Source organism: Puma concolor, chromosome A3, assembly GCF_028749965.1.
Source record: "Puma concolor isolate L17-30 chromosome A3, mPumCon1.1.hap2, whole genome shotgun sequence".
NCBI classification, from domain to species: domain Eukaryota; kingdom Metazoa; phylum Chordata; class Mammalia; order Carnivora; family Felidae; genus Puma; species Puma concolor.
Window position 1 is genome coordinate 110,419,928 of NC_141669.1, and position 122,060 is coordinate 110,541,987.

A 122,060-nucleotide genomic window follows, 5' to 3' on the forward strand; every position below is an offset into this window, starting at 1 on the left:
GATAAACCAGCAGTAAATGACATGATTGGGTCATTTGGGAATGTTTGAATATGGTCTGGATATCGATGATACAAAAATGTGCTATAACAGAAAGTACAGATTGTAACCCCAAAAAAGTACATTAACAAAACTCTGTGATTTCATTTATTACCTATATGTGCGACACGTACACAAGGAAAGATCTGGAAGGGTATGCACCAGCATGCTTCAGTGGATCCCCTGGTGGTGAGAATGTCTTAATTTTTAAGTGCTTGCTTATCTATATTTTCTGATTTTGTGCAATTTACCTGTACTGCTTGGGTACTAATGAAAGGCTATTTTTAAAAAGAAAACAAAAGGGAAATAAACAATCTAGCACAATACCCAGCAAATGCTAAGCACTCCAGAAATAGAAGCTATTAAGAAAGGTCTCCTTACTAAGACAACTATATATAAATATTTTGGTAGTTACCAATGACTTAGAAAAAACGATGCACCATCCAGAGCAAATTTGCAGACAATAAATATTTGGATACAACCAGATACTTAACTGTCCCAACCACTGCTTAGTCTAACTTTGTTTTGCTCGCCTCTGATTTATAACCAGTAACTTTTTCTTCACAATATTTTCTGGCTGTCCTTCAATAAATGGAAATATACAGCCTCATATTTAATAGATAAAAAGGTTTTCATTCTATGAATGTGCCGTCATTTACTTCAAGGTTTCTCAGCCTCAGAACTTGCCGGTATCTGGGGCGGACAGTGGTCTGTCGACCCATACCTCGTGGAGTGCCTACCAGCACCCTTGACCTCTACTCACACGATGATAGTAGCACTCATTTCTCCCCCAGGGTATCAATCCAAAGTGTCTCCGGACATTGCCAAACATCCCTTGGTGAGAAAACCCACATACATATATCTGTGTTTGACAACCACGGCTTTAACCACTTTCCTCTTGGTGGATAGATAGGCTGTTACACATTTTCCGCATCACAAGCAATGCTATGCCAAACCTACCTTGTATGTTTACATCTTTGCCCATTTGTCTGATTATCTTGGAATATGTTCCTAGTGGGACACGTGGGTGGCTCCATGGCTTAAGCGTCTGACTTCAGCTCAGGTCACGATCTCACAGTTTGTGAGTTCAAGCCCTGCGTTGGGCTCTGTGCGGACCGCTCGAAGCCTGGAGCCTGCTTCAGATTCTGTCTCCCTCTCTCTCTGCCCCTTCTCCCCTCACACTCTGTCTCTCTCTCTGTGTCTCTCAAAAATAAACGTTAAAAATTTTTTTAAAAATAATATGTTCCTAGAAATAAAACATCTGGACAAAATATACGGACACAATCAGATTAAACTGATCTGATTATACCTATACTCCCACCTATAGGCATATAGACAGCACACCCAAGAGTATTTTATTCTTGCTAACATTTGCCAATCCAAACACTTAATAATAGTTTATAGATATCATTTTCCATACAAAGGATAACATTTTTGTGTGTTATTAGTTACTTGTGTTTCTTCTTTTTTGAACTGTTTAAGGCATTTACCCATTTTTCTTTTAAAGTACTCATCTGGGGGTGCCTGGATGGCTCAGTTGGTTAAAGGTCCGACTCTTGGTTTCCGCCCAGGTCATGACCTTGCGGCTTTGTGGGTTTGAGCCCTGCACAGAGCCTGCTTGGGATTCTCTCTCTCTCCTCATTCTCTGCCCCTCCCTTGCTCGCTCTGTCTCTGTCTCAAAATGAGTAAACTTAAAAAAAATAAAGTGCTCATCTGGATATTTATATATAAATGATGCTGATTAACCTTTTGTTTATTACCCATACTGAAAAACCTTTTCTAGCTTACTAATTGTATTTTAAGTCTGTGACTTTTGTTACTGTACTGAAAATGTTGTTTTTAACTCACAGAATCTTACCAGTTTTCCACTTGGGGTTTCTGGACATGGTGTCTGATTAGAAAGGGTCTTCTGTACTCAAAGATTATTAAATGGTCAGTTATTTGTGCCTACACAATATTTTGTCTAATGATTTAAAATACCGACATCACTATATGCCAAATTCTGTGTCTGGATGGGCTAATCTATTTCATTGATCTATCCATTTTGGCCTACCACGTTCTTATTATTAACTTGGCTTTAAAATATCTTTTAATATCTGGCAAGGCGAGTCTCTTTATATCAATTTTCTTTTAAAAATTGGATGTTCTTGTACAGTGGCCATCATTACACTTTTTCAGAATAACAGTTTACTCGTATTTTTTACTTTTAAGGAAAAAATGGTACTTTTTTTTAAGGTTTCAATAATAGCAAAGACACCTTGCTTTACAAAATCGTTAGAAATGAGAGAAAGGATGTTTTTGAAGGAATAAATCCATGGAAATACCAGGGGACAAAGAGTGCCAGGTGGACCAGAAATTAGGAGGCATACTTGAATTATATAAAAGACAGATGGAATTGGATTGAAAGAATGTGGAATGTGGATTGAACACGGCCCAAAATGTGTTCAGAGAAACTTACTGCCAAGGTAGGAGTTCCCATAGATGTGCCAAGCTAAAGGGCCAACACGTGAAATGACCAGATCGAAGACACACGGAAGGAAAATTCGATGGGGATCACCTCCATATTCTTCCTGTCCCTCTCCCTCTCCATGGTACTGTAGCACTGAGTGCCAGTGTTTTTATCTGTGAGGCTGGTGACTCCCAAAAGGAGCAGGGAGCCACCAAGCCCAGGAAATAGCTCATCACGACTGCCCGCGTGTCCATCCTTGCCCCCACTGGAGGCAAGCTACAACGGCAAATGCACCCTTTACAAAGAGACTAACAGGAAAAGACAAACAAATAAGTACACAAATCAGAGTAGCCAAACACTTGAGTCAAACTTAACACCATTCACCAAAGGAACCCAACTCAACAAAGAAGAAGAGCCAGCACCTGGGGAAAGAGAGTTCATGTCGCAAGGAGAAAGAAACATCTACTGAACAAAAACATGCTCTCTGATAACAGAACCAGTTGGGGAGAACTGGTGAGAACTGGGAGAAAGAGCCAATGTACCTTCTAGTAAAGATGTCCAGCTGACTATAGGCAAGAATCACCTGCACTACTCCAATATGCAGACGTGCTACGGACACAGTGTGATGTTTAAATACATATCACTGAACTCAGAGGTTAAAATGGGAACACTTCCAGGTGTCAAAAATGAAGAGAGAACCTATGGTCATAGCAGTGAGTGAAATTGGATCCATACTCTCCCTCAGTGAATTGAGGATAGGGACTAAGATGGGGATTCATGATTCATGATGAGGAACTTGAACCTCACATCCTGTGCATCACAGGGAGCCGGGAAAATAATGATCTATGAGTGAGGACAGAAAATCTTTGCCTGTTTATCCTTCCCAAGCCATATGATGAAATAGAAATAGAGTCACTAGTGAGTGACCAGAACGTGGATTTGTGCCAAGCTTGGGCATAAGCCTAATTCCCATACTCCTGACAGTACAGGGGAAAGATAGGTGTGTGGTTGGGGGGAGGGGGGAACGAACATTTAATGTGTACACATTAAAAAAACATGGTTCTAATGACTCATTCCTTGAAGAAAAACTCAGCATGAAAATCAGGAAATACCTAGGATGAATGAGTGCGAAAGAAGGCAAAATTTATGGAATGCAGCAAAATGTATTAAAGGAGAATATGTCTATTAGATGTTGGAGCTCCTAGACTGATTCTCTGTGATATTTATCTGTTCTCCTTATCAAAGGGTAAAAAGATAGATCTTTTTCCTCTCCATTTGGAGAAATTTCCTTGACATTAACTACCAGCTCATTTTTCCCCCACTTATATATTTAATTTCCAAGAAATTCTTTCTTGTTCTTTGATTATTTCCTTTTGTAACAACCTATACCTCCTTTATTGACGCCATGTCTTGTCAAATATATCCGTTAATTGCGGGGATGTTTCACAGTCCATTTTGTTTACTGAACTCTTTGTGTCCTCAGGAGTCTGTCACCAACAAAATGACATGTTCTCAACTGCCTGCAATTTGCCAGGCACTGCTCCAGGCACTCCAGGCAAGAAAACAAAGCGTTGCTGCCCCTGTGGAGCTTACGTTCCATTTGGGAGAGGCAGAAAATAAACTTATAAACAAATAAAGAAGTTAATTCCAGGTATTGATAACAGTTACGAGAAAGACACGTAAAAACTGGTTCCGAAGCTATGACTCCAGTAGGGCTTGGTCAACAGCCATGGGGAATAACCAACCAGGGCACAGCACAGAGAAATAAACAGATGGAGATACAAAAAGAGAGATTGGACTTGAACATAATGGATTAAGAAGCAGCAACATATTGCTAGATAGGAGTTCCTTTGCCTGTCCACATACATTTTATGTTTTTATTTTATTTTTTTAAATGTTTATTTGTTTATTTTGAAGAGGGCGAGTGGGGCAGGGCAGAGGGAGAGAGACAGAGAGAGGGAGGGAGCCCAAACAGGCTCCACACTGTCAGAACAGAGCCCCACGCAAGGCTCAGACTCACAGACCACGAGATCATGACCTGAGGCAAAATCAGGAGTCAGGCACTCAACCGACTGAACCACCCAGATGCCCCTCCATGTAAATTTTAGAATAATCTTGTCCATATATACAATACAAAAAAAAAAAAAATCTTGCTGGGATTTTGATAGATATTGTGTTAAACTTGTATATCGATTGGGATTTCATCACTTATTTATATTTTCTTTGACTTCTTTCATCAGTGTTTGTAATTTTCAGCCTAAGTCTTCTTTATGTTTTGTCATATTTAAGCCTAATTTAATCATTTCATTTTTTGAGCAATTGTAAGTGGTATGACATCTAAAATTTTTGTTTTCCATATACACATTGCAAGGATATGGAAATTAAATTGATTTTTGGGTGTCGATCTTGTATCTTGTGAAATTACCACATTTACTTATTAGGTCTGGGAGGTCTTTGGAGATTCCCTGGGATTAATTTTTATTTAGACCGTCATGCCATCTGCAAAGAGAAGCAGTTGTATTTCTTCCTTTCTGATGTTTCATGCCCTTTATTTCTTTTTCTGCCCTTATTGTAGTGGCTTAAAACTCCAGGATAATGTTAAATGGCAATAGTTTATGTCTTGCCAAACTGGGACATTTTCGGCCATTGTGTCTTTGGATACTTTTTTCAGCCCCACTCTGTGCCTCCTCCCTGCTGGGACTCCCCTGACACGGATACCACACCTCTCGTTATAATCCCACATCTCCTTGGGGCTCTGTTCATTATTGTCAGTCTATCTTCTCTCTCTAATTCATTCTGGGTCATTACTCTTGTCCTGTCTTCAGTTGCAACCAATCATCCCACTGCTTTCTGCATTCTTCTATCAAGCCCAACTATTACGTTTTCATTTCAGCTGTAGTAAATTTCAGTTGTGAAATTTCCACTTTGTTTTCTTGGTTTTTCTGACTACTTGTTTTCATTTGCTTCAAACATGTCCATAATTGCTCATGAAGCATTTTTATGATGGCAAATAACCAGATAATTCCATCTAATCATTTGTGTTATTTCAGAACTGGGATCCGTTGATTGACTTTTCTCATTCAGTTTGAGCTATTCTTTTTTTTTTTTTTTTAAGTTCACGTACCTGTTTTCGTTTTTTTTTTTTTTTAATGTTTTATTTATTTTTGAGAGAGACAGAACACATGCATGCAGGAGCACAGGAGGGGCAGGGGGACAGGACAGAGGATCCAAAGCAGGCTCTGCGCTGACAACAGAGACCCCAATGCAGGGCCCGAACTCACAAACTGTGAGATCGTTACCTGAGCCAAAGTCGGTCGGACATTCAACTGACTGAACCACCCAGGTGCCCCCTGTTTGAGATATTCTTGATTCCTAGTGTGATATATGTGATTTTTTTTCATTGATCCTGAACATTTTGAGTACTATTTTTTGAGACTAGATTTTATTTAAATCTCATGTTTTAGCAGGTCTCTGACGACAGAGCTCTTGTGGGCGAATGGGGTGCCATCTCCTTACTCCCAGTCGGGTTTAGAAATCCAGGTTCTCCAGTCAGCCTCCAATGACACCCAGGTTGGAAGACATTTCTCATTAACACCTGCTGAGGGTGGCAGTCTAGGATGTCCACATGGTTTCCACAGACATTGGTGGGGGAAGGGGGATCCTCATTATTGCTGAGCAGTGGTGAAAGTCTTGACATCCTCCGATATCTCCCCCAATACCACACTGGTGGGGAGGGACGGGGGGGGTGCCTCCATATTGCCAGGTGCAGAGAGTCCCCATGTGATATCCATTGGCAGTGTGGAGGGAAGGAGTTGTTAACCTAACGTCTAGGCTCCCTGTTTGATCTTCTCCAAAACTACATGGTAATCGTGTGACACATAGTAACACTAGAACAGCTGGAGCATCTCATAACAACCTTTCAAGGGTACAGGGTAGGGACTTTTCTGGCAATGGTGGCGGTGGGGACATATCATTTATCTGATCAAAATACAATGGAAATAGCAATCAGCAACCAAAACAGCCTTCAAAAAATAGAAAAGAAATCCTTTATATTTAGACACTAGAAGGCACAGTTCTAAATGACTCATTGCTTAAGAGAAAAGCACCCTGCCAATCATCAGATAGTTTGGAGTGAACAACCATGGAAGAAAGCAAATCTGTGGGGAGGCAGCCGCGGAACTTCAAGACTGATTCTCTCTGGTGCTTAACTGTTCTTTTTATCGGGAGGTGAGGCAATATGTCTTCTCTCTATTTTGAGAAATCTCCAGACATGATCTTCAAGTTTCAGCTATTACATTTTTTTTGCTTGTATTTTACCAATCACAGATTTAACTTCCAGAAATCCTTTTTTTATTCCCTAATTGTTCTATTTAAATAGCAGCTTGTTATTTTACAGTTGCAACATCCTGTTATGTTTATCTGTTAATATTAACTTGAGTGTGGTGGAGGGCATGGTGTCTTAACATTGTGTTTCATTCACGCAATTACTTGTTTCCCCGGGGGATCTGTTACGTTTTGCTCTCCTGGGTTTCCATTTTCATACTGTTCGTTTTCTTCATATGTGTCTTAGTTTGGTTATCTCTGAAAGCAGATCTTGAGATGAGGGTTTGAGTGCAAGTAAACTAACTAACCAGTCACGGCTGAAGGATATGTGAGCCAATTCCCGCGTTGAGCTCTAACAAGGCTGCGACAAACATTTGTACGGAGGATTTTGTGTGAACGTAAATTTTCATTCTTGGGGATAAATTCCAGAGTGTAATTGCTGAGTTACATAGTAATTGCATGTTTAATTCTATAAACTATCACGACTTCCAAAGTGGCTAAACCATTTTATATTCCCCACCAGCAATGTCTGAGCGATCCAATTTTTTGCACCCTTACCAGCATTTGGCGTTGTCACTATTTTTTTTTTATTTTAGCCTCCTGATAGGTGTGTACTGATAACAGTGATGGTTTTAATTTTCGTTTCCCTGATAGCCAATGATGCTGGACATCTTTTTATGTGCTTATGTGCCATCCATACATCCTCTTTAGCGAATTTGTTTTTCATGTCTGTTGTCTATTTTCTGATTGAATTGTTTGCCTTTTACCATTGAATTTTGCACATTGTTTTCATATATTCTCCATACTTCTGCTTTGTCAGATCGATGGTGCACCAATATTTTCTCCCAGTCTCTTTTCACCTCGTCACGTGAGCTTTCACAGAACAAAAATTTTTGACAGTATATATATATATATACACATATATATACACATATATATGTATATATATGTACATATATACATATATATATACATATATGTGTATATATATGCACATATATATGTATATATGTACATATATACATATATATATGCATATATATGTGTATATATATGTACATATATATGTATATATATACTGTACATATATATGTGTATATATGTGTATATATATACATATATGTACATATATACATATATATGTACATATATATACATATATATGTGTATATATACATATATATGTGTATATATATACTGTACATATATATGTGTATATATATACATATATATGTGTATATATATATACTGTACATATATATGTGTATATATGTGTATATATATGTATGTATATATATACATATATATGTACATATATATACACATATATATGCACATATATATACATATATATGTATATACATATGTGTATATATATACATATATATGTGTATATATATACTGTACATATATATGTGTATATATATGTGTATATATGTACATATATATGTGTATATATATACATATATATGTATATATGTGTACATATATATGTATATATATATATATTTGTTTTTATCCTTCTGAGAGGATCAAACGCTATGTAATATTATGGGAGTTTTTTTTTTGCGCTTAATATTTCCCCGATTCATCAAGTTGTAGCGGTGTTCCCTTAATGTTGACAGCCGTACGACACGTTATTGTGTGACTATGTTGCCGTCTGTTCGTCGGATCCCCAGCGTTGGGCATTTGGGTTGTTTCCAGGCTTTGGTTGCACGAACGAGGATGAAATGTACATTTTCCACATACTTTCTTCTGTATGTATGAAAGAATTCCTACTGGCGTATGCCTAGGAATGGAATGATTCCTCCATAGGATGGGTTCAACCTGGGGATGGGGCTCAGCAACCTTGTCATCTGTGACTGTATTTGCCTCACACCCAAGCCTCTTTACTCTTTCTTATGCCTCTCCTAATGATACCTTTGCCACTCTATTTTTTGATTATTTTTTAATTTTCATACTAGTAAACCTTTGAGACATTTGGGAGACTAATAGATGGTGATGATGTCTGTTGGCCTTTGTTGCCCCCATTTAATAAAAGAAACAAAAAATGAGGAAGACTCTAACCTCAGGATGAAGGACAGTTCTTCCTAAGAAAAGATGGCTGGCATCTATACTCACATCTAAAAATGAAGCTATTTTAATTACTTGAAAATAGAAAAGAATACACATTTAAAATTTTATTTTTATATGTTTTCATTTTTTAATTTCATAATTTAATGTTAATTTTATACTACATAAGATATAATTTTTCCCTTGATGGAAGCAGGTCAGTGTGTGGCAATATATTGGGCAATAGAAAACATATTAGTGGTTGAATTTCCCACTTTTTTGGGTAAATAGTTTTTAGCCCAGTTGTTGTCAAAAATGGGGTTTCAGGGTGCCTGGGTGGTCAGTGGAGCGTCTGACTCTTGATTTCAGCTCAGGTCATGATCCCAGAGTCATGGAATCAAGCCCCATGTTGGTCTTCATGCGGGGCATGGAACCTGCTTGAAAGTCTCTCTCTCTCCCTCTATCTCTCCCTCTACTGCTCATGCTCTCTCTCTCTCTCAAAAAAAAAAAAAAAAGAGTTTTATATAGAAACAAATGAAAAAGGTGGAATCAACACTCAAAGTCACCTGTGATGGTTATTTTTATGTGTCAACTTGCCTAGGCCACCAGCTGCCCAGATAGTCATCGTGAGGGTGTTTTTGGATGAGTTTAACATTTGAGTTATTCAGGTAGACTGAATAAGGCAGATTGCCCTCCCTCACATGGGTGGTCCTTACCTGATCAATTGAAGGCCCAAATAGAACCAAAATTCTGACCCTCCTTGTGAGTAAGAGGGACCTCCCCCTGCCTGGTTGTTCGAGCTGGGATATCAGTCTTTTGCTGTCTTTGGATTTGAACTGGAAACATCAACTCTTCCTAGGTCTAGAGACTATAACTTTCAGACTGGAACTTATACCATTAGGTCTCCTCCTTCTCAGGACTTCAGATCTTGGGACTTAGCCTCCATAATTGTGTGATCTGATGCCCATAAGTAAATAGATTTGGAAAGGTATACATACATAATTATGTAAGTATACATATTTATTATAAAGAATAAATTTGGTAGGGAGGCACCTGTGTGGCTCAGCTGGTTGGGCGTCCAACTTCGGCTCAGATCATGATCTCGTGGCTTGTGAGTTCAAGCCCCGCGTCAGGCTCTGTGCTGACAGCTCGGAGCCTAGAGCCTGCTTTGGATTCTGTGTCTCCCTCTCTCTCTGCCCCTCCCCTGCTCGTCCTCTGTCTCTCTCTCTCTCTCAAAATAAGTATCCCTTCAAAAATTTTTTTTTTAAAGAATAAATTTGGGGTGCCTACATGGTTCAGTCAGTTGAGTGTCCAACTCTTGATTTTGGCTCAGGTCATGATCCCAGGGTCGTGAGATTCTCTCTCTCCCTCTGCCCCTCTGCCCTGCTCATGCATGCACTCTCTCTCTTTCTCTTAAAATAAAATAAAATAAAATAAAATAAAATAAAATAATACATTTGATTTATTAGAAAGAATCACACACTTATGGAGGCTGAGAAGTCTCAAAAGCTGCAGTCAGAGAACCAAGAGAACAGATGGTGTAAGTTCCAGTATGAAATAAACAGATACCCACTTGGTTCTGCTTCTCTGAAAAACCCTGGCTAATATACCATCTTAAGCCATCTCACTCAATTTGGAACATTCTAGGTGCTCCAGAGAAATAGAGAACAATGGCCCTGTGGTCATCCTGCCTTTCCCCAGCAGGCCTGGGAACTGGGAACGAGGGGACAAGGCTGATCTTCCACTTGAGAGGCTACTGGGGAGATCTTCAGGGCTCCCCTACTCCCCAATGGCCCATGAGGTCTGTGAGGCTGGGGTCCCATCGGCATGATGCAGCGTGCTCAGGGAGCTGTAGGCCTCGAACAAGCAGAGGGATACTTGGAACTCATGACTCCATTGAGTGAAGGCTACTTCAGGCGACTGCCTCCAATTCATCAACGATAAGAATATAAGCTTCCTTCTGTCGTGACTTGACGTAAATATACATCCGTAAGTGGAGATACACGCCTGTATACCTCCTCTTCCCATCAAGGTTGAGCCGGGACAGCCTCTGGCCGACCTCCAGCATCCTGCCTTTTACAGATTACCTCCTATACTGTTTTCCTAGAAATTGTTTTCTCAAACAACCCGAATCCTTTTGCCCCAGAACAGTCTAAAGCGCCATTTAAACTAAGTTTTCAAACAGAGTGTTAAAGTGGTTTCATAGCAACATTACAAAATTATCTCTCAGACTGTCTGATAATTGTCATTTTGGTCCAAGGGAAACCAGAGACATTGCCCAGGGACACGAAGGATGGGCGGCTAGAAGAGAATCTTCAAGGCCAAATGCCTGACTCGCAGTTCTGAATTTGAAACACCTGACCTAGCTGCATTATTTTGGACGAGCTCAATCACACGCTCTTGAATGGTTTTTGCCTCCCTTGGTTTAAAAAAAAAACAAAAAACCAACCTAACATTCTTCAGAAGGAGCCCTTGAAACACAAAGCCTCTCAATTCTCCCTTGGTGGGCAGTAATTTTCCTATTCAGTTTGTTCTTTGCGGGGAAAAATCGTCACAATTCTAGAAGTTACCATTTTTAAATGCCAGTACCGTGCTGGGTATTAATTGAGGCCCTCTGGACAATGGATACACCTGGATGCTGGTGGGCGAGGCAAGGAAGGCTGTCTTCAGAGTCCTGCACTCAGGCCCTACCCTGCTGGAATAGAGCAGGTCCAAGGAGCTTGGCACCAGGAGGCCGTGGGGAATGTGTTCCTAACCTCCAGGATGGTCTTATGTTAAAACCATTAGGTACACAAGACTCTGATGTGTTCCCAGCACGCTCTCAAAACATTCAGGGAAACCTAAGTATAAGTCAGTGGCTTTCCTCTTCCCAGAAGATGCAACAAACTTCTAAAAACTAATTTTCTTACTATTAAAAAAGTAGACAAACATGGAACACAGAGTCATAGACTCCAGTGTCCTTGGGGTCTAGACAGATGCTAGAACAATGTGGCAGAGTCAGGCATAAGACAGCGGATCAGTCCTTAGGTGTGACCAACAAACTCAGGTCAGTTGTCACTGATGACCGGTACCTGGAGACTGGAACATCTTGAACCTGAAATAGCCTGCGTTAACATCATGGCGGCCATCCACCCCAGTTTCTGCAATACCTGCCGCTTGCATTGTGTCTGAACATCCTCTTCAAAGGCCTTTCCTTGAGGAGAGAAAAGGGGAAGCAAAGGGTGGAAGCAGACGATGCGCTGAAAGGGGTAAGAACGGTGCGTTTTCAGAGACCGAATGGCAGCCGACAGTTTTGCTCTAATGGAAGGATTTTAGGCACAGGTAGCAAATGCAGCGGGGAGTAGATGACTTCTTCATGGAGTTGGGGGGGGGGGGTGCATATTTAGCTGCTCCCTAAATTCTCTGAATAACCACCGGCTACCCACTCTGCTTAAGCTAGCTCCAAAGATTGTTTGGGAGGAAAGGGGTTTTACAGTGCTTCTCAAACATAAGCATGCACAAAAATCACCCGGAGGGCTTGTGAAAACACAGAGTGCTGGTCTTTACCTGTGAGTCAGCAGGACTGGGGTGGGATCCAGGATCTGGGATTCTACCGGGTTCACGGAGGATGCTGATCCATGGGCCACACTCTGAGGAGCCCTCGGACAGGGGCCTTGGGACATTGCTCACAACTAAATAACTAGGGGCCATCTCTTTTGTGGACTCACCATGCTCTCTCTCTCTGTCCTCCTTCTTCTGCCCTCCCGTGGCTAGAATCTCATGTATTTGATTCCAGACGGTTGGAGAAGAGAGAAGAAGGGAGGGTGGGAGGAGGGGAGGGAGGAGACACCACCACGCTCCATTCTGGAATGTTGCAACACATTAGCAGCTTTCACTTCAGGGAAGAGGTGGCCCAGCTGAGGCCTCTCTACAAAACAAGAGAGGCCAGGGGTCATTTCTTTATGGGAAGCGTGTTACTACCAGTGGCTTCTTCCAGAAAGATTAGCTTCTTCATATTCAAAAATATCTTAAGCCCTCTTTTTAAAAAAATCAAAACTGTTGGCAAGCCAGAGAAAAGGCAGGATGTTGTCTTGTTTTTAAGAAGTCACCATGTTTTCATACTGACTAGAGAGCTGGGAAAGAGGAAGCATCCTTCTAGGAAAGTCCTGCAAACAGCTAAATAACAAATTGAGTGAGGACTGTAGTGTTCCAGGCCTGGGCTGTGGGGAGACCCAGTTCTTGCCCCAGAGAGTGGGGACAACTGCCAGGAGAAGGAGAGAAGAAGGAGAGAGAACGACTGCCAGATGAAGAGTGGGAGACCACAACAGGCACAGGACCCGAGTCAGCCTTAAGGAGGTGCAGTGGGGTTGGGATGTGTTGTTCAGAGCCAACTTCAGGACCAAGGCACCTGCTCCCACGGCTGCCAAGGGTGTTGACTGATGATAACTCACACCTGAGCCCCCCTCCTAGAATTTGGACTCAGGTCCAAGGGGCTATCTCCCCAAAGGTGACATCCCTCCTCAGGGGCAGCCATTTCTGAGGGCTGGCCAATGCAAGGCTTCAAAGACTGGATTCCTGTGGTGGTTCATTTTATGTGTCAACTTGGCTGGGCCATGATGCCCAGATATTGGGCCAAACATTATTCTGAATGTTTCTACAAAGGCGTTTTTTTAATTTTTTTCTTCTTTTTTGGATAAGATTAATATTTAAATTGGTGGACTCCAAGTCTGAGTAAAGCAGGTTGCCCTCCATATTGTGGGTGGGCCTCAGCTAATCAGTTAAAGACTTAGTAGAATAATGACTGACTTTTCCCAAGCCAGAAGGAATACTGCCAGCAGACTACCTTTGGACTCAAACTGCAACAGTCCCCTGAGTCTCCAGCCTGCTGGCCTATCAGATTTGGGGCTTGCAGTTTCCATAATAGGTCAATTCCTTAAATATCAATCTCCTTTTTTAGAATACATATTCTTTTTATCCCCAGCCTGAGGGGCATCTTCCGCGTCCTATTCTGGGATTCTGGAGTTAGAATGATACCAAAGGCCACACCCCTAGTAGGAGGCACTTCATGCTAAAAGTGTGAAGGAAAAAAGTTATGTTTAGGGCTTATCTTTCCTTTATCTTTGCTCATCACCTCCTGGTTCTACGTCCCCTTCATCCATTCACCCCAAACATCCAGCTCTTTGATGAGGCACATGACTCCCAGAAGGCAAAACGATCACAACCAATTTATACCATGGAATGCATATCCCTTCCAGAACTTTCCATAGCTTAACAAAAAAATGATGGTTCATCCAAGGCAAGCTCTTTGAACAGATGAACTCAGATTCTGAGAGCAGCTGAAGTAGGCATTCAAGCCTTTCTCGTTTTGTGGCTCTTTTCCCACCAAACTCATTTTCCTACAGGGCACCTGCTCGTTGGGAAGTTCTGATGTTTCCTCACAAAAACACCCATGGTCCTGTCTTTTTTCTAGTCTCTGTGCATGGTCATTTTTAAGGAATAGAACCCAGCAGAAAGCCACATCAAGGAAAAATGCAATCTATGAGTTCATGGAATGCAAAAGCCCAGGGGTGAGGTCGAATGTTTCTATCCGGGCTACAGCCAATTTCAAGGAGACTTGAATATCTGTCCCTTTTTCCCCATCACTCTCCCTGTTTGCCTTTGGGGTGGATTCCTTCCCCCTGCTTCTTTCTTCCTGCTCCAAAGAAACCTCCAGGTGATCTTTCCACCTCCTCACAATTCATCTCAGGGAACTGAGAGACCCTTTGTCTCTCACAACCCACATCAACCTCAGCAAGGATCTCTGATTGGCTGGGTTATATGAACAACGCTCTGATTGGCCAGCTTGAGTGCATGCTCCCACCCCTTGGCTGACCAAGCTCTCCAGAACACCTGGTATGGAGGAGGGACAGTTTCCCAAAGAGAGGACCCTGGAAACAGACACAACAAGAATATGTAAGCCTTTGTGACCAGAGATACTGGCTTGTTTTGGATCAACGATGCATTATTATTTTCTTCCTAATTAGTACTAGAGTGTGGGATATGGACACCTACACTGGCCTATCCCCCACGGTTGTTCTTTTCTCCTGTTCTGGTGACAAGTCTGAGGCTGGCTGGGTAAGAGAGCTTAGGACTTTTTCTTCACAGGTCTCAATGTCTAGCTTTGGAGAAAAGAGCAGAAAGGTCCTACTTTGGCTTCAAATTTCATCCAGCTTCTCCACTCCGACTGATACCAGAGAGTTCTGAATCTGGTGGACCGTTGGGTATTTCACAGCCATTGATGAGGCTTTGGTTTTCATTTGTATCATGACCCTCCGTCACCAGAACCCAGAATGGAGAGGGGGTGATTCTTGGGCCCACACTCCCGAATGTTTATTAGCTGTTATCACCTGTCTTTACTGCTTCCCTAAGAACAGGGACTTCTGACTTGGCTCCCACTATACCCCCAGCATCTAGCAGAGTGGGTGCTCAAGATGTAATACATTAACTAATGAACACGTTTGGCCAGAAATGCATCCTTCAATTTTGTTTTTCTTCCCAATGGTGACACGTTGACAAACATTGGAAGCAAAGTGTGGAGCCCACTGGAAATAAAAGCCATACCTTGCGTCTGCCAGAAATTCTTTGCAAAGTTTCCCTTGCCAGAGAGCCCTGTGTGGGAGTTTTCTGCAAAGCAATAAATAATAACTTACACCCACCCTGCACAGGCACATTTTATTTTATTGGCTAAATATAAACAAGTAACTGCAGGCTTCTTCACGGACGCCCACGCGGTATCTCTCCACCTTCCCTGATGGGGTTGTGCCCCTAGTCCTCCTGCCTCCTCCCTCCCCGGAAATAATCCCCCACGGGACCAACCTCCCAGACTCCTGGGGTCAAAGGACCATTGGTTCTGTCAACGGCCAACATGCCGTCGCTTTATCTCAGCCTGCAGATAACATCATTCCTTCACACAGAGAAAGGCTACGTCTCGGAAGGTCCCTCAGGGATGGCTTGAATTCCAAGTCCCCAGAAATGAGGCCGAGCAGAAAATTAGCATTTCCCATAGAGACAACACTGCTGTTCAATGAAGGGAAAAACTCCCCCGGCTTTGGTGGCTGCTCTTCTCCTATCACCTCCTGAAAAGCACCTCTTTTATCTCTGAACTTCAGCTTTCCAGATTTATTTTCAGAGAGGTTCCCCATTACCGCCCCTTCCCTCATGTGGAACAGCTCCTGTGTACCCTTAGGCTCGTGACCTTGGCGCAGGATCCTTGGAATTGGTGGAATGTGTGTGTCTCCCCCACCCGACTTTGAGAACATCGTGAACAGCAACCATGTCTTAATTTATCTTTAAATCCCCAGAGCCTAACACATGGCAGACCCTCCATAAACATGCTCTAAATGAATGGCGGGTGCCTACAAGTGTGCGTGCACAAATGAATGAATGCGCCCATCTCCCGTGCTTTATATCCATCATCCTGTTGATTCCTCACAAGCCTACAAAGAGGAGTGTTTACCCCTGTCACATCCCCATTGCATAGAAGGAAAGACTGAAATCAAAGACGTTAAACTACTTGTGTCAGTTCACCCAGCGAGTGGGGTGCCTGGGTGGCTCAGTCAGTTAAGCGTTTTGACTTCGGCTCAGGTCATGATCTCATGGTCCGTGAGTTCGAGCCCCATGTCGGGCTCTGTGCTGACAGCTCGGAGGCTGGAGCCTGCTTCGAATTCTGTGTCTCCTTCTCTCTCTGTCCCTCCACCTCTCATGCTCTCTCTCTCTCTCTCTCTCTCTCTCTCAAAAATACATAAATATTAAATAAATAAATAAATAAATAAGTAAAAGTTCACCCAGCGAGTAAATGGCAGAATCAGGATTTGAACTCTGAGGAATCTGACTTCCGAACCAATCCCTCTTCCCATCCCTCAAGAGATCTTCAAGCCAGTTGAAAGTTTCCCGGCCCCCAGTCCTACCCAGTGGCCAGTTACCTTCTCAGAGGATTGTTCCTCTACAGGCTCACCTGAACATCAGTCTTTCCAAGACTGGAAAGAAGAAGTGAGAAGTGAAGATGGGGAGAGGTAAGGTAAGGTAAGGTAAGGTAAGGTAAGGTAAGGTAAGGTAAGAAGCAGGACTAAGTCCTCTCACTTCCTGTAAGCATGCTTTAAAATACAAATCTTGAGTAAAGCTGCAAGGAAAGTTCCTTACTGAACAACGTGCAGCCACCGTTACCAGTTATTTAATCCTCCTCAGTGGTCAAGAGAGAGGCAAGTCTTCCAGAGAAATGAAAACACCCTGATGGAGGAATGTGGGAATGAAACGGATTCAAAACACTTTCTCTGATCCAAAAAAGCACATGCTGTAAGGCAAAAAAAAAAAAAAAAAAAAAATCATTGAATAAGAAGCAAAGATGTTTCCGTTAAAAAAAACATTTTAATGTTTATTTTTGAGGCGGTGGGGGGGCATTGCGGGCAAGGCACAGAGACAGGGAGATACAGAATCTGAAGCAGGCTCCAGGCTCCAAGCTGTCAGCACAGAGCCCGATGCAGGGCTCGAACTCACAACCTGAGACATCATGACTTCTGGCGAGATCATGACCTGAGCCGAAATCGGAGGCTTAACCGACTGAGCCACCCAGGCGCCCCAAAGATGTTTCCATTTTAAAACCACTTAGCTTGTACCCAGCTCACTCCTTAGTCTACACCACTGCCACCTCCATTTAAAAAAAATTTTTTTAGTTGACGTACAGGATGTTTTTTAAGTACATGTACTCCACTTGACAGATTAGCTAATCTTTTTAACAAACTATTAATCATTTGGGGGGCTCCTTTGCATTACTTGCAAACTGAAGTCTCAAGAGCATGAGCCAAAATTTTGAAGAATGACAAGAACTAAGGCAGACAAAACAGGTTCCTAACACTCCATTTCCACTTGTCCCTCCCACACCCATAGCAGACCTCTCTAACTGATCACAGCATTGAACTTGCATGAGGGCCCAGAACCATTCTTAAACACATTCCGGTAGGTGGGCTCTAATAATCTGCAAGAATATCATACCAGACAATCATCCCACCATTCTCGGCAGTGAAACACACGTTGACTTAGGAACTAGGGTGCCTGTGCTCAAGCTGTAACTTTCATCTAATGGTTATAGGACTGGAAACAAGTCATTGACCCTTTCTGGCATCGTTTTCATACATAACCTAAAGTTCATAGTAGCTGAACCAAAACTGGTCCAAGGAAATAGATGGCCCCAAACCGCAAGAATGACAGAAAGCATGTATACAATGAGTCTATCACAACCTGGACAACGATGCTGAGGTCACTTGATAAAAAAAAATATTGACTAGAAGGTTGATGGCATGAAATCTATGAGGGAAAAGAAGATTGTAAACAGCATCAGCCAAAAACACAGGCAGAGAATAAACTCCAGGAAAGCTAAGGTTTTAGAGAGCTCCAAGCCAAAAATTCACAGACGCAAGGAATGAGTGAGGGTTCTCAAGTATTTGCCAGTGTGATCATTTGGGGAAGAGGGTGTTTTAGCTTCCTGGGGCCTCCCATACGTACCACAAGTTGCATGACTTAAGCAACAGAAATGTTTTTGCCTCATGGATCCGGAGGCCAGAAGCCCAAGACCAAGGTCTCAGCAAGGTTGGTTCCTTCTGACATCCGTGAGGTAGAATCGGTTCCACGCCTCTGCCCCAGCCTCGGTGGTTGGCCGGTGATCTGTGAGGGCCGTTGACTTGTAGAAACGTCACCCTGACCTCTGCCTTCATCCTCACGTGGTGTTCTCCCTGCGTGCATGCGTGTGCCTAATTTTCCCCTTTTTGTAAGGACACTTGTCCTATTGGATTAGGGCCCACCCTAATGACCTCATCTTAACTAATTGCATCTGCAAAGACCCTGTTTCCAAGTAAGGTCACATTCTGAGGTAATGGAGGTTTGAGCTTCAGCATATTAATTCTGGACGGACACAGTTCAACCCGTAACAGGGAACTGTCGTCAGAGCCACTCAGTAGCTGGATCCTCCTTTTCCCCTTAAGTAGCAACAGCTGGGCACCTATCCCTGCACCAAAGCAGGAGATTACGCAGGACAGCCAGAGGAAGCACAGAGCCACACGTGGTTACCGAGCCCTCAGAGAGACGGGGAAGCCCCCCTCCCACGAAATAATCTCTTGGTAGAACCCACCCAGGAGTGAGTCCTATATTCCCTTTTACACAACCGTCAGTGGAAGCCTATTAATCCCAGAATTGTTTTAGAAAATCAAAACCAGCCATTTAATTATAAGAGTGATAGTGGATCGAGACAGGCAGGGTTTATCCCAGGCATGCAATGATGTTTCAACAATTGAAAACGTACTAATATAATTACATGACATTCTAAGGATGGGAGACAGAGTCTACAAATACCTCAATAGATGCATGTGATCAATCGCATTCCTCGTCCCAGTTTCTATCCTTTCCCGTATCCACACTTTCTGCCATGTGACCTTGAGTTGCTTCCTCCAGAGGCCAGGTGTATCTCCCCCACATCACTGTTGTCGGGCTTCACCATGTGACTCGGTTTCACCACTGAGAATGGGTGGAGGCGAGAGTGTCCCAAGCCTAGCCGTCTTGTGGTATCATTTGTTTCTGCTTGTCCCCTCTTATACTTCTGCCATCACCATAGAAGCCACCATTTGCTGGCTAGGTCACTGGTCCCAGAAGGATAAGAGACATTTGAAACAGTCTGGATTCAGCCTGAAGCTTAGAGCCAAGCTAGACTAGCCAAATCCTAGTCAACCCACAAATGTGTAAGAGAGAAACATAATTATGGTACTAATCCACCGAGTATGGGTGATTGTTGCACAATGTTATTGTGCCAATAGCGAAATGATATGACGCAGCAAAGGCCTTTCGTAAAATTCAACACTGGCCTCTGATCTAAAATACACCCCCACACATACTCACACAACTACCTGCCGACTGTAGTCAGGTAATAGGACAAAAAAGCTTCCTTAATCTAAGAAAATTTAAAAAGATTTTTTTTTTTTTTTGCAAGAAACTTCAAACAAGCTGAATGGTAAAACACTAGAAATAGTCACATAAAAGTCAGAAACAAGACAGAGATGCTTCCCTTCAGGGATATTTTGCAATAATGCACCCTAGACAAAGAATGAAACAAGAGAAAAAGAAGAGGTACAAATATTGGAAGAAAAGTGAGAAAAATGTCTTTGTTTACAAAAATACGGCTGCTCATCTAACGAATATAAATTCACCAAAAACCTTTTAGAACTAACACCAGAGTCTCAGTAAATGACCAGACACAAGATCAAGAGATGAAATTCAAAAGTGTTCTTCTACGTGAACAAAAACCAAATAGAAAATAAGAAAGAATAATGGTAAAAAATATATATTATATATAGTTATAGTATATATTTATTGTATATATGTATTTATTAGATATATAAATATATAATAACTATATGTAATATATAATAAATATAATATATAATATATAACATAAACATATAATATATAATAAATAATAAATATAATAAATACATAATATATAAATATATAAGACACATATCCCATTTAATTTATAATTAAATATATTTATAAACTAAAATATAATAAATATATTATATATATATTTAAAAATATATATATATATATATCTATCTCCCATGTATGATAGTAACCAAAAAGAAAAATAAAAGCAGTGATTACTTTTTTTCACAGGGCTCATAGATACGAAAAGACTCCGGTATTGATGGCAATATCTTCCCAGACTGATTGCTACATTCAGTTCACTCCCAGCCATGGCCCCAGTATTATATTCCCTTTTGAGAGCACCTGACAGACCGATTCCAAAACCCATGTCAAAGAACAACATGTGTGCAAAATGCCAAAATAGTGACTATACTGGGGACAGGGGGAACAGGGTCATATATATCCCAAAACGTATTTAAGAAAATTTTTTAAATTATTTTTTTAAATGTTTATTTATTTTTGAGAGAGAGACAGAAAGAGTGTGAGCAGCGGAGGGGCAGAGAGAGAAGGAGACACAGAATCTGAAGCAGGCTCGAGGCTCTGAGCTGTCAGCACAGAGCTGGACACCAGGCTCGAACCCAGGAACCGTGAGATCATGACCTGAGCTGAAGTCAGATGCTTAACCGACTCAGCCACCCAGGAGCTCCAAAAGCTCTTATTAAAAAACAAAGATGGATTCTTTTCCAATCCAACTACAATTTTACTTACACTCAATGTATATATAAGGCACAGAAAGATTAGAAGGAAAGGATAGATACAAGGCAAACAGTGACTAAAGAAAGCTTTATTAATACCAAACACAACCTAGTTCAATGCAGACAGTGGAAATAGGCTTAGTGTGTAATTAATGCAAGAGAAAAATATTCCAAATTTGTATGCCTTGACACCAAAGCTTCAATACACCAAAGCTTGTGGTGTATTTTTATGCCATTAACCACAAGAGCAACTTCAATAACACAACTGGGTGTGACTTTTCCTCCTTAACACCCCCCACCCCCACCTGCCTGCCTCCCCAAGTCCCACTTCCCTAGGAACATCTCCAAAATAAGCCAGCTACACCCCCAGCGTATTCAGGCTCTGCTTCAGGGAAGCCAGGCAGGCAGAACCCACATGGGTGAGTGCTTTAGGAAATGTTCCTGAGGAGGTAGGACACAGCCCCAGAAGTTTGGACGGGGTCTGGGAAGAGGAATGAAGGCGTCAGAGCATGTACCCGAGCCTGGGAACAGGCCTCAGGCAGCTAGCCGGGGAAGCAGAGTTGGAGGACGTTTGGCGGAATGGCGGCAGGGAGGGGGCCCCAGAAAAGGACAAGGGCCACAAGGACCGCCCTTGGCATTCTCCTCCTGTCAACTCTGGTCTCCCAGAGGCCCTGGCAGAAATTCAACCTCACTCTCTTTCTGGCTCCCACCCCACCTCGCATTCCAGCCAAAGCTCAGTCTGGTGCAGAAATGCAACCCTCGCTTTCGGGCACAGGTATCACAGAACAAGAGGCCTCTTCTAGAAACCCAACTTTGTGTTTCAATTTGTTGACAAAGATAACTGGCTTCCCTGAGCAGCCAACACAAACTAGCAGCAAAAGTCCCTGCGGGCGGAAAACCCAGCCCCCACTCTCTGCCTTTCTGGAGCAGCTTTTCTGTGAGCAAGTTCTTGGGCCCAGGGGCGTGGGTTCCAGCCCCAGCTGGGGATGGCCTCCTGGCTTGGTGACCCCGGGATAGTCACTGACCCTCTCTCGGCCACAATTCCCCAGCTGTGCAGTGGGAATAAGAGCACTCCGTCCCCTCCCCCTCCCTCAGGGGTTTTCTTGTGTGAGATGCTGGGGCTTGAAGTGAAAGCAAAACGCTCTGTTGGGAACCTCAATTTATCTACTGAGGTTCCTTTTTCCGTTCATAAAACATTGAAAGATGCCTACTTATGTTCGATTGTATGCTAGGCATTGTGGGAAATTCCAAATGCGAAGGCCCCTCAACCAAGAGCCTGTGGATTTGCCTCTTTTCACCTGAACAATTAGCTACATTCTTACCCCCACCCCCATCCTACCAGCTCTTCCTCGAGCTCTAACGTTCAACCTTGACTCCATCCTGTTCTTCCCCCCAGGGTGCCGACCTGTTATGCCCAGAATTCGTGATCCCCAAATACCGCCAGGGAGCCGAGTCCGATGTAAAAGCAAAAGAGCCTTTATTCCAGCTAGCTTGAGCTCAATCCCCTACCTGCACCGACGCAGCGGTGAGATACCGGGGAGAGAGAGCGAGTTTCAAAAGGACAAAGGTTTTATTGGGGCCTAGGAGCAGTTGGTGAGGTAATGGCTATGGCCTCAGCCGTTTGGCTGGGGAAGGGTCCGAGTCCTGTTAGGCAGGTGAGGGGGGTAGTTACTCAAGGGGAGGAGGTGTGGTCAAGGTGAAGGACACAGAACAAGAAGGAGTCGGCCAGCGTAGGCCCGCCCTTTCAGACCTACCTTCTTCCGGTCAGGCTCTCAGCTGTACTGGCTCTTCCATCTCACCCCCCAGTGTCCTCATGCTTTTCTCATCCTGAAAAAAAGTCTATCTTTAAATTTGCTTTGTCACATCTGCGCCCAGCGTTGTCAACCAAGCTGTGCTCTCGGCTCTCAACTCGGTCCAGACCAGGAGACTGCAAGCTTTTTCTGCAAAGGGTCAGACAGTAAATATTTTGGGCTTTGCAGGCCTTGTGGTCTCTGTCACAACTACTCAACTCCCGCATTGTAGCGCACGGGCAGCCATAGACAACACGTCAACATGTGGCCGTGTCTGTGTTCCAATAAAACTTTGTTTATGAAGACAGGCTGGATTTGGCCCACAGGCTGTAGTTTGCAGGCTCCTGATCCTGGCAGTGCTTCTTAAATGTTAATGTTCATGAATCACCTGGGAATCCTGTTAAAATGCAGTCTCTGATTCAGGAGGTCTGGAGTAGGGCTCAAAAGTCTGCATTTCCTTTTTTTTTTTTTTTTTTAATATTTACTTTTGAGAGAGAGAGAGCACGAGCAGGGAAGGAGCAGAGAGAGAGGGAGACATAGAATCTGAAGCCGGCTCTAGGCTCCAAGCTGTCAGCACAGAGCCTGACGCGGGGCTCGAACTCACGAGCCATGAGATCATGACCTGAGCCGAAGTCTGACGCTCAGCCACGTGAGCCGCCCAGACGCCCCTCAATAGTCTGCAGTTCTAACAAGCTCCCAGGTGATGCTGATGAAGCCGGTCTCGGGAGCCAGGCTCTAGATGGCTTGTGTGACAGGTAGAGCCTGCTCAAGTGCCACTCCAAGCCCCTTCTCCCTTGCTGCCTTCCACGAGAGAGGCTGGAAAAGCCACATAAGCACTTTCTCATCCTTCCCTCGCAGCCAGGGTGTCCATATGGGCCAGTCGTGGCCAACATGATGAAAGCAAAATGCTGGAGGTCTTTCAAGAGTCCATGAGTTGCCCCCTTCTCCCTCCCCGAGTTCTCAACAATGTGAGAATTAAGACAACGGAGTGGCATTGGAAGGCTTGAATTATCGCCCTTATTACTTATAAAGGCTGTTACTGTGGAAAGCGCGGTTTATTGCGAAATGGGCCTGTCAACTGAATTGCCGAAAGAGGCGGACTGACGGGTCCCACATGGATGGGACAGACCGTGTCTGGGTGGAGAGATGGGGGTAAGACTTACGGCCCAGAGGAGCAGCAGTGAACTGGTACCTGCCGACAGGCTCCCTCCCTAGAGGAAAACTGGGGTTCACTCTTCCCAAATTTAGCAACACATTCCACCTCCCCTGGGATAGGATAAATAAAAGGCAGCAGGAAGCTGGAAATGTGTCCCAAGGAATGGAACCATTTCAAGTGAGGCAAGCATATCACTCCCTCTCCAGCGGCCTCCACCTTTTGGTTCTGTTAAGACACTGGGCATGGGGCGCCTGGGTGGCTCAGTCTGACTTCGGCTCAGGTCTCGCGGTCCTTGAGTTTGAGCCCCGCGTCGGGCTCTGTGCTGACTGCTCAGAGCCTGGAGCCTGTTTCGGATTCTGTGTCTCCCTCTCTCTCTCTCTGACCCTCCCCTGTTCATGCTCTGTCTCTCTCTGTCTCAAAAATAAACATTAAAAAAAATTTTTAATAAAAAAAATTTAAAAAAGTAAAAACAAAAATAAAAAAGACACTGGGCTTAACCACTAAACCTTCAGTCAGGAGCAGGTGTGTAGTCTAATAGGGAAGCCCCACATCCACCTTCACAAGACTGTAACAACCTCTTTTCTCTTGGGACTATGACAACTACTTCTTTGCTGTGGCATTTTCCTGGGAACCCTGGTGCAGAATTTCCCCCATGGCGGTCTGAAATGTGTCAGAAGGGTACATGAATTAAACTCCAAGGTTATTCTGGACCCAGAGCCCCAAATTCGTCCTCTGTTCTAATTTATGGCCCAAATTGTATCCAGGCATGTTGTCCACACCACTAATCAGAGTTCATGGATTCATTCATTTGACAAATAACGTAGTGAGCACCTGTTTTGTTCCAGGCTGTGTTCTAAGTGCTAAAGACGTGAACAAAGATGAACAGCCTGCCCTAATGCAGTCGTATTCCAGCAAGGGGAATGGACAAGAAACAATCATCAATTATATCACACGTTTGACAGTGGAAAGCATCATAGGAAAAAGAAAAAGTAGAACAGGGACGTGGGATCAGGAATGCAGTGAGGTAGGGGAGTGTTGCAGTATAAAAGGTAGTCAGGGTGCATACTGGAATTGAAATAAAATAAAATATTTTTTAAAAGGTAGTCAGGCTAGGTCTCTACCTTCAGGAAGGTTACATCGAGCAAGCACATAAAGTGAGGAGTTAACAATGTAGATAATTAGAAAAATGCATCCTGTACATCAGACAGTCGTTGCAAAGGCCCTGCGGTATAAATAGGTTTGACCTGTTCAGCGAGGAGCAGATTGGCTGGAGTGGAGTGACCAGAAGAAGGGGCAAATCAGAGAGGTAATGGAGGGTCACATCCGAAGGGGTAGAAATGACCCCAAAGAGGAGGCTCTTGCAGGTGAGAGAAGATGATAGCTTGGACCGAGATGATTAGCAGTCGAGGAGGAGAGAAGGGGTTGAATCCTGGGTAAATTTTCAAGGTAAAACCAGTAGGATTTCTTGGCAGGCTGGGTGTGTGAAAGGAGAGTCAAGGACTCCATGGTCATCCTTGCACTGAGATTAAATGAAAATATTAAGATACGTGATGTTGGGGACACCAGGAATGACAAAGTGAGGAGTGTGGCCCACACAAAAACAATTATTTAAGTGGCAAAAAAATATTTTAAAAAAATATTTACAGGTTCTAGAATCATCTTAAGGGCATACAGCAAGTAGAGAAACACTCACTGAAGAAAATCTATGAAATCTCATTAAGGACAGCAGAGTCCATGGTATCTGAGCCATGACCTGCTCCCTCCTCCTCCTCCCACTCTGTGTTATGGAAACTCTACTCTGTTGAGTGTGGCCAAGAAGACAAGGACTCCCTTTTCCCTCAGTTCCCAGGCCGGGGCTACAATTTCGCTCTGAGAAGGGCAAGGCTCCAGTGTTTCTCCAACCCTGTGTTGCAGAACCACTATTCTGGGTGGGTGTGGATGAGGGAATCTGCATCCAGTCTCTATTTGTATGGTGGAAGCTCTACTCCAGCCGACCCTGCCCCAGCTCATTCACCAGGTGGAGGTTCCATGCTGATAGGGAAAAGGCAAGAAGACAAGAAGCTACCATCCCTCCTGAGGTCTCGCAGGGCAAGAGTGTCACTCCACGTCCAGGAGAAAAGGGCCATTGTCCCCACTCCAGGTTCAGTGCAGATTCTTCCCAGGGGAAGAGACAGGCCAGAGAAGGAAGAGCTCCACAGTCCTGCCTGAGGGGATTGACTTTATTTGGAAGAGAATGGGGAGAATTCCGTGTTTAAGGGTGTTGTTGAAAACCAGGAGATCTTGGTGAAGGGAAATGGAGGGCGTGCTGGTAGCTCGTAATGCTGGTAACAGCCAGTGAAATGGTGAGTGACCAAAAGTTTAACAAAAAGAAACAGGGTAAAAGCTAAGAAGAACGCTCCTGTGGTCCCAGTTGACCCTGGGGGTCAGGCAGGCTGTGCACATGTGGTGGTCTGTGTGCGGGAACAATCAAAGCGGGACGTGGGTCAGACCTGTAAGCATTCCCCAGGCCACACACAGAACAATCCTGTGCCTCCCAGGGCAGGAGTTTAAGCACAGCCCGTGATGAAACACTGGCGAAACACTGGCTTCCAGGGGGCTCCCTGGAAGCCAGGAGTGAAAAGAGAACCACACACATCCCTAGAAGTCTTGACAAATGCGTGCAAGCCAAGGCTCTACACTTTCAGGAGTGATGCAGGAAGAACTTCCAAGCTAGCCCCTGGCTGAAAGTGGACCCAAACCGTAAATTCCCTGGACTGTGGTAGTAACCTTGAAGCTACACACACACACACACACACACACACACACACACACACACACAGTCTCGCTGGCTAAAGAAGCCTAAGCACAAACTTTGACCAGTAAGTAGCTTCTGTGGAGTCAAGGATGACGCCCTAGGTACCCAGAAAAACAAATCTGAGCAGGAACGTCAGAGGCTGCACACTGCAAGGGAAATAGACTTTACCAAATTAGTGGAGCCAGGTCACTAAACAAATAAACAAACATCAAGCAAACAACAACAACAATAACCCCAGAGGCGGAGGGGAATCAGTAGCCAGAGTTACTACAATATATCACCGAGATACCCTGAGGCTAAGTGACACTAACCAGTAATTTAAATCCACACTGAAAAATAAAGAGCGCCAGTAAAGGTAATCGTGGAGCCAAGCAATAAACGATGGCATAATGGCATAATTTCTTCTCCTGTCTTTAATTGATACAAAGAGTGGTTGCGTAAAACAGTATGTATATAATTGTATTACTGGCTCCACGAAGTATAGAAATGCAATGTATTTGACAGTATTGGGAACAAAGACATACTGAAGTAAAGAAATTAATCCAACCACATGGTAACTGGCATCCACAGGAATGAATGAAGAAAACTTGAAATGGAAAATAAGATTAAGTTACCAAACTGTACGTATATCTTAGTTTTCCTCTCTTAGCTTCTATCGAAGACATTCAGTTATGTAAATTAATAATTATAGCAATGTGTTTCTGGGTTTGTAACATAGATAGAGGTGATATTGGGGACAATAACAAAATGAAAGGGGACGGGGCATGGAGTTATACAGCAGAAAAGTTTTGGAATTCATTGGAATTATGCTAGTAAAATCTGAAGAAAATTTGGTAAGGAAGCCATATATTGTAAGCCCTACAGCAACCGCTGTGATAATAACTTTAAAAATATAGTGGAACAGTCATTAAAGTAATTAAAATGCTATTCTAGAAAATATTCACTTAATACAGAAGACAGTGAAGGAGGAGCAGAGGGGGACAAAAGAGAATGAGGCGTAGAAAACAAAAAAGCTAAGTTGTAGGTGTAAATACAGCCATGTCACTAAAAACACCAAGTATAAGGGAATTAAATTATCCAAACAAAAGGAAGAGATTGTGGAAAAGAGCAAGATCCGACGGTGTACTGGCTCCATTTTATTTTCTTAATTGCCTTTGTTAGCATTTTACACACATAACAAAATGTTATCATGTTAATGATTTTTAAGTGTACAATTCAGTGGCATTAAGTACATGTAGATTATTGGGCAACCGTCCATCTCTAAAATATTTACATCATTTCAGACATAAACTCTAAGCCTACTAAATAATAACTCTCCATTCCTCCCTCTCCCCAGCCCCTGGCAAACACCATTCTACTTTCTGGCTCTATAGATTGGTTACTCTAGGTAAGGTGGAATCATAACAGTATTTGTCCTTTGGTCTGGCTTATTTCACCAAGCATAGTATTTTCAAGGTTCATCCATGTTGCGACAGATATCAGAATCGCATTCCATTTTACAGCTAAATAATATTCCGTTCCTTTAGCGAGGGTGGTATTAGCTATTTACTTATTGATTACACTTTATTAAGGTATAATGGACAAATAAAATTGTATATATTTAAGGGGTACAACATGACCATCTGAATTATGTGGACTCTATGAAATTATTACCGTAATCAGGTTCATTAACACATCCATCACCAACTAAAACATAGTTATGCTTTGTTTTTGTTTTGTATATATATAGGTGAGAATCCTTAAGATCTTCTCTCCTAGCAAATTTCAAGTACACAACACAATATTATTAACCATAGTCGTCATGCTGTGCATTAGATCCCCAGAGCTTATTCTTCTTAGAACTGAAGGATTGTTCCTTTTGACCAGCATCTCCCTATCTCCTCCACCTCCTACCCCCTCGTAACCACTGTTCTACTTTCTGTTTCTGAGTTCAATCTTTTTGTTGTTGTTGTTGTTGTTGTTTGAGATTTCACATATAAGGAAGATTATACGGTATTTATCTTTCTTTGTCACAATGGGGAAAGAATAGTCCTTTTAACAAATAGTATTGAGATCATTGGATTCCACGCGCAAAAGAACGTATTACGTAAAAATTAACTTGACCTAAATGTAAGAGCAGAAATTGTAAAAATCTGAGAAGAAATCATAGTTGCCAACTTCATGACCGTGGGTTGGTGATGATTTCTTAGGTATGACACCAAAAGCAGAAGCAATGACAGAAAAAAAATACATAAATTGGACATCACAATAAAAATTTTCATGCTGCAAATAAATGTTTCACACACACACACACACACACACACACACGCACGCCCTAGATGAAAAGACAATCCATGGAATGGGAAACAATATTAGCAAATCATATATCTAAAAAGAAACATACCAAGAATATATAAAGAACAGCTCAATACCAAACAGACAACCCAATTTAAAAATGGGTGGGGCACCTGGGTGACTGGCTCAGTCAGTTAAGTGTCTGACCTCAGCTCAGGTCACGATCTCACGGTCCATGAGTTGGAGTCCCACGTCAGGCTCTCTGCTGTTAGCACAAATCCTGCCTTGGATCCTCAATGTCCCTCCCTCTCTGCCCCTCCTCCACTAGCGCACATGCACTCTCTCTCTCTCTCAAAAATAAATATTTTTTAAAAAGAAAAGGAAAGATCTTCAACATCATTCATTGTTAGGAAAATGCAAATCAAAACCACAACGAGAGAGCACTTCATACCCACTAGGACGGTTACAATCAAAAAGATGGGCAAAAACAAGTGTTGGCAAATATGTGGAGAATTTGGAACCCTTGTGCATCATTGGTGGGAATTTTAAATTTTTTTTTTAACGTTTATTTATTTTTGAGACAGAGAGAGACAGAGCATGAACGGGGGAGGGTCAGAGAGAGGGAGACACAGAATCTGAAACAGGCTCCAGGTTCTGAGCTGTCAGCACAGAGCCTGACGCGGGGCTCGAACTCACGGACCGCGAGATCATGACCTGAGCCGAAGTCGGCCGCTTAACCGACTGAGCCACCCAGGCGCCCCAGTGGGAATTTTAAATGGTTCGATCACTTTGGAACCAGTTTGTCCCTCACAGTAGTAAACACAGTGTTACCATATCCCCCAACAATCCCCCTCCAGGCATAAAATCAGGAGAAATGAAAATATACATCTACACAAAAACTTGTACGTGAATGTTCACAGCAGCTTTATTCATAATGGTCAAAAAGTGGAAACAATCCAATGACTAATGAATTACAGACAAAATAAGGCATATCCAAACAATGGAATGTCATTCAGCAATAAAAAAGAATGAGGTATACAATATACACTACAAAATGGATGAACTTTGAAAACATGCTAAGTGAAAGAAGCCAGTCACAAAATACCACGTATTGTATGATTCTATTTATTTAAAATGTCCAGAATAGGAAAATCTATAGAGCCAGAAAGTAAATTAGCAGTTGCCTTGGGCTGAGAGGAGGGTGTGGGGGAATGGACAGTGACTGCTAACAGGCATGGACTTTCTTTGAGAAGTGATCAATACTATTCACACTTAGGGCACCTGGCTGGTTTAGTCAGTTAAGCGTCCGACTTTGGCTCAGGTCATGACCTCATGGTTCATGAGTTCGAGCCCCACCTCGGGCTCGGTGCTGACAGCTCGGGGCCTGGAGCCTGCTTCGGATTCTGTGTCTCCTTCTCTCTCTGCCCCTGCTCCGTTTGCACTCTGTCTCTCTTTCTCTCAAAAATAAATAAACCTTAAAAATTTTTTTAAAATAAACTTACATTGTGTTGATGGTTGCACAACCCTGTGAGTGTATTAAAATTCACTGAATTGTATACTTTAAATGGATGATATCTATAGTAGTACATGTATTATATCCCATTAAAGATGCCTTTAAATATCCATACAAAGATGTTCCAATAATTAAATGCATAGACATTGCAATAGTAAGATGCTAACAGGGGCACCTGGGTGGTTCAGTCGGTTAAGCATCTGACTTGGGCTCAGGTCACGATCTCACGGTTCATGGGTTCGAGCCCACGTCGGGCTCTTCACTGACAGTGTGGAGCCTGCTTGGGATTCTCTCTCTTTCCCTCTCTCTCTGCCCCTCCCCCACGCATGCTTTCTCTCTCTCAAAAATAAATAAATAAACTTAAAAACATAAAATAATTACATAAAGTGCTAACATATAGTGACGCTTGAAATTTGAAAATATTTCTTCAAACATTAATTATATCCAGCCCTGCCCCTTACCTGAATTCCAGCCCACGTTTCCTACTGCCTGTAGCCCCCCACCTGGATTTCCTGTTGGCCCCTCATGCTCAGATCCGGTCCTGCTCTTAGGGGCCCCTCACCGATATAGCGTTGCCATTTCTGCAGGCTTCTAGACTGAAAAGCTCAGTACCCACTTTTGACCTTGGGTTGGTCATCTCCCTCGTTCATAAGTCCAGGTGATTTCACTTCTGCCCAAGGTCACCCGCTCGCTACCTCCCCTCCATGCTGGCGGCTGCTGCCGTAGTTCAGTCCCTCAGTTTTGCTCCTGCATCAGGGATGATCTCTCACTTCTCCCACCATCCCGCACCAATCAATGCCAGGCTAACACCCCCAGGAAGAACACAGCCACATCACACCTAACCTCAGTGGCCCTCGGTGGCTCCCTGTGCTTATTGAATAAAGTCCAAATTCCTTCTTCTGGAAATTCAGGACTTTCTAGGTACCTTTTCCCCCAATTTTCATCTGTCCCTGACGATTCCCTTCACAAATACTTTGTATCAAAAGCCATCTGCCTTTCCCTTTGAGCATCACTAAACCTCTCCTTTGCCTTTGCCATGCTGTTACATATCCCGTCTCCTTGTCCACGAACGTCCAGATTCCTGGTGAGGCTCCTCCAAGAAGCTCTTCCCAAGCTGGTGACAGCACCTCCTTCTTGTAAACGGTCCTCACATTCTATCATGTACCAGTCATGCTGCAGACAACCGTTCATCAGATATTGTAACCCTCTAGGTGCATCCCATCTTGTACTGCTATTTCTAAGCTCATTCATCCATCTCTTCTTTTCCTTCAATATTACAACCAGTCTTTGCATGGGATTCTTCGGGGCCTAATCTGTGCTCGGAGCTTCCAGCACAGGGCCAGGCACTTAGTAGGTATTCCGTAAACATTCATGAACACAAAGCAGAGAGAAAAAAACAGAAATACTTCCTGGCTTTGCAGAACTTACGCTCTCACGTGGAAGCCAAACATAAATTATTTTGACGCAAGACAGGAGGAGGGCAGTATACGATAAATGTGTCCCTCAGTGTTATCGAGCACAAAGGTGACATTTAACACAACTGAGAGGAACAAGAAGAGGTTACTGACTGGGGTGGGATTCTAAGGGATGGATTTAAGATGAAGAGCATTGCAGATTAAGGGAATAGAATCAACACGTACCCAAGTAGAAAAGTGTCAAACACATTTGCAAGAGGTGAACTGTGGGATACGACTGATGAGTAGGGTGTATGCTCGGTTGGAAGGGGAAAGGGTTCTGTAGCCGGAGACGAGCCTTGAAAATTGCGTTGGAGACAGATCACAGAGAGTGTAGGACTCCAGGCTACAGAATTTAGACATTATTCCGCAGGCAGTGAGCAGCCCTAAAGATATTCAGTTGAGCAATGATAGAGCTCAGGGGTTAAAGGAGACTGAAACGCCTTCCTATAAAGCAAACTGTGTCTCGATGAATAATCAGCTGCTGATTTACCCGATTTGTAAATCTGGCTGTTCAGATTTGAAAAATGCCCCTTGCAAAATGGGGGCAGATGGTGATTAATTTTTAAAGGGACAGCAAAGAGTGTAGCTCCCTTCTTTAAAAAAAAAAAAAAAAAAATTGTTACAACCTCTATTTTCCTAAAGTATGCATAAGTTAACCAAAGACTCCAGGGTAAGTTTCTGTTTGGATAATGTTTATTTTGGTACCTTGAAAGCTTGGCAGTTGTTTAGAAATTCAATTACCACTCGCCTTTAAACAAAACCACCCTTGGGAATGGTGGGTTTGAGCTGATCTCAATATATTAACTTGACATTATGAGGCGGTTACGCTGCAGGTTCAGAGGGTTGATTAAATCTTAAAATGAGCACAGAACAGGCGCCGAAAGCACACACTTTGTTTAATTGGCTCTTTCAACAGATGAGACAAAGGGGGAAAGAAACAGCAACATCAATGGAGGCTATTTTTATTATTGTTTAAAAGGAGGCCTCCACTGTGTCAGATGGGAAACCTAGCATCAACTCTCGCGGCTTTTCTTCAAGATTGCGGATACAAGAAAAGTGCAAATTGACAGGGCTAGAAGGAAACTGAGGCTCCGAGCCACATGTAAGCCAGCTGAGAGGAAGAAAGGAATGTTAAATACTGACACGGTCGATCAAAACTTTAATGTGCTCTAGCAATTAATCATTGTATATGCATATACACGTATACATGTTTTTGCACTTGATTCTTAGCCAAAAGGCCAAGAAGCGATACGTACGCATTTTTTTAACCGAATCCAACGGTTTTAGCCCACGGCAGAGATATTTAGATATTTATTGTTCACTGATAATAATCAAATGTTTCTTCCTCGTTTCCCAGCCTCCCTGTTGGTTAGATGGAGGCCAGGTGACTGGTTCTGGCAAAGGCGCTGAGAGCAGAAATGAGGTGATATCACCAGTGAGCTGAAGCATTCAGGAGCCCGTGTCCTCCCTCCATGCCTTCTCTTCTCCTGTTACAGGGGTCCTGGAGGTCCTGGGTTCCCGGTGAGTCAGCTCAGTGATGGTAGAGTGTCTGTCAACCTGGATTCCTGTGCAAGAAATAAAGTTTAGTTATGTCAAGCCACTGAGATATTAGGGTTTCTTTGTACCACAGCACAGCCTCGCCTATTCTGACTAGCCTATCCCCAGTAGCTATCCTTTCTGTTATCGTGCTGGATCCCCTAATTTCTGTCTGGACACGTGGCTACCCAAGATGAAGACTATATTTTTCAACGTCCCTAAGTGCCTGAGAGAAGCAAGACATTTAAAATCCAGCCAATGGAACGTAAATGGCAGTATGGTCTCTTCCTTAAGAAGCAGCAATAATATCCCTTTTTCTCTTCTTCTTTGGCCTACTCTTTATTGTGCTGCCCGGAGTGTAAATGCTGCCATCTTGGACAAGAGGTCAAGGCCACAAGAGGCGCAACAACAGGAGAAGAAGCCAGAGTCCCCGAGAGCATGGAGCACCACACCCATTGCAGACAGCTTCGCCATATTTTTTTTTTCAACGTTTATTTTATTTTTGGGACAGAGAGAGACAGAGCATGAACGGGGGAGGGGCAGAGAGAGAAGGAGACACAGAATCGGAAACAGGCTCCAGGCTCTGAGCCATCAGCCCAGAGCCCGACGCGGGGCTCGAACTCACGGACCGCGAGATCCTGACCTGGCTGAAGTCGGACGCTTAACCGACTGCGCCACCCAGGCGCCCCATCTTCGCCATATTTTTATGTGAATGAGAAATAAATTTATACTTTCTTCATGCCATTGTTGTTTCCAGAATCTTCCATATATTTAGATGTTTGACTATGTCATCAAATTATCTGTCTTTCTCACTTCTTCTACAGATGTCGTGGAAATAAGTGGCCAGAAGAGAAGGCCAGACGGGTGCCTGGATGGCTCAGTCGGTTGAGCGTCCGACTTCGGCTCAGGTCATGATCTCACAGCTCGCGAGTTCCAGCCCCGCGTCCGGCTCTGTGCCGACAGCTCGGAGCCTGGAGCCTGCGTCGGATTCTGTGTCTCCTTCTCTCTCTGCCCCTAACCCACTCGCATTCTGTCTCTGTCTCTCTTAAAAATAAATAAACATTAAAAAAAAATTTGTTTAAAAATTAAAAAAAAAAAGAAGAGAAGGCCAGAATCAGCACTAGGGCTGCCCGGTAGAGTGGATATTTTAGATCACTCAGGTTACCTAGGACAGCTTTACAACTCTTCAAGAAAAAAAGATCCTGGAAGCAGTAGAAGACATGTGACGACGTAGGTACGGTTAGTAATAGAGTCTCTGATTACCTTACCTAGGAGGTAGAGGCCATAACTGTTCATAACAACTTAAGAGTCCATTTCTTTCCTTTTTCTTGACTCTGAGGTAAACTCCTGGCAAGAGAAAAGCCACTTCCTGTCTCTGACTTGACTTTCTTTTTTTTTTTATTTTTAGGTTTCCCACTTGAGAGAGAGATTTCTCTCCCCATTCTGAGTAAAACCCATTGCTACTTATTTGCTGAGCGTTTGCCCATTTCTTATTTTTTCCCTTCATGATATGGTCCCTTCCACATCCTAAAGTCTCAGTGGGTGTGAACTTTCCTTATTCTTCCTGTCCATTTCACTCCCATAATTTATGGTTTGCTACTGAGAGCCCTGTTCTGCTATGGAACAGAATAATTCCCATACCCAATAAGTGTCACTAGAAGGAAAGCTCCGCCGAGGCAAGGATTTTTATCCGTGTGTCTCTAGTGCCTTGAAAAGTACCTTGCATATAATAGGAATTCTATAAATATTTGCTGAATTTAACATCGAACAGTCTTCTCTGCTTCCCTCACTACCACTCCACTATTTCCTTCTGTGTTATATCAGCTTATGTGTATTCAATGCACAGAAATATCCTGAGTGACCAACGGCCAGAGTCCAAAAATATATAAACATCGAACTTAAATACACGAATAGGCATCTTTTTTTGGCATAAACTTTGTATAATAGAATTTTAAGCAATGGATAAATTAAAGCGTGAGTTTATTGTAAGCCATAACTGCGTTGAGAATACATTTCTGGGTGTACGAGCTCTACCTAGAATCGTGCTGTGATAAAAACCATCTTCCAAATTCGGTGGCATACAGCAAAAAAACACTGAATTCTCATGCTCCCATGGCTGCAAGGTGGCTAATTTAAGGCTGGCTCAGCCGGGCTTGGTTCCAAGTTCCAGGCCAGGTCCAGATAGGCCCTACGTGTCTCCATGTTTTCCACGCGAGGTGGTTACCCAGGAAATGCTCTTCCCACGACAAAAGGCACTGAGCACAAAAGGTAACTCCAACTGCGCAGGCACTCTGCTTGTGACCTATCTGCTAACATCCCATTGGCCAAAACAAGTCACATGATCATACTCAGCGTCAAGGGGTCAGGGAGTAACTCTGACCACTATGAAGCGCTAGCAAAGGCATGAAGGCATACAGAAAGTGGAGAATTGAGATCAGTGAGTCACTCTGTCACACCAGGTTTGATAAATCTCCAACGTGAAATCGGGCTATTTTCTGATAGAAATGCATCTCTATTAAACACTGTGAACTGACACAAGAAAGGAAAGTGGATCATGAAATCCCCAGAACTTAACTCAGGGGTCCCTAATTCTGGAAAACAGTCTTCTGTTTCTTTCTTTCTTTCTTTCTTTCTCTCTTTCTTTCTTTCTTTCTTTCTTTCTTTCTTTCTCTTTCTTTCTTTCTTTCTTTCTTTCCTTCTTCTTCTTTCTTTCTTTCTTTCTTTCTTTCTTTCTTTCTTTCTGTCCTTCTTTCTTTAATGTTTATTTGTTTTTGAGAGAGAGAGCGTGATGCGCAGGGAGTGGGGGGAGCAGGGAGAGAAAGGGAGGCACAGAATCTGAAACAGGCTCCAGGCTCTGAGCTGTCAGCACAGAGCCCGACCTGGGGCTTGAATCCAGGGAATGGGGAGATCATGACCTGAATCTAAGTCAGATGCTTAACCAACTGAGCCACGCAGGTGCCCCAACATTCTTCTGTTTCCAAACGAACCACACATGCTGGGGAAAGGTGGTGAAGGTGTATTCTGGATTCACACCTTCTCCCGAGCTTATCATGTTCCATCCTTGTCTAAAGCTTTTGACTCTTCCCTGGGGGAAACCCTCACCGGAGAAGTGAAATCAAGAAATTGTATTTACTACTTTTAACCTCATTGGGATGATGGTTCCTTATCTGATTAAAAAGAAAGTACCTTGAATGCCAGAGAGGATTACAGAGTTATGGAGGGTAGGCAGTATCAGAGACCGACCAGATTCCCATCAACAGTATGGGTCCTTTGACATCTGACCCATCAATGGCTTCCCAGCCTTGTTGACTGTTGCCTCCCTACTGTGGTCACTCTAGGGACCCTTGACCTGGGGTCCTCAGACTGGACAGAATTTGGGGGACTCCTGAACTGGGGTGGAAAAAAAGTTAACTAATGTGTAGCTAAACTAATGTTTAATTAATATAATAGCATTTAGCACTTCCCTCAATTATGAATGTAGGTAACAACCCATAATAGTGTCAGCAATGCCTGTGCCTTTATCACCAAATCACACATTGTTTTCTTATCACATGATGCTTGTACATATCTTTTGTAGATATTTTTAGAGATGTGTGTGTTTAGCACGACTTAAAAACGCAATAATTATTAAATCCATTGCTAGATATGGTTCTGTAATGTGTTCTACTACATTAGAAACATGTTTTGCTAATATTTTGAGAACTGTATTTGTAATCTAAGTATTTTGTGTCATGAATGTAAAGACATTATACTGAAATAAGTCCATTGGCTTCATCAGTCTGCCATTGAACAAGTAAGATTAAGAACTTCTCCCACAGGTGAGGTCGCTAGACCCTCGGGAGATGCATTGTGGGTTCACCATGTGCTTGTATGCAACAGCAGGTGCTGTGCCCCAAAATATCTTGGACATATGGTTTCAGTTCATTGCTTTTATCCATATTTCAAACCCTTTCCCTTTTCATCGCTGTGACTGTCCTCTGCAGAAACTATCCCAACCCCACTCCAGTTTCTTCTTATGGTTTCTAGAAAATCTGTAAAAATCTCTTTTTTTTTTATCATTCGTTTATCATATCTTAGTCTCCAACTACAAGGAATGGTCAAGATGGGTTTAACTTAGCAATATCTCCATATTTAATGTTAAATTTTTTTTTCAACATTTATTTATTTTTGGGACAGAGAGAGACAGAGCATGAACGGGGGAGGGGCAGAGAGAGAGGGAGACACAGAATCGGAAATAGGCTCCAGGCTCTGAGCCATCAGCCCAGAACCCGACGCGGGGCTCGAACTCACGGACCACGAGATCGTGACCTGGCTGAAGTCGGATGCTTAACCGACTGCGCCACCCAGGCGCCCCTCCATATTTAATGTTAAAAATGTCCTCCTGATCGTGTTACATCTCTTGAGCTGTCACCAGGGAAGAGAAGTTCACCCCACTCCCTTGTCTGCCAGTTCTTACCTTAGGAACTATCGCCTGATACTGACACGAAGTCTTCTCTCCATTAAGGATGGTTCTGCCTTCTTCCCCAGATCCACTTTGAGACAGCTTCGTACCCTCTCCACAGAGTCTTTTCTCTTTTGTACCAAGCAGCCACTGACTCTTCAAATATGGCAAAGGCCTGCTTGGTCTCCAGACCTCGCCTCACCCTTGTCCCCTCTGCATGCCACTGTCTGTGTATGGAGTCCAGACGGGAGAGTGATGCGTTACACATCTTCCACGTGCCACCCAACTCAAGACTTTGCTCATTTCACTGTGGATACATCACGTCTGTCTGGGCAATCAAAGATGAGTTTGTTTTATTGATGCTTCGTAGATGACCAGTAGGGATGATCCAGTCAACCAACCATTTATTGATTCACTTCACATTCAGGATCTTGTACAGAATGACCCTATCAAGCCATATATATATATATATATATATATATATATATATATATATATCCTGCTATGGACTGAATGTTTATGTATCCTCCTCCCCAAATTTCATATGTTAAAATCTTAACCCCAAGATAATGATATTAGAGATGCGGCCCTTGGGAGGTGATTAGGTTCTAAAAGCAGAGTCCAAATGAATAGATTAGTGCCCTTATGAGAGGCCCCAGATTCAAGCCCTGTGTCAGGCTCTGTACTGATAGCTTGGAGCCTGGATCCTGCTTCAGATTCTATGTCTCCTTCTCTCTCTGCCCCTCCCCCACTTGCATTCCGTCTCTCTCTGTCTCTCAAATGTGAATAAATGTTTAAAAAAATTTTTAATAATAATAATAAGAGACCCAAGAAAGATTGCTCACTCCCTTCCACCATGTGAGGACACGATGGGATGTCGGCAGTCACAACCCATAAGAGGGCCTTCACCAGAGCCCTACCGTGTTAGCACCCCAATCTTGGACTTCCAGCCTCCAGAACCATGAGAAGCAAATTTCTGTTGTTTATAAGCTTCCCAGGCTGTGGTATTTTGTTAGAGAAGTCTGAACAAACTAAGATACCACCTGTAATGGACATTATGATGTAACACCAGATTCCCCATCAGAACTCATTGTCCCATCTGCTGAGAGTGCTTCTGGCTGATTTCCCTGAGCTATTATCTCTTCCTGGAAACTACCCTTGGTTGGAGATAGCTACCTCACCCAACAGGATAGTCACATCCAATGACTGGTCATTGGGGGATATAGAGGCTCAGAACTCTCCTTGTGACGTTAGACAACTGTGAAGGGCCATTTCAGCCTCAGAGCACTGCGTAGGTCAGCTGAGACCTTTGTTGAGACTGCATTGCAGCCCAGCTTCTCCCAGTACTTGATCCTGCTTCCTTCCCATTCACAGAGTTTGATCCCCAGAGCTCCAACAGCTCCACATGCTAAAACCTCATCTCAGAGTCCACTTCTGGGGGACCCAACCTGCAGCACTCCCTCACCCCATTCCAGGGCCCTAACCCCACCAGACCTTAAATATACCACTCAGATGTCCTGTTTATTGCCATATCCCCAGTACCCTCTACAAGGCTTGGCACAGAGGAGGAATTTAATAAATGTTTAATAAATTGAATTTAATCTGCAAATTTGACCAGCCTGCCAGAAGTACCCTCCTCCAAGTCTTCTCTAGTAAGAATCTTGGCAGTCTATAAGCTATTTGCCAGTGGGTCAAAATAAACAACTTGCTAGTTAGCCATCTAGAGGTGCTCTCTGAGAGCAGTTAAGGGTCCTGGCAGGTGTCTCAGGCCATACAGCCAAACACCAGAAGGCCAGTGCCAAGAGCCTACTTCCCTGGGGTCCCTGTCACCCCAGGTTCCAGGCCTCAGTGAGACCAGCTTATAATAGACAAGTGGGCACCGAGCCCAAAGCACTGCTCTTGTCTTGCACAGAGGGACTTCTCTCTGAGGCTGATGCTTAACCTTTAATCTTGTTTTGCTCTATCATTGTATCTTCTGGTTTTTAACCACATTATTTTTGAGCCATATGAATTTGTTATATTGCTGTAGGTTTCACAGGATCAAATATTGGGTATTTCATATACTCGACCTGAGTGTTATCCAGCTTAATTTTTGATTATAAACATTTATTCTTACTGTATCTAATTTGTCCTAAAACTTGCTTTTTTGTATGTTAATTTATACCTTTTTTTACATCTTACCACTTTGTTCTTTCATTCTTTTTATTTTAGCTTGATTTGTCATTTTGTTCATTAGCATGTCCTTTTAAATTGGCTTCAGATAACAAAGCCATTTTCCGTCACCACCACAATCAAAGAGCTGAGTTCCTACGGGATTCTCCTTACAGCCCTTGAGGACTACTGGGAATGTCGCAATTGGTCTCTCCTTTAGGAGAAGACTGTCTTCCTCCTATCTACCCATGCCAAGTACCGCAAATAAGAAAAGATAAGGGGCACCTGGGTGGCTCAGTCGGTTAAACGTCCAACTTCAGCTCAGGTCGTGATCTTGCAGCTTGTGAGTTTGAGCCCCACATCTGTGCTGTCAGCACAGAGCCTGCTTTGGATCCTGTCCCCCTCTCTCTCTGCCCCCCCCCCATGCACACTCACGTGCTCTCTCTCTCTCTCTCTCAAAACTAAATAAGCTTTTAAAAAAAGAAAGAAAAGATAAAATATTAATCCATGTGCTTGATGCTTACTTTAGGGCACTGGTTCTCAACCTTAGCCCTACATCAGAGCCCCCTGAATTTTTTAAAATTCCAGTGCCATTGACATACAGTGGGTTATACTTTTCAGGTGTACAATATAATGATTCAACAATTCCATATATTACTTAGTGCTCATCAAGGTAAGTGTACTGTGACCCGCTTTACCTATTTCACCCATCCCCGCCTCCGCTCTGGTAACCATCAATTTGTTTGTTCTCTATGGTTAAGAGTCTATGTCTTGATTTGTTTCTTTTTTCCCCTTTGTTCATTTGTTCGGTTCCTTAAATTCCACACGAGTGAAATTATATGGTATTTGTCTCTCTCTGACTTATTTCACTTAACCTCATGCTTTCTAGATCCATCCGTGTTGTTGCAAATAGCAAGATTTCATTCTTTTTTTTATGGCTGACTAATATTCATTGTACATACACCACATCGTCTTTATCCTTTCATCTATCAGTGGACACTTGGGCTTCCATGATTTGGCTATTGTAAATAATGCTACATAGACATAGGGGTGCCTGTAAGCCTTTGAGTTAGTGTTTTTGTGTTCTTCAGGTAAATACCCAGTAGTGCAACTACTGCATCATTTGGTAATTCTATTTTTAATTTTTTGAGGAAACTCTGTACTGTTTTTCAGAGTGGCTACATCAGTTTGCATTCCCACCAACAGTGCATGAGGGTTCCTTTTTCTCCACATCCTCACCAACATTCATTTCTTGTATTTTTGATCCCAGCCATTCTGACAGGTATGAGGTGATATCTCATTGTGGTTTTGATTTGCATTTCCCTGACGATGGGTGTTGTTGAGCATCTTTTCACGGGTCTGTTGGCCGTCTGGATGTCTTCTTTGGAGAAATGTCTGTTTGTGTCTTCTGCCTCTTTTTTAATTAGATTGTTTGTTAGGTGTCGAGTTGTATACATTCTTTATGCATTTTTGGATACTAACCCTTTATCAGATATATCATTTGCAAATATCTTCTCCCATTCAGTAGGTTGCCTTTCACTTTTGTTGATCGTTTCCTTAGCTGTGCAGACGCTTTTTATTTTGATATGGTCTCAATAGTTTATTTTTGCTTTTGTTCCCCTTGCCTCAGGGGACCTATCTAGAAAAAAGTTGTCACAGCCAACGTCAGAGAAATTACTGCCTGTGCTCTCTTCTAGGATTATTATGGTTTCAGGTCTCACATTTAGATATGTAACCCATTTTGAGTTTATTTTTGTGTGTGGTGTAAGAAAGTGGTCTAGTTTCATTCTTTTGCGCGTAGCTCTCCAGTTTTCCCAACATCATTTGTTGAAGGTGAATTTTTTTTTTTAATACCAATGTTCAGCCATTCTCGATCACATGAGAATATTGGGGTGGGGTCCAGGCATTAATATTTCTTAAGCTCCCCCAGGTAATTCCAATGGCGGTAACTTTGAAAACCACTGGTCTGTGACTGCTCTTCAAAGTATGGTCCGTGGACCCACAGCAACAGCATCACCTGGGAGCTTATGAAAGATGCAGAACCCAGAGCGCCTGAGTCACTCAGCTGGTTAAGAGTCCAGCTCTTTGTTTCAGCCCTGGTCCTGATCTCCACAAGTTTGTGAGTTTGAGCCCTATATGTGTAGAGCCTGCTTGGGATTCTCCGTCTCCCTCTCTCTCTCTCTGCCCCTCCCCTGCTTGTGCTCTCTCTCTCCCACTCTCTGTCTCAAAAATAAATAAATAAACTTAAAAAAAATTTTTTTTTTTCAGAACCTTAGGCCCCACTTCAGTCTTGTTGAATTCTAATATGCATTGAGCAAGATTCTCAGGGGGTCTGTGCACATACTGAAATTTGAGAAGCATTGATTTAAAACACACTTTGATGGGGTTTGCATTTTCACCCTTCTTTGTAAAAAAATCTTTGAAGACTTGAGGATTCTGCATCACAAATATTTGCAAGGTTAATCATTTCTATTCTCTTGTTGATTTACCCTATCTTATAGGAGATAGTAATTTGGCTAGTTGATGATAAGATGCCTCTTTCCCAGTTGGACTAAATTGTTTCTAATTAAAGACGTGGAGAAAGTTGAACTGATCAGAAGTCCCTCTTGAGGAGAGCATCATGTTTCTTTGGAAGGTTTGCCTGGAGAAGCCTGGTGGGGGAGAACAGAGCGGCCGTGGGCAGGACCATCGGCAGGTGCCAAAATCTGAGTGGAGGAAGAAAAGCACTCTGCTAAAACAAGGACGGAGTTGGCTCCTGAGAGGGAGAGGAGAGAGAGAAAGAGAGACGGGGGAGAGGGAGACACAGGCAGAGAAAAGAACTTTCAAGATCAGTGGAAGATGGGTACATGACCCCTCAAACTCTCCATAAGGGTAATGAACCCCTGGGTCTGGCAACAATTTGGGGGAAAACAGTGAAAAGTCCTAGTGCACCCAGGTTATGACATAGGAACAGAGTAGAGATTTGATGTTTGGATACAGAAGCTATGACCAAAAGGACCATGAGGAAAGTGGCCTTCTAAGGTCCACAGAAATCACCCAGAGAATGCTTTGGGCCATTAGAGGCTGTGACACTAGGGTGTAGAGTCCAGTTTATTTTGATATATAGGAGTGGGAAGGCCTTAGTTGAGGAGTGGGTTCAGTGTCTTGCTTCCCCCCCCCCCCCCCGGATTGCTGGAGACAGGATAGGTCCTCCCCACTGACCGAGGCTGCCTGGAAACTGCAGGTTTGACTTAGGCTTGTTTGGGAAAAGCAAGCAATTCCTGGCTTCCCCAGAAGCTCCTGTCCCTGAATGGTATTTCCAACCACATTTCCCAGAGGTCCCTGAGGACAGTGAGAGCTCTTCCCTATCTGACTCCAGGCTTCCAAAAAGCAGGTGCCACGTTTGCTCTTAAACTCTTAAAACCTTCAAGCCTTCGCTAAGTTGGGGCCAGAGCCTCCAGATGCTGTGCTGGAGAGGATGGCTTTCCTTCCTCCAGCTGGGAGGACCTGAGACTGTTTCCTCTCACAGGGAGAAAGTTGGACCATCTCTGCAACGCTGTACCTCCCCCAAGCTTTCTCACTCAACCAAACTGAGCATTCTCTTGCTGCAGGATTTGGTAGAGGCAAGAAAGTGTTTCCCTTCCTCCCCTACTCAGTGGGACTCAGGACAAGCCTGGCCCTCGTACCCAGCGTGCTTCTCTTCAGACTGCTCGTGTGCTGGCCAAAACACGTCAGCAGCAAGCACGCCATCCTGGTGCCAAGGGGGTGTTTATAAAAATTGTCCAGATGCTTATTTCTCTCTTCCAGAAATTGCCTTCTGTCTGATCCAGTTTACCGGTTTGTGCCAGAACACTGGGTCTTGAAAAACTGTAAAGAATATTTATCAACATCACCCAGAAGTTTTCTCCTTCAGCCATGCCATTCTTCAACCCCACCCCCAACAATTACATCATTCTAAATTGTTAGGGATGGGGATTTCAATACATAGATATTTTCTTTCTTTTTTTCATGTTTCTTTTCTCTTTCTCCGCCCCCCCCACCCCGTGTTTCTTAATTGTGGCAAAAGCATACCTAAAATTTACCATTTTCAAGCGTGCAGTTCAGTGGCACTAATATTCCATTTCGATGTTGGACTCAAACTGGGATTGTTGGCCGTCTTCCAAGAACTGCCTGCTTTGTTGCATCCCTCTGATCTCCAGCCTTGTTTTTGCTTATAGGACAATGACCAGAATGGCTCTCCCTAATGAAAAGTTTGTCTTCTAATCTGGCTTAGGCTCCCTGCTGTCCTGTTGGTGTGCCCAGCCATACAAAGCTGACTGGCAAGCCCCCGGGAAATCTGTGCGTCTCAGTGAAGTGCTCGTTTGTCTTTGGTGTGTTCTCTCTCTCTCTCTCTCTCTCTCTCTCTCTCTCCCTCCCTCTTTTCCTCTCTTTCCCTCTCCCTTTCCCTCTCTCCATGCCCCCCCTTCTTTTGGGTCCTGCCTTCACCTGTGAGTCATAATAAGTGAAGACTCAGCGTGGGCTCGTGTGACTTCTGATTCCATCTGGATAAGTCTCTGAAGGATGTAGTTCTGCTTAAGTAGAGAAGGAAGGCAAGGTATCCGTGGTGGGATGTGGCAGAACACAGAGACCGCTAACTCCAGACTTACTGCTCAGGACACACTGATTAAAGCAGGGCGTAAAAGATCTCTGCAACATAAATCTGAAGAGGGAAGTCAGCGTTAAGATGAAGGTGCCAGAGTAAGAGAGGTTAGTTTTATCCTGAAAAAAACAGGAAGCCACGGAAGGTAGAGGAGGAGTCTAAATCAGTCTGGGTAAGGGAGAGCTTGTCCACAAAGAAGACGCACTGTGGTTTGAGCTGCAGGCCTGCTGGGTCCAGGTTCTGCCATTAGAGCAGGAGAGGAGGGACCCAGGGAGTTGGTGGGCAAAACCCAGGAAGGACCAACCCAGAGAAGGTGGTTGGTGACCGGGAGTTGGGGAGGAGAAAGGTCTCGAAGTGGAGCTCCAGACATACAGAGACTGCAGGAATAGAGCCAGTCACAGACAGGAACCGCATGCTGAAGAAGTAGCCCAAGCAATGGAGCAGATATTTGTCAGCCCTCGCCCATCTCTCTTCCACGTTGACATCTCCACACTGAAGGGTGCCCCTCGGGAACACCTGCCACCCACGGACGGTGGGCTTTTCTGACTGTGAGAGCCCACTCAGCCCACACATAGGAGCAGTCAGAAGTCCTCGAAAGTTAGTTACCCAGGGGCAGCCTCCTATCCGTATGGACGGGAGTGGTGGACAAATACCCCAGCTCCCTCACCCCTCAGGTGGGAATACTCTGAGGTGCGCCGTTTCTGAGTTCTCCGACGGGACTGAGCCTCCGTTGCCCACTTGGGAATGGGCTCGGTGGCACATCCTTCATTGGTTGTCTTCCTTTGGCTGTCTATCGAAGTTTCCCTCACCTCCCAAATAAATCATTCACACCCTAATCTTTGTCTCTGGCCTCTTTCCAGGGGGGCCCAACCCAAGGGAAGCCTCCCCCTTAGTGTGTAACTAGAATCCCTAGATATCCACTGAAGGTGTGCAACACTGAGCCCGGGGGTCCCCTCTCCCCTGCAGCCAGCCCTTCGCTGTGGTCTTCTGGGTCTAGTTAACCCAGCCAGGGGAGGAAACAGACACAGGGGGCTTCACAGAGGCAGGGCACCTGGGCACGTGCACCACCTCTACCACCAAGGCCATGGACAAACTCAGGGCTGGGAAAGGGCCCTGGGGGCCTGGAGCCCCCTTCACCACGTTGGAGGGAAGACAGTATGGTTGTGGACATCGAGGGGACCCCACTGGGGGCAGCAGGCGGGGTTCTCTTGCTAACCTGTCAGACGCTGAGACTGCTTTGTTTCTCTTCATCAGACTGGAGTCCTGGGGACTTTGTGGGGCATCTGTCTGCCACCTTGTGCTCTCCACACCTAACTCTAAGGCAGAGGAAAAGGATTTGTTAGTTTGATCAGAAAGGAAAAGGAAAGTGATATTGGGACCACCCACGATAGCACCGAGGCTGCCCACTCTCCAGCTGGCCCTCTGGCAAAAAATGGCCGGGGTTTGCCCATTGACTTGCCTCGGTGCTGAATAAAGAGCTGACGGGGTCTCAGGCTGTTGTCCACATCAGTCATTACCGGGAACTGGTACTGACCCCAGTAGCTTGCTGGAAATTAGTGCGATGAGGAGAGGTCATCTAGATGCAAACAGGAGATGCCAGACCAATGAGTGAGATGCTGTTGCCAAGCCCAATCTCAGTCCCTCCCAGGCTGAGCCAGGCCCGGCGACTGGGGCTACAGTCTGAACGGTCACGGGGCTACAGGCCCTTAAAAGAGGTTCAGCCGTTCTCTCAACCTGGCCCCTGACACTTCACTGCCCACTTCTCAGCTCCTGTCAAGGATGAGGTCAGGGAGTCCCCTTGCCTGACCTCACAGTGGTCCCCTAGCTGGCATGCTCCTCTCAGCCCCCTCCCTGCCACTCTCTAGGGGCCACAGGCATGTTCCTGGATCTCCTCCAAACCCTACAGGGCCCATGGGAGGCTGGAGCAGGGCTGGGCAGGGAAATCTCAGGGCCTTTCAACACAACCAAGCCTCGCCATCATTTTTACTTTGTCATGACCTCTCCCTGGAGGTGCAGGCCACTCTCCGAGGAGGGCTCGGCCTCCTCCCCAGCGCACGGCAAGGTGTTCCCATCCGCTCTGGAGTTTCCAAACCTGTCCCATCTGGTACGCACATCCCCCACCCCCAGTATTTTGACCAAGAGGGAAACAAGGGAGCAAGTCTGGACTCTTCAGTTCTCATCCCCCCACCCATAGCTCCTTTCCTGGAGCCCAGAAAGGGTCCTGCTCCTGCCTTCGCCACCGTGTGACATAAAGTGCATGTCCCCACACCATGACTTCGAGTGGGACACCACTGAGTTTTCCCAATACTTTAAGAGAAACTTAGTGGAGCTTAGAAGGCCCTTTCACATATCCACAAAGCCCAGCTCTGGCAAGCACAGATCCTTGCCTTCTGCCATTCTCGTTCTGAAGGGGGCTTCCCTGAGAGCTCTTCCTGCTTCCTGAGCGTCAACCACTGAACGCTAACTCCTTTGTCTCCCTCTGGGTCCTGTTTCATCCATGAATCATAACAAGTTGAGGCCCTGGGAACAACAAGAACTGTCAGCAACAAGGAGTGCATCCTTGAGTGTTGAGGGTTAACATCAGATCTGGATCTGCTCGGAAGTGACCTTGACCTCCCGCTTCCCACCGCCTGGTTTCCTGGAACCCATAGTAAACATGAAACATTGTACACGGGCTTGCAGGCTTTGGGCCTCCTTGACTCACACAGGATGAAAAGCCGATGGAGAGCAAAAGCTGTGGTTTCTGTGTCAAGGTGACCCGCAAGCACCTTGGCTCCCACTGTGGCAGCCGTACACACCCCCTGTGGTCAAGGAGGCCAGAGAAGCTGGGAGCTTGGGGGGCTGCTGGCCCTCCTGATATGGAGATGTTGGGTATCCTTTGTCTCCATTCCTCTATCCTTCTATGAAGATAAGCCTACTGGTCAGGGTTCTCCAGAGAAACAGAACGCACAGGATGTGTGTATACATAATAGAGAGAGATTTATTTTAAGGAATTGGCTCATGTGATTGTGGAGGAATGATGAGTCCAAAATCCGATGGGGGAGGCTGACAGGCTGGAGACTCAAGGAAGAGTTACGGTTCGACTCCCAAGGCAGTCTGCTGGCAGAATTCCTTCTTGCTCAGTGGAGGTCAGTCTTTGTCCTATTAAGGCCTTCAAGTGATTGGATGAGGCCCACCCACATGGAGGGCAATGTGCTTTACTCCAATTCCACTGATTTAAATGTTGATCTCATGGAAAAAACACCTTCACAAAAGCATTCAGAATGTTTGGCCAAATATCGAAGCATGTGGCACAGCCAAGTTGACACAAAAAACTGACCATCATACTAAGTAACCATAGTAAACATAAGGCGATTGATTGCATCTCGAAGCTTCTATTATGACCATAATCGTAACCCACAACTACTGTCTAAGTGCAATCACTGATGTTTCTCTAAGTGCCATTCTGCTCCAAGGGTCTGTGAAAGGCACATTGGCGCAAGAGGGGACCATTCTTTTCCCCACCTGACCACTGGCATCTACAGCCCTATCTGCAACTATGCAGGGAGACTTTCCCCTCCTCTTTCCTTGGCTCTTGCTTTCCTCGCAGACCACACAACAGCCAAGCTTGGGGATGGGCACCCAGCATCGTGCTGACTGCCCAAGAGTCACCCCTTGGCTGACCTGGTCCTTGGAAGGCCCTGGAAGAAGGTCCGCTACTCACGGAGAAGACAAAAAATGCTCAACTGTGGTCTTTTTTTTTTTTTCAAACTTAAGGTCTATTTATTTGAGAGAGAGTGAAAGAGAGTGAGCAGGGAAGAGGCAGAGAGAGAAGGAGACACAGGATCCAAAGCAGGCTCCAGGCTCTGAGTGGTCAGCACAGAGCCTGATGCAGGGCTTCAACTCATGAACCATGAGATCATGACCTGAGCTGAAGTTGGAGGCTTAATCTGCTGAGCCACCCAGGCGCCCCTGAACTGTGGTCTTAAAAACGAACATCCCCTCTCATGATGCACAAGACTTTATAGTTTGCAAAGCATTTTCACATCCACTATCAATTTGAGCCTTCCCAAAGCATGCGAGAAAAGTCTTGATTTTGGCCTCTGCTGCTGCCTGAGGCAGTCAAAGATGGAGCTTTCCAGATTTCCTCCGCCGGCTGACCCAGGGGCTGCCCTAACATGTCTCACTTGCTCACGCTGGCACAGACATGTGGGGGACCCGGGGGAGGCTCAGCGATGGCAGGCTTCAAGAACCCCTCCAGCTCCGAGTCCCTCAGCCTCAAAGATACGTCAGGCTGCCAGCCCAGTCCTGAAGACAGAGAAGCAAGCCATGCCCTGGCACTCCATCAGCCACTGAGTCCCCAAAAGGCCAGGATGTCTGGTCTGGCTTACAGCCTTGAAAAATGGACTCAGCTCGTGTTATCAAGAAAGCCAGCAAACGGCCCCAGGAAGTTATAAAAGCCCTTCAGCCTCTCATCTGGCAAGACAGCGTCTGGAAGCCCCGGGTTCTCTGTCTGCTGAGCCCCATCCAAGCCCAGTGGACAGGGTAGCACAGACAAGCTGTGGTTGTGTGTGCCTGTGCGTGTGTGAGTGTGTGTGCAGCTGTGCACATAGACGTATATATTTGTGAGTGTTTGTGAATAAGCGTGTGCATGTGGATAAATATGTGTGTGAATAAGTAGGTACCAGGTGTGGGGAAAGGGGGGCCACGAGGCCAACGTCAAGCACATTTGAGTTGAAAACCCAGCTGGAGTTACTGATAAAGAAAGGAGAGGGCCGGGGCGCCTGGGTGGCTCAGTCGGTTAAGAGTCCGACTTCAGCCCAGGTCATGATCTCATGGCTCGAGAGTTCGAGCCCCACCTCGGGCTCTGCACTGACAGCTCAGAGCCTGGAGCCTGCTTTGGATTCTGTGTCTCCTTCTCTATCTGCCCTTCCCCTGCTTGCACTCTGTCTCTCTCTCTCAAAAATAAAGATTAAAAAATAATAATAATAAAAAAAGAAAGTAGAGAGCCAAGTTCTCAGCAAGACCCATAGTTCACAGGGTAGCCTGTGGTCCCTGCCCTTGGAGAATATGTCTGTGGAGGAAATAGACACACAGCAAATACTCAGATCCTAGGACGCTGTGGGGACTGTTTTAGTTCAGAACCAGAGCCAAGGCAATGAGAGAACTTCCCCATGCAAGACCGTGCATGTGGCCCCAGAGCTGGATGGACGTGGGGGAGGCTCTTCTGCCCTCCAGGGACCTCAGACTACTGCCGGGGCAGCCCCCAACACAGCAAACAGACCAGCCATCAAGAGCACCAAAGGGCCCCAACCAGGTGCTACATGAGAGAGGAAACAAGCTGTGTGAGGTCTGGAGAAGCAGGGACACGGCTGGCCGGAAGGGCTGGCCAGCAGCGTCCATGGGCTGAGTGCCACAAGGGGCACGGAGAGCCACTCTTAGTGAGCAGCGGTGACTGTCAGAAGCCCAGGTACTTGGCCCCCACCTCTCTGCTTCTCATCAGTCCCAATCTGGCAGGAAACATCATAAGCCCAGAGGCGGGTCTGCCCTTAACATTTGTGAAGAGGTGAGAGGAGACAACAAAGGGAGGCCCCTAACACGCAACTCACACCCCTCTCACGGCAGCCCTGTACCACACAGGGCCTTGCCTGCACATGTGTGGACAACTAAGCCTTCCAGTCCAACCTCTGTCCATAACCCCGCCTCCCTGGTCATGCTTGCCAATGGCACGGGCTAACCTTGGCACAACAGACCCAGAGAAGATGGCCACACGGGGCACAGTGGCAGGATGAGGCCATTTTTTTTCTTTCTTTTTGTATTCTCAGGTTAGTTAATATACAGTGTAGTCTTGGCTTCAGGAGGAGAACCCAGTGATTCACCTCGTACATATGACACCCAGTGCTCATGCCAACAAATGCCCTCCTTAATGCCTGTCACCCATTTAACCTACCACCCCCATCAACTCTCAGTTTGTTCTCTGTATTTAAGAGTCTCTTATGGTTTGCCTCCCTCTCTGTTTTTATTTTATTTTTCCTTCCCTTACCCTATGTTCATCTGCTAAGTTTCTCAAATTCCACATATGAGTTAAATCATATGATATCTTTCTATGATATTTAGCTTAGCATAATACCCTCTGATTCCATCCACGTTGTTGCAAATGGCAAGATTTCATTCTTTTTCATCACCGAGTAATATTCCATTGTATATATATATATACACCACGTCTTCTTTATCCATTCATCCGTTGATGGACATTTGGGCTCTTTCCATACTTTGGCTGTTGTTGCTAGTGCTGCTATAAACATGGGGGTGCATGTGCCCCTTCGAATCAGTATTTTTGTAGCCTTTGGATAAATTGCTAGTAGTGTAATTGCTGGGTCGCAGGGTAGTTCTATTTTTAATTTTTTGAGGCACCTCCATACTGTTTTCCAGAGCAGCTGCACCAGTTTGCATTCCCACCAACAGTGCAAGAGGGTTCCCGTTTCTCCACATCCTCGCCAACATCTGTTTCCCGAGTTGTCGATTTTAGCCACTCGTACCAGTGCGAGGTGGTCTCTCATTGTGGTTTTGATTTGTATTTCCCTGATAACAAACACTATTGGGCATCTTTTCATGTGTCTGTCGGCCATCTGGAGGTCTTCTTTGGAGAAGTGTCTATTCATGTCTTCTGCCCATTTCTTCACTGGATTATTTGTATTTCGGATATTGAGTTTGGTAAGTTCTTTATAGATTTTGGATACTAACCCTTTACGGATGTGGACATTTCAATAGAAGATTCCAAAGTCCTGCTTACCCTGAGTGTGGCCTAGAAGTGAGGGAGGTGACAAGGTGTCAGGAACCCCTAGTGAGCAGGGGTTCTCTAAAGCAGGACTGCCCAAAGCATGGTCCGCAAAGCAGATCCAGCCCTAGAGCCGCACTCTGCACCCTGACTAGGTTAGCATAGAAATCGAAGAAGCATTTAGGAAGCTTGTAGCAACTTGACCACCTAATTTTGCCTCTTGAATCTAATTAAACAAAAACTGGGGCTTTGTTTTGTGCGTTTTTCTTTAACATTTCGCTTCTCTAGTAATTCATTTTTATTGTAGTTTACAAAAGCATTGGTCCACAGCAGATTGGGAGATTTAAAATCTGGTCCTTCAGCACAGTCTGAAAAGCTCTGCTCTGCAGCACCGAACAAGGTCAGAGACCCCGAGTGCCCAGGTCTAAGGGTCACACTTCCTGGAAGTTATGTCTGGGGAATAGGCAGCCCAGTCTCTCTGCGGGATATGCGGAGGCTGGCCCCAATCAGCCAGTCCTTCAGAGTGAAGGCAGCAGGGCCCTCCGGAAAAGACCACCGTGAACAAAGGCTCTCACGGTGGGGATTGGAAAATTTCCTGCAGATGACATCTGTGCTACACATAGGAGTCCCAATACTTGAGTCTCTGCTGGGCCTTTTGCCAGGCGGGCAATCCTGACCCAAGGCACCTTCCTTCTCTGAGCCTGTTTCCTCATCTGCAAAATGGTATGAGTATTAAAACAGGATAAAGCATCTGAAACCTTCAACCCACTCAGCATATGAGGTGTTAGGAGGCTGTGAGCTCAGAACCAGCTTTTCCTGCTGTGCTCACACCCAGGATGGCAGGAGAGACCCTGGGTCGGGGAGTAGACATCAATAGGCCAGACCTGGATCCATATGCCCTCTACATAGGAACTTGATCTCTGGTGGCCCTCACTCCCACGAGCCTCCTGGACCCCTGCAGTCACAGGGCCTGCTAGCAACTCTGCAGGGAACACTCCCACTCAGTGAGGCCTGAGTCATTGCTCCTGTGGGCCCCCAGAGAGGGATGAGGGTTAGCAGGAACCTAGGATCCCGGTAGGAATACAGACACTTAATGGTTCCCATATGGTGAGCTCAGAAGCAACAAATACTAGACATATTACTCAGCCCCCACAAGGCCCCGTACCCAGAGATGGCGAGAAGGGGCAGGGCTGAATGGTGAGAGTGTAAACTTGGAGGTCAGAAGATCTGGGGTCCAGTTCTGATGACATCGTTCACAAGCTGTGTGACTTCTAGCTAATACTATGGAGGATTCATCTTGGGTCAGGTTTCCCAGAAGCAGAGCCTGAAACAGGGATGCGGGTGTGCACAGGTTATTGGGTGGAGAGAGGGGTTCTCAGGTAAAAGAAAGTAAGGGACACAGGGTAGGAGACGGAGCTTAATTGGGCTGTGGTCTCAGCTGGAATCTAGCTTCAGAAGCCTGACCCCATGTGGAGCTCTGGAGTACAGATGGCACCACAGAGTTGTCCCTCCCAGAAACAAGGAGGCTGAGTGGTTACACTCCCAAATCAGTAAGTCATTGACCAAAGTCATTACACCCCATATCAGTAAGTATAACCAGGTGTGGTTATACTCTCCCAGGCTTCTTCCACAGGGCAGCTCCCATCAGCCAAGAGAAGATTGGCTCCCATCATTCTCCCAGAGAAGATTCCAGAGGTAAGCCCTCAGTAGCCAATGCATGTAGCTACTGGGGGAGGGTCCTGTGTCCTGGGCACCAATAATATCTACTACAGAGTTGTTGTTGGAATTAGTGAGATCGTTGACATGAGTACAGCCGTGTCCACACACGCACAACACTCAATAATGCCAGTTACATTGCGTCACAAGATCACAATTCTAATATTGGCTGTGCAATATTGCTAATGCTCAATATTGCCAATATTGGCAAACACACTCTCATGGTACCTTTGCCAAGTCCTTTTACCACCCCATTCCTCTTAGCCTAAAGCACCCTATCAAGGGGAGGGGGTCTCCCGGTTGTTCTCTAAGGTTCCTTCCAACTCTCAAGTTCAGAATTCCAGGTTCTATGCACTTCTGGGTTAAAGACCCTGTTGTAGATCCTCTTAATCTCCCAGATTTAGTATACCAAGAAATATAGTGAAAAACTTCTGGTAATACAGGAGGTTTCACAGAATGCCACCCACCCCAACCTACTTGCCCCAAATTCCCTACGTCCTCGCTGGCCATCCATGTTGTCTAATTTTCCATCATTCCAAAGGGTTTCACTCTTTTTGTAAGGCCTGACCCCTCCACGTTTACTTATATTTCCAATGCCTTGAGAGGGGTAGTATATTTAGTATGTGATGGCTCAATGATTTAAAAAATAAGCTGAAAGCTGCGATCAATGGGCTCCTCCACAACTGGAGGGTCCTGGGAACTAGTTGAGAGGGAATCAAAGAGGGTGGAAGTTCTGTTGACAGTGGTGTCCAGGACGAGTGTCTGTGGCAGAATATGAATCATGGAGCATTCTCAGCTCTATTCCCACCACTTACACCCTCCCCATAGCAGTCCCGCTCTGCTGGACCCCCAGGCAGTCCTGGCCTCTTCTTCTTTCCTTCCCATCTTTTCCCACACACCAAAACTTATCTCTCCCATGTCCCATCTCCCAACCACGCAAGGTTCTTTGCTCTCTGCCAACGACTGAAGGTGAATGAGCAGATTGATTAACCCAAGACATGACATGATCAGCAGCAGAGGGCAGTAACGGGACCCTGGGCACCGAACTGGGGGTTTCACTCGGACTCTATTCCCTCCCCTGCGCTATTTGTAACCACGGTCAGTTGCATATATGAACAGAAGTTTTTCCCCTCCCTGTGCCTCCACCCTTACAAAGTGACTTTGCTGCTCCTTCCCTCAAGAGGCGAAGTCTCCCTCCACTCCTTGTACCTGAGCTTGGCCAGGTGATTTCCTCTAAATAATAAGACAGGTGATGCCAGCAGTGACTTGAAGAGAGCTGTGTGTGTGTGGGCGGGGGGGGGGGTGGTGTATTGCTTCTCTTGCTGCTCTCAGGAAACCTACAGCCACCATCCTACGAGCAAGCCTGGGCTAGCCTTCTAGAGGAAGAGAGACCACGTAGTTCAGTGACCCCATCATGCCAGCCAACAGCCAGCCAATCACCAGTCACGTGAGGGAGGCCACCAAACCTCAGCTGACTGCAGACTCACGAGTAAGTTAAGCAAGATCAACAGAACTGGCCAGCCAAAATTACTGACTCACAGAGATCATGAACTAAGTACATGGTGTTATTTTAATACACTACGTTTAGGGGTGGCTTGTTACGTGCCAATAGCTAACTGATACAATAACAAACTTGCATGGTCAGTCAGAGAGGCAGAGAAGCATGGGACCGAGTCCTTGGACTGGACTTTACATTTCTCTCTTTGTTGTACCACAGTCTTGGTTGAGTCATCAGACACACACACACACACACACACACACACACACACACTGAGACTCAGTTTCCTCATCTTTGAAATGGAGACAGGGTAACTGTCCCTCTTGGGGTTGTATTGCTTCTTACGCAGCCCCAGAGCATCGCTCATCCTCAGTCATCCAGGTTTCCTGCACTCAGAGCAGAAATCCCTCCCTCCCTCACCCCCACTGAACCCCAGGGACTCCAAGAGAATGTGTGACTTCCACCACAGCCCCAGCATCCACCCTTCGTGGTCAATCTGAGAAGGGTCAGAGGGGCTTGGTATCTGGTGGGTGCGAGTGTGGGAACAGTTTCTAGAAAAATTTATGAAAAGCAAAACACAAGCTTCTCCCCTGGGAAAGTAAGAAGGAAACACTCAGCTCCAGTTGAAAGACAAATTTTTGAAGAAGGAAAGTTTATTTAGAGAATAACCAAGCCCCTAAAATCAACAAGCTGTGGCCTTATCTCTGAGCATGTGGGTCATTATGATTCTCTCTGCTCTGCTGACCACTCTTGGCCAGGCTGGACCTTGGGGCAGAGCCCTTGGGCCCAAGGTGGCCGAGGAGGCAGAGCCCTGGGGACTGAGCCTTGGGTCCAGTCATGTGCTGAGAGCCAGAGTTGGGGAAGAAGAGGTGCCAGCAAGTGGGATGCTGCAGGCTGCCCTATTGGCTTTTATTTTTAAAACTCCTTATCATTTCTCTGGAGATTTTTTTTTTTTTTTACTGCCTCGGGCTGCGTGCTGAAGGAGGTCCAGGCTGTGTGCCCCTATCATACTTCTGTGTCCCCTGGGGCCCCCACCCCACACATTATTGTTCTGTGAAGACAGAGAGACCATATGCACTATGCTAGTTTTCAGGAGGTTTTTAGGACTGGCCAAATGCAAGCAAGACTCTTTGAAGCAAACCTTATATCTGACAAGTCGGTAGACTCAAACAGTAGACTCAAGGTAATTATTCCATTTTCTGAACGATTTGCAGCTTGACCAAAGGACCAGACATTTCTTTTCTTTCATGGGATGTGACTGAGAGCCTCTTACTTGACATTAGAGACCTTACCGAAACTAATCTACTCTTTGGAGACTACCTTGGGGTCAAAAGCAAGGATCTCGATTGGCAGCAGCATGGAAGGACGCCACCTGCAAGGCACCTGGGGTCCACATGTGGCCCACGTCCAGGAACAAGTGTCGTGGGCTCTGACAAGGGCCTTCCAACTCTAAATCTCTTGCCAACCTGCTCCCCAAACTACCTTCTCCAGGGCCCATAGCCTTTCCTGAGACTTGCCATCTTACCGACAGGGAAGAATTCCTCTCTTACTTGGATCTCCCTAGATGCAAACCCCAAGGCAAGGAAAATTATTCCAGAAAATAGTGTTTGGGGGACAGGGTGGGGAAATGACGTGGGGAAGGGAAGAGAAAGCAGTCAATATCGTTTATTATTACTTATGTTGAATATGAACACGAATATATCTATATACTACACAAATATTAAAAGCAATGGTCCAATCCCTCTCTATCCCACCTGTTGAAGAGAGAGATTCATTCTAGAGCACAAGGCAGGGGAGGGGGGAGGCAGTGAAGGCAGAAATGCCACTTCGATGCAGGGGAAAGATCACTAGACTAGGAGACAAGGGTCCTGGTTCCAGTCCTGGCTCTACCATTGGCTTGTTTGATATTCTTTCTGGACCTCAGTGTCCTCATAGGCGAAATGAATTAGATGAGAACCACTTGGCCTTTCAATATTCTACAAACATACTCTATTAGCCAAGAGGCAGTTGCAGAAACTGAAAACTACTTGAACTGTACTAAGCAAAAGTAGATTTAATGAGAGACACCAGGGATTTAGAGAACTTTCGGGAGGCTGAAACCACACAGCTGAACTAGCTCAGCAGAGGAGCTGTTTCTGATGCCACACACATAGGACCACAACACCTCACCGGCACGGGGCATCACAGGTCCCCAGTGCAGCGCTTGTTCTAGAGTAAGGGTATACTCTGCAGACCTCCACAAGAAAAAACACATGGATGCCCTGATCCCTGCCCCTCAACACCCATGAACTTAGCGACTAGACACTGGAACGCACTGCAGAAAACCCCAGCATCTCAGTGGCCAAAGCCTGCTAGCCAGAACAACCAATGGAAGCGGCAGAAAGTTGGCCTCGGTTTCAATCTTGTTCAGAACCCTAGCTTCCGGGGAGTCTGGCAAATGTGGGTTTTGATTTTCCAACCCCTCCATATAAAAAGGGCACTCGAAGGAAGTTGACATGGATGGTGAGCCCAAGGCACTCTATCCCCCCCAGGTGCTCTGGGCCCGCACAGCTGTGCGGCACACCTGAGCTTCAAAGAGGTGTTGGACATAGCCCTGTCCCCAAAAAGCTTATAGTCCAACTGTGTAGCCTAAAAGTGCAATACAATGGTGCTGTTACCAGTAAAAAGTCAGTACCAAAAGATGTGGGGGAAGAGAGGCAGGAAAGGACTCGAGGCAAGGGGGTAGACAGTTGCTTCCAGGATGACAAGAAAAAGTGCAGAGAGGAAAAAACGTGACTCCTGGAAGGTCAATTAGGGAGAGAGGCAATCTAAGGGGAAGGAGCAGAGGACGCACGGGCACAGATGGACAAGTAGTCATTTGAGAAACAGCTGTGTGAGATGCAGGGCCAAGGCAGGAGGTGCACAGGGTAGGGGACTGGCCCCACAGGTGAGGAAAGGTGGACCCAGCAAGGGTTGCAAGCCATGCAGAAGACCTTCAAGGGCGTGGGACACCAGTGAAAGATTTTAAGCAGAAAAGAAATATGGGTACAACCAGCCTGGTAATCTGGATCCCTGTAAAGAGAAACCGGAATTCTAGAAATCCAAAAGACTGGACCAGGAGATTCAGGGAAAGACAGACTAAGAATAGAGGGACAGGAATGCGGAGTGGGAAAAATCACAAGGAACTGACTTCTGGTCCAAAGTGAGCTTCTGCAGGCACAGCTGTGCTTAGTGCTTCATGTAGCTGCATCAGGGTGAGAGGCCACAGGTCAAAGTCAGTGACCAATGCAGTTTCACTAAGCAAGAATATTCTCAGTGACTTGTCCCTTCATGGAAACCCTGCCTTACCCAAAATGGATGGAAAGTTCTAGAGGTGAGGAGTGAATTGGGGAAGAGAGAGCATGAGCGAGGGGAGACAAAGAGAAGGGAAGAAAAACAAAAGTCTGTGACTAGGTGTATTCCCAAACCATGCTGACCAGTACTAGGATGTAGTCCCAGATCACAGCCTAGCCCACGTGCCTTCTTTGAGAGCTGAACTTGGCCCCTCAAATCCTGAGTGGTTCTCTGCAATCCCCTGGGAGTTGCACAAAGACCTTTCTCAGTGACTTTCACCCCCAGTCTTTGGGAAGCTTATTTCCATCCGTGAAGAAAGAGAACTGTGCCTCCCTCCTCCGCCTCCCCCATCCATTGCCCAGGAACCTTTGTTCTTTCTTCACCAAACACTTCTCCAAGTTCACGAGGAGAACAAATGTGCTCTCCTGGGAGCAGCATCTGAGATGGAGATTGGGTGCACATAATCTAGCGGAGGAGGGACCTCAGGAGAATGGGAATGAGAAAAGCAAATGGGGCAGAGGACAGAGCTGAGCAAGGATGTGCTCTCAGCTGGAGTCTAGCATAGAGCTCTGGGCATGAATGGCACCACAGAGTAGACATACTTTGAGGTAAGAGGGCCAGTCTTTTGTATCATGTCAATTGTTGGCTAAAAGCTGCCCTTCCCCAGCAGGGGACATGTAACCTCCAAGAGGAGATAGTTCGCACTCAGCTGAGGGAAATTCTAGGGAGAAAGAGCCCCTTGTGAGCCTTCAGCAGCCAACACAACCACTCCACAGCAATGGAGAAACCACACCCCCTCCTGGCAAAGGGAATCTGGACAGGGCACCAACAGCATCCAGTGCAGGTGAAATGCTCATTTTGTCAAGCTCACTGCACTGGATCCTTTTCTCCTCACCATGCCTGTCTTCTAGGAGACTCCCTGTAAAAAGTCAAAAGAGCCCTGACCTTGAGGAGAACAAGTGAAGAGTACAAGTGGCCCCACGGGTCTCTTTCACATGGCTATGGGTATGCCATGAATCCAAACAAGTCTTCTGGAACACAACTTCTCCCACCTTCCACTCTCTGGCTCAGCCCAGGTCTCAGGAACCTGTACCCCCCACAATAACTGGTCCACAGAAGAGTTCACTAAACTTGTTCTGTGGTCCCACAGGTATTCAGCTTGGCTGCCCCTAAGCACTGGGAGAGATGTTCCTTCCAAGTTGAGAGAGCTCTCTCAGATAGCTTTACATGAGCATAGTTCTGGCTAAGCTGCAAAGTAACTACATGAGCTGCTTCTCCAATTCAGGATATGATATAGAACACCTTCTTTCATATTGTCTTAATTAATCATTCAAGACCTATTAGTAGAAGTCCAACATCTCTGTGTCAAGCAGACTCCTCCTTGCAAATTTTCTAAGGAACTTGGAGCCTGAATCAGTTTGAAGAGGGTTCATTCTTGCTTCCAAATGCCAACAGGAGAGAGAACTGGAGTCTCGCCAACTTCTGGGGCTGTAACTTCTTATTTTTTGTCAGTGTCCAAGACAGGTCCTTTGCATCCTTGTCCATGGCTGATGGACTTCCCTGGCCCAGATGCACGGAAGGCCTCATGTTTGGCATCCAAGGCTGCAACCATATTAGTTTGCAGCCCATGCTCACTCACCAGATCCCAGAGATAACGGCTATGATAGAAGACTCCCACCTCCACACACATTGGACAGAGCAGGTTCTCCCTCACCAACCCCTTGGTCTTCATACCAAGCCCCATCCTCAGCTTAGTGAACTCCACTTCTAGAACCTCATGGCTCCTCCCAGCCCCTGGGCTTGGTCCACCCCAACAGGTTTCCATAACTTGGCATCTCCAGGAACAGACATTGAAATCTTTGTCCTTTTTCTCATGAAAGATCCTGAGACCCTTATGCAAATAAGTTCTTCTAGTAACCTAGAGCTCTGCATAATGGGAGAAAGTTTCCCTCAGCTCCACAAAAGACTTAGGACAGGTACTCTGGAGTCCTCTTGTATGTTATTCATTCAATGTTCTGGTTCTTCCCTCCCTCTGGCTCAAAATAGAATTGCACTTCTCTGCCCTCTTGTGGTCCAGGTGGGACATGTGATCAGTTCTGGCCAATAAGGTATAAATATAAGTGACACATATCACCAGGGCTGGCTACATAATTTATAGGGCCCAGTGCAAAATAAAAGTGTGGGGCCCTGGTTTTTAAATTCTTAAGGTTTTCAAGATGGCGACAGCAGAGCATTAAACCAAGCACGGAGCCCTTCTGAGCCTGGGGGGCCCTGTACACAGCTTACATGCCCATGAAACTGGCTTTACTTGCCACTTGCAAATTGGAGCATTTAATTACCTACATGAAACACTCCAGAGGTCTTTCTTTTCCTCCAGAAGACCAGCAACATTTGAGATTGTGGCTGCATCATCAACCTGGGTCCCTGACAGCTACCAGGAGCAGAGCTCCTCCTCCACAACCCATAATGGACAGGTGGCATCGCAATAAATAAGCCTTTTTGTGGAGTTGTTTGCTATTGCAACATAGGTATCCCATCCTGATTGAGGCACACCCTAACCCAAGACAATAGATTTCTACTAGGCATATATTTACCCCTGTAACACTGCCACTCATTTACCCTTTCTAAGCCCAAAACGATAACTGTCTCTCCCATCCTGTCAATCTCATGAACAGCTAGCTCCTTCACTGGATGAAAATCTGTACCTGGTTATGAACCACTTGCATAACTTTTCCAGGGCGTCTGACCCTGGGTAAGCCCTCAGGAACTGGAATTCTAGAGATTCTAAATATTTTGGAGTTTTCCATCAAAACTCCTTGGACTCTTGTACTCCACATTATAAATGCCAACACAAAAGATCCTAAACAAAAAGCATTAACTCACAGAACTGGAAGTGCAGAGGTAGGGTAAGCTCTGGCTCCATTTCTTAGAGACTCTCTCAGCTCCGCCCTCCTCTGAGGGGAGCTTGTTCTCCGGCTCCCTTCTCAAGGTGGCAAAATGGTGCCCAGCAGAAACAGGGGCAGTGCGTTGCTTTGTTCAAAATAGTGGAGAACACAATGAACCTTTCACTTAACCTTAAAAGTCCTTCTCTTCAGCCTCATTTGACCCAGCTAGGTCATGTATCCGTTCCTGGACCAATAACAATGGTGAGGGGAATGCCAAGTGCTGATTGTTTCATTCATCAACGTTTATTGAGCATTTGTTGAGTTCGGGGCATTATTCTAAGTTCTGTGATGACAGGAGCTTAAATATGGCCTCTGGAAATATATATTGAGAAAGGTGGGATGGGCTTTCCATAAGTGGCTTTGACTAGTCAGAACTGTCCCACCTCCTTCCGTCCTCGGCTGGGCTGAGATGTGCTTTCTTTACCTGCATGGATTGGGGGAGTGGGAATAGGGGGCAGGCTCCCAGCACAATGTTGGGGTTCTGCCAGAGAATGGAAGAGGGAGTGGATATTGGGTAGACAACCAACTATGACTGCTCTAGTCCTTTTTCTGAAAAGATTTAGTTTGTGAAACACATTAAGACCTAATTTTGCAGTAAAACAGGCTTCTGCATAAATTGCAAACAGAAATGTCAATAGTGCAAACTCTTTTGCGATATTTTCACAGTATGTAGGAAAAGCTATAAAAATTTTATATCTAAGGGATTTTATATTTAATGATTCCAAATCCCCAAATTTGTTAACCAGTTGCCATAGCTCTCCCCCCCATCTCTCTCAGATCAAAGTCAAACTCCCCCCCCGCCCCCCCCCCCCGTCACCCCTCCTCTCTTCCTTTCTGCCTTGTCCCTAAACAATCTCTTCAGATCTCCCAATTCCTTCAAGGTTTGGCCATGACACCAACCTCAAGATCCAGGGCTCTAGCCCTCATTTCCAAAGGGATCACTTAGTGATCCTAATTGTTTCATCCTGAGTGGTTCTCTGCAATCCCCTGGGACTTGCACAAAGACCTTTCTCAGTGACTTTCACCCCCAGTCTTTGGGAAGCTTATTTCCATCCGTGAAGAAAGAGAACTGTGCCTCCCTCCTCCGCCTCCCTCATTATAGAAAATATGAAAAGATAGAACATTCTGGGCCCACGGGTAGCTCTGTTGGTTAAGCGTCCAACTCTTGATTTTGGCTCAGGTCATGATCTCCTGGTTTGTGGGACCAAGCCCTACACTGGGGTCCGCGCTGACAGTGTGGAGCCTGCTCGGGGTGCTCTCCCCCACTCTCTCTCTGCCCCTCCCCAGCTCACCTGCATGTGTGCACACATGCTCCCTCTCTCTCCCTCATTATAAGTAAATAAACTTTAAAAAAAAATACATAGAATAGTCAGATGAATAAAAATAATCATCCACACCCAGAAAATATTTTGATCTCTCTCCTTTCAGTCTTACTTTTATGTATTTTTACGCAGTCGAGATCATGGTGCATCTATAACTTTATGTTTTGTCTTTTACTCCTATGCAACATTTATGCAATATAACATGCCCCATATTTACAAAATCTTTATAAAGATCTTAGAGTTTAATGATAATCTGTCCTCAGACAGCCTGTAGTTCATTCACTCTCCCTTTCCCTTGAGCATTTACTTTGTTTCCAGTTTGCTGCGACTATAAAGATTACGATCATTTCAAGCAAGAGCCTTTTACCAAATGGTCTCCTTGACATCGATTCCCAGACATGGAATGACTACATCATTAGATATAAAATTTTTACAGCTTTCCCCACATGTTGTGAAAATGTCGCCAAAGAGGTCGCACTGTTGACACTCCTGTTTACAATGTATGCGAAAAGCTGTTTTACTGCCGGCATTAGCTTCCAGTAGCTTCCCGTTGCTGCTGTAACAAATTACCACACACTCAGGGGCCGAGAGAAACACAAATGTGTTCCCTTTTGGTTCTGGAGGCCAGAAGTCCAAAATCAGTTTCAATGGAATCAAGTTGAGGTGTCAGCGGGGCTGGAAGCTCTAAGGAAAAACCCGCTTCATTGCTTTTTCCAGCTTTATGAGGCCACTTACAGCCCATGGCTTGTGACCCCTTCCTTGAATTACAGTCCCTTGCCCCTATTATCACATCTCCCACTTCTCTTCTACAGACAATTCTTTCTGCTCCCATCTTATAAAGATACTTATGATTACCCTTAATTCCCACCTAGATAATCCAGGATAATTTCAAACTCCTTAGTTTAATGACATTTGCAACATCCCTTTTGCTCTATAAAATAACATTCAAGGCTTCCAGAGATTCGGGCATGGACATCTTTGGAGGTCACTCCTCAGCCTACTCAGTACCCTCTTGTCCACATCAGGCATTCCTGTTTTTCCTTTACTTTGGACTAATTTGATGTGTGGGACATTAAAATATCAATGATGAGTGAATTTACCTTTTATTATTTTAGTAATTTAAATTTCCTCTCTTACAACTTGTCTGCTTCTTCATGTATCTGTTGAGATATTAAAACTAAGCTTACCAAATTCAAAATTATTTTTACGTATTAAGAACATCAACCTTTGGGGGCACCTGGGTGGCTCAGTCAGTTAAGCATCCGACTTTGGCTCAGGTCATGATCTCGCGGTTTGTGGGTTCGAGCCCCACATTGGGCTCTGTGCTGACAGCTCAGAGCCCAGAACTTGCTTCAGATTCTGTCTGTCTCTCTCGCTCTGCCCTTCTCTCGCTCATGCTCTGTCTCTCAAAAATAAATAATATGTTTTAAAAAGCTTCTTAATTAAAAAAAAGAGGGGCGCCTGGGTGGCTCAGTCGGTTGAGCGTCCGGCTTTGGCTCAGGTCATGATCTCACAGTTTGTGGGTTTGAGCCCCGCATCAGGCTCTGTGCTGACAGCTTAGAGCCTGGAGCCTGCTTCTGATTCTGTGTCTCCCTCTCTCTCTGCTCCTCCCCCGCTCATGCTCTGTCTCTCTCTCTCTCTCTCCTTCAAAAATAGATAAAAACATTAAAAAATTTTTTTTAAAAAAAGAACATCAACCTTTGGTTTGGTGTGTGTATTGCCAGTACTTTAATGTTTGTATGTTTTCAGCAACTATTTTTTTCTTTTATATCTCTTTTGCAATTTGTGATTGATTTACAGAGAGGGAAGTTTTCTCTGGGGGGGGGGGGTATAGTTCTATGAGTTTCAACAAACGCACAGAGTTCATTGAACTGCCCTCTCTCTTGATATTGGTAATATGTATACTTTTCTGTTACTATTTTGATTTCTGTTTAATTATGATGGGGTGGGAGCAGGATGGACTACCGACAGAAATTTTTAATGTTATCTAATAAAATTTGTAACTTTTATGATTTCTTCCAACTTTTTAAACCTTATTAAGTATTCCCCATCTGGAGATTTCCTCATGCCTTTATAGCCTTTTTTATATTATAGTTGGTTCTTTAATCCATTGAAATTTATTTTGCTGTACAGTAAGATGAGACTCTAAATTGATTTTTTCCCCGAAGTTGTAAAGCTATTGTCCCAGTACCATTTATTGAATAATCCATTTCTTCCCTACTGTTCTATGAGTCTTCCCCAGGGAGTCATTTAAAGGCACAATTTGAGGAGGCTAAATAAACTCTTACAGTTTTTTTAAAAACTGAATTTTCTTGCTCGGAAACACAAAAGAAATCTATGCTAAGTTTAAAAACTTTTATTATTAATTGTTAACACATCTTGGATTCCCAACCCAAAAATAAATTAAAAGTAGTTGTTGTTTTAAGTCATTAGTTTTGTCTTCAGCTCTATAGTGGAGCTAAATGAAAACTGACAGGTTTACCCAACCACCTAGTGGTTATCTGTGGGGTCTCAAAAAACTTCTATGTAAAATTTTGTACTTGGAGATGGATGGGCGGAAAAAATTTGTACTTGGTACACACACTTGGTGTGTGTATGCACATGTGTGTGTGTCTGTGTGTGCGTGTGTATATAGTGTTTGTTTAAGCCCTTGCTCCCCAAACTTTGATTTCCCCAACCAGCAGCATCAACCTCAACTGACAGCTTTTAGCAAGTCAGGATCTCAGGCCCCGCCCCAACTTACTGAATGGGGATGTGCATTTAAAAAAAAAAATTTTTTTAATGTTTATTATTTATTTTTGAGAGCGAGACAGAGACAGAGTGTGAGCGGGGGAGGGGCAGAGACTGAGAAGGAGACAGAGAACCCGAAGCAGGCTCCAGGCTCTGAGCTGCCAGCACAGAGCCCAACACAGGGCTTGAACTCATGAACCACGAGATCATGACCTGAGCTGAAGTCAGACACTCAACCAACTGAGCCAGCCAGGTGCCCTGGGGATGTGCATTTTAACAAGATCCCCGGGTGACCCATGAGCAGGTTAAAGTCTGAGAAGCACGGGCTTCAGCATGTGCTCAATTACTGCTTGATTTGACTAGGGCTTTCATTTTGATAAATTCTATCTGCAAAGCATGGTCTTTTAACCACAGCAAACGAACAGAGACCCACCCAGGTAACTCCGTTCAAGGGCACCAAGAAGCATCAAGGCAGCTCCACGGGCTGAGTTGTGTGGTTCTTCCCTCAACCTGAAGAGTTCCCTGGTCATCACTCCTGTTCTCTACCATGAATGTGACTCAGCCACTGGCCTATCTTCTTACTTTCCCCCCGGATACATATTGGCTGGTTCTTTCTATAACTTCCAGATAAAATTCCATAAAGGGATTGTCTGATTGCCTAATGATTGGCTTTACTCCAGGAAGCAGAACGTTCATGCCAGGCTCTCTCATGGCCAGCCTGGGTTATTATCTACCCTGGGGCCCCTTCCTGATCACCAAGGGTGATACGATTTCCCTTAGAAGGGCCCATGGGTGTGCAATGCCCAATATTGTCGCACAAGCTTTTCTTACACTTTAAAGAAGGAAGCACTGTGGTCCATCACAGTCTGAGATCTGAGCTCTGTGCCTGAAGATGAACGGAATTTGTTAAAACATTCGTAACTTCTCCCCAAGGCACTTCGTGTGTGATTGGGTAGAGACTTAACTGTCCCTAAAGTCAGGAGTTGCTATCCCACCCATATTTATTTTTGTATTTGAGTATAGTTGACACACAATGTTACATTAACTAACGTACAGGTGTACAACATAGTGATTCAACAAGTTTATACACTGTGCTATGTTCACCACAAACATACCTACCGTCTATCCCAATACATTGCTATTACGATATCGTTGACTATATTCCTTGTGCTGTGTCTTTTATTCCCATAACTTATTCATTCCATAACTGGAAGCCCCTATCTCCCATTGTTCTTCATCCACTTTGCCCAACCCTCACCACCCCCCCACCCCCCCCCCCCCGTAACCATCGGTTGCCCGCAAATCAAGATCACGGTCTTGCCCACAACTTGCTCATCATTTGACCACTAAAACAAACCAGATATTAAGTTTTCATCTACTTCTTTTGCCCTGGTGTTTCTCTCCTGGCCCGGTGTGTTTGGTTCTTAAGCCCAGTACCTGGGCTCTCCTATCTTCACCCCACATGTAGGTTAATGTCTCAACTACTCTGAGCTGCTTCCATATCAAGGACGCAAGAGTGAGCTTTCCAGGTGGCTGGGGAGGGCAGAAGCTGATACTTCCAAGGGCTCATCTCAGGCCTGTCCTCTCCATGCCAGCATTCAGAAGTCATTTTGGCCAAATAGGACACAAGGGCTAGTGACCATTTACTGAGCACCTGCCAAGCTGAGGGAGAGACAGGAGGAGATCTAGTCCTTACCCTTGGAGAGCTCACCATCTGCTATGAAGGTAAACCAACTTACAGCAAAGAGAAAAGCAATTCGACAAAGAAGAGTTTTTACTCAAAAGTAGTAAGAGAGGAGAGGCCAGGTAGTCTGGCCAGAGTGTTCACCTTAACATCATAACACCCACAAGTGTTCGTTCATTCATTTTGTACACTAGGTCATTCATTCAGCAAACGTGTGGAGCGCTCGGTGTCATTTAAATCCTCATGCTCCTGAGAGGCAGATAGTATTATCAGCACTTTACCGATGAGGAAACTGAAGCCCAGAGAGGCAAAAGGGACTTGCCCAAGGCCACATGGTTCACAGGTGATAGGGCTGGGATTCACGCTGGGGGCTGCTGCCTGATTCCCAAGCTCCCACTCTCAGATGGTGTGCCGTTGGCTCCTTACCCGGGGCTGGGACTCAAAATAGCAGGGAAGGAGGGTGCTCCTGGAAGAGGGTGGTGTCGGGAAGCTTGCTGTTGGAAAAATGGGAGATGTATTCTCCAGATAGATGAAGAGGAGCATGTGCTGCCTCCTATACAAGAATCTGGAAGGTGATAGACATTGGGGCTACTTAGAGAGATCTAAAGGGTAAATGACAACCAGAACAAGGACAGAGGAGCCAGAGGGCCTCAGAAAGACCTCAGAATCCTTGTCTTCCCCAGTATTACAAAGGCACATGAGCCTTTGCCCATACACCCCAATCCATGTAAGGAAGAAGAGGCAGGGTAGCTGAGGGTGGAAGCAATTTTATCCCGAGGATCCCAGGCATTAGTTAAAGGGAACTGGATAAGATATTGTATCATAGTAAGTTCTAAAACTGGGGGTGGGGAGGGGCACCTGAGTGGCTCAGTCAGTTAAGCATCCAACTTCGGCTCAGGTCATGATCTCATGGTTCCTGAATACGAGCCCTGGATCGGGCTTGCTGCTGTCAGCATGGAGCCTGCTTGGGATCCTCTGTCTCCCTCTCTCTCTGCCCCTCCCTGCTCATGCTCTCTCTCTCTCTCTGTCTCTCAAAAATAAATAAACCTTTAAAAAGAAAAAAAGTAGGGGTGCCTGGGTGGCTCAGTTGGTTGAGCGTCCAACTCCAACTCAGATCATGATCTCATGGTTTGTGGGTTCAAGCCCTGCGTCGGGCTCTGTGCTGACTTCTCAGAGCCTGGAGCCTGCTTTGGATTCTGTGCCTCCCTCTTCCTCTGCCGCCTCCCCACTCATGCTCTGTCTATCTCTCTCTCAAAAATAAATAAACATTAAAAAAATGTTTTAATTAAAAATAAAACCGGGGGTGGGGAGACCAGCTCCCTTCGACCAATACTGAGTGTGTGGGGGTTCGGATAAGAAAACAGCCGAGAAACTAAAAACACCCCACATTTTCCCTGATAAGGGAGTTGCTGGCAAGCGTCTTATAAATCTGCCACACACACAGCGGGGTCACATCTGCAGCCCAGCAGAGCAAGCGTTCCCGCTGCGACAGGGAACACAGTCACGGAAGGAGGGGGAAGTGACACGTCGGTCATGTGTGTGACGTCTTCATAGGAGATAAGCCCAGAGGTCCTGGAACTGAGACAGCAGCCCACGGGCTGAGAAGAAAGTGTCCTTGCAAGGAAGCTTCTGCTCCTACGGACATTTATAAATAAGTTCAACAGCCATCTGCCTTAACTGCTTTGACCAACCCGCTGCCTGATCAAGAAGGCGGGAAACAAGAGGTCCAGCCTACGCTTCTCCAAGCCCACACGTCACAGCTAATTTCCACCTCCCCACTGCAGCCATGCCAGTGTGCCTGCAGCACTGATTCCAGCAGTAGACATGGCCTGATGTCCTCCCCTGGAGCTAAGGTGCTGGAGGCCCACATCTGACACTTGAAAGGAAAGCAGAGCTGAAACATGATGACCGTCTTCCACAAATATGAGTCATGGCCTTCTCCCTTCATCCGTGTTTCTAATAAAGTCTTGCTGAAGGAAGAGCGAACTGTGGAAGGCATCAGGGAAAGGGAATCTGCCAGTGACTAATCAGACTCCTCAGTTCTACCTGTAGGGATTCTGGAAGCAGGATGGGCTCCACTGGACTGTGAAAATCCCTGGTGGCTCAGGTGTAATTCGGCCCAAAGAAAAATACTGGATTACCATTAATCTGAGTAGGTAAGGACTACGGATTAATTTAAATACTAAAGATGCATGGTCTCACTTGTGCTCCCATACCAGGCAATAAACCTTGCCATCATAATTCTCATTATATCATTGTGTTATTTCTGTAGATCAAGGCTCAGGAGCAGCCCTGGGAGCCCCACGTTTTCTCAAGTTTGAAATTCATTCATCAACGTGGATGGAACTGGAGAGTGTTATGCTAAGTGAAGTAAGTCATACAGAGAAAGACAGATACCATATGTTTTCACTCTTATGTGGATCCTGAGAAACTTAACAGAAGACCATGGGGAAGGGGAAGGGGGAAAAAAAAAGAGAGGGAGGGAGACAAACCATAAGAGACTCTTAAAAACTGAGAACAATCTGAGGGTTGATGGGGGTGGGAGGGAGGGGAGGGTGGGTGATGGGCATTGAGGAGGGCACCTGTTGGGATGAGCACTGGGTGTTGTATGGAAACCAATTTGACAATAAATTTCATATTAAAAAAATAATAAAAAAAATAAAAAGTTCTTATTTGGAAAAAAAAAGAAATTCATTCACTTATTCAACAAATATTCTACGTGTATCCTATGTGCACCGGGGTCACAGTACCCGACAAAAACAACAAATCCCTCGATCTTAAGAAGTTGATATACTGTTAGGGGAAAACGATCAATAAACCAATTATTTTCAGTGTATATATATTTAATATATCAAGTGGGTGAATAAGGCACTAGAAACTGCTAGAAAGGGATGCTATTTTATATGAATGGTCAAAGAAAGTCACTCCGAGTAAGGATCCCAAATAGATGAGGAATGAGTCAGGCTGAAATCTGAGGGAAAACATTCCAGGCAGAGGGAATAACAAGTCCAAAGGCCCTGAGGTGTGACCTTTCTTGGCAGGTTCAGAAAACAGCAAGAGGGGAGTGTGGCTGGATCAGAGTGAGCAAAGAGAAGAACAGTAGAAGCTCAGGTCAGAGTGGTGATGAACGCCTGCCCTGTTCGTCATGGAAAAGCTCCATATTTTACTCTGAATGAGATAAGGAGGCTTCAGTAGCTTTTGAGCAAAGAAGAATTTACATACGGATGTGACCTACACTTTTAGAAAGATAAATCTGCTTCTAGTATGGAAAATGAGGTTGGCAATAGTGAGACCTGTGGGAAAAGCAATTGCACTCATCAAGACCAGAAAAGACAGTAGTTCAAGCCAGGGTGGTGGCAGTGGAGAAAGTAAGAGCTGCTCAGATGTTGGAAATGTCATGAAAGTTGAGCCAATAAGTTTTGCCACCATGCTGGACTTGGAGGATTAGAGAAAGAGGGGGATCAAAGATAACTTTAAGATCAATCGAGACTTCAGTTTTTAAGAATGGCCAATATTTATTTACTCCAATTTCCAAAGAGCTCTGGAGAAGGCTGGCCAGCCCGGCAAGCTTTCCAGCAGGAAAGAAACAATCAGAACAGAGCTTGGGCCAACGGCCTGATGGTAGCACCCAATAAGAAGAGTCCTCTGGAAGGAGGTAAGAGCTCAAGAAGGTATGGCTTCAGCAGCGTGGGACATGGTTGTGAGGTGAGAGACCTGGTCACTTTCATAGTTTTCCACACCTTCCCTAAAACTGCCAAACTATCAAAATGTTGTGTGTGATAAAATTTCTGTGACTATGGGCTTTGTGCCCAGTCTGTTGGGAATTTGAAGAAATTGGCAGGAAGTCTCTGGACTCTCAGAAGCCATAAAATTGGCGATTCCAGACACTTATACCCAGATACCCCCATAGCAGGGCCCCTTCCCTGCCAACATCAGAATTCTAAAATACATTTATTCAAGTGTTTTACACGGGCAGCTTATCTCCTCACCAAACTGGTGGGTCTCTTGAAGACAGAGATGACTTTAAACTATTTGGACCCTCAGAGACTTACTCAAGCTCCATACAGAGCCCTCAAACTGAACCTGATTGCATTAGATTAACTTGGATTCTATAATGCTCATCGAAACTTTGGCTTAAATTCTAGTTCCTTCATTATCTTAGTTTGGAGTCTCCCAAAAGCAGACCCTGAGACAAGAATTGCCATGGAAGTGGTTTATTTGGGAAGTGATGTCAGACAGCACCAAGAAAGGAGTGGGAAAGTAAGACAAAGCAGGGAAGGCTGCCCATGCAGGGGACATCATGAGCAGGTCACCACAGTGAAAAACTAGGAGCTCACTTCAGCTGGAGAGTTCTTAGCGACTGTATCGAGCACACATCAGAGCATCCCACATAAGGGAGAGGAAGCTAGAGTGTTTATCCACCAACTCTCATCTGTCATTAGTTCAGGGCTACTCACAGGACTCCTAAGCTCCAGCATTCCAGCCTGCCTTATATAAGGCAATTCCAAAAACTGGGGAACATCCTCAAACAGTCTCAAGTGCTTATAGCAGGAAGCTTTAGGAGGGAAAGGGAATAGTGAGTGCCAAAGGGATAACATGGGGAGGGCATCAATAGCAATTGCAAAACTAATTTTCTTCCTCTTTTAAGTGATAAAGACAATGCTGGCTTACAGAAAAACTAAAAAGAATGGTTGCATCAATTCCCTCTCTCTCTCTCTCTCTCTCTCTCTCTCTCTCTCTCTCATATTTTCTCCCTGTTTCCATGTTGTTGGCTTTCTTTGGTATTGGCTTCACTCTGAGCATCTCTTCATGTCTTCGTGGGTCAATGGCAATAAGACCATAAGAACAACTCCAATCTAACATCATTTGATGTCATCCTCACATTCAGAAATCCCAGAAGAAAGAGATTTGCTTTCCCAAAGCCTTCCATAAACATCTCTTTGGACCAGGCTGAGTCATTTGCCCATGCCTAAGAGGGGCCATAGGAATGAAATAAGGTCGTTTGAAAGTCCAGGACTGTGGACCCACCCAAGAGCCTTAGAGGTTCGATTTCACTCCACAATAACAACATAAACAATGTGAGGAATCAAAGGCCTATAAAGGGGTAGACATTTGTTCAAAATCACACAGCCACTATGGGCAATCAATAAGAGAATGACGGACCACCCAATAGAAAAATGGGCCAAAGTTTTGAACAGGCTTGTTTTGAACAAGCCCTTCAATAAAGAGGATAACCAAATGGTCAATAAACATATGAGGTGCCCAAACCCATCAGTCATAAGGGAAATGAAAATTAAAACCATAATATCATATCATTACACAACCATTATGATGGCAAGGATGAAAAATACAAAAAGTACCAAGTATTAGCAAGAATACAGAGCAATTGGAAATCTCATACATTGCTAGTAAGAGTGAGGTTGCTGAAAACGTTTTGGAAAACTACTTTGTATTAGCTACAAATGCTAAATGTATGCCTATTCTATGGCCCAGCAATCCCATTTCTTGGAGCATGTGTAATAGAAATGCAAACATATATCCATCAAGGCATGCACAAGAATGCCATAGCAGCTTTATTCATAGTAGCTAAAAACTGGAAATGAATCACACATCCTTCAAAGGCAGAATGAACAAATAAACCACGGTATACCATAAAATGAAATACAGTACAGCAATGAAAAAGAATGGCCTGTTGTTGCACACAATGTGGCTAAATCTCACATACACAATGTTGAGGGGGAAATGACAGACGTAAAAGAATATGCACTGAATAATTCCATTCATATGAGTTTCAAGAACAAGCAAAATTAATCTACGCTATTAAAAGTTAGGATAGGGGCACCTAGGTGGCTCAGCTGGCTTAGTGTCCAATTCTTGATTTTGGCTCAGATCATGATCTCATGCTTCATGGGATCGAGCCTTGCATTTGGCTCTGTGCTGACAGCATGGAGCCTGCTTGGTATTCTCTCTCTCCCTCTCTCTCCCTCTCTCTCTATCTGTCCCTCCCCAACTCATGCATGCTCTTTCTCTCTCTCAAAGTAAATAAATAAACTAAAAAAAAAAAGTCAGGGTAGTGGTTACCCTTGAGGAGGTAGTGACTGGGAAGAGAGCACAAGGTGGGGGGGTTGGAGGTGCTAATCATTTTCTGTTTCTCTGAGTGCTGGTTACACGGGTGAGTTCAGTTTGTGAAAATTCATCAAGGAGCAGTACACTTTTGTCCACTCTTCAGAATGTATGGTAGAATTCAATTTTCTTTAATTTCATGAAAGACAAAAAATTATCCATCTTGTTAAAGAACTGCAATTAAAAAAACCAAGGCCTTTCTGTCCCAATCAGAAGGTTTTCTACCAAACAAATTCTTCAGCACACATTCAGGGTCCCCTTTAACCGGTTCCCAACAAAGCTGATTGCTTCTCTCTTTCACTTTATTGGAGAATGGAGTCCCGTTGCCTCTCTTATCCTTACCCATGTATGAAGGTAGCTTCCCAGCCTGGCCTGGATCTTTCCCTTGGCAGCTTGTACCACTCTCCCTGCTCTGGGTGGGAGATAGCTGCCAGGATTCCAGCCTCCCTTTTCACCAGCTCTTTCTCTTCTGGAATTTCCTTGAGCCAAATGTTCTTTGAGTCTTTGGCTGGTCTTGCTGAGCTCCTTCCAACTCCTGTTTAATTCCTTCAATGGGTAAAAGTGTTCCAGATTCAGGATGAACAGATGGATGCATGAAAAATGAAATTCACATAGTCATGAAAGCCTTTGGTCCTCATTGCCAAGGTCAGATTATAGAATCCCCTAGAATTCAGGTCATAGTAGACCCTCTACCCCATAGGAAATTTGAGATCATGTGCCCTCAGGGCTCCAGCTGTGGGTGGGCTACACTCAGGGACCCACTCTGTCTTTGCTGGTCTCCTTGAGGTGATAGTATGTTTCTGGAACAATATGTGAAATTGGACTTACAAGTTAGTCTAATGGCTGGGGTGGGAAAAAGCAGTCTATGGCCAGTATCAGGTGTTCTCTGAGGCCAGGACTGGAGGTAAGTCTGAGATGGGTCAGAAGTCCATCCATAGCCCCAGGGGGTAGGTCATAACCACCAACTCAAGTTTCCCTCAGTGAGGAACAGATCAAGCTCTGTGTCAAGACAAAGGTATGCAGATGCCCTGGCAAAAGATACCCAAGCAGCCACCCTGACTCAGAAAGAAGATGTGGGTTTTGGCTGGCAATACTGGTACTTTCTCCCAATATCCAAACTACTTTGTAGTAAACTTTCAAGTCAAGGCACGTCTTTTGGCAATACTCAGGACTTAACAAGCTTCAGGGTCATCCCAAGTTCATTTCAATCTCTTTCTTCTTTAGCAAAGAGCTTACCCTGAGAAACCCTGCTTCCCAGGCCCACCTGACCCTTCCCTTGACCTCAGACCTACCTCCAAGTGCATCCCCTCAGGCCCTCAACACTCATTGTCTCCCAGCTCTCATCATGAGCACAGTGAACCCCAACAATCTCAGAAGGCTTCAGAAAACTTATACCCACAGGTTCTCATGTCGAGGCCATCTACATAGTTTGGGTGACCCTGGACACACTCTCTGAAATAAGGATTCAAGTGCAAGTTTAATCTGGGAAGAAGTGACAGCAGGAAACACTCGCAGGAGAGTTCAGAACTGAAGAAAGAGAGAAAGAATCCCTCCAAATGGGTTATATTATCCAGCAAGTTACCACCGTAGGCTTCTGGAGCTACCCCCATTGTGGAGGCATGGGAGGTCATGCAGAACACCCTTCAGAGTTACCTCAACTGAGGGTGAGGAAACTGTCGAGGTGTCTTTCCTGCTCTGTGGCTCTCGGACACTTCTTGATTGTCCTATACACAGGCCACATGCGCTCCCCAGCCGGAGAAGGAAGTCCTGGGGCAGAGTCACAATGTTCACCATAAGCAGCTTTTAGGGTGCAGAGTGAATGCTGCACGGATGTGGGCACCAGCAGCATCCACTAAGGTCCTCATAATCATATTGCCAGCATCCCTCACGCCAGTGATCACAGAGGACTGATCAAGCACTTGGCCCTATGTATGGCTGTGCCATGGGGACAGAGAAGAAACTCGGGCCCCAGCCTTGGGCAGACAAAGTTCACACCTGCAGCAAGAGCCAACGTCTAACCAGATGGCCAATAGCCCCTGGCCTGACATATGACCTTTACGAACATGCGCTACGTAAGAACAAGTGTAGGAAGAAGAGGAAGAACAGGAGCAGGGGTGCATCTACAAGTTGGCCTTGAGTAATGCACAGAACTGCACTGGCAGAAGGAGGAGAGTAGGCCTGCAGGGTCAGAAGGGGTGAGGGGGTGAGCAAGGCTGGGAACGAGGGTACAGCTAGCTGTGAGTAGGGCTGGCAAGGTAGGTCCAAAGCAATTTAGTCCAGCAGCCAACTATCCGTTAGCTCCCTCTGTGCCCGTGGTGTGGAAAGCAGGAATGTTGGTTGGATTAATTATGCATTCTGCTGTGCTTATCATTATTTATGGATTAGAGGGTAAAGAATCATCAGGCAGTGCCAGAACAGCAAGAATTCAGGAAGTTAGCTCGGATGAAATAAGTGATAGGGATCCATGGAAGCTGGTTGGGCAGGGGAGTGGCCTGATGAAAGAGTTATTCACATTTGTGGCTGTGCCTTCACCAGGAGGAAAGCAGGTGTCTTCCGGGGCCTCTATATTCCTAGTAGAGCATCTCCTTCCGTCCTCCAGAGAGCACTCCCTTCAGCCCATCCTGCATGTCTACCTGAGGGCACTGTCTGATGGGGGAGGGGCTCCCCTGGGCACAGAGCATGCCAAAAGTGCCCCGGGGTTAGCTCCTCAACGGCAGCCCTCACCCAGTGAGGGAGGGCATTGGGGAGCAGTGCTCCAGCCACCTCCCCCCTCAGGGGGATATTCGAGCAGAAGCCCCCAGCAAGACAGGGTTTCCTGAGGGCCCCCACCAACCCGTTAATGCCCTCCACTGGTGTTTTCTCCCTTCCCTGTCTCACCACCCCACTCCTCAGAGTGACTCCTGCCAGAGTCCCCCAAATAACCCCCAAACAACTATCTCAAATAACCCCCTTGGATCCAAATTGTTGTCTCAGGGTCAGGTCACGATACATAGCACGAGACAGAGAAAACATGTGTATGGCACTTACATATGAGAATTGCAAGTAGAAATGTTTAATAATCTTTCTCTGGATCTGAGGGGGCTGGCAGGGAACTTGAGAACAGGAGAAGGGGGGCTGAAGGCAGAGAACTCTGGGGGATAGGTCAAATATTTTGTTTTCTCTTTTTGATGAAGCAACGGTGGTAAAATCAACTCAACAGTTATTCATAAACCACCATGTTAAGGGAAGGGCGTCTTAAACAGATCACTTAAATTGTCCAGGGCACCCAACCAGCCTGCTCATTGAGGCAGAGCATAAGTGCCAGACAGAGATACAGCACCTGTCCTGGTTCCGTCTGTCCTCAGACTCCCATCCTGTCTCCCGGGCACCCATCCCCATTCATGCAGTCACTCAGCTCCCTAACCACGACGCCAGGGAAAGCGACACTAACAGTGTCCTATTGATAACCCCCACTTGCACTGCCACACCCCACACCCAGCTGCTAGCACCCACCTGTTTCCTGACCACTGGAGTCCGCTGTGCTGCCTGTAGCACCGGCTAGACACGCCAAACGCCCCAGGATCGGCTCTCAGCCACGACTGGAGTTGGTGGCTGACGATGCAGCAATCCCCTCGGCTGGGGTAACCTTGAGACATGCACTCTACCCTGCTTCCCAGGGCTTCCTGTAGAGCTGAGCCCCACTGTCCTCCACAGTAACAGACTGAAAACACCTCCTGCAGTGGGCTGACTTCCCTTCTCTGTCTCATTTCCTGCTCCCTAGCCAGTGTTTCCTGGGATCACCTCCCAAGTAAGGTACTTGAACTCTCTCTCATGCTTGCCTGGCTCCTGCTTCTTGGGGAACCCAGCTCAAGGTGAGAGCGGGCAGGTCCCCTCTTCCCTCTGAGTCTGTAGTCCAGGGAATAATATCTTCTGTCCTCTCAAATGAGGGTGCCTGGGACAAGATAGGTTCACTCAACACTTGAACACAGTAAGAGAACTGTCAACATTCACTTGATGATGACAAAAGTTCAAAGCTCACTAGGGGAACATCATAGCTATCACTTTTCAAGTGCTTAATACAAGTCAGTTCATCTCCTTTGAACTGGATGACCAGCCAGTGAGGTGGGATTTATTATCCCAATTCACAGATGAAGATACTGAGGTTCAGAGAGTTTTAGGAACTTGCTCAAGGTCACAGAGGAAGTGATGGTGCCAGGATTTAAATCCCATTTGACCCCAAACTCTGTTCTTATACCCCTATGCAAAACTCTTTCCAAATAAAAAAGCATCATCTTTATATCCAGTGTTGGTTGTATATTGAATTGGGGGGAGGGGGGAACTACCTCTTTTTACCTTGGAAACCCCTGTTTAACTTCAACATTCAGCTCAGGTTTCACTTCATCATGGAAGCGCTCTCTGCCCCCTTCCCCAGTAAGGCTGGGCTAAATGCTCAGGCCCCCACTGGATCCCATGCGCATGCCTCAAACCCTGCTGTGATTCTCCATTTACTTTGCTGCCTACACTCACCTCCCTGCCCAGCTTGAAATGGCTTCAGGAAAGTTCCCAACCGCATGTGCCCAAAGGCCTGGGGCCCCTCAGGATACCAAGAAGCAAGAGTAATAATAACAACAAAAACAACAACTCAATAAACAAAGAAGTGACTATCGTGAGGATACAATGTCTCCCTACACATCTCTGTCAAAAGAAAAAGAGAGCGTCATTTAGTCAACATGCCCCCTTAGCTTTTCTGGGGCTTGTTTTCCTCCTCTGGTCTCAGTGACCCCCACAGCCTTCCACTTCTGACAAGGGGTGCTTCTAGGGGTGTCCTAGGCCTGCTGGGCATCTCAGGGGAGACAAGGAGTGTAAGATCTCCTTCAGGAACTTATCCTAAAGCTCTTAGACATGGCCCAAATGACAGTATGGGCCCAGGTGCCAAATGGATTCAGACTGGGGGAAGTTAGAAAAAGAAGGAATCAGAGCCATGTCTCTGTCTTCCCCTGTGATAAGAATACCTGTGAATGGTCAGGGATAGGGTGGATACTGGCAGGGGGTGAGGAAATGGGAATAGGAAGAGGGCCAGGCTAGGGTGTGAGATCAACCAAAGTGCCAGGGGGATAACTTTGGATCAGTACTGCAGGAGGTCACATCAGGGACAGGGGAGCTGGGATATTGATACCTCGGTCAGTCATTAGTTAAAAGCTGCCCTCGGCGTGTAAATTTCCAACTTACTCGCAGTCACAAGGTAGGTTCCAGCATGAGGGAGCCTGGGAAATGTAGTTCTCTACAACCTAGAGCAGAGACCAGTGAAGGAAGAGAAATGAGTCTGTGAGCAAACCAATGAGAGCCGTGCCAGCTGACCTAGGGGACTCAGTCTGAGACTCATAATGCTTGAAATGTTGTTCCCAATTTCTATTTCATGATTTCAAAAAGATAACTCAAAGCTGGCCAATGAATTCTCAGGATTTCCTGAATTTCAAGCCTGGTTATAAGATTCCAACACAAATGTCACCCTCCACAACAGGACAGCTAGCTCGGCCAGGTGGCATGCACCCGGGAACTTCCAGCCCTGGAATTTTCAGTTCTCTGAAGTCTCAAGGCCTGGCTTCTTGCCACTGGAAAGGAGACCAGGACGAGGTGTTTCGTGTGGAGACACAGCTAGAAGTTGCGGCTGATTATTGAAGAAAAACCAGGTTAGACTGCCTTTGTGGTGACAGAAAAGTGGGCCTTGCTAAAGCTTTTCTAAAAATGATTATAAGCAAAGACATGTCTGGGTTTCCCCTAAGATTTTTCGGAATATCAGTCTCCTAGGATGCAAAGCAACCCAGTGTCTACACACGAACAGCATGCTGGGATGAGAAGAGCTGAGGGGGAGAGGTCACTCTGGAGAATGACAGCAGGACACCGGTGAAAGGCAGGGACTCCCGGTACATCCACAGGCTTTCTGATCATTCCCCCTGCAGGGATCCCCCCCCCCCCCCCCGCCACCTGGTGCCTTCGAGCAAACAGAGACCCCCTTCATTCACCTCCAAATCTTGCTCAACCCGAAACGCCGCGCCAAATGTAGGGCATTTCCCCCACCTCCCGTCAGGCCTCAGAGGTCCCAAAGCTGCCAACTTCTCTGCCACACATCCTCACCCAGTCCCGTTCATTAAGAATTGACCCGTTAAGAGTTGTGTGTGTCTCTCTCCGCCCCTCCCCCACTCATGTTCTCTCTCCCTCTCTCTCTCTCTCTCTCTCTCAAAAATAAACATTGAAAAAAAACAACAGGGGCGCCTGGGTGGCGCAGTCGGTTAAGCGTCCGACTTCAGCCAGGTCACGATCTCGCGGTCCGTGAGTTCGAGCCCCGCGTCGGGCTCTGGGCTGATGGCTCGGAGCCTGGAGCCTGTTTCCGATTCTGTGTCTCCCTCTCTCTCTGCCCCTCCCCCGTTCATGCTCTGTCTCTCTCTGTCCCAAAAATAAATAAAAAACGTTGAAAAAAAAAATTTAAAAAAAAAAAGAAAAGAAAAAAACAACAACAAGAATTGACCCAGACTCTAAGCACTCCTTCCATCCTCCTCACCATTAAAATATAGTGATCCAGGAGACAGTGACCTGTAAACTCTGTTACTAGGATGTTTCAGTTTCCTGGAGCTGCAGGACCAAAGCCAAAGCAATGATGCGGTAATGGCAAGACCTCAAGCATGTGATGAGCCAATGGGAGAGATCTGGGAGGGGGAGGGGGGGAGAGGAAGCCTCTCTGGAATTATCAGTCACCAGGACCAGGGGTTCTAGGACTGGAAGAGCGTAGGAAGTACAGCTCCTTTTTTTTTTTTTTAATGTTTTTATTTATTTTTGAGACAGAGAGAGACAGAGCATGAGCAGGGGAGGGGCAGACAGAGAGGGAGACACAGAATCCGAAGCAGGCTCCAGGCTGTGAGCTGTCATCACAGAGCCTGACGGAGATCATGACCTGAGCTGAAGTCGGACGCCTAACCGACTGAGCCACCCAGGTGCCCCCAGCTCCCTTTTTAATCTCCCACAAGCTCTCTGGACCCAGCACAAATGTCACCCAGACACATCAAGTTATAGATGCTGAATTAGAAGGCTCTGCAATAGGGAGAGATGGGATGGAGACCAGATGTCCAACATCAGTGCCAGCTGGGCAACCAGTAATTAGTGTGAAAATTCCCTTTCCTCAGTTCTTAGTGACTTTTTATTCAGATTAAAATCAAGTCAAGGCCCGATGCAAGAATATCTCTTTATAATCCCAGAGCAAGCAACTCCCTCTAAAGGAATAGCCAGAAAAAATGATTATCTTCATGTTCTGCTTGCAAGGCACATGAATGTCTGAGCTCTGAATGCTCCTTCACTGAACAAGCAAAGGGCACAGATAAACTGTACCTTGAACCACAAGCCATGGCTGTGAGAGTCCCTAGACTGGTTTGGGATGGCCCATATCAGTGCCCACACTATTACCAGCAGAGGCACCAACGTAGGGTATTTTCCTCAGCACCATCACCTCCACCCATCCTGATGGAGTCTTCTCGTCCATCGTCACCACCTTGGTGAGCTTCACCATCTTCTTCCCCTTTATAATGACCAACATCAACACCAAGTCCAGTTCAGTGTCCTCTCCTCTGGGCAACTTTCCCAGCCATCTTTTTAGACACAATTTGTTGTTCCTTCCTCAGTGACCGCCCCCCCCCCCAAGATGGCATACTCCTGTGGAGTACGACTTGTGGGTCAGTCTCTCCTATCAGCCTGTGAGCTTTTCAGACACTGAACTGATTTTCAGTCTTTGTTTCTCTAACATCCAGCAAGTGCCTAGAATACACAATAAAAGATGGAGAGGACGTTTCAACAATAGGGTGCTTAGTTCTGCTTCCAACTTCCACTTGCCTGGTCTACACAGCTCTAAGTGAATTCATCCCTTCCTCCCTACAGCCCCCACTACAGCTGTGGGCCTCAGAAGAATCGTTGTGCTCATAGGTCCCCTCTTCTGCGTCTTCCCACCCCCCCACCCCCGGCAAGTGGCCAGTTCAAGAGTTACTGGAGAAGAAAGGGCAGCCATCGCTGGTATTCGAGAATAAACACCAACAAGACTTGATAGGCATAGAAAATGGCAATGAGAGTGGAGCCAGATGATCTCAAATGAGGCTGCTGCCGCTGACCGACAGGACAGTCCAAAAGAGACCTGAGGACAGGAGGGAGGGAGGGATGAATTCAGTGAAGGACAAGATGTCTATAGGAGGTCAGCAGTGTTTAGCGGGAGATTCTGGAAGACCAATGGAAATACAGGACACAAACCTACGGGAAGTGGTGTACCTGAAGCTGGACATGGAGAATTTGGAGTTCCCCCACGCTGAGGTTGAAAACTAAGGGCGTACAAGATCATCCATCCGAGAGGTCCAAGGACAAGACAGGGTAAAGAGCAAAGAAGAACAATCAGCCCAAGGCTGGGCTTTGGACGCACTATCATGTATTGAGGGCAGGCCATGGGGTGAGGACTCCGGGAATAAGTTGGCCTAACAGGGCCATATTTGAGCCTGAAGCAAAAGGGAAAATCAGCCATGCTGATCCTGCCTTTATTTAACATTTTAATATTCTATTCATCGTGGATTTTTGTATTTCCATTCTTTTAATATTTCATGAAAATGTTATCTTGAGAGATAGGATCGAATGGAGCCGTCCAGCAATGTCCTCCTCAAGGAAAAAAAAGAGACCTGTGGCAGCTGAGTCCCGTGGCCAGAGCCCAAGCACTGGATTCCACCGGCCAGGATCAAATCCTGGCTCTGACATCTCCTAGGTGCATGATCTCAGGCAAGGCACTTCTCTTCCCTATACTTGGCATCCTCACCTGGAAAAGAAAACCTTCCTCGTGAGGTTATCACAGTGCCTGTCTTACATAGCGATCCCTAAAGAGTTGTATGCACCCCCGGTCCTTAAGGTGCTAAGGAGGGAAATGAATAGACTGGACAATGGAGGAGATGCTAGGAGTGATGAGTCCAGGGAGGACAAAGAGGCAGTGCAGCCTGGAAACCAGGCGCCTTCTTCTCCACGTCTGACAGATGGACAGAGCCAGACAGAACTGGAACACTGCATCCACTGTCCACATTTTATATGTTGCATTACACTCTATTTTTTAATATCTGTGACTTCCTTCCATTTGTGTGGGGGATGGAGAATGAAAACCTTCCCACCAGGCAGGAAAGGCCCAGTGCTCAGAGCAAGCTGGAGCCTGGCCGCTATCTGACCCAGTCCGTTCTCCCTCCCCTGTCCTCCGGAAGCATTGTCACAGACCCTTTGATCAGTGCCCTCACGGTGACAATGCACAGCCGCTGTGTGGCTCCCGGAGGACTGGGGACAGTCTGGGGTGGGGAGGGGGCTCTGCCATAATTTCCTTCCCAAACCTTTTTTTTTTTTTTTTTTTTTTTTCAGAAGCCTGTAACTCCCCAGCATGTTTTTCCCTGGTGGAAAATGTCCATGTTTGGTGTCTGCCCAAAGGAGAATCTCTATGGAAAGTTTGAGAAAGATTCCCTCTGGCTGGGAATGTGAAAAAAAGCCCGTGCCTTTCCCATTTGGAAAAAAAAGGAAAGAACATACTTGAGACGTGGTTATTTTTGTCTCAGATTCAGAAGGAACTGACTTGGACAGTGCTCACTTGGCCTGCATTCCCATCGCTTTGTTGGTAAAGGCAGATAAACTAAGCCACACGGAGGTGATGCCGACCCCCAAATGCTCATGTCTCTTCTCAAGAATCTTTTTTGTTTTGCCCTTTTATTAGATACAGCCCAGAAATAACAAAGTGTGCAACTCTTAGGAATCTTACATCTACAGCTTGATGAATTCTTACATGGGCGTATAACCATATAACCACCGCCCAGATCAAGATATATAAAACATTTCATGGGGCGCCTGGGCGGTTCAGTGAGTTAAGCATCTGACTCTTGATTTCAGCTCAGGTCACGATCTCATAGCTGTGAGATTGAGCCCCGCGTTGGGCTCTGCACTGAGCCTGGAGCCTGCTTGGGGTTCTCTCTGTCCCTCTCTCTGCCTCTCTCTCGCGCGCACACTCTCAAAATAAATAAATAAACATTTTTTTGAAAGCTATAAAACATTTCCAGTACCCCAGAAGTCTCCTTCCAGCCACTTCCCAGTCAACATTCTCACTCTAAAGCTAAGCAGTTAGTTTCGCTTATTCTTTTTTTTTTTTTTTTTTTCAACGTTTATTTATTTTTGGGACAGAGAGAGACAGAGCATGAACGGGGGAGGGGCAGAGAGAGAGGGAGACACAGAATCGGAAACAGGCTCCAGGCTCCGAGCCATCAGCCCAGAGCCTGATGCGAGCCTGACGCGGGGCTCGAACTCACGGACCGCGAGATCGTGACCTGGCTGAAGTCGGACGCTTAACCGACTGCGCCACCCAGGCGCCCCTAGTTTCGCTTATTCTTAAATTCCATGGAAATGGAATCATCCAGTATGTATGCTTGACTTGTCATTTCATTCACTCAACATAACGTCTATGAGATTCATTCATGCAATCACATATCATATCAGTCTGCTAGGGCAGCCGTGACGAAATACCACAGACTCAAGGGCTTAAACAACAGAAATGTATTTTCTCACAGTTCTGGAGGCTGGGAGTCCAAGATCAAGGTGAAGCTTCTCTCCTTGGCTTGTAGACCGCGTCTTCTCCCTATGTCTTCACGCGGTCTTCCCTCTGTGCGTGTCTGTGTCCCAATTTCCTCTTTTTACAAGGACACCAGTCATACAGGTTTAGGGGCTATCCTGATGAGCTCAGTTTACCTTAATTGCCTCTTTAAAGACCCAGTCTCCAAAGACAGTCACATGACATACCAGGGTATAGGACTTCAACATACAAATTTGGGGAGGGGAACACAGGTCAACCCATAACACATATTATACTGAATGCTTGGGGAGTTTCTTCTATTGCTGAGTTAGATCCCACTGTGTGATTCTACCACAACTTATTTATTCATTCTTTTATATCAATAGACACTGGAATTATTTCCTGTTGGGGACTATTGCAAACACTGCTGCCATCGACATCTCTAGTACATGTCTTTTAATGAACATAGGCACTCATGTCTGGTGCATACGTACCCGGGCGTTCAGTTGCTGCGTCATAAAGTATGGGTGTGAGTAGCTTCAGCAGACACTGCCAGACGGTTTTCCAGCGTGGTTATAAAAGGCTTCACAAATTTAAGAAACAAAACAGATGAACATAGGGGAAAGGAAGCAAAAATAGGATGAAAGCGAGGGAGGCAAACCTTAAAAGACTCTTAAGTGCAGAGACTAAACAGCGCTGCTAGATGGGGTGTTGGGTGGGTGGGGGGATGGGCTACATGGGTGACGGGCATTAAGGAGGGCACTTGTTGGGATGAGCACTGACTGGGCGTTATAGTTAAGTGTTGAATCACTAGATTCCACTCCTGAAATCATTATTGCACTGTATGTTAACCCATTTGGATTTAAATTTTAAAAAATAGAAATAAAGGGGCGCCTGAGTGGCTCAGCTGGTCGGGCGTCTGACTTCAGCTCAGGTCATGATCCCTCGGTTTGTGAGTTCGAGCCCCGCGTCAGGCTCTGTGCTGACAGCTCTGAGCCTGGAGCCGGCTTTGGATTCTGTGTCTCCCTCTCTCTCCACCCTTCCCCCACTCACACTCTGTCTCTCTCTTTCTTAAAAATAAACACACATTAAAAAAATTGGAATACAAATAAAATATAAATAAATAAAATGAAAAGACTACATATTGTATGATTTCATGTATATGAAATGTCCAGAATAGACAAATACACAAAGCAAATTAATGGTTGTGGTAGCTTACCTAGGGCTGAGGGCAGGGGCTGGAGAGTGACTGATAATAGGTGCGGGGTTTCTTTTCGGAGTGATGAAAACATCCTAAAATTAGATGGTGATAGTTGCATAACTCTGTGAACGTACCAAATAAAAACTTCTCTTGTGTGCTTTAAGTTGTATAACATGTGAACTACATCTCAATAAAACTTGAGATGCAAAAAAAAAAGAAAAAAAGCTCCACACCTTTGCCAACGCCGGTAATTAACACACCCTTTTATTTTAGCCTCTCAGAGAATCTTAAAAATCAACTTTCAAAGCAAGTTCAGCTGCAAAATCTATGCTCCTGGGAATCAGGGAGTGCATTTGCCATACATATGTGTGGATAACCCCGATTTCTCTTGTGCCTAGAGCTCTGGTCTCCTGCCTCCGCCCGACTCCTGCTCGGGAGTCTTGGGAGTTTTAGTGGGATGTGTCCCCAGTTGGGACTGGCACAGCATAAGATCTGGGGGAAGCCTAAGGCCAGTGAGTAACTGACTGAGGGAGAAGGAGAAGGAGACAAAAGCAACGAACAAAATGCAGTCTAAAGAGTCGTTTCTGGCCACCTGGGGAACGAAGGCTGTGTTTGCACCACAGAGAGAGCTTCAAAGAGCCCCTGCAAGACCGTCTGTTTCCTCACTGACAGTTGCAGCCAGCCTTTCGTGAAAAGGAAATCCTCAGAATCCCTCACATCCGGGAGCACGAGGAGGCTTCTCCGCGAACACCCTTCAAAACAGTGGTCACCCTGAAGGTGCTGGATTCAGGACGGACCTTCCATCCACCTCCCCCCACCCCCCCTGCCTATTCCCTCCCCTACCTTGCCTGCCCTAGTGCTGGAAACTGCCACAGAGCAGCAGTCCCCTACATTACAGCATTTGCTTTCCTGGTGTCTTCAAACCTCCCAAGACCGTCCAGTCAGAGAAAGACAAATAACCATATGATTTCACTCATATGTGGAACTTACGAAAAAATAAATAAATGAGCAAGGGGGAAAGAGAGAGAGAGAGAGAGAGAGAGAGAGAGAGAAATCAAGAAAGAGACTCTTAACTGGAGAGAACCAACTGCTGGTTACCAGAAGAGAGGTGGCAGGGGGGTGGCAGGGTGGGTAAAACAGGTGATGGGGACTGGGTGACGCACTGGGTGATGCACTGGGTGACGTATGGAAGTGTCGAATCTCTATATCATATGTTTGAAACTCATATAACACGGTATGTTAACTAACTGGAATTAAAGTAAAAACTTATTTAAAGAAACACACACTCTGAAGACCACCTAGACCTGAAGGGAACAGGAAGATAACCATGTCTTATCCAGGTCCCAACATGCGAGCCTGGACCCTCAGAACGGGCAGGAAAAACATAAAGCGAATCCTTATCTTACTCCTTGGACCAAAATAAAATCCAGTCGAAGCAAATATTTAAGTGTAGAAAAGAAACCATGAAAGTATTCGGAGGCAAGAAATTAGTAAATGTGCTTATAATCCTGGACTGCAAAGTCCTTTCTAAATAAGAAAAAAACCCAGAAACCATTAAGGAAATGATTGCTACCTACAACCACATAAAAGTTAAAATTGTTTGAGGGATGAAAAATACCATCCAGAAAGGCAAACGATAAACAGCAGGTGGAGGGTGAAACTTGCAACCCATCTGTCAAAGGCTAATTTTCTGAAATCACACACACACAAAACGTTTTTGTATTCATTAGAAAGGGCCTAACAATCCCACAGGGGAAAAAAAATGGAGGAATGGATGAAAACAGGAGGTCACAAAAGAAGAAATCCAGATGTCCAATATACATAAGAAAAAAACGCTCCACCTTAATCATAAATAAGTAAATGCAAGTTGAAACTGTAAGATACCTTTTCAAAACTGATCGTACTGTCAGGATTACAAACAGGTAACAGCAGCCATTTAGTGAGAGTTTGGGGAAACAGGCATGTGTGTGCACTATTCGTGGGCACGTGCACTGACGGAGCCCTTCTGCAGGACGACCATTCTCTACCTATTTGATCTGTTATTGTCACGTTCTTTTGCAAGATGGCTGCCTCTGCTCTAGGTACCATCCAGAGGCCAGAAGAAGGTAGAAGATTTAATGCTAGGGAATGCTCCTCTCCTGCCTGTCTCTTACACTCATTGGCCAGAACTGTGTCACATGAGACCGCTCCACCATCCAGTTACAAGAGTTTCTGGGAAAGTGAGTATCTAGCTAAAAAGAAACATATTACCACGATTGCCTTAGCCGACCATGATTTGTCTTTAGAGGCTGAGCACCTTACCACCCTACCTAAACTCCTCAACAGGGATTATCTGGGTGATAATATTTTATTATAACAATCAATTATTTTAATTCTAATTATAAAAGTGCTTTCAATGAATGGGTAAATAAATCATCAAACAAGCTAGAGATATGGCCATCTGGTTGGCTTTATTGAGAGCCAAGGATAGATGGTAATACATATTTTGGTGACTTCAGGTGGGGGCAGTTTAGAGGATCTGCCATGGCAGAAGATGGAACAGTAATTCTCTCATAGGCACTGGGTCTGCTTTAAGCTCCCAGACCACTCCCAAAAGGCCACTGATGGAACCCAGAATGTAGCCATGTCTTGATCGTTTTGGACTCTCTCATCATTCAGGAAACTGGGGACTCCCCCCGGGACTCAGGGAAGTTGCTTTGTCTAAGGTGCTGACAGACAGGTGGGTTCTACTTAGCCCAAGTATCACTAGCGTCCCTGCCAGAGAAAAGAGTAATTCCACAAAATGCCCTGAATCCTAGCAGGATCTGCGTTCCTGCAAGGCTCTCCCGTGTTCTGCCAGATGGCTCTTCACCTTAGTCATGTTCAGTCCCCCCACTAGTTAAATGGGTCAAGGGGATCCATCATCTCTAAGGCCCTTTCCAGGTCTGTAGGGCAGCAGTTCTAAATAAATACTCTCCCTGCACCAGAGCCTCTATGGGGTTCACTATGGGAGATCCTGGAGGTCCAACCCACTGGGACTCAAATCCTAGCTCCTCCCATACAAGCTCTAGAAGCCTTAAGCAAGTTATTGAACCCCTCTGAATTCATTTACTCATCTCAATAAAAAAAGAAAGAAGAAAGAAAGAAAGAAAGAAAGAAAGAAAGAAAGAAAGAAAGAAAGAAAGAAAAAGAAAGAAAGGCTTTGCAGGAAAGGAGGCTCACCTGGTTTCTACTCCAGCTGAACCTTCTGGGTGCCTTCTGGGGTCCCAAGTGGCCCTATGTTTCCAAACCCAGTGGGCACGCCTTCGTTCTTATTTTTCCTTTTTGCAATATCTGATGGTGTCCCTTCCATCCTCCTCCCATCCTTGAAGCTCCTCTCTCCCCTTCTTTGAACCCAACCTCTCCTGCTTTTCCTTTTCCCCAGTCCACACTTCTCATTCTCCTTTCTGGGATTTTCTTCTCCTGCCACGCTTCATTTATTACTTTTTTTTTTAATTTTTTCTTATTTTTGAGAGAGAGAGAGAGCATGAGTGGGGGAGGAGCAGAGAGAGAGGGAGACACAGAATCGGAAGTCGGTTCCAGGCTCGGCGCTTGTCAGCACAGTGCCCGACTCAGGCTCCAACTCATGGACCACGAGATCATGACCTGAGCTGAAGCCGGACGTTCAACCGGCTGAGCCACCCAGGTACCCCTCTCCTGACACGCTTTAAATACCAATGTTTTTAAGCAGGTAAAATAATGCTCTACCTCACTCACGATAAGAGGAATGCAAATTAAAACAATAAGAGATCGTTTTTCACCCATCAGATTAGCAAAACATAAAGAGTTTGGCAACAGTTTGTGGGCAATGATATAGGGAAACAGGCACTCTTGCACATTGTAGACTGCGATTGGTAAAAACCCCTTTGGAGTGCAATTTGGCATCATCAAAATTTTAAATGCATAGGAGGGTTTAATCCAGCAATTCCGTTTATAAGAATTTGTAGTCGAGAGAAAATCTACCAGACATCTACCCAATGCCCATTCTCTCCTTCTTTACAACAGAACCTGATTTTGTTGGCAGAGCGATGGGCCAAACTAAAAGATATGTCCCAGCCTCCCTTGAGACAGAGATGGTTGCTTGACACAGGTCTGACCAATGAGATGTAAGAAAAAAGAAAAATGTTTGGAAGGCTTCTAGAAAAGTCCCTTAGGGGCACCTGGGTGGCTCAGTCGGTTGAGCATCCGACTTCAGCTCAGGTCATGATCTCATGGTTCATGAGTGCGAGCCCCACATCAGGCTCTGTGCTGACAGGTCAGAGTCTGGAGCCTGCTTCAGATGCTGTGCGTGTGCGTGTGTGTGTGTGTGTGTGTGTGTGTGTGTGTGTGTCTGCCTCTCCCCCACTTGCTCGCTCTCTCTCTCTCTCTCTCAAAAACAAACATTAAAAAAGAAAGAAAATTCCTTTAAAAGGATAACAGACTTTGCTGACAATGTACCTTCTCCCCTTTGTTGTCTTCTCTCCTGCCTCCTGCCTGGAAAGAGGATGTGATGGCTGGATCTGGAGCAGCCACCTTGTAACCACGGGAAAAGAGTATGAGGACTTTGCTGTGATATCATTGTGCCACTAAACTAATGCCAGCATTTGCCTACCCCAGATTTCTCACGACATAAGAAAAAAATATGTCCTTACTTTGTTTAAATCTCTGCTGAGTTTTTTCTTACATGCAGCCAAAACTAATCCCTAAGTGATGTATGTACAAGCATATTTTTGCTGTATTGTTTATGTAGCAAAAGCCTCAAAACACACTGAATTCCCACTTATAAGGAACTGGCTAATTAAATTATGGGACCTGCATGTGGTGGAGTATTATGCAGCTATATAAAAGAATGAGATAAATTTTTATCATTACTAATAAGGGATAATTGTCAAGATATTTATTTATTTTAAGTTTTAAAAGAAAGAAAGTAAATATAATGCACTAACATTTATATAAAACTGCTTTATAGGCTTAGAACATTTCCAGAATATAGGAGAAACTCACGTATCTCTGGAGAAGGGGTCTGGGTTGTGAGGGATCAGGAGCGAGAGGAGAACTCGCCATTCACTGTATACCCTCTTGTGCCGTTTGAATGTTCACTGTGTGCATATTTTATCTCCCCAAAAAGTTCATGAGAATTGTATTACTTTATCGGACAGAGAGAGGTAAGAGGGAAAGCCAATTATTTCCATGACTCATTCTTTTCATTGAATGACCCCCAGCCCATGGCCTCAACCACCACATATATAATAATAGACCCAAACCTGAATTATGCAGTTCTGAGCCTTCAGATGAATGCCACACTTACTTACTGGACCACCCTCTGGGCGTCACCACCCGGAGGCCCTGTGGACACCCAAATGTAGCAGGTCTATACCTGCAATGCTGGTCTTCCACCTGTGTTCTCGGTAAAGTGGCCAACGATACCCATTCGGTGGCCCTGCCATCTGGGAAAGGAGGGAATCACTCCAAGTCCTGCTTTCCACCCTCTGTCTCGAACCTCCCTCCTCTCCCATCTGGTTCCATTGGTCTCCCTAGAGATGCCGCACTAGTCGAAACCTTCCAAAAGCACAGGCAGAAGCCCCAACCCGCTGCTTTGCCCCTCTTTGCGTGCCCACCCTCTTCACTTCTTGTTCACTGTCTTCCCTCCTGGACTGGCATTCCCATGAAAAGAGGGACCACTTCTGTGTCTTCCACCGCTAAATTCCTCGTATTGATAGCGGGCTCTGAGGGCAGGGGTTGCACACCGATCGCCTGAGCTAAAAGCCGTGGCCAGCCTCTCACCCTGCTCTTCCAGTCCTGTCCCATCCATCCGTCTTTCCCGCCAGCCCCCAAACCGTCCACTTCTCTCCATCCCCGAAGTAACTGCCCTAATCCGGAACTTTCCGCTTTTCCAAATGATGCCCACACCCCTTCACAGGACTCCCTACTTGGCCCCTCTGACACGAATGTCGGAATGGAATATGCAAAATGGCAATCTTGTCATGTCACCCACCGATAAATAATCATAATACATAAATAAGTGTCGCAAAGCCCACCTCTACCTTACACCTTTGAGACTGTCTCAGAGCCTTGGCCTCAATCACATGGAACCATTAATACTTTTTCAAAAATGGCAGTGCTTCAGATCTCCATGCCCGCCCACATATTCCTTCCTCCACGTGGAACACCGCCACCGTTTCCCATCACCACTCTTTAATTTTCCTGTTACTTCAATCTTTCAAACTCAGCTCAAAGGTTACCTCCTCCAGGAAGCCATCCATGACTACCCAGCCTGACAGAAGGTTCCTCCTATCAGGACTGTGAGCTCTTGAGGGAGGGGCTGTGTCTCATTTGATTCATACCTTTGGTGCCCAAAAAAGTGTCTAATATAGGGAAAGCGCTCGATAAGTGTTTGTTGAATGATCAAATAAATAAATCAGTGAATGAATAAATGGATTTTGCTAGAATAAAATGAGGCATGTATAAATTACCTGATACCATGCCTCGTCCGTAGCTGCCCAGAAAATTTACTTTCATTCCTTCCTTGCACTCTCCTGTCACTCAATTTTCCCTGGTCTTCCCAGCCCACGTGTACCAGTGGAGTCCCCTTGACAGGCAGGACATGCTTGGCCCCACCTCCCACCTTGCCTGTTCCAAAGATTCTTTTTTTTTTTTTTAATGTTTGTTTATTTTTGAGAGGGGAGGGAGGGGGAAAGACAGAGAGAGAGAGAGGGAGACACAGAATCTGAAGCAGGCTCCAGGCTCCGAGCTGTCAGCACAGAGCCTGTTTTGGGGCTCGAACCCACAAACCATGAGATCATGACCTGAGCCAAAGTCCGATGCTTCACCAACTGAGCCACCCAGGCACCCCACCTGTTCCGTGATCCTGAAAGACCCCAAAGGGTCTTGGAAACTTACCCATCAGCTACCTTTCCCGCATCACACCTGCCGTGTGTGTCCTCCTTTGCCCCAGCCCCACCTCCCGGATCCACGCAGCCAGTCCCCAGGGTTCACAGGACAGTGCCGCTGGTCCCGTGCAGGGTGCTGTGTCCACGCTCCTTCATTTATACTCACGGCCCCTCACTCCACCAGGTTCAGCTAGTAAGAGGTCCTCAGACCTCCCTGCCCTCTCCCCGCTGACGTTCCTGCTCCCCGGAGTAGGTTCCTGCCTCTCACACCCACTGGGGGGCTGGCTCCCTTATCGCCCCTCGCCCTCCCCTGCGGGGTGGTCCGCTCTGTCTTCTCCAGATTCCAGGGTCCAGGGGCCTCTCGGAGTCCGCGCTTGCTTCCCCGCCTGGCCTCACTGCCCACCCTGGCTTCACAGCTGGGAGCTGGATCTCTACAGCCGCCAGGAGGCCAGAACGGACATAGTTTATTCCCATCACTGCTTCCCTCTAAATCTGAACCGTGACCAAGAGTTTAAAAAAAAAAACACAAAAAAAAAACAACAAGAGAGAGATGAAAACCCATAGGAACAGGACGTCCTTTTCAGTTGCCTCCCCAATTCTGTCAGGGGCTTAGTCCAAAAGAGGCTTTAATTGGTCAAACTATGTGTTTTTCACCGAAAGAAAATGCCGTAAGTGAAATAAGATTCACATTTGGCACAGGGGTGGGGGGACAGGGAGAGAGGGACCTCCTCTTTGTCAGGCCCTTCAAAAGGAAATCGGGGCGGGGTGGGGAGGACCCAGAGCCCCCCACGATCCCCAGGGGCAAGGACTCGTCCCCAGGGACACCCTGGAGTCTGTGTCCTGCATCGGGCCACAGGGGCCGGCACGGTCTTCCCTCACTTCCCGGCTGGGCGCCCAGCACCGACCTCACACCAGCTGCCTGCTCCCTGAGCCTGTGGGAGGGGTGGGGGCTGCAGCCTGGGAGCATGTGGCCCTCAAGCGGAAGAGGCCATGAGGGAGCTGCCAGCCCCCAGGCAGATGAGGCACCAAAGGCCTGTGCAGAGCGCAGGGACAGGAACAGCAACCTCTCCTCCGTCCACATCTGCTCCCTCCTCCCATGTCCACTCGACAGCATCCCATTCAGAGAATCTCGTGAGGTCCCCGCAAGACAGGGAAGAGGCTCCTGTCTACTGGGAGACAAGCGTTAGACACAAGATATGTCAAAATGACAAAAAAAGCAGTCACCTCACGGCAAGTCACAAACTCGCGGCGCGCTCCTTCTGGTGAGTGTCAGGAGCTCCCAGATAAACTCACCATCTCACCCAAACCTGCCCCCAACAGAGTCTGGACTTCCATTAGAGCTCCATTTTTGCCACCTTGAGATCTGAAAAACCTGGGGGAAGGGCATACCAGTTCCCTGAGAAGAGTAGGGATTGATCACAAAGACACAGGAAGTCCGCTCTGTGTGTGTGTGTGTGTGTGTGTGTGTGTGTGAGAGAGAGAGAGAGAGAGAGAGAGATGACAGGGACAGGAAGAGGGGGAGAGGAGGAGGAAGGAGAGCTCCAAAGAATTAGAAAAGAGGGGCTGGGGCCACAGCCAATCAACCCAGCTTCCCAGGTCTCAGCTGCCCAGGATCAAGGTGAAACTGAGCAGTCAAGAACGCCTTCCCGGGGTGGACCAGGGTCACTCTTGACCCCCTCACTCACAGCAGGTCTTAGGCCAGTGGGTTGCCTTCTCTTGTCAAGGTCACCTTCCCCAGCTGAAAACCGACTAGAAGGTCTCCACATGGGTTAGGGAGAAAGAAGGAGATACCTTCAGCAAAGGGACTGGCACCTCAAAGGGAACGTCAACAGGAAGCAAACGCCTCAGGTTGTCAGCGTGGGCCAAGGCAAGAGGGAACGGTGTCCCAAGAAGGCCCCGACAAAAACAAATGCATTTTACCCGAGAAGAGAGAGGACCTCAGAGGTGTTCTCTGGTAGGCGTTTTGTTACATCCACGAGCAAAGACAGTTGGATCTTGGAAAGGGGGAGGTGGGGCAGGGAGTTCCGCTGGGGTAGAGGAGGATGGAGATGACGGACCAGGGGAAAGGAGAAGCCAGCAAGACGAAGGCAGGAGGAGTGAGTGGGGGGGAGGGGGAGCAGAAGTGTGCCAGAGGCCAATGGAAGCTGTTAGAAAGGTTTGCATGGTAGAACTGAGAGCCCAGCAGGAACCCCGCAGGCCACGTATGCTCACCTCACAGCTATGCCTGGCACCAGGCCTAGGAGATAATCAGGCAAAGTGTCCTGCAGACTGGTCCTAGGACTAGCTCAGACCTCATCAGGGCCTGCCTCAGCCTGACGTCCAACGCCCCGATGTTTGTTTTCCGCTGCAGAACCTGATTCCCCGATTCCTAACTAGCCCTGCCACCCAAGCTGATATTCTGAACAGCCCTCGCCCAGCCTCTTGCTATAGAAGCCCCGCCAGGCAGCTTCTCTCCCTTATCTCTTATCCCCGCCAACATAGAAAGAACCCCGGACAGGAATCCGGGTCTGGTCAGGACAGGGGATAAGCGGTCACCCGCGTCTGGGCCTCTATGTCCTCCGTGAGGAAAATCGGAGCCGTGACATCAGCCCTGCCTGTGTCACAGGGCGCTTCAGGATGGAACGAGGTAAATGCACGGGAAAGCTCTTTGGAAACTTTCAAATGTTGTGGAGGTTTATTATGATTATTATTCATGTCTGATTTTGCCGCCTCCGTGGAGCCCCAGCTCCAGTTTGTGCCTATGCGATGCCAAAACAACCAGTCAAATCCATCAAAAAGTCACTCAATTGAGTGGGAAAAAATGCAGGCGGCTCTGTTGCGTGCTCTCAGAAAATAAAGCCACCGGCATATCACTGGTGTTTTTGGGAACGTGCAGTGGGTTGTTCTAGGCACTGGTTTTGAGTTTTTCTTAAGGCTTTCACCTCCTGTGAACCAAAAAAAAAAAAAAAAAAAAAATGACGATGGAAAAAATCAAGGCCCTCAATTGTTTCCCAGGAGTGAGGATGGCTGGATGGCTTCAAGACGCCAGGCTTAGGGGAGGTTGGGGGCGGGGGGAGACAAAAATTCCCGCAGGGGAGGGACCATTGTCACTCTTGAACCCCTCCCTCACTCACAGCAGGTCTTAGGCCAGTGGGTCATCCCTGGTTGGCAAAAAGTCCCCTTCTCCAGCTGAGAAGCGACTTGGGTAAGTCCCCACATGGGTCAGGGAGAAAGAAGGAGATACCTGGATGGTTAGCCAAACCAGCAAAGGCTGTAAAAGCCCTGGCCCTGACCACAGGGGCTGGCACCCGGGAGATAGAGACCAAGAGAAGGAGGGGTTGACATCTGGGGGTAGAGAAAATTGTGAGATAAAAAGATGCTTTTAAATCAGAAATGTCCCTAGAGGGCTGCTTCAGAGTGGCAAGTAACTCAAGCCAGTTAGTTTCTCTCCATGTGAGCAGTTCCATAAGCATTTTGCTGGGAGAAAAGATGGAATCCAGTTTTTAAGAAGCGGCTTAGCTATCATCCATGAGTTTTATTTATGCAGGCCTTTCCAGCACACCATTCTCATCCGAAGGCATCTGCCTCTGAAATGAAGTCTCTGGATGGAATGGGAACATATATGAGTGAAAAACCAAGTCGCATCCTGGATTTAATTCTATCAGTTAACAAGTCTTTCCCAAGCAGCTGAGGACTCCCAATCCCTGGCTAGAGGCCAGTGGGGGCGGGGGAGGGGAATGAGAGAAGGGCGTCAGGGAGAATGAGACCCACAGGATATGAGAAGGGCCATACCATGGGGTCGCAGGAGTTCAGAGGCATGTATAGGCTAGAGCTGTCCCCACCAACAAAGTAGGTCTTGAGATAATATCTGGGAAAGAGACTTTGTTCAACATTAAGTTGTTTGTCCAAATATGTATTTTGATAATTATTAGCATGTGTTTGAAATAGCACTTGAAAGGTGATTAATGTAGTAGACACCATCGGGGTTCCACCTGTATCCCCTGGGAACCACCCATTCCCATAACCCACCAGAACGGGCAACTCTCTCCCTGGGGGTTCCCTTGGGCTGCTGGAGCATGAGTAGGGCGCTGGCTACAACTGACAGCAAATTAGCCCCACCCCCAGAAGCTACACCAATGATTAATGGGAATGGGTGTATAGATACCTCACCTCCCTCACCCCACAGATGGGATAACTCTGAAGTTCTTGAACTTCACAGTCTCCTAGACCTCAGATTTCTCCCAGATTTAATCCCCAGAGGGATTAGGCCCCAGTTGCCTCCAATGGCAGCTAGCCTGATAACTCATGTTTACTGGCTGCCTTCCTTCCTCTGCCTCATTCCCCAACTCCTCAACAAGTGCTTCCTGGGATCACCTCCCCAATAAACTATTTGTACATGAATCCTTATCCCTGAGTCTACTTCTTGGGCAACCCTAACTGAAATTATACATGTATTTTTATCACCCTTTCAAGCTTAATTTTGTATCTTTTATCCTATTTAATCCTCCAGCAGCCTAAGAAAGTGGAATTATTTTTTACATGACGGACTGAGACCCTGAAAATTAAGATAACCAGCTGAAGACCACATAATCAGTAACTGACACACCTTGGTCTATGTTTAATATCTGATATGCTGACTCCTGCCCTGGTACTCCCTCCATCACACCCCACTGCCCCAGTCATTCCCATCTCTAAATAAACTCTGCATGGGGTGCCGGGATGGCTCAGTTGGTTGAGCATCTGACTCTTGATTTCAGCTCAAGGCATGACCCCAGGGTTGTGGGATTGAGCCTCACATTGGGCTCCACACTGAGCGTGGAGTCTACTTAAGATTCTCTCTCCCTCCCCCTCTGCCCCTCCCCCATTTGCACTCTATAGCTAGCTAGCCAGCTAGATGATAAATAATAATGTAACCCCAGAGTTCATGTGGACAGTGTCCTTACAAGAGAGGTATGTGGAATGATCCATTTTCTCAGACTTTACATATCTAGGCTATAAATAATATATTCCTGCTACCTTTACCTATGAGTAACACCTTAATGGAGCCAAGAATTCTTGGGTGGCAATCCTAGAACTCTGCTGATAAATAATTCCCAAAGTACTGTAGTGGCAATTACCTATGGATATTAACAGAGGCATAACATTTGTTATCAGGAAACGTGGATAAACGAGGAGAAACCTTTTTTTTTTTTTTTTTTTTTTTACTAAATTAATGGGCTTTCTAAATTTCAAAAGTATTGATCCATCGCAGTCCCCAAGCGTGTGTCTGTCTTCCAGAGCACAGCCATCATAGTCTCCCAAGACAATGATGGACATAACATCTGCTTAAGATATGATTTTGTAGCATTTACCCCACTTTCTTTATCAGCGGGAATTCTGAGTCCAGACTGAATTACTTTTCTCAATATACCTGAAGTATTAAATCTTCACCAGGATGCACTGAAATGTCAGATTCTTTGTTATTCTGTTATTGAAACACAGTTCAGCTCTTTTATTTTTACTGTAATTTTCTCACTTTATTTAAATTTTTATGGAAATTGTTTTCCAACACTACCTATCTATAAGAATATTATTCAATAATTAGAATATTTGATTTTATATCCCAGAGCCTCCGTTTCCCCCAAGAATCTCCAGCTTTCCTTTCTTTTTTTTTATTCTTCTCAGAAAGCTACGTATGATTTTCTTGTATGAAAATATTTACAGATACACTTTTGAAAGTGTCTCTGTTGGATAAATAAAGATGCATTCTGTATTTAGTGTAGTTATATTTTATTGGTCTGGGTGATACTGTTTAATCGTCATTCTTTTTTTTTTTAACATTTTTATTTATTTTTTTGAGAGACAGAGACAGACAGAGCACGAGTGGGGGAGGGGCAGAGAGAGAGGGAGACACAGAATCCGAAGCAGGCTCCAGGTTCCGAGGTGTCAGCACAGAGCCTGACGTGGGGCTCGAACCCACAAACTGTGCGATCATGACCTGAGCTGAAGTCAGATGCTCAACCGACTGAGCCACCCAGGCGCCCCAGTCTAATCATAATTCGTAATAATAGTGAAAGAAATGAGGAGAGAGATGACCTCTGATAGCAAAATTCTCACACGTTTTTTTCTACCACCATGTGGAAAATATTTTCTCTTGCATATGTGTACCTTATTATTTAGGGTTGTGCAGTTCAGGTCTTTTGATGTTCATCAATCATTTCTGGTCTCAGGAAAGTATCCTTTCATGCCTTTAATTCTTCTGCTCCATTTTTGTGGTGGGCTCCATGCTTTCTCTTCAGGGTTGTCATCTTCTCTCTTATCAATGTCATCTCTTGACCTGTTGCATGGCGTTCTAGACTTTCTTAAGTTTGCCTGAACCATCACTAATTTTATTTTCTGCAATGTCATTTACATTTTATGCTATTGAGTTTTCATCTTGTTTGAACAAATAATGCCGGCTTGGGATGCAAAATAGGAAAGGCGAAAAAGTAAATCTCCCTTCCAACCATGCCCCTCAGGCATTTCTCTCCACAAAGGTAAGCACTGTTACCAGTTTCACAGAAGCCTTTTAGGAATAATCTATATACAAGTATACACACACACACACACACACACACACACACACACCATCTGCATATCTATCTCTTAATATGTTTTTAGTGACAAATCCCTATACTGTTGGGAATGGTCGTATGTCTTGACAAATAAGTACATTTCCCAACCTCTTCAAGCCTCACGTTGTCAGCCTCTTAAGCCTCACATAAATGTTAGACATTTATGGGTGCAATAAAAGAAGATAAAAAGGTGGGTCGCCAAACTCAAAGTAGCATATGAGGAAGCTACTTGTTTGCCATGACAAAATGGCAGCTTCCAGGCCGGTCAACGAGAATCCAGATTCCTTCCATCTTTTTGTTCTGCCAGGCTCCCACATATCAGCGTGTGAATCTGAGTCTTCATGGTCCCAGGATGGCTGCAGGAGTTCCAAACATTGTACCAGAAACAATGATTTCTAGAAGCAGAAGAGTGGTTATTTTTCCTTGTGTCTTTTATAAAGAATGAGAAGATAATTCCCAGAAGATTCCAGAAGTCATCCTCTTTGCTCCCATCTGACAGAATGTCATCATTTGGCCAATGCCTAAACCAAACATTGCTTATAAAAACAGGATTTCCAGGGGCGCCTGGGTGGCGCAGTCGGTTAAGCGTCCGACTTCAGCCAGGTCACGATCTCGCGGTCCGTGGGTTCGAGCCCCGCGTCAGGCTTTGGGCTGATGGCTCGGAGCCTGGAGCCTGTTTCCGATTCTGTGTCTCCCTCTCTCTCTGCCCCTCCCCTGTTCATGCTCTGTCTCTCTCTGTCCCAAAAATAAATTTTAAAAAGTTGAAAAAAAAATAAAAAAAAAAACAAAAAACAGGATTTCCAGGAGGCACCTGGGTGCCTCAGTTGGTTGAGAATGCGACCCTCAATTTTGGTTCAGGTCATGATCCCAGGGTCGTGCCCCGCATTGGGCTCCGTGCTGAGCATGGAGCCTGCTTAAGATTCTCTCTCTCTCCCTTTGCCCCTCTCCCCCGCTCATGTATTCTCTCTCTCTCTCTCAAAATAAAAATTAAAAAATATATAAATAAAAGTAATTTAAAAATAAAGCAGGATCTGGGAATGCTAGCTCGTGCAGCCACTTTGGGAAAAAGTATGGAGGTTCCTCAACAAAACTAAAAATAAAACTACCCTATGACCCAGCAATTGCACTACTAGGCATTTATCCAAGGGATACAGGTGTGCTGTTTTGAAGGGCCACATGCACCCCCAAGTTTATAGCAGCACTATCAACAATAGCCAAAGTATGGAAAGAGACCAAATGTCCATCGATGGATGAATGGATAAAGAAGATGTGGTATATATATATATAAAGGAGTATTACTCAGCAATCAAAAAGAATGAAATCTTGCCATTTGCAGCTACGTGGATGGAACTGGAGGGTGTTATGCTAAGCGAAATTAGTCAGAGAAAGACAAAAATCATATGACTTCACTCATATGAGGACTTTAAAGCACAGAACAGATGAACATAAGGGAAGGAAAGCAAAAATAATATAAAAACAGGGAGGGGGACAAAACAGAAGAGACTCATAAATCTGGAGAACAATCTGAAGGTTACGGGAGGGGTTGTGGGAGGGGGGATGGGCTACATGGGTAAGGGGCACAAAGGAATCTACTCCTGAAATCATTGTGGCACTCTATGCTAACTAATTTGGACGTACATTTAAAAAAATAAAAAAGGGGCGCCTGGGTGGCGCAGTCGGTTAAGCGTCCGACTTCAGCCAGGTCACGATCTCGCGCTCCGTGAGTTTGAGCCCCGCGTCGGGCTCTGGGCTGATGGCTCAGAGCCTGGAGCCTGTTTCCGATTCTGTGTCTCCCTCTCTCTCTGCCCATCCCCCGTTCATGCTCTGTCTCTCTCTGTCCCAAAAATAAATTAAAAAATTAAAAAAAAAGTTGAAAAAAAATAAAAAAATAAAAAATAAAACAAGTTAAAAATAAATTAAAAAATAAAATAAAAATAAAACAGGATCTCCAGGATTTAACCAGTTAGGACCTACTTCCTAAGACTAGGGAAGGGACGAGCACAAGGCTTGAAGATAGCTCGGCCACCACAAGGCTCCGTTAGGAAGGAGGGATAGAGGGGAGGTTCCGCGAGGGATGGATGTTGGGTACCCAACCAACTACATCTCTACAGCACACACTCTTACTCACATCGGTCACCACCAGTCTTCCACCGGCTCCCAAATCTCCAGCTCAACACCTTCCAGTGACCTCTTTTCGGTAAGGCAAACACCCGCCCTCCCCTGCCTCCCACACACATCCAGTGTGCCCTTCCCACTCCACGAGAAACACTCCTGCCCTATGAAACTCCTCTCAGGGCATTCTGCGCCCCTGCTGCTTCACAAAATCTAGCAGCCCCCCCAGAACACGCTTTTCCTGAGGCCCTCTCTAGTGGTTACCTGCTTCATCTCTCACATCCCCAGCATCCCAGGCGTGGGTAATTGCTCTGGACTGAATGTGTGACCCGCCCCCCCAATTCCCAGGTTAGAATCCTAGTTCCCAATGGAAAGGTATTAGGAGGTAGTAATTAGGTCACGAGGGGAGAGTCTTCATGAGTGGGATTAGTGCCCTTCTAAGGACAGACCAGAGAGAGCTTCCTTCCCCTGTCTCTCTGCTCTCTAAAGGGAAGATGCAACAAGAAACATCCACAAACCAGGAAGGGGTCTCTCCGCAGACACCAGATCTATTAGCACCTTGATCTTCGGCATTTCAGCCTCCAGCCCTGTGATAGATAAGTGTTCATTGTCTAAGCCACCCAGTGGATGGTAATCTGTTACTGTAGCCCAAGCCAAGAAGGCACTTCCCCTTGCTTCCGAGTCCTGATGTCCCACTAACTAGTTGAAACTCCAGATCCCTTGAGACTCCGGGTCCTATGGCATTGTCCCCCTTCCCTGCTCCTCACAGTTGCCGTCCATCACACTCCTCGTCACTCCTCTCGTTCGCTAACAATCATGGCACCGAACGGCAGTGTTCCTCTCATTTCCAGTAATGGTGGTTTTACGATCCACCTGTAGACCCCCACTCAAAACCCTCCTCTTAACGGTGACACTTCCTCTCCCATACTCTTTCTTCACCCAACCATTTCTAAGGTCATAGTCTGGGCTTCGGCACCACTCAGATAATCTCTGATACCTATTTTTTAATTTCGTTTTAATTTACATCCCAGTTAGTTAGCATATCGTGCAGTAATGATTTCAGGAGTAGAAACTATCTACTTTTTTAAAAGCTCTCTGACTGACAATACCCAGGAAAATGCACACATGTATTCACTTTTTGATGCAGCTAGCTCACTTCTAAGAATCTATCCCAGTGCTGCACCAGCAAAAATATACCAAGATGTAGGACTAAAGTTAGTCATAGCAGCATTATTTGTAACCGTGAGAGACTGGAAACGATCTAAATTTTCAACGATAGGGACGTGGTTAAGCTAATTACAGTTCATCTGTACAATGGGCTACTACGTCACTGTAAAAAGCAACAGGGAAGATCTGCATAAACAGTTAAAAAGTGATCTCCAAAATATTTTATGTTAAAAAGAAGAAGAAGAAGCAAGGTACAAGATAATGTGCATAGTTTGCTACATGTGCAAAGAAAGGAAAGAAAGTGCTATGGTGTGTGTGTGTGTGCGTGTGCGTGCGTATGTGTGCGTGTGTGTGTGTGTGTGTGTTTATCCAAAAAGAAAGTGTCTTAGTTCAGGCTCTCGTAACAAAAACACCATCCACTGAGTGACTTAAGCAGCAATCATTTATTCCTCAGTTCTGGAGGCTGGAAAGTCCAAAATCACCAGAGCCAGAGTCTGGTGAGAGTCCACTTCCTGGCTTGTAAACAGCTGCCTTCTGGCTATGTCCTCACATGGAAGGGAGAAGGAAGAAGCAAGATCCTTCACGCCTCTTGTTTTAAGGATACTAATCTCATCATCAGAGCTCTACCCCATGACCTAATTACCTCCCAAAGGCCCATCTTCAAATACCATCACATTACATTCATGTTAACATATGAATTCTAGAGTAATCAAACATCCCATCCATAACAGGAGGGAAGCAAAAACTAATTTTTAAAATGGTTAACAATAAGGGGAAAGAGAGAACTTGGGAGATGGAATGGAATTTTGGAATCATATAAATGTTTCATATAATTTTTAAAAATAAGTTAATTCAGGGGACGCCTGGGTAACTCAGTTGGTTGAGCATCCGACTTCGGCTCAGGTCATGATCTCACGGTTTGTGAGTTCGAGCCCCGCGTCAGGCTCTGTGCTGACAGCTCAGAGCCTGGAGTCTGCTTCGGATTCTGTGTCTCTCTCTCTGCCCTTCCCCTGCTCATGCTCTGTCTCTCTCTGTCTCAAAAATAAATATAAACATTAAAAAAAATAATAAGTTAATTCAGGGGCACCTGGGTGGCTCAGTCAGTTAAGCATCTGACTTTGGCTCAGGTCATGATCTCACGGTTGGTGAGTTCAAGCCCCGCATTGGGCTCCGTGCTAACAGCTCGGAGCTGGAGTCTGCTTCAGATTCTGTGTCTCCCTCTCTCTGCCCTTCCCCCACTTGTACTCTGTCTGTCTGTCTCTCTCTCTCTCTCTTTCAAAAATAAATTAACAAAATACATGAACATTAAAACATTTTTACATAATAAGTTTATTCAAAAAGAAAAAAAAAGCATCTCTGAAGGTAAAAAAGAAGCTTAACCAAATTAACTTACTGTATATAAAGTTGGTAGAATAATCATACAGAAAAGAAATATTTCAAGTAACTCAGAAACAGTGTTTTGACCACGCATCCCTATAAGGCCATATAGGGAGCTATATTCTAAAAAGCAAAATGAGCAAGAAACCTTAAAGTGTACATAGCAGTTTCATTGTTGGCAATAAACTTGGACTGTGTTTCCTATTGCTGCTGTGACAAATGACCACAGATTTAGCGGTTGAACCCAATGCAAATTTCTCATTTCATACCTGTACGTCTGGACACAATTCCTGAGAATCGTGAGACACAATTCTTCTCCATCTGTGAGCCTATGAAAGTCAAGAAACAAGTTATCTGCTCCTAAAGTGTCACAGAGGGATAGGCATAAGATAACAGTGATAGACATTTGATTCAAAAGAGAAGAAAATGGAAGGGAAGACACGTGTCCCAAGCTATTTCAAAATCCAGCCGGAAAGTTTGTTCCATGGTCTGGGATTAACCCTTTCTGGCTCATGGCCCTACCCTAGAAAGCAGCTTTTATTTCTTTTACGAAGAATAGCACATGTTTGCAGCCCAGTAGTTTTATCAGCTTGTTTCTTGCCTGTAGAATTTGGGGGGCCCAGCTGTCTTCTTTCACATTGTACTTTCTCTGCACCTTTCCGTCTAAGCCGGCGGTGTTTCTGCTGGCATAAATTTGCAAGAGCTTTGTGGATCTGCTATGTCTGTCTCAGGGATTTGCTCCATTAGACAAGAGGCTTCCCCTACAGAAATCTCCTGGACAATCCCATCTCTGTTCCCGGCTTCTGCCGAGGCAGCTGAGGGGTCCATGAGTCACACACCTTCAAGGCTCCTCCGTATGACTGGATACTCTGAACACTGATCCCTCCAAGGCACTAACAGAAGGTTGTTCATCCACACCCTTCCATTTCTTTCCAGAGCGTGCTTCCTGACAGCGCATCTTCTCATTTTAACTTCTTTGGTGTTCTGAATAAGCTGAGATTTCCCCAAATTACCAAGCTCTGTTTCCTTTTTGCTTAACCTATCTCTTTCCTCTTACATTTCACGATAAGAAGCAAGAAGAAACCAAGCCCCATGTTGACCACCCTGCTGAGAAATCTCAGCTGAATATCCAAACTCATCATTTGCAAGTTTTGCTTTCCACAGAACTGTGGGACACAGTTCAGTACACTTTCAGCCGATTCCCTTTTCACCAGCTACCAAGAACGTGTTTCTCATCTCCACCCGAGCCTTACCGACAGCTCTTTTAATAACCATGTTTCTGTCGATGGTCTGCTCCCGATGACCCCGGTGCCCTCTGAGACAGTTTACCCTGCTTCTCACTCCCTTCCGAGTCAGCGCTAACACAGCCATTCACATCCATATGTCTATTAACAATCTATTTGATGCAATCTAGGTGTATTTTTTTCTATCATGCTCCAAAAATTCTCCCAGCTTCCAGCCATTGCCCAATTGCAAAGCCACTTTCACACTTGTAGGCATTTATTTCAATAGTTCCTTGTGTCCAGGCACCAAAATCCGTGTTCACTTCCTACTGCTGCTATGATAAACTACCATGGCCTAAAACAATGCAATTATCTTACAGTTCCAGAGGTCAGGAGCCTGAAATGGGTCTCACCGGCTTAAAATAAATGTGTTAGCAGGGCTGTATTCCCTTCTGGAGGTCCTGGGAAAAACCTGTTCTCTTGCAGTTTCCAGCTTCTAGATGCTTCCCACATTCCTTGACTCACGGCTAATTTCCACCTTCAATGCTGACAATGGCCAGTCTAATCTTTCTCCTGAGCTCTCTCTCTAGGTTGGATGCTTCTGCCTCCCTCCTCGCCATTTAAGGACTCTTATGATTACCTTGGGCCCACCTGGATAACCCAGGATACTCTCCTTGTTTTAAGGTCACTTGACTAATAAACTTAATTCTTTTTTTTTTTTTTGTATAAATGTTTATTCATTTTTGAGAGAAAATGTGGCCAGGGGAGGAGCAGAGAGAGGGGGGGACAAAGTAGCCTCGGCACCAACAGTAGCTAGTCCAACGCGGGGCTCGAACTCACAAACCATGAAATCATGACCTGAGCTGAAGTCAGACACTCAGCCGACTGAGCCACCCAGGAGCACCTAGTACACTTAATTCTATCTGCAACCTAAACTTCCCCTTGCCATGAAACATAACAAATTCAGTTTCTAGGGATTGAGACACAGACACGTTTGGGGAGTGGGGGGTGTATTATCCTGCCTTCCATAGTCAGTATTTTTATTTTGAAAGATACGCACATATATATGTACACACACATACAAACACATATTAAGATAAAACAAATAAGTAATTATAGTAAAGTTATAAGGAATCAAACTGATTTTTAGCATATGATAAAAGAGATACAGATATAAACTCAGAGTTAAGTTAAAACCCTGTATGGCCAATAAGCATATGAAAAAATGATCAACATCACTAACCATCAGAGAAATATAAATCAAAACCACAATGATATATTATACCCATTAAGGTGGCTACTATTTAAAAGAAAGAAAGAAAATAACAAGTGTTGGAGAGGATGTGGAAAGATTGGAACCCTTGCACACCATTGGTTGAATTGCAAGATGGTGCGACCACTGTGGAAAATGGTATGGGGGGACTCTCAAAACATTAAAAATAGAACTCCCATATCATCCAGCAATCCTGCTTCTGGGAATAAATCCAAAAGAAATGAAAGCAGAATCTTAGAGATATTTGTGCAAATACCAAATACCTATGTTTATAGCAGAACTATTCATTATAGCTAAGAGACAGAAGCAACCCAATGATCCATCAACAGATGAGTGGATAAACAAAACGTGGTGTATACATACAGCGGAATATTCTTCAGCCTTAAAAACGGAAATCCTGGGGAGCGTGGGCGGCTCAGTCAGTTAAGCATCTGACTTCGGCTCAGGTCATGATCTCACGGTTGGTGAGTTTGAGCCCCGTGTCGGGCTCTGTGCTGACAGCTCCAAGCCTGGAGCCTGCTTCGGATTCCGTGACTCCCTCTCTCTCTGCCCTTCCTCTACTCGTTCTCTGTCTCCGTCTCTCAAACATAAATAAACGTTAATAAAAAATTTTTTGTGAAAAGAAGGGAATCCTGTCACATGCTGTAACATGGGTGAACCTCGAAGCTATTGTATTAAGTGAAATGATCAAGGCCATTGTGTTAAGTGAAATGTGACAGTCATAAAAACACAAATAACAGACGGTTCCTCTCATATGAGGTGTGTTAACTAGTCAATTCATAGAGACAAAGTAGAATGGTGCTTACCAGGGCCTGGCAGGAAGGGGGAATGAGTAATTATTACTTAATGGGTATAGAATTTCAGATTCGCAAGATAAAAGAAAGTTCTGGATCTCTGTTTCACAACAGAGAACAAACTTAACACTCCTGAACTATACACTTAAAATGGTTAAGATGGTAAGTTTTGTGTTATGTTCAAAAATATTATCTATAAATATTATCACAATAAAGAAAGCACGAGAATCAAGTTTCTATCATTTTTTTTAATTTTTTTAATTTTTTTTTATTATGAAATTTATTGTCAAATTGGTTTCCATGCAACACCCAGTGCTCATCCCAGCAGGTGCCCTCCTCAATGCCCATCCCCCACCCTCCCCTCCCTCCCACCCCCCATCAACCCTCAGTTTGTTCTCAGTTTTTAGGAGTCTCTTATGTTTTGGTTCCCTCCTTCTCTAACCATTTTTTTTTCTTCTCCTCCCCCATGGTCTTCTGTTAAGTTTCTCAGGATCGACACAGGAGTGAAAACATATGGAATCTGTCCTTCTCTGTATGACTTATTTCACTTAGCATAACACTCTCCAGTTCCATCCACGTTGCTACAAAAGGCCAGATTTCATTCTTTCTCATTGCCACGTAGTACTCCATTGTGTATATAAACCACAATTTCTTTATCCATTCATCAGTTGATGGACATTTAGGCTCTTTCCATAATTTGGCTATTGTTGAGAGTGCTGCTATAAACATTGGGGTACAAGTGCCCCTATGCATCAGCACACCTGTATCTCTTGGGTAAATTCCTAGCAGTGCTACTGCTGGGTCATAGGGTAGGTCTATTTTTAATTTTTTGAGGAACCTCCACACTATTTTCATAAAAACCCTCGAGAAACTCGGGATAGAAGGAACATACTTAAACATTGTTTTCTTGTAAACTGTATTTCAGAATAACCAAATAATTGATGAAAGTTCTTCTTCATAGAGGAATCACAGCTAGTAAATGCAGAAGGAATGACAGATTTAGAAAAGAACAGTTTCACATCCCCAGAAGAAATAACGAATCTAGGCAACATACCAGGACACAAATCTTGAAGCGAAGTTTGTGGGGAAACTTTGTAACAGAGACACCAGGCTGACAGCTCCTGAGCCAACAGTTCATTCTTAACATTCGAAGAACGAGACAACTAGATATTACAGAATCCCTAATGTGATGTCAGAGGAAATCTATGTGTAAAGTACACTTGCTAGAGAAACACAGAAGAATAAAATCTAAAAATGCCTAGATGAACATGGTTCACAAGATCACAGGGAGGTGACACCAGCAAAAATGGCAGAGTGAGGATCTCAGAAAATTCTCTCCTCTATAAAATAAAAAATCATCAGAACCAACTTTCTCAGAACTCTGCCAATTAACCTGAGTTTATTACTAACAGAGCATTTATTAAATCTAGCTGAATCTCATTAACAACAGTGAGCCGGGGGTGCCAGGGTGGCTCGGTCGGTTAGGCATCGGACTTTGCTCAGGTCATGATCTCACGGGTTCGTAAGTTGGAGCCCTGCGTCCGGCTCCCTGCTATCTGCACCAGCCGCTTCAGATCCTCCATCCCCCCTGTTTCTGCCTCTCTCTCGCTCTCAAAAATAAATAAACATTTAAAAAAAAAACCCAACAGTGAGCTTTGTGGCATTGCAATTTGCCCTCATCCCTTGTCCCACTCTCCAGCTCCACAGTAGTCTTAAAAAATAAGAGACACACTCCCCCCCCAACCTGCAGTGAAAAGTCGCAGCCTGTCACTCCACCAGAAGGAACAGAAGAGGGTTGAAGCCCTTTCAAAGCCACAGCCCTAAAGAACGATCATTTTTTGACCTGTCTGGTTAATTCTTGGAAGATCCCACTTACAAGGCTATCTGTAATTGACCTGACTCCGTGCTTTCCCAGTGAAAGAGAGTAAAAAGGTTTTTTCCCCTGGGGGGACATTGAAAATTAAATGCAAATGGTAACTTCACACTAGCTAGGGTGGTAGATAAGAGTCGGAGCAAACATCAGGCTAACCAAAAGGCTTAAAAGGAAGAGCTGGCAATGAGATATCCGTAGGTGCTTTGAAATTCTCATACACATTCCTGGGGATCTGGAACATCACGTGCACGTATAGGCTGTGCGCAGGCTCAGGAAAGGCCGGCGAAGGCCCTGAGCTCTCACCTCTGAGTAACTCTAAGATCTACCCACACAGGTGAAGGCTTAAGGAAGGGGTGTAAGTGGTCTGGTTCAACAGGTACCCAGAGCCCCTTGGCAAAGACTCATTGTTTCCAGGTATTTAAAACACTGTCCAATCGTTAGTTAGCCGACCACTAACCTAACCACACAGGGACTTCAGTGGCCACTCTTGACAAAGAATACAGACTTTACCGAATTCGTTCAGAAAAGTCATTAAACAAACAACATCTGCAACAAACAGCAACCAAAACCAACACTGGGGAGGGGGGTAGAAATCAATTTCCAGGCCTGCTACATTGTGTTATTTTAAATGTACCGCTTTCAACAACAAAAAACTATGACAGGTGCACAGAAGCAAGAAAGTTGGACCCACACACATGAAAAAAAGGCAATCAGTAGCAACTGCCCCTGAGGAAACTGAGATGATGAATTTATCGGAAAAGACTTCAAAATCAGCGAGTTTAAGTGGAATGAAATTGTTCAGCCACCAAAGGAATAAAGTACTGAAACATACCAAAATACAGATGAGTCTTTAAAATACTATGCTAGGGGCGCCTGGGTGGCTCAGTCGGTTAAGCGTCCGACTTAAGCGTCCGACTTAAGCGTCCGACTTCGGCTCAGGTCATAATCTCGCGGTCCGTGAGTTCGAGCCCCGCGTGGGGCTCTGTGCTGACAGCTCGGAGCCTGGACCCTGCTTCGGATTCTGTGTCTCCCTCTCTCTCTGACCCTCCCCCGTTCATGCTCTGTCTCTCTCTGTCTCAAAAATAAATAAACATTAAAAAAAAAATTTTTTTTAAATAAAATACTATGCTAAGTGAAAGAAGCCAATCACATTATTCCATTTTAACGAAATGCTCAGACTAGGCAAAGTCTATAGAGGTAAAAAGTAGATGAATCATTGCCTAGGACAGGGGGTGGTGGGTATGGGGGAATGGGGAGTGACTGTCTATGAGTAGGGGGTTTTTTGGTGGAGAGAGTAAAGAGATTGTTCTAAAAATGAATTTGGTGATGGTGCACGCATCTATGAACCTGGTAAAAACCATTGGATTGTATTCTTTATTTTTTTAATGTTTATTTATTTTGAGACAGAGCGCGCACGTGCAAGCAGGGGAGGGGCAGAGAGAGAGAGACAATCCCAAGCAGGCTTCCTACTCAGCATGGAGCCCAACACAGGGCTTGAACTCACCACCCTGAGATCAAGACCTGAGTTAAGATCAAGAGTCAGATGCTTAACCGACTGAACCGTCCAGACGCACACACCCCTCCCCCACTTGTCATTTTTACTGCTTTCCTCATAAAGTCCTGTTTTGTCTGCTATTAGTACCGAAACACCATCTTTTTTGTTGTTGTAAAGATTTGCCTGGATTTTAACCCTTTCGTTCCCACCATCTAGTGCTCCTTGATTTATGTGTGTTTCTCATAAACAGCATAGAGCTAGACTTCATTTATGTAATTGTTGCTTTTGCTTCAATCTGGAAATCTCTGTGTGTATAGCTTAGATGACTATTAAGTGACCATCATTTATATATTTTTCTGATGGTTGCCATTACACTGGACTTATTTCTACCATTTTATTTTGTGTTTTCTATTTACCTGCTTCCTCTTTGCTTATTTTTTTTTTTTCTCCTTCCCTGACTTCTGCGAGATCACACATGCTTTCTTAATTCCGTTCTTCACCCCCACCTGTTTGGAGAACACATATTTTCATTCAATAAGTAGTTATCTTTATATATACTTCTCATTTTCACGTGTTTCTCACAAACATCTAAGCAATATCTGTATCCCCTCCTTTTTTTTCTTTTTTTTAAGTTTATTTATTTCGAGAGAGAGAGAAAGAGAGAATGAGCAGGAATGAGTGGGAGAGGGGCAGAGAGAGGGAGAGAGAGAATCCCAAGCAGACTCTGGGTTGTCAGCACACAGACAGACACTGGGCTTGAACTCACGAACCACGAGATCATGGCTTGAGCTAAAATCAAGAGTCAGACGCTTAACCCACTAAGCCACCCAGGCACCCCTGGATTGTATTCTTTAAATGGGTAAATCGTATGGTACCTGAACTGTATCAATAAGGCTTTAATTTTAGAAAATAATAAAACTATGCAAAGAAGAGCACCCAAGACGTGACCACACAAGGGAGAGTTGTTTCTTGGCCAGATGCTGCTCACCCAGCTTCTTCACACTTGAAAAAAAATTCTTGAAACTGTAATTATAGGCCCCTGTCTACTTCAACTTCACTTTTCAAGAAATGGAGAAGGACCACAATAACCCCGTGCTCCCATTCAGTCTCAGCCTTAATACTCTAGCTGCAGGTGCACTGAGGGGGGTATCACCTGCTAGCTCATTTAAGTTGCTGCATGGAATTAAAACGAAAACCAGCAGGCATTTACTCAGTCTTTCAGTATTTGCTGGACACTTGAAAACTCTCACAACCATGAAGCATGTGGATTAATGAGCCCAGAGTCAAAAGATGGTCAGTGGGCCAGTCATGACAAATGACCCAAAACGAGTGGGGACCCAAGGGTGGACAGAACAGATATGCTCCTGCCCTCATTCAGCCTCAAGTCTAGTAAAAGAGGCAATCATGAGCCACGTGCTCAGCCCAGGGGAGGACCCTAAGGGACAGTGACAATACTGCAGGAGCTCCTGAACGAGAGGCCACACAAGGACTAGGCAGTTGAGAAGGTCCAGATGCCCACTGGCAGTCTCCCATGGGACCGGAGTGGGGTAACGTACTGTTTCTTCATCTGGGTGATGGTTACACAGGTGTGTTTACTTTATAACAACTCGGCAAGCTATTTACCTGTGATTTGTGCATTGCTGTCTCCATACGTTATGCTTTCATAAAAAATTTACTTGAAAATATTCCGATTCAAATATTCCACTGGAATCAAACGTAGACACCTTTCTGCATCTCTCTATGGCGCCCACTTCCTCTCTAACTATGGCGCCCACTTCCTCTCTAATGCAACTCACGCACTCCATCCTCATTCTCTATGCTCTAAGCTCACCAGCCTACATTTGGTGGCAGAAATGCCCAAATTGCCCTGGCCTGAGAATCTTCTACAGGCTTTTCTTCTGCCTGAGGTGCATTTGTCTGTTCTTCGCGAACTTCATATTTCTAAAAATCCAATCTCAGTTAAAATGGCATCCCCTCAGAGATGCCTGACCTCACCGCTCCACCTACATTGCCCGGCGCCCTGCGTGGTCCTGTCCCAGTGCCCTGTGCATGTTCCTCATTGCACTTTTGTGTCTTATCACCTGTCTCCCAGGATAGACTATAGTATCCATGGAAGCCAATGCTGTAGCTCACTCAACATTTTATCACCATGCCCAGTAAAGTGTTCGATGTGTAACACTTGAAATAAGTGTTTGCAAATGAGTGAATAAAGAAACAGAAGGCAATGCTCAACCCAAGAGGGGAGCAAGGACATGGCCTTTCAGGTGCTGTGGCAAGACAATAAGTGAGGTGTGTTGGCAGAATCTTGTGGCCCCCATCTAGTCACCCTAGACTAGCAATACTGGGAGATGATGAATTACAGTTACTCCTAGAGCCAACCTTTCAAGGGGAAGGTTGAATGGTATTAAATGCATTTAATAGCACAATGAAAGGAACAAAGCCCCTGTAATTCCCACCATCTCCTTACCCCTACCAACCTGGGGAATCAGTGACATCACAGCATCTTGATTCTTAACACAATGGCACAGGGGCAGTTCTGGCTTGTCAGAGGATGTGACTGTCAAAGCATCTTTGTGTGCAGGTGTGACGATGCTTTTCCCACGCAGCAGGGACAGACTGCAGGCTGTAATTTCGCCCTGGCCCCCTATTATCAAAACCATACCATTCCTCCCTAACCTTAGAGTATATCTAAAAGTACTCCCCTCAATGTACCAGGCGCAGCCGGGGAAGGTCGCTTAATGCCGAAGGAGATGTTTAGAAAGTAGGAAGAGCTTAAATCAGTGCTGGTCAGAGAAAAGGCCAGCACCCCTGGGTCAGCCCTACACCAGTAACCTGCCCCCGGAAGGAAGCCATTGGCCAACCCCGGTGGCCTACTCTGACCAGCCACCTGCCCACAGCCCAACCCCTCACCTGAGTACAGCCGAACCCTCACTCTGTGCACAACCTGACCCTCACCCTGCCCACAACTTGACCCCTCAGCCTGGCCTCACATGGACCCCTTGATTCCAGGTACACACAGTCTTGCCCTTCAGTGTGCATCTTATTTCCTTACCCATACTGTGAACTTTCTGGGGCAAGACACCAATGCCTCCTGAGAAACTGAATATACAAGTGGACAATGACCAGACCATATATGACAACAGACCCCTTACCCACAATCTCTAGCAACCAGCCCAGGAAGTCAAATGCCCACAGCAACCGGCCTAGGATGGTCAGAAATTGCTCAGTGGTTTCCAGCTTCTTTATTTCATGTACCCCCACGTCCAACCCAGGACCAACCAGGCAAAGGCAAATATGCTTCCCAAGCAGTCACATAAGATGCCCCTCTTCTAGCCAGGCTCCTTCCAGGGTCCCCAACAACCTCCAGTCACTGCAGGCGTGCCTGAAGCCTTCCTTTCGATGTTTGCTGTAACACTTTCCCGCTCCCTGCCTGCCTTGAAGTCCCTGACAAATGCAAATAATGGTCCCTTGCTATGACAGACTCTGAATAAGCAGTTTCTGTTTGTTCTCACCTAGGTGGTCTTCCTTTCTGTCCACAGTTTTCCTGGAGGTCCCAACAAAACACTGCAGCCCCAGCCTTTGGCCAGGTGCGTTATATGCTGACAACGTACTCGTGACTTCAAATCCACACCAGTGTGGTGAGTCAGCACTTTGGTCTGAACTCCCCTCTCTTTGCAGTGAGTCCTTTAGTAGCAGCTCAGGGCCCAGGTTTTTTGGTGGTGTCTCCTTTGTTTGCATTCTTGGTAGAATTGGGCCATCCCTCTTCACCTCTTTGGCTCTCTTTTGTGCTTCCATTTTATGCTGTTCTGTTAAAATTCTTGGTCACAGGAAGGAGAATCACAGGCCAGAGCACAAGCAGAGGCCCCCTGTAGACCTGTAGATCAAGCGAGCCTCACAGAGCATTGAGTTTGTAGTTCTCACCGCACTAGAATCCGTTCAAAGTGCTGTGGGTCACCAATAAAGCTAGATAACGTTCCTCTTCCATCTCAATACCTTGTCTAGACAGTCTTCTCTCCGGTTTTTCCGAAAGAGCACAAATTGTCAGGTCTGTGTTTAGAGACAGTCAACTGTCAGGACAGGAGGTCCTAAGACACAAGGGGCCAAAGCATGACGTCTCTACCACCCACTGCCAGCTCTCATGGGGTCATCCAAGTCCTTTCCTCCTCCAGGAAAACCCCTGCCTCTAATTTGGATGTTAGAATCCAAATTCTCGTACCTGTCTTTCTAAATGGCCTGACTTCACCACGGATCATTTGGGGGACTCTGGGGAACACGTGACTTGCACACAATTGTTCATGTGAGAGAACTTTAGAAAACAAAGGGAAGAGGATATTTCGATCAGCGTACAGAGGTCCCCAAAGGAAATTCTGACTTAAACATTGCTTCACTGGAAGATTCTTTGGCCAAAGCTAATGAATAATTTGAAAACTTAAGTAACAGCAAACAAGCCTCTGCCTTTATCTTCCCCCTCCTTGCCCTCCAGTTACTTCCCTAGATGCAGCCCTGCCTCTGCCCCTCCCACCCTTCCACTGCTCCCCCTCCACACCGCCAGTGACTCCTCCCTCCTCCTCCCTGCCACCCCCTACCCTTTCCCCAACAACTCCAAAGATCCTTAAATGCCAGTCACTGCTAAAGGCTCATGCCTACCACAGGCCAGGTATCCAGACAACTGTAGTATTTAAACCTTGGACCAGAACTGAATGAATAACTACAACGAAGGATTTCCCTAAACCCAGAGAGGACCAGCAACTATTCATAGAGGAATGTAGAATTCTTCTGGGAATTGAAGAATGTGACCCAGGGTTACCTGAGCTATTATCAATTTCACACACATTGCTCCGAACCTCACTGCTGAATCCCGGATGACAGAAGTTAATGAAACTGACCAGGATCTCTCTTACCACGGTAAACCCCACGGTCAAAAACAGGCCCCCAAAGTAGAGCAAGATCCCCCAAAATCCACACCTGAAACTTCTCTAATAAAAGTCTGTTGGGCCGGGTGCCTGAGTGGCTCAGGAAGTTGAGTGTCTGACTCTCGTTTTTGGCTCAAATCATAATCCCAGGGTCGTGGGATGGAGCCCCGCATCAGGCTCCACATTGAGTGTGGAGTCTGCTTGGGATTCTCTCTCCCTCTCCCTCTGCCCCTCTCCTCTGCTTGTGCATTCTTGCTCTCTCTCTCAAATTAAAAAAAAAAAAAAAAAATGTGTTGGGCCACAATTCTAATCATGCAAAAGAAGAAAAGCTAGGCTATGGTGCCCTGTTGTTTGTGTTGCTGTTTGTGTTTCAAACACCAATCTAAACATGTTCGTGAAGGTATTTTGTAGATGTGATAAATGTCTACAGTCAGTTGACTTTAAATAAAGGAGATTACCCCCAATAACGTGGGTGGGCTTCATCCAATCAGCTGAAGGCCTTAAGAGCACAAAATGAGGTTTCCCACAGAAGAAGAAATTCTGCCTCAAGACTGTAACATCAAAACCCTACCCGGGGCACCTGGGTGGCTCAGTCGGTTAGGCAACCACCTTCACTCTCAGGTCATGATCTCACAGATCGTGAGATCGAGTCCCGCATCGGGCTCTGTGCTGACAGCTCAGAGCCTGGAGCCTGCTTCGGATTCTGTGTCTCCCTCTCTCTCTGCCCCTCCCCCATTCAGATTCTATCTCTCTCCTTCAAGAGTAAATAAACATTAAGAAAAAGAATTAAAACCCTACCTGAGTCTCCAGCCCACCGGCTTGCCCTACAGATTTCAGACTCAGGACTGCTATTTCATTCATCTCTCACCTGAATTTATAGCCTGCACCACAGATTTTGGTCTTCCTAATGCACAACTGAGGCAATCAATTCCTTTAAAAAAAAAAAAAAAAAAAAAAAAATATATATATATATATATATATATATATATATATATATATTCAAATACATTTATCACCTATTGGTTCTGCTTCTCTGGACAACCTGTTACAGCCCCTGCAGATCAAACAGTTAGAAGACCTACTTCCCAACTGACCACCTTTATTAGCAAGGATACGTGTAGGTATTATAAGCAAAAGGCACACTGGTAAAAGATCATTCCATTTTACAAAAGAAAAGTCCCTCCATTTAGGTCAATGAGGGTGCTCCAGAGAAGGAAAAAAACACTCAAAATCCTGCCTTATCCATAAACATCCAATGTAAATGACTGCACATAGCGATGGTCACCGTTAACAATTCTTGGTAGACCTAAGTGCTACGGTTTATACAATAAACCTTCTTTGTTCAACTTCTTCCTCAGAGTAAACACACCACCCAGGTGGCAGATATTTCAAATAGCTCATGGAATTTCCCTGTTCTCCAGCCCGTAACGATCACCCTCGGGCCTTGACTGAAAAACTTTCCTTCCTGCTCTGTGTGAGGCCCCTGCCAATTTAGTAGAAAAAGATATATTTGGCCAACAGAATTGTGACACGAAGTGTATACCAGAGGGACTCTTTCTTCAGGTTCCAGAGGACTTTTCTGCTCATAATCAAGTCGGGTCTGTTCTGGGTATGCCTTTACCTTCTCCTTTAGATTTGATGCTTACACCCGAAAAAGCCCTGGACACCATTTGTGACTCTCGAAAGGAAATGCTTTGGCAGCTGGATGCCAATCTCAACCAAGGTGTATTCGTTTCCTGTGGCTGCTGTTACAAAGGAAACAAACCAGTGGCTTGAGACAACAGGAATTTATTCCCTCACAGTTCTGACAGTGGAAGCCCAAAATTCAAGATGGTGGCAGGGCCACGCTCCCACCAAAGTCTCCCGCAGGGGATCCATTCCTCGCCTCTCCCTGCTTCTGCTGGCAGCTGGCAATCTGTGGCCTCCCTTGGCTCCTGGTCTCTGTTCTCTTGTCTCTGTCTTCACGTCGCTTCCTCCTCTGTGTATCTGTGTCTCATCTCCCTCTGGCTCACTCGTACCAAGATACTTATCATTGGGTATAGAGTCTACTTGGATAATCTAGGACGATCTCCTCATCTCAAGATCCTTAACTGAGTTGCATCTGCACAGACTCTTTTTCTAAAGAACGTAACATTCACAGGTTCCGGGGATTAGGAGGTGGACACATCTTTTGGGGAGCCACCAGTCAATCCACTACACAAGGTTATGAAGCTAACTAAACCACCAAAGAATAGGTCTCTGGAGGGATTCAGAGAGGCCCTTCTAAAACACCAACATTTAGCTTCTGATTTTCAAAAGGAAGAATGGAGACCAAAAAAACAATCTCTTCGTAACCTTTACTCACATAATCTCTGGCACTCTCAAGGTGGCCAGTTGGTAGAACCAGATGATTTCAAATGGATATTAGCTGAATGAGTCATCAGTGTTCCTCTGCTACATATGTGCAGACCCAGAGCAGCCTTCTGCCCAGATCAGAGCACTCGCTGGGCCCTGTGGGGTCCAGTGACCACCTTCCTTCAAAGGCCCAAGGCCCTAGACGGCAGCCCAAGCCAAAAACTACAGGAACACGTCAGACGCGTTCCAACCCTGGGCCCTTTTGATTCCCTTTTGGGAGCAGGGACATGTACCACTGCAGTCCAGCTCCTACTGGTGCCTCCCAGAAGCACTCCTCCTAGAACGAAGGTGCCCGCTCCTGCCCTAGACAGACCAGGCTCCCTGGAATGTAGGAGTCCTCCCTAGTTACCTCTTGCAAAAGGCTGGCAATCAGGGACAGAGACATATGCTCTAACCCTCGACAACACTCAGAGGTGTGCAGTCCTTCATGCTTTGACTCACTCACCAGTTTCTTCATTTGTCGATTCACATGTTCCTCCACCGACTGAACAAACTCCCTGAGCAACTTCAAGAGCCCAGGCCTGCACTAGCTGCTGGGCACAAAAGGACAATTATGTCAGTCACTGGAAATCCCAAGAAGGCCACTGTCTCCAGATACCACAGGTAAACAGTGAAATTACAAAGTACTAGAGAGGAATAAATCAAAGACAATGGAGACCCAAAGGAGGTGAGTGGGATTTTTGCAGATACTTAATCCCCACGTGGGACAGTTATTACCACCATTTTACATTCATGGGGGAAATGGGGGATCAAAGAATCAGTGACGGGGACACCTGGGTGGCTCAGTCAGTTAGGCGTCCGACTTCAGCACAGGTCATGATCTCACAGTCTGTGAGTTCAAGCCCCGCGTCAGGCTCTATGCTGACAGCTCAGAGTCTGGAGCCTGCTTCGGATTCTGTGTCTCCCTCTCTCTCTGTCCCTCCCCTGCTCATGCTCTGTCTCTCTCTGCCTCAAAAATAAATAAAACCATTTTTTAAAAATTAAAAAAAAAAAAAGAATCAGTGACTAACCTACAGAAGAGAGAAGAAGGGGGAATTTGGTAGGAGCCCAAGGGATAAGGCATGGAGAACACTAAAGTGGGGAAGGCCAGTCTCACTTCCTAATTGTCTTCCTGGGATACTTGGGATTTTTTTTGCTTCCTCCATCCCTCTATCCTCCAGGGAATCATTATCAAGGGAAATCCTCCTTTTTTCACCGTCTTTTCTCCCGCAAATCTTGGCCCAGGAGAAAGGAAATGGAAAATGGCTGTGGGCCATCGTATTTGTGAGCTGGAAGGTTGACATCCCAGCAGGAGCTGTCTCAGCCTCCCTAATTGGGATTGGAGTCATGCAACCCTTCCTGGCCTCTCCAGTTGATTATAGGCCACTTCCTCTCAGTTGACCGGCCTATTTCAATTCTGTGTTAGGAAATCTCCCTCGTTAGCATTTGCTGCTCTTTTTGAGGGTCAGAGAATTGGTCAGGTTAGCAAAGTTTTATCCCTGGAACTTTCTCATCTTTCTTTTCGTTTACCACAGAAGATTCTTATGGACCGTCTTCTCCTCTCCTGGCATTACACACAATGGGTAATCTGATCTCAGGGGCTGGATGAGATAGTAACTTTGTATGTCACCTCTACTAGCAGGTACAAAGAAAATGTGATGTAGTGAGAAACACTGGTTGTTGGAGTTAGGAGATCCAGATTATAAGGTAGACTTTTCGGCACTGATAAAGGAAGGTGAGAGATTCCCCATTGGCAGTGGGTGGATTCTACTCTAAAGAGATCGCCAACTCTCCGTGAAGGTTAAAGCAATGCTAGCTGAGTCTCCACTGCTCACTTTGATTCCCCTTGTGCATTCCCAGAGCTGAGTGAGTTGGAATTCTCACCATCACCAGTTCATTCCCAAATGGTATCCCAACTCTCACCTTTTTGTAGCAGGCTGTGCTGGAAATGTGCATGGTAGGATTGGTCAGAAAGGAAGCGCCACATGAAAAGCATCCACTGGGTCTGGATGGAGTGTTAGCTGGGGTTCATAGCAGCCAATCTACTTACTCTTTTCACAATCCATCCACGAGGCATTGCCTAACTAATGCCCAAATCAAGTCTTCCTGGAACTCTTGCTGTCCTGCAGCACAGACAGACTGGATGGTCATCAAATTCATTCCCTTTTCCCTGCGCAGTTGGCTGAACCCCATTTCCCCCTTGCTTCTAAGTGGGGGCATGGGCTTGGACAGAAGTGTTGTGTGTGGCTCCTAAAATGTCTGCATAAGCTGCCCCAGTCCCCTCTGTTCTTTGGGCAGCTGGTCGTTGACAATTTAGAAAAGGTCTCCAGGATCCTGGAGAATTTCCAGGCTCCGGGAAAAAGTGGAGCCACGCATTGGAAGGAGCCTGGATTCCTGAGTCGCCTCATAAAGATCTGTCCCTGAGAGCTGCCGATCAGGTACATTCACACTGGATGTTGAGTAAACAAGAACTAAAGTTTCGTTGCACTAAGCCACGCACACTCGGGGGTTGTTTATAACAGCTTTTAACCTACCACAACTAATCTCTGCCCCACTCGGAAAGTTTTCCACCCCAGTGGGTCTTCCAACTTTGTATGGTATCCTGCTTCTCAGCTTATTTCCTCTCCTAAGGAAAATTTAAAAATAAATAAATAAAAATTAAAAAGAAAGAAAGAAAGAAAGAATATCTCTTAGGAGCAGAAGCAAGCACAGCTGCAAAGCAAACACCAACTCCAAGGGTCTGCAGAGCCGTGGGCTGCTTGCCAGGCTCTGAGTGGCGTATCGTTCTATTGGCTCCCGTTCCCAGCCTCTACCATTTCCACTGTGACGGGAGATAACAGCCACTAACTTCCAACTCCCCTAATTTTAAGCAAAAATTAGCATAAATAATCAAATCATAACTGGCCTCAGGGCGCCTGGGTGGCTCAGTCAGTTGAGCGTCCGATTCCTGAGCTCTGCTCGGGTCATGATCTCATAGTTCAAGGGACTGAGCCCTGCATCGGGCTGTATGCAGAAAGCATGGAGCCTGCTTGGGATTCTCACTCTCCTTCTCTCTCTGCCCCTCCCCCACAAATGCATTTTCTGTCTCTTTCTCTCAAAATAAATAATAAATAAACCTTTTTAAAAAAATCATAACTGGCCTCAAGTTCCCTGCAGGCTCAAGGGATGGGGCTAGAAGGACAGATTACAAAGTATCTCCTTCCGGCAGACAACATCCTTTCCCCGGATTCTCCCTGACCCACGACCACCAGGAGGTGCCAGTCCTGAGTTCCCAGCTCTGCTAGGTTGAGGGTGAGGGGAGGTAGCCTTGAGGCCTCCCCCCCTTCACCCATTGCCCCTGCTGACCACAGTATGTATCTGGGGCGAATGGCACAATTAGGGGAATCAGGAAGGCTGAGGTCATGGGTCAGTCAGGATTATAGGTCTGGTGGTAGCCAGGGGTACAGTCAAGCGCTGGTAAGCTTAAAAGTTAGGCTAGGACTAGAGATCCGTTTGCAGCTGGAGAATAGACTGGATGTCCATGTTCTTCACAGGGACTGATACCGGGAAGTGGCAGCTTTAACCGGGTCTCCCAATGATATGTATGAGTTTGCACCCTTTCAGATTCCACTGCTATACGGGGAGGGTGGGGGGGAGTAGTGGAAAAGAGTTCCTCTGGATTCAGATCTTCTTTGAAGATTTCATTGGAGAGAGTCTCCCGGACTCAGATATCAAACCAGAGAAAACTTCTCCTCCTCCTAACTCTTAGGAACGCTTTCTGCTATTTGAATTCGTGAGCCCCAGAATGGCAGGGACTTTGCTTTATCCAACAACATAAGCATCAATGAAGCAACCGTCATTACCTTGTGTTGAATGAACGAATAAAGGCTGGTGGGGTGGGAGGGAACTGGGGGCTGCTGGTCCCCGAAAACAGGATACCTATCAGGAACACCTTCTCCATCAGCGTTCTCTCCCATCCAGCATTCTGACTCTGAAAGTGACAACTGCCTGCAGCATCTTCATGAGGGAGGAGGAGGTCCAGATCTCCTCAAATCCCTCATGACCTTTCGTAGGGGCTGAAGTCCAGGTTAATCAGCGCAGGAGTTAACTTCTCAGTTGTAGGATGAACTTCTCCTTTTTCTTTACGCTCGCTCTAAAGGGGTCTCATAAGGGAGGGGAGATAAACGCAGATGCTAAGTTGTGCATCTTAAATAGAAGCTTTTGCCACTGGATCGCAGAGAACCCAAGGGCCACCAGGGCTCGCCTTGCTTTCATTCCAACTCCCTACAGTAACTTCTCAAAGACCCAAGAAAACGGTGGACGATGCCATGGGAAAACTGAGGGCCTCGGAAAAGCTGTTTCTAAGCTCAGACTCTAACAGCTTTGGCTTCCTGGGCTGGGGAGGTCGGTATGAGAGGGTGTTACCCATATCTCAACATTTCTCCCATTTTCTGCTGTTTCTCCAAAGCACTTGCTCATCTAGGACTCTCAAACATCCTGCCCTGTGTCATCCACAACTAGCGGGCACCAAAGCCGTGAGTTCTCCACCTCTTCCCAGACAGCTCTCCAAATACACCCTCATCTCCCTGGAACAGCTCAAGCCTTCCTCATCCTGCACCTACACGCTTACCTCTGCCCTGCAATTCCCTTCTCCCTACCACCCAGAGTGTCCAACATGATCCCTACCTACCCTGCTTAGTATCTTAACGTCAATCAAAGGAATGATCCCTTTTTGTCCCTCCATACCCAGTCCTGCTAGTTAGCAAGAGGCTCCTCAAACCCAACCCTCCACCTGTGTCTCCGGTCCATACCAGCTCCACAACCCCTCGGCCCTCAGCCCTCCCTGTCCAAATCTTGCCCTGCCAAGCCTCACTCAGCCAACAAACCCAGGCACCATTCTCAGGCTTCAATGCATATTAACTTATCCAGTGTTCACATCATTAAATAGACACTAACTTCTCTTATCCTCATTTTACAGATGAAGAACTGAGACACAAAGAAGTCAAAGAGCTCATATGGGACACAGCCCAGATTTGGAGTCAGACAGTCTGCCCACCCACCCCTCCCACCCCCACTCTTTAACCATCGGGCCAAGTGCCCTTTCCCACCCTCCTGCACTTAAAACCCTCCCTCCCCAGAAGAAGGCCACTTATTTAGTGTAGCAAAGAAGTTTTATTACAACTTCTGATAGGAAGCAAAGTAACAATGCAGAAGTTGGTATATGCGAACCGATGTGTGGTGGGCAGGGTCCGAGGGCCTTAACCATATAGTCTTTTGTTCCTTTTCCCATCACAGGCCAGCACTGGTATCTGATCCCTCCCGGTCTCTCTCCACTCCACGGCACTGGACGGAGGTGTTTGAGACCCTCGCCCGGCCG

At 45.5% G+C, this 122,060-nt stretch overlaps 1 long non-coding RNA gene across 6 annotated transcripts; it reads right to left on the reverse strand.

Moving 5' to 3' along the window:
• Nucleotides 1-33,317: 33,317 nt before the first annotated feature.
• LOC147582657 (uncharacterized) lies at nucleotides 33,318-113,048 on the reverse strand. Of its 6 annotated transcripts, none has more exons than XR_015249385.1 (7): nucleotides 112,931-113,048; nucleotides 103,030-103,089; nucleotides 84,664-84,737; nucleotides 83,939-84,027; nucleotides 76,349-78,123; nucleotides 74,510-74,623; nucleotides 72,284-73,402 (listed from the first exon to the last, which is right to left on the reverse strand). It is a non-coding gene; the product is annotated as an uncharacterized LOC147582657 (long non-coding RNA). The 6 variants fall into 6 exon arrangements; XR_015249389.1 differs by adding an exon at nucleotides 109,835-109,924 and having other exon boundaries at nucleotides 72,284-74,623; nucleotides 112,931-113,043; XR_015249386.1 differs by lacking the exon at nucleotides 74,510-74,623.
• Between the last annotated feature and the right edge of the window lie 9,012 nt (nucleotides 113,049-122,060).